This window comes from Passer domesticus, chromosome Z (genome assembly GCF_036417665.1).
Source record: "Passer domesticus isolate bPasDom1 chromosome Z, bPasDom1.hap1, whole genome shotgun sequence".
NCBI lineage: Eukaryota > Metazoa > Chordata > Aves > Passeriformes > Passeridae > Passer > Passer domesticus.
In genome coordinates, this window is record NC_087512.1 from 34054994 (window position 1) to 34199172 (window position 144179).

Here is a 144179-nt window from a genome sequence, read left to right on the forward strand (position 1 = left end):
TAATGATGTTCAAACTGCTCCTAACTCAGCCAGCTGTTTTAATTTGAAATCTGAACACAGGACACCGCTGCAGAATTTGTAAATATACAGGGAACAGAAATAAAGGAAAACTATTCTTCATATAATTGTTTAAAAAGGCAAATAGAAATGTTTTCTTTCTCTATTTCCATCTGAAAAGCAAAGATGCTTATCAACTAATGATAGTTCATAGTGGATTCAAAGTTGGCAAAGGATTTTTCTTTTGTGCTCAGTTTTCTCTCTGGAAATTTCATGCAGATTATGATCACTGCACTAATCAAAGAGGAGACTACTTTGGGAACCATCTTATAATTCTGTCTTTCCTTTGGAAATTACTCATTCTTACAGAGATAATATTCTATTTCTTATATTTAAGCAAACATTTTGCAGTATTCAAAATCTCTCACTAATCTTACTCTCATCCAAAATAAGGCAATATATGCATTTCTATTTGAAGCCTCTTCATACACTGACTTTTATATTTAGAATTTAAAAAATAGGTTGTTATCCATATCTGATAGAAGCACATACATTAAAATTTTACTCACAGGATGAGTGAGACCAGACATTACAGTAATCCACTTCTTTTAGATGATAATGTGATAATTAATGCCACTCCTTTATCTCTCCAGGAACCATAAACACAGGCCGTTATTTTTCAGACATTTGTTTGATGACTTGGACATGAATTATTCTAGTTTCCTCTCTACCTACCATCAGAAGGAAAAGTATCATCCCAGGTGCATGTAACTTCTTGCTGCATCCTCATGACTGAAGGGAAAGAAACAGAAAGATCAAATATGGCATACAGATGAAGTAAAATCTAACATATAAATTGGAGAGCAAAACAGCTGGCAAGAAGAATCAAGACAAAAGTGTAACAGTGCACCAAATAGATAGAATATGCAGGGAAAGAATGATTATGAAAGAACAAAGAAAAAAAAGACAGTAAGAAAATAGTTTCGTGAATGAGGGTCAGGAGGAAATACAAAAGGGAAAACAGATGTCATGGTTGTGAATTTGTCAATGAGTACTTTGAAAATGTATGTGAAAGACTGTTACTTGAATGATTAATACAAGTTGGATGATGCACATTTTTATCCTCTTTCTACAGTGGCATAACTGAAACAATCTAAACATGTGATAAAAATAATGTTAAAATAATGTAGTGATTGATCACATAGAATAGGAATTGGAAAGATTTGGATTTGAGTCTTTTTTTAAGTACTCCATGGAATAACAATTGTGCTTTTTCTTTTCCCATAGCCTATGAATAATTTCTGAAAGCACGATGTTGAGATTTTGGAAGTGATCTAAAAGAAGGGTTTGTTAATAGCTGTAAGAACAAAGCTGAAAAATTTTTAGTCTAATATTCTTGGAGCACAGAATCACAATATACAGTTTCAGTACTTAATTGCTCTGTGGCAGTTATTCTATAATGTTTTTTGCTTTCTAAACATGTCTACTAATTGTGATGAAAAGAGAGTTTAATGCACTGATGTTTTTTTACTCTTAATGCTAATCCATTGACCTTAAGCAGCTTGAACTGAAGATATTTATAGTTTGGCACTGTCTGGAGTCTTGGATGTTGAAGGGGAAAGCTTCCTTCAATTGTTTGTTTCTGACTATCAGCTCAGACTCTTGGCATTCCATCAACATCTAGGAGCAGGTGGCCTGTTTTGTCTTGTATTCACTAATGTTGCTGAAGTATTTAAAATTACATTAGTGAGAATGGTGTAATGACAGCACTGTGCTACATGACCTGTGATCCAGGGTCAGTTTCCAATTTTCAAGCACTATGACAGAGGCAAGTGCAGAGCAGTTCCACTTTGAGCAGTTCTGAAGACCCTAGGGGGCCTTGAAGAACAAACAGATGCAAAGGAGCATTTAAGCATTTCTCTTCATAGCAGGCCTAAGGCAAGTCTTCTTATTCTTTTTCATTCTTCTTCTTCAAAAGAAAATAAAGAATTAATTATTAATACTTGGATTACTTGGATGAATTTATTACAGAATCTGCTTTTTTTTTTTTTTTTTGGTTTGTTGGTTGGTTTTGTTTCTTGGGTTTTTACATTTAATTTCATGAAACCAAATGAAATTTTGGGAGATAAAAGTGATTCTAGACACTTTCTATCTCCTCTGCAACAGGTCTGACTTTCTCACTAGTCTTAAACTTCACCTTGCAAATGAAACTTTGCACAAAAATAGAGATTATTAAAATACATCTTACTTTTAACATGGATGTTTAATTTAAGAAGTATAGACCCAGAACTAGTAGGAGAATTCGGGGCAGAATGTCAGTAATACATTATAGTTAATGTGCTGAGCAAGGACTGCACCCCTGAAAGTTTAAAATCATCTTTTAGAAGGTCCTTCAAGTCTGCAGGGAAAGATATTCCCTTATATTGGATCTCCAGACTGGCATACTTCAAAAAAGAAGTCTTCTGCAAAAAGTTATAGACAGTTAAAATGTACCAAGAATCTGCCTGATTTTACCAAAGTTATTCTTTGTTCTAACAACTACCTAAAAAACATTTTCTATGTGCATTTCAACAATATGCTATAGGTACTTAATTAAATACAGTTTTCTTTTTCTGTTTATGTACACGTCTTATGGAAGTTTCATTGGGACTTCAGCAAAGCATGCCTCTTCGTTTAACTGGGAGAGGAGATACCTCCCATGTTGACCAGATCTCTTCTTCATTCTGTTAGTTTACCTTCCTCACTCCCACATATATTTCCTTTAGAAAATATTTTCAAAACAGTTTCCACCAAAAATATTTTTATAAAAATGTCAAATGTTTATACCAGCATATTTTTATTGATTCTGGGATATTGTTTTGGCAGTTTAGCAAAGCCTCAGTGTAAATTGCTGCTACATTTAAAAGACAAATTGACTGATTGCAGTGAATGTGGCATTACTAGCAAAGAGGTTATGTTGCAAACATAACAAACCCACAAATGATCTTTCTTTCAAACCATGAGGAAAAGATATGATTAGAAAGAGATTCTTGCTTCAAAAAGTGTCACAAATTTTTAAATTATTTCAAGATTTTTTCTTCTAGAAGGCAGCCTTCAAGACTTACCCTTCTAAACTTACTATTCAACAACAAATAAAGGTCACTTATAAGTTAAAAAACATCAAACAAGTGATTTTTTTCAACAGTCAGCTGCAGTTTTCTAATGGGAAGTTATGAACCATATCTGAAATAGATGCAAACTAAAAAAAAAAAAAAAAAAAAAGTATTAATGGAAAAGGGGGAGGACATTCCAGACTAGAAGGATTCCTCAAATATTATAAAATACTTAATCTGAGGCAACTAAAATTAAAATGCTTCTGCCTCTATTTCTACAATTAGCTCTTCAGTCTCATTTTCCCCCCCTCCATCATTATGAGGTTTTCAGGTTGTTTTTGTAATGAATGAAATAATGTCTTTACAGAAGTTTTCAGTCTCTCTAGGAAACAATAGCATTGGGAAAATCCTGTGGATTTAACAGGTAAGCAGAGAATTCTGTGTCTTGAACACCTAACATTATCTGCTATGTGAATGTCAATGACTGGTTTAGTTCTACTACCTTCAGTTAGCGAGAAGTGTAAATATCTGTCTGTATCTATCCCATTGCAACACTGTCTTCTGCATATCTTTTGTATTTTTAATAAACAAATTTACTTTCCTCCCTCTACACATGAGTCTTCTCTTATACTCTGCCCCCAACAATATTAGAATTAGCAAAATGCCTAATTTTAAGCATTTAATCACTAAAGAGTCCCCATGTAAGGTGACAATCTACTTACCTTTTAGAGACTATTGACAGAATGGAAGGCAGTTCTGTCATCTGAAAACAGACAGATGAGTCAGCTAACTTCTGATCTAGATGTAGATTTATCTCTTCATTAATTAAATAGAGAGATACAGAGATAGCTTAGATGCATCCTCAGTGAGTTTGTAGATGACACCAAGCTGAATGGTGTAGTTGATACTTTAGAGGGAAGAGATGCCATCTAGGTGCACAGTGACAGGCTTGAGAGGTGAGTCCATGTGAACCTCATGAAGTTCAACAAGGACAAGTGTAAGAAACTGCACCTGTTTTGGGGCAAACCCAAACACAAATTAAGACTGGGAAATAAGTGGATTGAGAGAAGCCTTGCAGAGGACTTGGGGTTCTGATGGACACAAAACTGAGTGTGACCAGTAAGTGAGCACTCACAGCCCAGAAAAACAGTTGTGTCTTGGGCTGTATCCACAGCAGCATGGGCAGCAGGTCCAGGGAGGGGACTCTGCCCCCCTGCTCGGGGGAGACCCCACCTGGAGCAGTCTCTTCATTCAGCTCTGGTGCCTCTGTCATGAAAAGGACATCTGTTGGAGTGAGTACAGAGGAGAGCCACCAAGCTGACCAGAAGACTGGAATGCCTGTCCTGTGAGAAAAGGCTGACAGAGGTGGGGTTGTTCAGCCCAGAGAACAGAAGGCTGCACTTACAGACAGCCTTATAGCAGCTATCCCATTCCTGAAGGAACTGAAAGCTGCTGTAAGGGGGCTTACAAGAGAGCTGGGGGGACTTCTGACCAGGGCATGTAGTGGTAGGACAAGTGGGAGTGGTTGGTGTAGATTAGATGTTAGGAAGAAATTCTTTGCTGTGAGGGTGTGGAGGCACTGGAACAGGTTGCCCAGAGAAGCTGTGGATGCCCATCCCTGGCAGTGTTCAAGGCCAGGCTGGATGGGGATGAACTTGATTTAGGGAAAGGGATTCCTGTCCATGGCAGGGGCTTTGGAAAAAAAATATCTTTAAGGGTCTTTTCAACCCATTCTATGATTCTATATCTCTCCTGTATATATCTAAAGCTGGGTGAGAGGATTATTATTCCTCAATATTTACAATTTATTTTTTTCTTGTTTTCAATGCAATTTGCTTAGGAATCAAGAAAATTCATTTTGTTTCACCTTATGGATTTCCATAGCCTCATATGCTGCAGCAGTTTCTTGTAAATCAGAGTTGTACTAAAAATATAATGTGGATTTATACACGTTTGTGTATAAATTTGTGACATCACACTTGAACACAAAGTAGAGGAAGGCTACTTTTATTGAAAAAACCTGGGAAAATGCTAATGAATTTGCTAAATACTGTCTCTTTGGACTGTACAATGCACCAATGACTACTTCTAAAAGACACCTTTTCCCTAATTTTCTTTTTTTTTTGTGCAAGGCTTGGTGGTTCAAATATTATACACAAGACTACAAAGAAGCAGAGAAATGTGATAACGGTGTGTGGACAAAAATGCATAGTTCTCAAATAACAGGTGGAAATGGTTGTGAATCCCTGCAACAGTTGGATATTAAACCTCCAGTAGAAGCATATCCATGAGAACTAGCTAATTTCTGAATTTTCTCAAAAATAGCACTATCACTCTCTGGGATAAAGGTTGTGGGTCTATATGCTGGAGATAAAACGGGAAACAAAAACCGGAACCTTTTGGCTAGAATCTAGACAGGGAGGAATGAAAAGAGCTAGCCAGTACTTCAAAGAAACCATTGCAGAATCCCAGAGATGATGTAATATTATAAAATATTGTGTAGGCAACACTGATGATCCCTTTAGGCTACTCAGAAAGAGATGGGTTGAGGAGTTTGGAGAGGGCTCAAGATTTATTCTTCTCTCATTGATATTCTGCTCCCACTTCTTGTGGGGCATTTACATTGATTGCATTTTAAATGCTAAAAGGCTGAACACTGGAGCCTTTCTGAAAAGATATTGTGCTGCCTGTTTTTATGATGCTCTGTCTTGCCTACAAGGCAGTGCAAGCTTAGAAGAAACACCAGGAACTTTGCTGGTTTCACCTTGTCTTGGCTTCTGAGGCATTGCCTTCTGCATTGAGTTCCTCATGCAGGTATAGAAAAGGTTATGAGAAAATACAGCTTGATAATCCCACAATATTTTTGTGAGTTACTTTGTCAGGTTTTTGGGAAAAATGCCTGGGAGGCCCTGCAGCAAAGAAGCACAAGCTACAGAGAAGAGACAAGTAATCTTCATTTCTGCAGGGTAAGACTGGTTTTTGGGTTTTTTATAGTCAGTGGAGCAGAGGGACTTGTTTGTTATCTATTTTGTGTTTGTAGGAGCAGAAAAATTAATATCTTTTTCTTCTCTCTCATTTAAGCCTTGAGGTTAGTCTAAACAGTGGTTCCTAATCAATTAAAATAAGGCAATTTCATTAATTGTATGACTTCACTCTAGCCACTGGAGAGGCTTTTGCAGTCAATTCGTCACTTTCTGTACAGCTGTACAAACTCTGCTACAACTCAAGCCCAGTCATACAAATGATGGGCAAGAAAACCTACATGGGAATACTGAAAGCCTCTCTTTTGTAGGGAAGAAGGAATATGAATCATCTTGATAGCTGAGAGAAGTGTACCAGTTACTTAATTAACAGAAAGGAATCTATGAAGTGAAAGCTGTGTGGGTGATGCCAAGCTGTGGCTTGGATGCTCTCCCTGTTTCAGCTTCTCTTACTCAGTGAGGGGATGGAAACACAAGGCTGGGAACCTGGGATATTCTATGCTCATATTAACACTGGTGCTTGTACAGTAGCAAGCCTAGAGCGTGTAGAACAGTCTACTCAGTGAAGGCATGATGGATGCTGAATAATGAAGAATCCTTTCTTTTCAGCTTGAACATCAAGGCTAGAGAACTCAAGGCACATGTGTTTTGAATTGAGGTCCTTGGCTCAGAGCTTACCTGGGATCAGCTACATGGTGCAGTACATAGCATTATTAGACGATAATTATTGCAATATTTTTAGTGAAGGTCTTAATCTTTACATAACTGGCAGAAAGAAAAAAACAAACAACATGAGCTTAGAATGGAGGGAGAGGGATCTGGATGCAACATCCAAAGCAACAGGTCAAAATCAAGATGTTCAAGGATCACCTTATTTCAGCTGAAACATTTGAGTGCACCAATCACTCTTGCATTGTTTCTTTTGTCCATTGTCTGGTCTTTTTGATCCATTCGAAAGTCTCAGAAATTATCTTTCTGCAATTAGGTCAAACCCATGTTAATTTCAAGCTTGTGGAGCCATAGATGCTTTAGTGTTTTAGCATTGTTCTTTCAGTAAGGACCACTGGGAATAAGTTGCAACATCTGTGAACTTTGTTGCTACTCTCTGTCAAGGGTGGCAGAAAATTCTTCTCAGTACACCAAATATACACAGATGGGGTAGCCTCCAAACCCGCGGACAGCAAGATGAATAACTGGACACAAGACTGACAGTTATTGGATATTCAAAAGTACAGAAAGTCCAGTTGGTGCCCAAACCTCACACAGATTTGTGGTAATTGAAACACAAATATCTGGGCAAGAAATTGTTATGACAGAGGTTAATGGTATATCAATGAACCAGAATTCATTGCTTCAGTGACTGCTGCAAATCTGAAAGATCTGTTTGTTATTTAAAGCTCATATTCCAATACAATTAATTGTAAAATTTTGGCTGTTTCATACTGACTGCACTGGTTATTTGAATCTCTGAATATTATTTTCACTGTAATGAAGTCCCTAAAAAAGGGTACATTGGAAGGTTCTGCAGTTTCATCTAGTATTTCTGTAATTCCTTCCCAGCACATCTCCCAACATGACTTGTCTGTAATGTTTTGTCCTTACTAAACAACCTGTGTTTCCATAAAAGAAAATAAATTTGAAAAGTGAGCAGAACCATAAAATTGTTTGGGTTGGAAAGGATCTTAAAGATCTTCTAGCTCCAAATCCCCTGCCATGGACAGGGAAACCTTTTGCTAGACCAAGTTGCTCAGAGCCCAGTCCAACCTGGCCTTGGACACCTGCAATAATGTGGCATCCAAAACTTCTCTGGGAAAGCTGTGCCGGTGTCTCACCACCCTCACAGCAAAGCTTTTCTTTTTAATATCTAATCTAAATCTACTCTCAGTTAGAGGCCATTTCCCTTAGTCCTCTCACTACATGCTCTTGTAAAAAATCTCCATGTTCCTTGTAGGCTCCCTTCATGCACTTGGAAGGCTGCAATTAGGTCATCCCAAATCCTTCTCTTCCCCTGGCTGAACAATGCCAGTTCTCTCAGTCTTCCCTAATACAAGAGATGCTCCATCCCCCTGATCAATTTGGTGGCCCTTTCTGGACTCTCTCCAACAGCTCCATGTCCTTCTTGTGCTGACACCCCAGAGCTGATGCAGCCCTGCAGGTGGGCTCTCAACAGAGCAGAGCAGAGGGGCAGAATCCCCTCCCTGGCCCTGCTGCCCACGCTGCTTTGGATGCAGCCCAGGACACGTGTGGCTGTCTGGACTGGATCATGTCCAGCCTCTCATCCCTCAGCACCCCCAAGCCCTTCTGGGCAGGGCTGCTCTGATCTGTTCATCCCCAGCCTGAATTGACACTGGGGGTTGCCCTGACTGAGGTGCAGCACCTTGCACTTGGTCTTGTTAAATCTCATTAGATTACCTTGGCTCCACTTCTCAAGGTTGTCCAGGTCCCTCTGGATCACATTTCTAGTGCCCTAAGATGTTTTTTTCAGCAAGTCAAAAAGAAGTGGCTCGTCTCTGATTCTCAGGCCTAATAGTCTTAAGAGCCAAAATTTTCTTTAGAAGGTATGCACTGGCTTGTGGTAGCTGATTGTGCATCATAATGAGACAAAGACAGTCGGCTAAAAGTATCTAAAGGTTGAAATACTTAGAAACATCTCCACTGGGATTAAAAATAAAAGTAAATAAAAAAGTAATTTCAATACAACTGAAATTACAGCACAGAATTGAAAAACTGAGTTAGAAGTTTTCAGCATGAATATAATTGTGATAAGTTCTCATTCTGTATGATTTCTATCTGAACATATTGTTATTGTACATCTATATATTCATCTGTAATGAAGCTGTAATTAAGTAAACAAATGAAATATATCACTTTATCCACATTAGATTAAGTCATCTGAAATTTGTCTACCCTTTGTGCAGTGCTTTGTTTATGACAATCTTGCTGATATGGTATTGCAGGGAACTGCTTACCAACACAGAGATCAGAAGGAGCACTCATTAATTTAATGAAGCACAAATGACACTTACCTTTTCATGTGCTCAGTTTCCCTGGAGTTGGGGATGGGGCTGTGCTGGCATCTGTGCAGTTTAGTAGCTCATCATCTGTTGCAAGGAGACAAGGGACAGAACATGAGCAATTTAGCCTAACTGTCCTGCTGATTAAAATTTTTTATTCAGAAATTAAGTTAGCTGATCACCTAAGGCATGCTTCTTGCTCTTCTGTATGCACACAGACACAGGCATGTGTATGCATGCATCTTGTCTACATTAGAAACAACCCGAAGATATCCAAATCTACTTTGAGGACTTCTAGCCTACTAAGACACCAATGCCTAGACAATGCATAATCTATTGCGCAAGGTGCTCCAGCGTCTCTGAAATTGATCCAGGTTATTCTGTGCTGCTAGGTGCCCTAGCTGTAAAGTGGAGCTAAATTTATTGGCCAAAGACTGTGTCTTGTCTACAGGTATTTTTCTGATATTTCTTGGTTGCTATGCTGAAGTGGCTGCTCCTACAAAACATAGCTAAAAAATTCCTATTTAAAGAAATGAAGGTGGCTGAAAATTAATTTTAGATGTGATTCTTAAAGATCTATTTATTATCTAGAATAGGCAGTATTCAGTAAATGAGGTATCTAACTACTTATTTAACTTCTTGCAAAATTGAAATTAAAGGAAATTTGAAGCTTGAAAAGAACCAGTCCATGCTCTCTTCATACCTAATGGAACAATTTACAAAAACGTACTAGCTTACTGCTGGTGGTTAACCACAAAGACAAGATTAATTATTGCATTGCCCTGCATTTTTCAAGTATGTAATTATAATGGACAAGGCATGACATTCAAGCAGGATAGCAGGATTAATAGCACACCTCATATGACATGGACTAGAAGTAAATACGTATCTTTGGGAACAGACAGGACAGAGCTCAGCAATAATCTTATCAAAGGTATCCTGTCAAGAAAAGGCTCTCATCAGTTAAGACAAACAAAAAAGTGCTTGTTACTAAGGTACGATGGAAAACAACACAGACCTTGTTTTCTTTTGATCATAGGGGCAAAAAACCTGTTGAGCTTTAATGAACAGTGTTTGAGGAAGAATATTGTGGGAGTAATGGTATTGTGTCCAGTCAAGCTTTTTGTTCTTTTATAAAGAAGAACTCTTGGACATTGTAGGAAATCTCATCTGTTGATCATCTATTAAGAAAGAAAACAGACATTGTAAATTCATGAGATAGATGACTGGGAAGGATAGATAATCTATGTCATGCTTGAAACACAAAAATTTAGCTATTCAATCTATCTCTATTGTGGTTGGAAGAGTAATAATACTTAACTGACAAGAACAATGCTTCTCTAATTAACCCTTCTTAATTTTATTAGTTTATCTGAAATGAAATTAAAGGGTTCTTCTAATTCAAACAAAAGGATTTGGGTTATTGACATTTTTCTGCCTTGATTCTTTCCTTTTTATGTGTTTCCATCTTCCCTTGCTTGTTACTTATTGCCTATGAATTGTGCACATTTTTATCTTCATAAGCTGACAAAATCCTTCCTAATCAGTGAAGGAATAAATTTTTAAAGAGATAATACAAAAACATATTATTTTGTTTGCTTCTTTTATATCTCACTCTTACATGGCCATCTCACCCTTTTAAAAAGTAAGCATTATTTTAATGTTCATGCAATTATTCATTGCCTGCTCTTTTACACAGCTTGGATTTAGATGTCTTTGCCAGCTGACCTGTAGCAGTGTAGCCCAGATAAGATTTCAAATGAGGGCTCTGATTTTTAATTTCTGGCTTAATTTCTGACTGAGATACACAGTTCCTGATCAGTTGTGGGTGATTGACCAAACCTTCTGTGGAGTCTTTCCTATTCATGAGGATGATTATGTTTTTCTGTCTTACTCAAGTATAGTGAAAATATCAACAAATATTTAATGTACACTTATTGACATAGCACCATACGGAACTTAAAACATACCCAAATTCTTCTCCAGTAAAATATGAATGAATATTTAAATATCTAAGAATATTTAGGGGGCTTTTTTGGTGTAATTATCTGGAAAAAATTGTATACATAATGCTGTCTAGTTTCCTTTTTTTGGTTTTATTATATTTACCTTTGGTTTTCAATGTGATTTTATTATCCAAGTGCTGAACAGAGTGATTTGCTTCCACTGCAGTTTTTGCAAGGACTTAGCATCCATGCCATTTTTTTCTGGAATTAGTTTTTTGGTTTTGCAAACAATTTTTGCTAATGTTTTATTGTACTTTTAGCATTTTATTTTATTTCAGTAGGTAACTTATCAAATGGATTTTATTATCCTTTACATGACTTTGTGCACTTGAAGTATGAATCAAATTCTTGAAGCCCTATTGAAGTCAATATTTCTATTTTTCATTTAGTTAATTATTTCACTAAATGACTGTCACAATGAGAATGCAGTTCTAAATTTGCAGATTCAGCTGTGTGTTATGTAAGAACTATAGTGATTTACAACCTAATGTCATAAGAGTCTGTGAAACTAAAGGACTAGGTTTGCTCCTACAAAAATCTTTGTCTTTCCTACACTTGAATATTTCTTGCAGCTGCAACAGTGGTGATATTCCTAAGTTATTGTTAGAATTTTTCTTTCCATATGAAATAAAAAGAAGTGCTTTGTATATCATACTTATTCATTTTAAAATGGGATTTGGACTTACAGGTATAGATCTCATAATTACATAAAAATATTTTGGAATCAGATGTGATACATTGTAGGGAAACATTTATTGTTTGCTATAGTTTATTAAAACCAGAAGTTGTCTCAGTAAAGCTGATTTCAAAGTATTATTTAGATTCCTCCAGGAGAAGAAATCACAAATGACATGATATACTGAAGACCAGTCACTAAATTAATTTCTCTTTGTCCAAGAAGTGTCACTATTTAATTTACCTAAAGGGGTTTTAAGTCCATTGACACTGATACACATGAACTGTGCTTTAACAAAGATTAATAAAAATATCCACTCCCAGGAATATAGATATTCTAGAAAAGAAAGAAAAAGAAAAGGCAAGAAATGTAGGCAAGAGGAGAAGTAAAAGTGTGAGATTAAGCTGTAAGAATGCACAGACAATAATATAGGTGAGTCAGGGCATTCAACTACCATTTGGGCAATGATTTATAGCCAGGTATCATTTCAATCAACAGGCAGTGGGAGCAGCAGGGTCTCTAATACCCTTGAAAATGAGGGATACCTTGTATCTCCAGCTCATCACCCTGATTTTGGTGGACATTTATATGTCTATTTATGTATTATTAATTTATAAAATTTTCACATAAAATTTGTAGTGGACAGGAATGTACTCTTCTGAAATATCCAACAAAAGTTAGATCCTGAAATGTTACCACTGAAAGCCAGTTATTTAGTAACATACAAATATATTCTTAATTTTGCAAAAATAATTCAAAATTAATACATTTATCATAGGTTTACTTTTTAGTTCTCACTGTGTTTCCAGACTGAAATGCCTTTTCCCAAGCACTAGGTACAATGGGAGTTTTCTATTTAAAGCACAATGGCTGGCACAAGAGACTCCCACTCTCTGCCTAGTATCTCCATATGGTCTTATTTTTCATCCTTTAAAACAGTATTACTACTAGAATGGATGGAAGTGTTTGGACCTGGGTCTAGGTCAGAAAGCAGTGCCTCCTAATTATGCTCAGGACAAGGCTGTTACCATCTCCCACTCTCCAGTAAGAAGAGAGGTATTCTTATTTTGCTATTCTTGACGATGAACAACTTTGACAATGCTTCCAAAGGCGCTCACGGGACTTCCATTTCAGATCCTTTTCTTCACTGCAAGTAACTTCCAAGAACTGCACTGTATCAGTGATCTGGAGGCCTGGCTCTGATTCTGGCTGCCCAGACGTGTGGGGTTGTACCTCGCCCCAGATCTGGTAAGGCTGAGATGGCACGTGTGCCTGAAGACTGCAGCAGTGCAGCTTGCTTAGGTGCAACAAGCCTCAGTGGAGCACCATGGCAAGCCCTCACAGAGTTTATAAACAGCTTTAAGTGCTTCTGAAAATGCTAACTAGCTCGAGTGATGAGTGTTTGTTGTGATGGAATTAAACGCCAATGTAGCATGGCTGCCTTCACACAGCTGAGGAGCTGTGAGTGTGCATCTCCGTTGTGCCAATTTGCAGCACACATATGCAGTGACTGGTTCAGCCTGCAGAGAAGGATCATTGTGTTTAGATCACATTGCTCATGTTGTTTAGTCTTTTGCTGGCAGAGCCTAATAATTGCTAATTACTGTTCTGCTAGTATTTGTAACACTGAACTGCTAAAGTACATGACATTTATCTGGGTTCTAGCTTTTACTCTCCAGCCAACAGCCACACCAGAAGGCTGGAACAGGCAAAATTTAGAAGTGCTTTTCTATGCATCACTGATAATCTGACTGAAGAAGAAAATAGCACTTGTTGAGAGAATCCCAATTAGCTGGGGTTTGACTACCAACTGTGCTTCAGCGAAGCACGATCAGGCCCAAATAAGCTGGCGTGGCCAGAAACGTTTTTCTCAGAAAACTGGCCAACATTGACATTCCCTCTGCTACTGCTTTCCTCTCGTGCCCCCATTACTGCTCCGCCAATTTCTTTTCGGATTCATTTCCGCGGATGATGTCCCGCGGGGACGAGTATCCCGATCCCTGCCGGGAAGGCTGCTGAGGCGAGACCGAGGTCCGCGCAGCGCGGGGAGGACGGAGATCCACGCCCGCCACCGGGACCGACGCGGCGGGGGCCGGGTGCCCACGCCGGGGTTGTCCGCGCCGGACGAGCGCTCGGTCCGCGCGTGTGCGAGCGCTGCCCGCCACCGGCGGGGGCGGCGGGGCTGCGGCGGCCCGGGAGCCCCGCGGCGGCCGCTGCCGGCGCACCTGCGGGCGGGGGCGGGCGGGGGCGGCGCGTCCCGCCCTGACGTCACGGCGCTCCCGCACCGCCGCCGCCGTCTGACAGCCTCGGCCGGCGCGGGTGCGTGCGGGCAGGCAGGCAGAGCGCGCCGGCTCGGCTCGGCTCGGCTCGGCTCGGCTCGGCTCGGCTCGGCTCGGCTCGGCTCGGCTCGGCTCGGCTCGGCTCGGCTCGGCTCCGCTCCGTTCCGCTCCGCTCCGTTCCGCTCCGCACGGCTGCTGCGCGCTGCCCTCGCCATGTCGGTGGCCGGGCTGAAGAAGCAGTTCCACAAAGCCACGCAGGTACCGAGCGCTCTCCCCGCGCGTGGAGCGCGCTCGGCTGCGGCCGGCGTGTGCGCGGGCATGCCGGGGTGTGCGCGGGTCTCCGTTCGAGTGGGTTTGCGCGGATGCTCTGCCCGGTCGTGCGTGATGAGTGAGCGTGGCAGGGGCCGCGTGTGTGGCCGGGTGTATGGATGTGCGCGAATGTGCGCGGAGGGTGGTGGGTCTACAGGGTGTCCATCTGCGGAGGGCCGCGGCTTGCCGGGCCGCCGCTCCTCCCCGCGCTCGGCTCCGGCCGCGATGCGGCAGCGGGCAGCGGCTCCCGGGCTGCGGGAGTAGCTCCTGGGCTGCCCTGACCTCCGCGCTGGGACCCGCGGGGCTGCTGCTGCAGCAAATACCCGCCGTGGGCTCGGAGCTTCCCTGCCGAAGTCTGTGCGCCGTGTTTCCATAGGCGTTGTTTGTTTTAGCCTGACTTTGGGAAAACAGCAGTAAACATGACCTTTTTGTTTCGTGGGTCTAGACCGCAGCTGAAATCCGAGTAATGATGTTTGGTTCTGTTGCTTTAGGCATGGTGTGATACTGCAGGAAGGTCAGGGTGAGTGTTTCACCAGTAGTTGAGTTGTTTCATAATACAAAATCTGTGTGTTACAGTCTGCAAGGCTACAGTTTCTGACTTAGTCTGCTTCAGGGCTAAATCTAAAATGGTTTCATAGAAGTCAGAGGAATTGATTTAGATCTAGAGAGCTGACACCAAGACCTGTGCAGTGCAGGTGGTTTTTTTGGTGGTTTTTTTTTTTTTTTAATTTTTTTTTTTGTATTTTTAGTATTTTTTTTTTTTTGTTATTGTCTGTTTTTGTGGTGTTTGTGTTGTTTGTTGGTTTTAAATTTTGTTTTAAATACAAAATCTCCAGTTATTTCCTATTGCTTGCCATTGCAGGCATCTTCAGCTAGGCGTCTTGGTCACTGCAAGCAATCTGTAGATCCAGTCACGCAAGATACATTCAGCTGTTTATATTTTCAACACTCATGTATTTCCCCCTTCTCATGCATCTCATCTCTTGAGCACTATGGGGAAATATTCCCTTTAAAAATGATCCTTAATCCAAATATTTGTCCAAATTCTGATTTTCCATACCTTGTAGTTACACTAGTACACATTATAACTCTGAATGCAATGGTTTTACACCAAGTCCTGCATGGGTGTGCAAAAGCATTGAATAACACTGTGTCTCACCTTTCATGCCACATTGTGCTGCATCATTGGTAAAATAAGCTTTGCAAGAAAGTGGCTGCACTCAAAACAGATGGCATAAGGAGCAGGTAAGGCTGCCTGAGCCTATCCAGCAGTGCCCATCTGCTGCTGCTTACTTTGTTGTTTCTTCCCCTGCTGCCTATGGTGCTATGAGCAGCCTAGGAATCATCATTACAGCAAGGAGTTCTGGTACTGAAAATGAAAATTTCAGTGTCAGTCCATGCTTTAAGAAGCAGGCAAAATGAAGTTCACTTTTTAGGACTAGAAATCTCAGTTCTCCATTTTTGTGAGCTAATGAGAATGCATCTGCAACAGCAGAGGTAAACATCTTCTTTTGAGGGAGCATGGTGCGAAAGGTCTGTGCATGCTGTTTTGCCCTTCAGATGACACTCTCACACTAATTGTCAGCAGTACTGTCATTTAGAAGGAAGGAAGAGTTTTAGCTGTCTGGAACAAAAATATTTAAAGTCTCTGATGCCAGATTTAGCAGCCTGACATCTGATGACCCAGGGATTTTTGGCCCCAGCCTTGACTTTCACAGTTTGTTTTCACGCAGGCTATGAAGACACATTCATGTATGAGAATGACTCACAAGTATGTTGAAGAGTGATCTGCTTATTGGCTTGTGTGCATTATGAGTGAGAAATCCGCGACATAGTTGTGCTGACCTTGCTCCAGGAATAATCATTTTGACTAGCGGTTAAACACCAGGTGAAATACAGGTTGACATTGCTGGCATGAATGGAGCTTTCCAGATAGACCAGACAAATAGGAATCTTTTAAAAATTATAAATTATTGATTTGGTTCTTATCCATGTTTATTTGTATGGTGCTGTTTTAATAGAGTCCTAAGTAATATCAAGAGCACATCTGGATTGTTTTATACAATGTAAACATTTTATTTAATTTCGTTTATTGTTTTCTGACTTGTGAAATGTCAAGCTAACCTGCATGAAGTACTGCCAGTTTAGCAGCTGTGCTGAAGAACTTAATGCCTGTCAACTTTCGTGGACTAACTGCAACAGCAGTGAGAGATTGAAGAGCAGGAGGATACTTTGCACCTTCTGGAATGAGTCGAGTGCTTACCCTTTTGCCTTTCAGAAAAACTAATGGGTTTACCTCTGTGCAGCAGATAAATAAAGTATAGAGAAATCTTCCTGAGTTTGTAAAAGCAGGATGAGTCTGGAAGTCCTACGTTAATACAGAATTGCATTGATACAGATGTTCGACTGACCAGTGTGGAGCAGGTTAGGTTGTTCATTTACTTCTAATATCCACAGAGTACCTAAGAAGGAGAAGTAACCCCATTTGAATGTTAACATGCTGCTGCAGATCTGCCATACATCCTGAAGCTAGGAGGATCTAAAGTGTGTTTTTCCAGAAATGGGCAGCAAAGTGCTGTGCCACCAAATGTTCCCTTTTTCTTTAGGCATGCGGACTTCTTTGCCAGTAGTGTTATGCCAGTGTGACCAGCAGAATATTGCTTCCTCCAGGTTCATGTACAGTAATAAAACTACCACAATCACTTTGGGTGATACAGATTGGACAGTCTGGGCCATTTAAACAGAGTTGCTTTAAAATAGCATGAGCTTTGTTTCCACATGACTGCATTCATTGCATAATATGGCTCTTGTGAGGCACAGTCAAAAGTAAGCTTTCAGAAAGTAATAATTTTAAAGGGAAAGAGATTAACAAAATTTCTGGGACAGGCCACATCTGATGTTCCATTTGAAACAACTGAATAAATGTGACTGACATTTAAATAGCAGTATGAATGTGGTGATTTGAACCAAAAGCTTGTAGTATGCTTTATTTTCTACCACTGTATTCTGCTTTCATGATTAAGCTTGTCTCAACACCAAGACCAAATTAACCAGTTTATACAGTCCTACAGAGAGAAAAATGTTTGAAAGAAACATCTGAAGAACATCTGAAGAAATTACTTCCACTCCACTCATCATTGTCAGTGGCTTGTAAGATGCCATTACTACATTTTAGGTGGAAAGTACTATGCTACGATCTTTGACAAGGTAACTTGTGAATGGCACAGTAAGAGAATGACTCTGCTGGTTTATAAGAAGCAAATGAGGCTCCTGCCTAGTGGTGCTGTTGTCCAAAAAATTCTGTGGTCTTCCTAGGGATTCTGTGCTAATTCAGAGCATGTCTACACAGATTCTCTTGTGAAAAAGAGAATATTGGGGTTCATAATGCTTTTTTAATTCCTTGGCCAGAAGTATGTAAAATGTTTTTCTCTATAATGTATGACACAGTCCACTTACTAAACAAACTGCAACTAACCAATTTTTACTGTTCTCTGTTGATAACTATATTTTTCTTAATCTCTAGCACACTCTGTATTCATAATATATTCCTGATTGTCTGCAGTGTTGTGTGGGAGCTGTGTTTGCTTTTCCAGTGATAGGACATCACCTGTCTTTTCCAGCAGACTGGTTGAAGCTGGACTCACACTGGGTCTGCTTTTCTCCTTTCATGTTTCTCACATGTAAAGGTACTTGAGGGAGTTGGTCTGGAAATCTGGGCAGTGTTCTATTTTTCTTAATGCAAATGCTTGTGTGTTGCTTTTGTGGAACTTAATGATCTCCCTTCTCATGTGGTGGGGAAACTTGCGAGCAGTCTGAGGAAGGCGGAAGGAGAGTTGTTTGCTGCGTGGTGTAGCTCTGAGGATAGAGCCCAAACAGGCTGCTAGAAACCTCTGTCTGAGAGGCATGCACCACTGGCAGTCTGTTGGTTTCTCTCAGTGTGGAGCACTACCTTTTGAGAGCAAGGAAAGAGAGCACTACTTTTTGATCAGGAAATAAAGACTGTTTTTAGAAAACAATACTTAGCTGCAGAGGGGATTATTTCCACAGCAGGTAGGGAAATTCCTTCTGTTTGTGCACTCTAGCTGATTGCCAGATACATTATTCAGATTTGGCATCGTTCCCATGCGTCCTTTTATTGATATTACATAATTGAAAGGGTGAAAAATTGACTTTAATCTAAATTGCTCTTTAGTTGGATACTGTGTAACCCTTTTGAGTTGTTGATGGCTTAAACAGTCTGTGCCAGTTTTAAACCGTGTTTCTAAATCTGATTGGAGGAATTGCTGCTTTTTGTACTAAAAAGATCATGGCTTTTTTTTTTTTTTCAGGATTTCTCAAACATCTATTACTGTAGTAACTTTCCAGCTGACAGACACACTTTCCATTTTAATATATGTATATAAAAGTTGGCGCACTAAATGACACCCATCTCTGTGTTTCTCCCAGTTATGTCTGGAGGCAAAGAATACCTATGAATGCTGTGTTCAAAACACAGCATGCATCAGATTTTTGTTTCATATCTTGACTTCCATTGTAACTGGAATTATTACGTAGCAAGGAAGAACTGGACACTCTTGGTCACTCATGCAAAACTGTCTTTGAGTTTTAAATGTGTCCTCATGACTAACATGCTGCATAAAAGGGCTGGAGCAGCATAATCAATTTTAATTGAAGAAGATTTTGCAGAGGTTAGTGAGCAGAAAATTCTGTACTTTTACGTAGCTCCTAATTATAAGTGGAAGGGAGGTACTGGGTTGGTCTGACGTACTTCTTGAAGGAATGGAGGCTTGAGGAGCTTGAACATTGCCTCTCATGACCTAGCAGTATACCACTGAAGTCTTTGGCTTTTAAAAGCTCAGCAAGAGGGATGGAGTTGAAAATCTGCTTTGTGGGCCCCACGGAGCTGCTACCACTCTGTGAGGACATGTGAAGAGAAACTGTATGGACAGCATTCAGTGGGAAGTGCCCTGATGAAGCAGACTCGTGGCCCTCTTACCAGTGAAAGTCTGTGGTATGTTCAGGGACAGCCAAAACATCCTCCAAACCTCTTTTCTTAGAACTAAAATGTCTTCCTTCTGCTGCTTTCCAGAAACTTCTGTGACTCTGATTCTCTTCTCAGGCAGTAGCCCCTGATGGACAATGGTGGTGCTTATCCTTTCTTAAGGATATGTAGATAATCAGATGAAAGAAAACTGAGCTACAGCGTGGTGTTATTGCAATGATGTTTGCCAAAGCACAATTACCTTGCCTTCAGTGCTTATTTAATCCTGCACTTAATCTTGGAGACAAAATAGTAGCGTTTTTATAATCTGAGGTTATCAGGAATCCATCCAATCTGTCATAGAAGTGCTAGGAGTTAAAATTTATTGGCTTTTTCCTCCAAAAGTGGTCAAAAAAGAGAGAAATTGCTATTTACTGTGCTTACATTTTTCATAAGATTTCCCCTTTATGGAAGCTCTACAGACCTGCATGGTAGAAAATTTAAAATTAGAAGTGGTTGTTTGAAGTTCAGCATATTTTCAGTTTGTCTATAGATGGAAAGCACTGTGATGGACATGTACAGAATGATTTTTTGGGTATGTAATTGCACTTGATATAATAGTGATTATGTTCTTGTGCCTGTGATGGAGGACATATCTTTATAAATAAACATATTTCAATTTTTTTTTTTTATTCTGTAGACTGAAATGGTACTGATGTAGTTGTTACAGCATCATATGATTCACACTGAGTGCAGGAGTTTATGCTCACCTTCCTTGCCCGTCATCATTTCCCCACAGAATGGGAGTGTTATTTGATCCCAGCAAAGGTGCTGCTGAGGCAGCAGCAGTATAACCTTGTGGTTTGGTGTGATGCCAGAGGACCTTTGAAAGAACAAGAAGTTCAACCACTCATTTAGCTATTGCACCTCTTACTGGAGGAGGGCTGGAGAATTGAATGCATATCTGTTTCAGAGTAGATAGGTGCCACTAGCTGGGATCCTTGTCAGCATTTATGTGATTTTCATCAGGCTGTGTTTTGGTCTTGTGTTCCTTGGATTTGTTACCACTGTCAAAAGGGGTGGCTATGCTGAATCCTTTGTAAGCAGAAATTCTAAAATATAGAAAAAATACTGGCTTTCCCTGCTTTTTCCTTCAAAATTCTATGGCAGCAGAACACTTTGCACTGTGCAAAATATTTGTGTTGCCCTCTGCCTCCATCATATTTTTTCTGGATTTCAGTTTGATGTTTTTAATAACTTGTATTATTTATACATCGATTATTACTCTTTTTTCATTGCCTAATTTCCAGTTTCTATTGGCTGCAAAAGGTCTTTACATGTGAAAAGAGTTTATCTAAACGTTTTGATACAGAGCTTGTTTTTCATCTTTGGGTTATGAAATTCAGTGACTGTTGTACAGAAACACTAGAGATACTGTTTGTCTTTCAATTTAAAGTGCCATTAAGCACTAGACATCACTTTTGTTCTTTGTCTTTGGGAAAGAGTGCAACTACAGTGAAACAGGGTGGAAGAAGAACAAGTTTCATTAGAGATAAAAACTGGGGGTATTTTTCCTCTAAAAAGAAATTTTTCCTGCAAATGTTCACTTAATCTTTTATGACTTTCAGTAGACTAACAGGATTTGCTCTTTTAAGCAACACTTAGATAGATATTATTGCTGAGTTCCTTTCCAATCTGTACACTTTTCAGCTTTAAGGTCTGTGCCAGAAATTCCTTTTCATGCAAAATCAATCTCGATGCAGAAAACCAATTAATAATTCATAAGGTATAAATGTCAAAAATAAATGGTGTTTGCCTTTCTAGATGAGTCACTTAGAGCTTGTCTGCCTTGGAAAGTTATGGTGTCGTAATCTAAGGGCTGAATTGGAAATGCTGCTATTTTACAAGTATAACTCTGCAATGGATGGGTTTCTTTTTGCATGTAGAAGAACAGCTTTAGAACAGCTTTTCAGCTTAACTGTTTGTTTTTTGGTTTTTTTTTTTTTTTTTTTTTTTTTTTTTTTTTTTTTTTTTGTGAGGGGAGTTGAGGGCATCAAACTAAGACCTATCCTTCCACTGCAGTGAAGGTGTTTGCATAGAACTGGCTAAGGCATTAGAGGTGACAGGCTAGTGTATTTTTCTCTATTAATTCACCATATTATTTTTTTCCCTCTGGGAACATTATCTTTGTCATCCAAACACAGTTAGCTAAAATTGCTGGTTGCTTCATTCCATTTCTTGCACTGGTCAGGAATGGATGGAATTTGGTTTTATTTTCTACTGTTATGAAAGGAATTAAGAACTTTTAAAACAGAGCTGAGGCATGAAGAATGTTCCAACCAAATGCAAATCAGAATGTTTGAATTTTTAGTAACCAAATGTTTGAATGTGAAAATGTGCCTTGATGTGCAGAATAACCACAAGTCCATATTTACTGGGTAGGCTCCATCATCCAAGGAGCCTTTCACTAGTATTAAAAAATGGAAGTTCGTCTTTCAGGAAGAGTGGTTAGATCTTGTGTTATTATTTGCAGTCTAGATTTGGGTTTTAAATATGCACATAGTATTCTAGCAGGGAATCTTCCTTTCTCACAAAATTGCTGAAAAACATATTGCCAAATATGAGGCAAATTCACCACTGTCAGAAGTGGATATGACTGTTGCAAGTAGTAAACATAACATACCTTTCTTCTAGACAGCCACAACTATAAATAGGTAAAATATGAATTTTTGAAGCATGGGAAGGTGTAATTGCCTTAGGTAAATGGTAAAAGCTTAGGTAAATAATATAAATCTTTAGCTTTTCAATGCAGAAAAGTATTTTTTTCCTCTATTAGAATCTTCCTGTATTGTTTCACCTATGTAAGCCATATAGGAATGAAAATTAAGCTTTGCATGGTAGGAGTGGGATTTTCTTGCTAGAGAGAATAAGAGCCAAAAATATATAAAACATCAAAACACATAAAATATCAAAAGATAAATAAATTTTTATTTTATAATATTTTGTTTTATAATATTGTCATTCAAAATATGTAAGTCAGGGTGAATTTGGACCTGTGAATTTTAAAAGGCCTGAACTGGCATGTTTTTGGAAGGCTGCACTTTTATGGCCAAAAAACTGTAACACTTGAAATAGAGTAACAAAAGCTTCTGGAAAGTATCCTGTTTTTTTTTATTTAACAGTAGACTTGGGCAGGAGTAAAATACTAGAAAGGAAGATGAGTGAGGATGAAAGACTGGAGAGGTCCACACCAGGCATCCTTGAAAACTGAGCAGAGGTAAACTGTCTGCTCTGGTATGTATGGGTGGGTGACTGACTAGAGGGAGAAGGAATGGCAGACGTTCATGAAGGAAGCTAGCACTTGCTGTTTCCTGCTTCGTTAGCCTGCTAGTTCCAGGATTCCAGATCTGGACACAGTGATAATGTGTATTGTTCCAGCCCAGGAGCAAAGACAACTGTTCCCAAAACACATACAGTTTAAGTATCACCAACAGGTTGATGAGGTCAGCATGAATTTAATGGCGTCCGTCAGTATAGGTGGAATCAAATGTGACTAACAAGGGAAAAAGCCAACATTGTTTCTAAGATGACAACCCCAGGTGTTGCAGATTTCCTGTCTCACAGGGAGAAAGAATAAGGAAAAGGCAATAGTACTCCTCTGCTGCTCTGATTTCAGGATAGTCTTCTAACAAGACCTGCCGGACAGCCACTGAAAAAGAAGGTTTCCATGACTTAGTGCTTTTTTCTTTCCCTAGGGAGAGTTTGCTGTTCTGAGTAGACTGACAGATCCTTTATATTTTGTGCGTGGAAAGTTTCCCCAGTGCTGACTGCCAAAGGTTCTGCTAGGTTTTGATCAGCCAAGTCCCTGCATCAAATCGGTGACTCATTCAGGCAGTCCGGTGAAGCTCAAAACGCTCCCAGGCAGAAGCTGAGCTCTGGGCTAGCGTGTTCCTGGTGCTCCCTGCAGTGCCGTGCCGTGCTGGGCTGGGGCCCGAGGTGCTCTCAGCGACTCAAAGTACCCAGCCGGGCTGCAAAGGCAGAATGCAGTAACATGTACTGGCTATGCAGATGTGTAGCTTTTTGGGATGAAAGGCAAGATTGTCCCAGTGTGTCTTCCTTCTCCATAACCATAAGGAGGGGGAAGACCCTTGTACTTTAACATGAGAAAGCACTGCTGCAGACTCTTGAGATGAGTTTCAGTATGTCTGCAGAAAAGGAGCTATCCTGCTCTGTGCTGTTCAGTGCATGTCTTAAGTGACTAAACCAAATATGATCTCGTTTGTCAGAAGAACATAAGTCTCTGGACATGTGGGCAGTTTGTGGCTCCTGAGGTCTCGAGAGTCTCAAGGGCAGGAGGTGGGGCTTGGCTGTCTTGTTTCTTGATGCACAGCCTGAATGTATGAGCCAAGAAAGGAGATGAGCATGCTTGGGTTAAGCTTCTGACTGGGTTTGCTGGTTCCACTGCAGAATCTATTCTAGTAATAAAAATAAGTTCTTGAGATAAAAACAAGTTGAAGTGTGGATGGACTTTTATTTGAAAATATCTGCCAGACTGTAGGAGAAAATTTACATGACACCCCAGGGCTGACCTACCACTTATTTCTTTTGAGCTGGTAGGATAATTGATTTACCCCCATCTTAAGAACAAGACCACTTCCCAAATTATGTATTGAAAACAGCTATATGAGATTTCTAGCAACTTTTTTAAAATGCAGGCAGTCTTCCTGAGCAGATTTGAAAACTCCTCTAGAGACATACAGACATGGTGCTATTGTATAGTGCTCCTTGTAAAAGACTCTTTCTCTCTTTTCTTCCACAGCGCATTGGAGCAAGAGAGATTTGAAAATTTAATGAAGCTGCAATAAAGCAGCCTATTCTAGTTCCATATTTTTCTCATTTCTGTTTGCAGATTAACTGCATGTGTGCTCAGGGGAACTTCTTGATCTACAAACAGATTGACTGCTGTAGACTTTTTTTTCCCTGATTTCCTCCTGATATTTCTTTAAAACCTTTGGAAAGTATTGTTACAGTAAATTGCATTTCCTTTAAATGCTATATTAATTTTCTTGCAGTAAAATTAAAGTTGAGAAGGTAAATTAAGTAGCTGAGGGAGAAGCCGTGGGTGTCAAATGAGCTGTTTGTTAAAGAATAAAGACCAGATCAGGAGTATAAGTGACAGCCTTGTGGATGGCTGAGCCAGAAGGCTCAGGATTAGAAATTTAGGGCTCTTGGAAGTCCTTTGAAGCATGTGATGGAGCAGGTAGCAGAGAGCTAAAGTAAGTGGGGAGAGTGGGATGAGGTGTTGTCTTTGTATGCTGTGTTTTAGTAATTTTATTAACACTATGCTGAGGACTTAACGGAAGAGAATGTGAATTTTTTCCCCCTAGTCTCTATTGCAATGCCATGAGTGTAGTCATGATGCCACAGCACACCATGGCAGTATCACTATCAGAAGTTATCAGATGCCTGGTATGTCCCTTGAAAGGGACTGGGTTTGTGGTTATAGGTTTAACATGTGAAATATTGAGGGTTTAGAATCATTAATAAGCATGGACAAGATAATGCCGACTTGCTCCTTAGTATTCCCAGGTGAGAGATGAGAGTGCTTTAAAATGCTGTTACCCTGTTTTTGCTTTTGGTCTTGCCTTTGAAGTTACTTCCTATACATTGAAGAAGAAAGTACTAGTAATTTCTGGTCCTGTGCTAAGCTACAGGGAAGACTTGAGAGAAAGGTATAGGAATTCTGTCCTATCATATCACAGAGGAACCTAAGTCTGACAGAAAATCCCAGGGAAGAGTGGAAGTGGCAGGGGGAAAAGACAAATTAAAGTATGTTTACAGCTATTTGGTTTTCTGCCACAACCCGCCTGAGCCAACAAGAAAAGCTCTGCAGTGCCCTCTTCTGCAACCATCCCTTTTCTCACATCTCTGCTGCAAAGTGACCAGGAGGGCATAAAAAGTGACTTTTTTGCTCTTTTTCTGTGCAATCCTTTGATATCTGAGGAATTTCTGATAGGTTTTGTGGGCCTCATTTCCTCTGCAGCAGGTCAGGGTGATCACAGAGCTGAAACTTAAGCAATTAATTTATTGTTTCTATTATTGTGAGTCCTTGGCTCTACTGAAATAATGTATTTGGTTAGCAGGCTGGTTGGGTTTGTTTTGATACCTTATTTGTTTTTAAATAGCAAGAGTCCTGGCATTAACTATTGCTCTTAAATTATAAAACAATGTAGTGTAGATCTTAATTCTTTAATGTAATATTTTAAAGTATGTATAAATTGGTTAAGGAAAGTAGAAAGCATTTATGTATTATCACAAGTTTTGCAAGCAAGCAGTGCATTATCAAGATTTACAAGAATTCCCAGTATTTTGTTTCCAAAGGAGACTTTATACAAATGTACAAAGGAGGTGACCTTATTCTTAGTATGAGACATTCACTAATGCATGTGGTATATGCCTTTACTCAGCAGCAGAAAACATTCTGCAGACTAAATTCTGCTGATCTGGGTGTTTTTGCTCATTTATCTTAAGCATTCAGAAATAATTTTTAACCAAGATTTTTAAAATTATTATTATTAATAATAACAGTGGTTTAGCAGAATATAATCCCAAACATTAAGGAGATGTTACAGAATCCTGGTGTTTTAAAATTAGTAATGCAAGAGCAAAACTTAGGGTTTTGTTGTAACTACATGGTTATAAGACTTCAGCGGTTTGAGGGAGAAACAACACATTACAGCAGACGAATGACAGGCACTGCAAGAACCATCAGTAATTCCTCTGAGTCATTTTGTCTCTTAAAGTTTACCTCCTTTGAGAGCTGTTCCAGTTTAAAATATGTTCCAGATCTTTGACAGTGTGTGATTGTGCCTCTCTGTCTTGCTGTCTTTCAGGCAGAGTGATGTAGCAGCTGACCTGAACTTCTGAGGCAGTATCTATATTGGAAAGTCACACAGTGCAAATGGCTTGTGAAAATTGCAGAAAACATTCCAGTTCCAGACGCGTTTTTCTATGTCATGTGAATATTTAGTTGTTTTTTTCAGACAGCTTTGAAGAGCTCTCTGTTCAGCTGATGGGTTGACTTGAGTTTTAAATTTATTAAATTGATTGTCTACTACTAACTTCCTTTGCAAGCAAGGGGGTGGGTAGATGCAAGAAGAAAAGAAACTTCATCCACACAGAAAAGAAATCATGTGAATTTATGGACCAAGAGGGTTGTAATAATTAAAAGATGTGGCAGGGCAGGTTTCTTTATCTTCATCTCATTTTAAAGAACTAGATTGTATTTTCTGAGGCACAGAAAACACGGGACTTTAAAGAGACCAGGAAGGAACTCCTGAAAAACTCCCTGTGATCTCTGGTGGTCTTGGTAGCACTGCTGATTTGCCATCTAGGAGTGTCATCTTCAGGAAATCTGAGGTGCTGGGTACCCTGCTGCAGCACTGATTGTTCACATCTGCAAGGTTTGAAAAATGCAAACCTGGTGAGGAACAGCTTCTGTGCTCCATCATGAGTTTGATGTCTGCTGTAGTTGGCCTTCACTAAGAAGTGAAGGGTCCTTCCACCACTTTCTTTCTGCACCCAGACATAAGCTAGGCAGTATATAGTTGTAGTAACCGAGGATCTGCAATGGCAGTGCAAGCTTTGCAACATTTTTGTATCGCCAGTGTGCAAAAGTTGTGACAGTGGAAAAGTAGCTGTAAACTCATGAGGAAACTGTGAATTCATGATCTCTGGGTATGCCAGAGAGGGCGGCTATTGTAAATGTGGCCCTGAAGGCAAATGTCTATTTATTCTGCTTTTTTTTGCTTTGTATTTCTTTGTATTTTCTGATCTGAGCCATTGATCTCATGCAGCCAGAACCCAATGACTAGAGTGGTGTATGATGTTGACTGATGCTGGTCTTGCTGAAGATACATGCTGTGTACTTCTGACTTGCTAATTTACCCCAGTATGCAGTGCTAGTGATTGATGGTACTGCCATACCTGTTTGTTGTCAGTGGTTTGAAATACATTGTTTTAAAACCTCACTTTGCAGAGAAAGATAGCCCTGTGATTTCTCCTTGACATGAAAACTTTGGTTTTCCTGTTGATCAGGTAATCAGTGGGACTGGGAGATGTGATCAATTTAATCTACACTCAATAGGTGAAGCTCATTGTAGAAACTGAAATATTTCAGGTGAGTGTGGGAAGACCCTGCATTCTGCATCCCTCTGAAGAGTAAAGAATATGGTAAGCCTCCTGGCTTCTGGAGGCTTTCCAAATACTTCCAGTAAAGCAATGTACTTCATCAGAACCATGTGCCATGAATTTTGATCACCTTCAAATTCTTTATTGGCACCTCAACTTTTTTTTTGGTATGTGGTCGGAGAAAGATGTATATTTATGTTACTTTTAAGGTCTTTTATTTAATTTCTTTGAAGAGTTGAAGATTTAAATGAAGAGAGTGTATTCAGAAAAGTAAATTTTCAGCACAGATAATGAATTGATCATAATTTATCATCTTTTTAAATTTGGGCTGTTCAGCTACACTTCCCGAAGTTCACACAAAAGCTTGATAAATTGTAATAAATACAGTTTCTCATTATGGTATATATTTGCTAATATATGTGGGTAAGAGCCATTCTATATTTAAACTGGTTAGTGTACCCCCTATTTAATCATAGCTTTCCTCATGTTGTTATGTGTCTGTCAGGTTCTGTAGAGTCATTGTGATCTCTGCACTCTCGCTTGGTAGGGGCATGTGCATGGCAAAACTTCCAAGGCTGCATGGACTTTTGAAGTTTTCAGAAAGCCCTCTTTGTTACAGAGAGCAGTCATGTACAGTGAATATCTGTCTTTTTTCCCTTTAAATCTTCCTAAGGCAAATGTCACCATTGGTGTACTTTACTGTCATGCTGCGCAAAGAATGCTTATCTGTACTTATGCAAACAGCCTTTGTGAGAGCTCTGTTCCTTCTGTTTACTTGTGTTTCTAGGGCTGTTACAACTTTACTTCCCATAAGACCTAATGACATCACTGAGCAGTGTTACAAGTGATCTTCGTCTTTTAACGTGAACTAATCAGTAACACAGAATTGTCCAGGGAGTAAACCATAACCTGAATAATCTCTATGGTATTTTTTTGGTGGATTGTTCAACAGAGCTGCGAGCAGCAAGGTCCAAGATCGTCTGTCTAAATAACAACACAGAGATGGCTTTGCCCTCAGACTGCTATAGCTGATGCTGCGAGTAACTGTAAAGATTGGTGTATCCCATTGGAATCCTGCATATACACCCTGCCCTCTACCTGTGTCCTTGCTGCTGTGAGGACAAAACTAGATGGTGACAGACATTTCCTTTATACACTTCCTTCAGACTGAACATACACACACACACACACACACACACACACACACACACACACACATATATATATATGTATGCACACACTAACATGGTATGCACAGTTTTATATTTTGATTTCTTGCCTGACATCATGAAAAGTAGCTGTCCCCCTGAGACTAACCCAGCTCTGTGTGTGTTCAGGTGTCTTAGAATTTGTCTGCTTTTGGGGTGATGTGTATGTGGCAATTGCTCTTCCTCTCTTCTGGTCCTTACCCTCTCTCAGGCACTCTGAAGATCTTAGGAGCCATATAAATACATTACTTTTTCTTGCTTTTTTTACACTACAAATGTATTTGGGTTTATAGCATTTCTTCTGCCCACATAACCTGAATTTTTCCTGCTAATTTAATGTATTCATTCTCTCTGGAAAGACCTGTGAGTCAGTCTTTGCTTTTCTGCATTTGGAGATGAATTTGAAATTCTTGAATCCAGTTAGAGTCTCCCTGTAGACATGCAAGCATTTTTCATTTCATGTTCTTCTGCTTTACTTGTCCTTGTGGAACTAGCAGTGAAATTATTATGAAGCATCCCTATTCACATATCTGTATATGATTATCTATCAAGCAGTCCCAGCCATTGGGGATGTGAATGTAATATTCAGACAAAGGTGATAGGTAATTTTCATATTATTTATTATCAGCAGAGGAGATATTTAGCAATGGACACCCTACCCCTAGTAATCTGAAGCTCCTCTTTAGGCGATGAAGTGGTATGTCAGAGAAAATGAGTAGCTATTGTTACCATCTGACCCGAGAAGAATATATGAAAATGGTGCATCCGTTGTATATATGTGTGCTGCAAACATAAACAAAAGGGTGTGGATACTAGTAGAAAAGGGATCATCAAGCTTTTTGTAGCAATCTTGAGCTTAAGCATTCAAATCAAGGGATGAACGTGCCTTCTGAAGTGATAATTAATATTTTATGATTTATATCCAAGTAGAAAATCATAGTAGTTTAATGAGACAAGCAGTACTATTTTTACATATGTGGTGTAATCAGCTGTGAACATTTAAAAATCTTGATGTAGGCCATTATGATACTGAGATGCTGAATTAAAAGCATGATTTAAAAAGTACACCAGCCTGAGTTTGCATTGTTCTTGATTTGAAACTTTGTGTGTTCATGATTCCAAACTTTTCAAGAAGTGTGGGGGCTAAATGTTTAGTTTAGAACTCCAAGATGTAGATATTTTCAGGTAAACTGTTTGCCTCCAAGTTCTGAAGCTTTTATGAAAATAGTAAATAAAATTGCAGGATTTCAAAGTTTAAAAATCACAGACATTTCGCAATCAAAGTGAATTCCTCCATAGACTAAATGTAATATGTGGCCTTTTCTTCCCAGTGTTGGCATTGGGATAATGACCTTCCCATTAAGTGACATCAGCTGCTCTTTGTAAGTCTTTCTCTGAAGATCTTTCACCCCCTTGGTCACCTTCCTTTGGACACACTCTTTGAACTGAGCTCCCAGAACTGCACACAGAACTTGAGGTGAGGCTACACCAGCACAAAGAGGGACAATCATTTCTCTTGCCCAGCTGGCAATACTGTGCCTGAGGGACCCCAGAACACCCCAGTTGCCTTCCTGGCTGGCAGAGCACTGCTGGCTCATATTCAATTTGCCATCAATCCAAACTCCCTCTTGTTTTTCCATGAGGCTGCTTTCCAGGCTCTTGTCACCCTGTTTTACATGTAAACTGGATTATTCCATCGCAGGAAGGAAATCCACCACTTGCTCTTGTTCAATTTCATGTAGCTGATGAGTGCCCAACTCTCTAGTTTTATCCATATCTCTCTGTAAGGCCTCTCCGCTCTGAGGAAGTTCACAGCTTTTCTTCTTTTGGTAACATCAGCAAAGTACTTAACATACTTTCAGTTTCTGTGTCCAGATAATTTAAAACAAAAACATCAAAGAGCACTGGCCCTAGAAGTGAGCCCCATGAAGCCTGCTGGTGACTGTCTGCCAGCCTGATGTGACATGATTTACTACCCATCAGTCAATTTCTCACCCAACGTGTTATAGACTTTCCTAGCTGTGTGCTGGACATTTTGTCCAGCAGGCTACTGTGAGAGACAGTATATTAATCATGTATAATTAATGCTTTCATTAAGTGCTGTACACCACATCCTCTCCATTATATAACATGTTTTAACTATTTATATTCACAACAGAGTGTGAAACTTCTTTTGCCAGTTCTTAACACTGTTGAATAAAGTTTTCTTGAGTCCTTTATAAAGTTTGCATTAAATCTCACCTCTTCTAGTTCTACGCTGTGAATTGTTTTCCTATGTCTAACACTTCAGAGATGACTCACCTGTCCTGGGTGGTATCTTGACCCCAATGAAGTAGTTTTATAAAAACAAAAGTATTCCATTATATTTTTTTCTGCACTGTTGCAGATGCTCTGCCTGTAGGGTGTTGTTCAGTTACAGAGGGAAAGAGAGGCTCTAGCAAACAAAGGGTCAGTGTACCAGTATGGAAATATTAGTATGTGGCACTGATAAATAACTGTGATTGCTGTATTTAAAACATGCTGGAATTAAATCCATTATGAAGCTCTTACAAGTAAAATGAATTGTAGAAGAAGAAATTGCTTTGCTGCTTCTATGTGAATGGCTTCTTTGGGCAGAGGTCTGGAGATCAAGAGTCAAGTCAGTTCCCAGCCAACACTTATCTGTGTTAGGGCGAGTATGCAGTGTAGATCTGCCTGAATGGTGGGTGTGAAAAAGGAAGGATAAGTGTGGTCACATAGTTTTACACATGCTGGCCAAAGAGCCTGGAGCAATAATGAGTTATGAGACCAGGCTGCAGGAGGCTGCTGAGAGCTGTAGTGTCAGCCTGTGTCATGGGGATCAACACACATCTTCAGGTTCTTGGAAGATGCAGGGCCAGGCACTGTGCAGTTAACAAAATTAATGTCTTTCTGAAACATTCTGTTATGCTTTCAGATTTTTCATTTAGGTTTAAGGTTTTGATTTAAGGACACAGATGCAAGAATGAAGTAAGTAGAAGCTTGTGGCATATTAAAGATTTATGTATCGGCACTTTCTGTAGCTTAATTAATTCCAAATACAGAAGGCATACGGATGTTTTAAGTTCTTAGTATCCTAATTTTTATTATTTATTTATTATAATGTATAATAGGACTTTGGTTTTATGTAATTGGGGAAAGAAAATAAAATTATTTTTCTAACTCAGGTTCTGCACATTGATTTTCTTTGAACTTGAATTCTCCAGTAAGTGGTTCTTAAGCTACTTCAGACATGTTAAAGAATATTCAAAATCCAACTTTCAAAATTTGGTGAGGACATGAAATAATGTATCCAGTAATGATGCTGGCTATTATGATTGTAATAGGAAGAACTGTCTGTGGTTCTGATGGAAAAGATAAGTTAAATTGAAAGGTTTATGACATCTTTCACTACTAAGTGATAATTGAACAGTAGTTAAAGCCTTGTTTATCTTGAGATATATTTGAAGCACAGATATGTACAAGAGATTAAGTATGTTTTTTTATGTCTGTGTGAAATACAAGTTGACTGTTAAGTTCCTTATTCCTGTTTCTTTTTCTGGTGGAGCCATTGGCTAATATGCCTTGTAGAGATGGTTCTTGCTAGTAACTAATTACTTGATACAGGATTAATGCTTTAACACCATCTGTGGAATGGAGTAGTTTTGCTAAGAAATACAAATTATCAAAAAATTTTCGACAATTATTGATAAACTGCAACATTTATCAGTGAGATGTACAGGATGTAGAATAAAGTCTGTACAAGAATTTCATTTGGGAGAAGGCGTTTCTGTTTGTGTTTGAAGCAGTTTGTAAGCCAGTGTTTCACCAATTTTCTGCTCTTCTTTCTTAAGCAACTTCAGTTTCTTAGAGTAGAAGACGTAATTGATAAGTGAAAGGCTCTGAAAGCAAGAATGACCTCCAGTGATACAGCCTACTTGTGAGCTAGTAGTGGTGTAGTATTGTAAGAGAAAAGAAGCTTACCTGCTGAAAAATTCTGTCTGTCTTTCCACATTGACAGAGAGGACCGTATCATCTGGAGCTTTGCCTTAATTTTCATGCTGCTGCCATCAGTTTTGCATCAGATGTCCAAGTGAGAGACCCCCTCACCCTTAGGGATGCCAGTAGCAGCAGAATCACTGTTGGGAGAAAAGAAGGAGAAGGCTGCATGGAGTATCACTCTGGAAAACACTTGTCAGGAGACAAACCAGGTTAATGATGAGCACAACAGTGATGATTAGTGGACAAGGCTGGTAAATGAACCCTTGTTGACATTTTAAACCAAATAACAATATTTATTATCCTTCTTCTCAGCACCTCATGGGGAAGCTCTCTAGTTGTACAAATATGAGAACTGGGGATTTAATTGTACTAAAAAAGAGTAAACCCTTTCGTGTAAATAATGGCTTTTTCATAGGAACAAAAAAAAACCTCTTTAAGATTTGTGTTTCCGTTCTAAGCTGACTAAAAGGGCAACACAAACATTCTAAAGACAAATGCTGGGATTAAAAAATGCTTTTTTTTAGGAGTTGTTTTGAGGGAGGAAAAATGCTGATGCATTTCAAAACAGAGATGCAGTTTTTATAGGAACTTCTGACACACCACAATAATCCCCTTAATCTTACATTCACACAAGTTACTTTAGGAAATGGTACTAAACAATTAATTAAGAAATGAGTAATGTGTGGTAATAGACAAATAATTTTAACTGTACAGTCCAAATTATACTGATAACAATTAGTCTTTCAGTAACAGTCTTGTTTTGTGTGATAAGAGTGCCTTTGTGACGTGATGGTGGCTCAAGTTCTGACACATACCAGCCTTTGAGACAGTCAGTGATGCTCATTATCAAAATGCCACAGCACAGCTAAGACATGGTGACTGTTGTACTGCATGTTTTACTTTGCAACAGGCCCAATCCAACTTAATTTGGTAAATTACTGTAAACTTCCTTTGAGTACTCTGCAGAATCAAGCAATGTCAAAGGAATTGTTCAAGGCTCCACTATGCAGAGGAAAAATCTTCAGAGGAAATCTGAGGAAAGTAGATCTGGATAAGAGATTCAGGATTACTACGTTTTGTAGGAATGGCATATCTAATTAAGACATAAATGGAAATACTTTGCAGGGTATTTTGAATGTTCAACAGCATAAAAAAATAATGATTTTGTAATTGAACTATTTATAGAAAATGCAATTTGACATTTCAGTCATATTCAAAATACCTAATTCTCAGTGTGCATACTTGAGATTTAGGTAGTTGCTATACCAAGCAGAGGAATTATCAGTGAAGTAAAATTTAAATGAGCTCTGATTTATTGCAGTCCAAAGGTAGAGGAACACTAAAAAAGGTTACCACATTTGTTACAGGAGTTTTCAGAGAGACAGTAAAATAAAGTACATTGGTTTGTTGGTTTTATGGACAAGACTGTAAACATATGAGCTTTTTATTTTGAGTTTTGGCAATTGAGCAATCACCACAAAAGATATTCAGCAGAAAAGCCAATACTGACCTGAAACTTTCATCATTATGTCTGTGGAACATTTCAAGATCACATTTCTTCTAGGCTTCCCCAGAACATTGCTGATTTGAAAATTGAGTCTTCCACTGTTTTTTTCCTTTCTTCTTGGTTGTGCAGACATCAGTGACATTGGAACAGTGATGCCTGTTCTGGCACTCCAATCAAATCTGTGGTTTCCAGAATAGAATGTGCTGTGTGTCCACTAAAAGAAGGACACTCAAGGAACTGCTGTCTTGTATTTCTCTGTTCCACCTTTCCTTTAAACTCACCTGACACTAGTAATGAGAAGGCAGTGAAAAAGTACTGATTAGCAGGAAACATCATATGCTAAGAGAAGAAAAGTCAGACTTTTTGAGAAGTCTATGTAGACATAATAATGTTGCAACAGACTGGAGCTGACTACAGGAGTGTGTGGTGCATTGAACAGCTGTGTGAATTGGGGCTCCCTGAGGGAAGCAGTGATATGGTCAGTGTAAGTGAGTTGTTCAATATTATTTTCCATTCAAACCTCACACTCTTGCAAAGGCAGAGAAAGTTAATAACACTTTGACGTTCAGACATGGAATTTTCAGGATACAAGAGAGAACATCTACAGGTCCTTATCCTTGCTATCCCTTGACTTGCTTGGAAGCAGAAGCATTTGGGAATTTGCAGATAAACTGGTTCCAGCAAGGTGTCACTAAAGTAGAAGGAGTTCTCTGCAATACTTTGCCTCTCTTTGCATTCCTGGCTATAAATGGATGAACACCACATTCAAGATTATATTTTGAAGTGAAAACATCACTTTTTCAGTATTAAGTGGTTAATTAATTTTATCTGCCTCCAAACAGACTTATTACAGTCTCAGCCAGAAACCTTGGCTCTGACTCCTGCTTAAATGGTGATTACTGTTGTGGCTGACTGTTGGGTGACTAAATGAGGAACATCCGTCACTAAAGGTGGAAGATGGTTTAGGTTAATCTTGGATCTGTAGGCTCCCTGTCCGAGTTTACTGACGGTTTACATGATGCAGAGATAGAAGATAGGAAGGAGCCATTGTTATTGGATCAGAGCTGATTCATTCTGTTCATCCCTTCAAAAAAAGATTGTACTCTTTGTGGCTGTCTCATGCCAGGATGCTGACAACAGAAAAAAAATTGCCATTATTTTCCTAAGAGGCACAAGTCATTCAATTCCTGATGAGCTGTTCTTAAACCATATTTCTGCTGTAGAGTTTGTCATCATCCTCATCTCCAGACAGTCAGATATGCTGTTGAGGCTGTGTCAATAGCCTAATTAACATGTTCTGTCCTGCTAGGAGTTACAGCAACTATACTGAAATCTTTTAAACTCTTTTCTTGAGGACCAACATTGGTCTATTTTTATAGTGTTGAGCAGCACATCAACGTTGTTAGGAAAGTTTTAAAGATGGCACCTTTGGTGCCTGCAATGTCTGTGGCTGTATGAGATTTATGTCCTGTGTCCTGTGCTGCAAGCACTGTTTTGGCTGTGTTTGTGTGAGGTGAGGCGGCAGGAGCAGGGCTGATGGCTGGGGAGTGGCGCTGCATTGCCCAGCGGTGGGGGGCTGCTGAGTGACTTCAGCACAGCACCAGTTCAGGCCCCCACTTCACAAATTTCAGTTGCTATCAGTTACAAGCACTGAGGGAGAAGGGGGGCACAGGAGACACACTTCACCCCTGCCTGGCCTTTTCCAGTTGATTTAAGAGTATTACAGTGGTTATATAATGCAGTGTCCCGGGAGGCATGGACAGCAGATTGCGTGCAGGAAGTTTCCTGATCAGAGAAATTCTGGCTTATGAGCCATTGTTGGGCAGCCTTGTCCCCTACCCTCCTGAACTGATATATTGTCAGCTCACAAAGCAGTACAAGCTACTTTTATTGTCTTGATTTCTCTGATAGGATGTTAAGATTGTATTTAGTCACAGGGTATGATAAGCTGTATATGGCTTATCTGTAGGTTATGTAATGTTCCACAATCACAGGCTGGGGTCTCAGTTGGTCCTGGGCTGGCTGTGCAGGGCTTATGCTGTAGCAGTATTGTCATGGCCTGTATTTATCCATTTGTTTAGAAACAGTTCATCCATTTCATACAGTCTTTGTAAAATGCTAAGGACAACTCTTAAGAAGCCAGGGCATCTGGAATAAATCCTTTTGTCCATTTTTTTTAAGCTATAATGCTACATAGGTAGAAAGTGAAAACAATGAAATAGTTGTTGTCAGTGTTTTGCCCTTCCTAAACTTTCATATACCTTGGTGAGACCCGTTTTTAAATATTTAGGAGCATCTTTGTTACCAAAAGCTGATACAGTATTCAGTAACAAAAACCTGAATTCTTGATCAACTAAACTTAAAGATCATTATTGAAATTTAACTCTAGCAGGATTTTTAAGCCATTTTCTTTGTGCTTTATGAGCACTGCCCTTTGACAGTTAAAAAATCTGTTTAATAAATGTGAACTCAAACCAGATATTGTTGTAAGTATTTATGAACTTTGTATCCCTTCTGCAGTTCATTTATCTTACTTTCTTTGTAAAACAGTTTTTTAAGGCATCTTCAGTATTTCCTTAAAGTATTCAAAGGCTGCTTAGAAGATTTTGGCTCTTAATTAAAAGAAAGCACATAATAGGTGTGGAAAGAGAACAACAGGTATGGAATGATATTATACTGTTTGGATAGTGTTTAAATATTTATTGTTTAAATCTTGTTTCCTGCAAGAAGCTTGTATATGGAAATTTTTTGCAATATGTGTTTTTCTCCAGCTTGGTACAGACTGCATTATGATTGCATACCTTTTGAAATAACACTTGTTTCTTGCAAACACAGCATCTTGTGACATAGCAGTACTGTAATGATGATGAGGAAGAGGCTGTGGACATTGTCTGCCTGGACTTCAGCAATGTCTTTGACACCATCTCCTATAGCACTATCCTGGAAAAGGACAGGTGCAGCCTTCATTTAGTTAAGATGGCCAGGCTGGATGGCCAGGCCTAGAGAGTGTGGTGAATTCAGTTTGTATTCAGTTGGCATCCAGGCACTGGTGGCATTTCCTTGGGATCAGTGTTGGGCCCAGTCCTGATTAATATCTCCACTGGTGAGCTGGGTGAGGGGAGCAAGAGTGCCCTCAATACATTCATGTATCGCACCAAGCTGGGCAGAATTGTTGATTTACTGGAGGGCTGGAAGGCTCTGCAAGGGCATTTGTTTAGGCTGGAGACCAGCACCGTGACGTTCAGCAAGGCCAAGTGCTGAGTTCAGGTCTTTGGCTACAACAACCCCAGGCTGGGGGCAGAGTGACTGGAAAGTGGCCCAGCAGAAAAGGACCAGAGGGTGCTGGTGGCAGTGGCTGAACATGAGCCAGCAGTGCCCAGGTGGCCAAGAAGGCCAATGACATCCTGGCCTGCATCAGCCATTGTGTGGCAGCAGGAGCAGGGCAGTGTTTGTCCCTCTGTGCTTGGCACTGGTGAGGCCACATTTCGAATCCTTTGTTCAGTTTTGGGTTCCTCAATTCAGGATGGGCACTGAGATACAGGAGTGTATCCAGAGAAGAGAAATGGAGCTGGTTTGGAGCACAGGTCCTGTGAGGAGTGGGTGAGGGAGCTGGAGTTGTTCAGCCTGGAGAAAAGGAGACTCAGCAGTGATCTTATCTCTCTAACTACCTCCTGAGTGGGGGTCAGCCTGTTTTTCCAGGCAATTAGTGACAAGATGAAAGAATGTAGTTCTAAGGTCCACCAGGGGAAGTTTAGGTAGGGCATCAGGAAAAAATTCTTCACAGAAAGAGTGATCAGACATTGGAATGGGCTGCTCAGGGAGGTGGTGGAGTCACTATCCCTGGGGGTGTTTAAGGAAAGACTGAATGTGACATTCAGTGTCATGATCAAGTTGACATAGTGGTGTTCAATTAGAGGTTGGACAATGATCTCAGAGGTTTTTTCCAGCCTCATTGTTTCAGTGACAACCTTAACAATGTCCTTTTAAATCTGGTGGCTCTTGCCATTCACTTGAGTCATTTCTCCTGTTCCTAATCTACTAGAAAATGATGCTTCAGCCACAGATCACAATTCCAATATGACTACTGTGAAAGATCAAAAAATTTGAGAATCTGCTACTGTAATACAACTAATTAACCAATAGTCAGCGAGTTACCTGTGTGCAGAAAACATTTATTTCTCCCAGGATTATTTCCATTGCAGCCATGAGCAATGATAGAGCAGTGGCCCTTCTTGCAGCTACTTATAGGTGGTGAATAATGTTTCAAAAGCTTTCAGATCTTGTAGAAGTTCTTTTCATCAAGTTTTAACAGATGAACTTTTGATAGCTGTAATGCTAGTATGCATTGGGAAAGTACAATATTTAAATAGAAGTGAATTGCTTGCCTTTGAAGGCTTACCTGTTAGCTTTCTGTGATGTGATTTAAGTGGTTATTTATGTTATGAATATACTACTTTCTGTCTGAAAGAGCATGTTCCTGTGTTGAAAAGCTTCTGTTATGCAGATGCTGTTAAAATCAGTTTCCAGGGAAGTGCTACTAGAATTTAAACATGAAAAGTAAGAATTTGTGATAAAAATTATTATTGTCCTGTAATTTAAATGATTCTCAGATTCAGACCCAGAAACCAATTAATACAAAAAAGACTATTTGTTTCTATTTCTGAATTTATGGAAACTTTGCAAACTGCAGCTGCCCTAAAGTGACATTCTAACTTGTCATGGACTCTGTACTGTGATTCTTAGGGTACTGGCTTATTAATTGATGCATTGAATATAACTTACCAGTGTGCAAGCATGGAGATAGATTTATAAATGAGATATTCCAAAAGTTGCTATCATGATTGCATGAAAAGGTAAAGGATGAGTAAGCAGTGAAGATATAAAAAGTTAAAGAAGAAGCTCAAGATGTCACAAAAATGTTCTGTCCATATAAGAAAAGGTGCAATCATATAGGCTTTGATCAAGTTACGGGAGCCACATTTTTGTGCAGAACTGTTGCTTTAGCAAGGCAATAGTTTTATTCAGTCACTCCAGCATTTGTAAATATCTTCTGGTAATAAACTCAACTGCAGTAAAGCAGTTGGATAGTCTTGCAACAGTATCGGTACTTTTCCCATTTCACCCATGTCAAAATATTCTGAGGAGTTACCTGTGACAGGATGAGGAATACACACTAAAGTGGACCCTCAATAAATTATAATGTCTAGTGAAGACAGACATGTGGAAAATATTTGGAGTCAAATACGAGTAATCAATGAACATATTTTACCATACGCTGTTTCAGCCAAATCTTGTATCTTGCTTACTGTATTCAGATGGTGAAAGAAAAGTCTCATAAAGTTCAGAAATCAGGAGATTGTCGTAAAAAGTTGATGGACTCATAGCAAACTCGAGGACTTGTACTTTGAATAAAGATTTTTTTCAAATATCCCACTGAAAATACGGCAGTGAATTTTCTGCTGCTTTTGTGCAAGCCAATGTGTAACCACTTGAGATTTCTCATAGGAAAGGGCAAAATAGGCATTGCAATTGGGAGACCCAGAAAATGGAAGTACATAGATTTGGAGGCATCTATTTTACTTGATAGAATACATGACGATTATAGAGCTTGGGATGTGTCTTGAGTAAACCCATTTCCTACCAGAATGCATTTTTGAGCTAAATAAGAAAAAAAATATACCATTGTCTATAACAATTGTTCCTTCACAAAGTCTATTCCCCATGTGCAAAGATTTTAGATGGGAGATAACAATCAGTTACAGAGTAAAATATAGACAAGGCGTACTCTACAAAAGTTGAGAATGTCAAATTTCTATGCTTTTAATCTCCTTAAGAGAGATTAAAATGGGTGTTAAGAATACTAATTATTTTTCATAAAGAATTGTTTAGGAAATAATGGTTTTTTCTCCACTGGAAAATAGTAGTCTTTCAGAACTATTTCCTTAATGTTCTAAACAGAAAAAAAGCTGGATATAGCAATGGGGTTCAGTAATGGCAGCAGTTGTGGCTTTCACCAGCCTTACAGTGGTTATCTTTTTGCGTGTATGGGTAATCCGCAACCTAAATTGAACCCAGCTGTCTTAGCTTGTTATTTAACTGCTGCAGCTTCTGGAATAAGCATGTGTTCGGCAGAAGCTTCCTGGGGATTATCCGTGCCTGTAAAAAGGAAATTGCAAAACTCTGAAATGTGCCTCACAGTACTGGAAAAATTAATTTTTGATTAATGATCTGGGCCAAATAGGTAAAATTGATTCAATTGCCTTCTAATTTTGATGTGTTATGATTTTGCCACTCATCTTGAGAGATTTTCCTTACTTGTTGTCTTCATAGGTTCCTTTTTTTTAGGAAATAAACTTTTAAAAATCATGCTTATTTTAAAGAAAGGAATAAAAAAAAAAAAAAGAAGATGAAAAAAGAAAGGATAAACTTTGAAATCTCTGCAGCTATCTAAAAGCAAAATTCCTGGAAAACTGATGTCTTAAAGATACCATTCCATTCCCTCTGTGGTTCTCTGTGTCAACTGGGATCAAAATGGAATATTGGGCACCACCAATTGTCTCCAAATAATTTATATTATTTGTTTTTAAATTAAAGCGTAGATTTTGAGGAATTCCAGAAAGTCCATCTTCTAGAATAATTTTGCATGCTTTCTAGACTTAAAAATGTGTAAACTACTTTTGTTTTTATTTTGAATTCTGTGAAACCTACCTGTCATGGTTTGACTCTGGCACAGTGCCAGTGCCTGCATGAAAATACACTTTCTCTAGTGGCTTCTGTGAGATGTGATCAGGAACAGAGCAAAGCAGGCTCCAATTTAGGAATAAAGGAAACAAACTTTATTAACTACAACCTCTAAAAAAAGAAAGAGACAGAATGAAGAATGAAAACCCTCCAAACACATTCCTCCTCCTCCCCTCCATTTTCTCTACAGAATGAAATAACACCATAGATTTCCACTCCGTCACCATCTCTCACATAATCAACTTTCAGTCCATCTTCACCCCTCAAATAATCAACCCTCAAATCCTTCAGGGAGAGAGGAGTCCCCCCTTGCACCATAGGCCTCCCCTGGAAACACAATTGAAACCTCTTGTGTTTCTGTGTCACTCATGGCACCGCCCAGAGAACATCGGCCCTCGTGACTTCTTCCCCGCCATGTCCAGTGCTCTCACCACTGCACATGGGCCAGGACTGCTTTTAGGGCTCCCCGTTTAAGGATGCTCCACCCAGTTCCAAAAGCAGCAGTCTCTCAGCTTCGGGACACCAGTCCCCCCCAGATTTCACCCCCTGGGGCTGAGGGGCCTCGTGAACAGAGATCTTCCTCTTCACTAAAGACAGAGGGCATCCCACACCCTCCTCAGCCGTCTCTGTTCAAGCCACTGCTTCACTCCAAGGCATTGCCTCCCCCTAAACACAGTCTCCGGGTCACAGGAAAAACACGGGTCTGTCCATGGCCATACAAGAAAGAGTCCAGCTCAAGGCCACTCCATCATCTCTTCACACCTAGGACTCTTCTCACCTCTTCTGACATCTCTCACATGCACCAACTTTCCTCACACTTGCCCATTTCATCATGCTTCATCTCTCTCTCCTCATTCTGATTCAGGAGGATCAGTATTTGTAAGGTTTTCATTATTCTACAAAGGGGTTAAAACCTTCACCTCTGTCTGCCCAGAACTCCCACAGCTCCGGGCACCTTTCCCTCCACTTCTGGCCGGCCTGCTGTCAGCGGGGTAGTGGCGGGGGTCCGATGCTTCTCAGGGCTCCTTCACCCCCCTCCTCTGCCCGAGGCTCCAGCCTACCTCACCCGGCCTCATGGCTTCCCTCCCCCAGCCAGCCCTGGCTGGGCAGGGGAGCTCTGAGCTCCTTCACTGACCGGGACCAAGAGAGAGAGTTCCTGGGAGTTCTCTGATTTTAACCCCCTGTGTTCTCAGAGGTGGTCCATACCTTCAGTGGCCAAACCAGGTGCCAATATTCAAATCCAAGCATTGATTGGTTTGACCACAACCTCCCAAAAAACTCACTTCCTTCTTAACCTACGACACTACCATATGTAAAAATAAATGTTTCTCCAACCATCTCATATCTCACCACCAGTATATGCAGTTTAAAACAGCATTCCTTTAGAATGGCTTTTGTAGTCTTCCTAAGCTCCTGTCTGTTAATTTCTTGAAAGGATTTTTCCCATGGTTGGTCTTAATTTTAGATTTCTCAGAGGAGCTTCATTTTGAAATTCTGTTTTATAGGAGGAACTGTGTGAATTGCATGTCAGTCCCTTATCAGTTAGTGATGACTTCTCGTTATTGGCAAAGTCTGACTGTTTCGCTCTGTTAAGTTTTTAACCTGCATATAAATTGGGGCCACAAGAGGATGTTTTCCCTTCTTATTTTCTAGCATTCTGATTTGTATTTCGTCTTAATTAAAACCATGCCAGAGGAGAAGTTAGAAGATGATGACCCATACAGATTTTCTACTTTATGGTAGTACAGTTTGTGTTCTCTACTTGATAGAATACATGATGATTATAGAACTGGGGAGGTATCTCTTTTACACTCACAAACAACTCTCTTCAAGAAATATTGTTTGTTTGTTTTTCCACCCTCAGCATTTGAATAGAGGTTGTATTTTGGACTTTTGGGCTGGTGGGAGAGCAGGATTCTGGTTTTTTTCACTTAGTGCGGGGTCAGTGATCTTCTCTGGAAATTAATTCACAGACGATCTTCAGTCAAGCTGGTACATGGGATTAAACAAGCAGAGTTTACATGAGTGTGATAAAACTCCGCTTCTGCTTAAGTTTTTTATTTTTCCTAAAAATAAAACTATTTGGTAAACTTCGCTTTGACAAGAACTGTCAGCTTCTTAAGTAAAATTTTAAATTCTTGTGTTAAATATAAAAAAAATTACGATCAGAAAATTCCAGGGAATTTAACTCTAGGAGATATATTTCAGATGTGTTTTTTCCTCTATGGGCTAAGTTCTCATGGGGGACTAAGTTGTGTGAAAATGGGTATGGTCTGGTATGCTGTGAGTTACTTTGCTTAAAGGGCCTTCTAGAGAAGGTAGGGCTGTATGAGGCTCTTAGATTTTATTTCTTAAGGACACCATAATATCTTTTTTGAGTTTTCTACCTAGAAAAGTGTAAAGATATGACTATATTTGATTTTATGCTAATAAGAAAATTTTAAGGTCATTATCAGACAGTAAAACTAGCTTCTAGTTCTATTAAATTCAAGACAAGGAAAGGTGAAGATGATAGTTTGAAAATTATGTAAATGTTACTTCTTAAGGAAGTCCTTTGAATTAAAGTACTAGTAAATTTTTTTTTTCTTTTTTGCAGAGTAATGCTTTTTATCAATCTTTATGCAGAAAACAGGTCAGTTTGCTTCAATAAAACCTTGCCAGTTAGTAACTGAGAAAAACTGTGGACAATTTATTCAGCAGAGAGCATGCAGCTCTGAGTTTAAATCACCTGGTAATGTGGTGGAAGCACCACTTTTGTGACACAGTATTTTACTGTATTTTCTTTTCCTTGCTGCTGATTTGTTTCTCAATATATGCAGACAAGTAATGACTGTGTCATCTCTGCTTTCCTAAAACATAATAGCTGCTAAAATAGTGTGTCATGTAGATGTCTTTCAATATCTGCCATCCTGTAATTTTTGCATTTATCTTCTGCACAGTAACAGAAACAGAGACATAAAAAGAGACTAGCCTATTTTTTTCGTCTACATGGTGGCTTTGGATTTACCCTCAAAAGTCACAAAGTCAATGTGTGTATCTGTCACATTTGCATTCCCATACTCAGGTCAAGTGTATTCCAGTACTTGGAAACATCTTTGATTGTTGGAGCCTGGGTATTTTGAGGGGATGTAGTGTTATTTTGAGTACAGAATTATTTAAATTGCCCAGGTGAAGTGATTTGAAATCTACCACAAGCTGCATCTATCTGTTGCTTTATTCAGACACAGGTAACAAAGAACCCCAGCTAATGGGAAAAACTTATTTTCAGCACGTAATATCGAAATCTATTAATAGCATGCTCCTGACTTTTATATCCAAGAGCAATCCAAATCATCCATCTTTTCCTCCACTTCCCCACTATTTGTAAAAATAGTGGGATGCAATCATTCATCTTGAAATCCTGTTTGCACTGATACTTGGATGTCATCCACTGTACCTCTAAAATGAGTCTTTTACCACTTTCTGCAAAGAAAAACATAGACAGAAGTAATACTAATGAAATTCCTCATTACATAACATAATGTGATGATTCTGTGAAAACTTCAGTGAATACAGCAAGGTGTATCTGCTAGATAAGTAATTTTAACTGCTTATACATCTATGTGTGAGCCTCTTTGTAGTTCCTGAGACCTACAGAAAAACCTTTTGGGATTTTTATCATTAATTTTTAAAATTTGTAGTTTATTTTTGTTGTTTTTTTGTTGTTCATTTTGGGTTTTGTTTGCTTCTTTGTTTTTTAAAGAGGCATTGGAGAAGTTGTTATTTCATTGGGCTTCTTGTTCAGACACAAATCATAATTGAAAAGCAAGGAAGAAATAGACAGTTTTACACAACATTTCAGTGTTGTGAAGTTTGCAGATGCGTAACATCCTAGTATCATCTGCTACACTCTTTTCCAGGCTCTTTTGAGATCCACACTTTCTGCTATTTGGAGACTTTGGTAAATGTTTATTTTGAATTAACAAAAAGGAGGAAAAAGTCTGAAACATTAAGGATACTCCAGAATATATCTCTGCACTCTACAATAAGAAATTTTTTGCCATAGCTACTCTGTTAGGAGGGAAAATGACTTACCATACTTGAAAGTTATATCAGAGGATCCATCACTTGTTATGAATTAATTTTTTTGACTAAAATAAAGTGTGGTTTTGGCATATTTAGAGTTTCATCCAGCAAAATAAAAATGTGCCGTGGAGAAAGTGATACGGAGTTTATTGCTTGGTTGATGGCAGTATTTAAACAAATCAAAAATAAATTGAATTAAAATGTTGTAACCCACGCTAAATCATTGTCTCACTACATTTCTCACTAAAAGCTTTCAAGTTTTTTTGTTAGCTGCTATATTAAGCATACAACAGCTGCTAGCTGGGATGCATATAGGTCTGTACTTACGCTCGTAATGAGTCATTCTGATTATGCTTACCTTTGGGTTACTTAAAATAAATTATCTCACCTATTCATTCCTGTATCTGACACCCATCTGCTTATTATACCATTTCTTCAACCTGAATTTCTTACTAGAAGATAATGGTTTCATAGCAATGAAGCTTCTTAAATTTTTCATTTTTATTTTTCAGTTTTAATTTTCATTTCAAAGGTTAAATGCTTATAATTCTTTCTCCATCTAAATTCTTTTACCATCTAAGATGGTAAGAATTCTGATTTCAAACTGCTAATACAGCAAACTGTCCACTTAAGCATAAGGTTTGACTAAAAATTAAGGGTTTCATAGGAATTTGATAATACACAATGGTTTATAACACAAATCCAATGGGACCTAAACTAATAGATACTCTGGATTTTTGGTATTGAGGAATAAGAATAGAAAAAAACCCAGAAAAAATCTCAATCACTAGGCTGATTCCCCTTTGATTTTTCCTTGTCTGTTTGGATGCAGCTTCCCCTGGTCTTGGACAATAGGTCATCATTTATTTTGGGTGAAATCATGTCACTTTTGCTTCCTCCAGTCAGAAGATGAGTCAGCCACAGTTGCCTCACAGCTGATGTTTGGGTACTTCTTAGAGTCAGGTCAGTCTTATTTTCTTTGACTGAAGAGCTTGTGCTCAGGCATTGATGAGCACAAAGATCATTAATGAAAAGAGCCATCTGTTATTTTTCATTTGGGGCACATCAGGGACAACAGATCATTAACTTATAAGCCAGTTTTATTCCTGCACAAGTTTACCCTTCTCTGAGTGTATGGAAGGATCTTGAAAGTCTCTGTATAATATGACTTCTTGGCTAGGTTTTGTGAAGGTGCTGTGTGTCAGTATTAGGAGATGCTTACAGTGCAGTTGTTGTTTGACTTTGTAAGGTGGCTAAAATTGTCTTTTATAGTTTGGATTTTTTGACATCCTAAATGCAGTGATTTTTCTCACTTAAAAATGTCAGGCTTATTTTGATAAATTCAGAGTGATTCTCTTCTGCAGTACATACGGACATACGGTAATGTTACATGTTTTGAAGGCAATTTGCCTTTGCTGCTGTATCTGAAAGAACATGTAGCTGAAAGCTGTCTCTAAAATTTCAAAGTTTAAATCCTGAAAAATTCTTCTGGCCAACTCCTGGGCCAGAATGCCTGCAATTCTACTGGCTTTTAAAACCTTGTCTCACCTAGTCTTCAGTTTATTGACTACAGTCTGTCAGTGACTTTGGTTCTGTTTCTGCAACCAGCCAGCTGAATTCTAAGATTTAGGCAATTTAGTAGCTGAGCACTTTGCTTATAATTCAGAAGAATGGGTTAAAAAACTTGACTCTTATCTGTCTGAATTAGTCAATGCTTCATGGGTCTCATACTCACCTTCAGAATGTCATCTCTTTTTGTAGTGGATTTCTTGTACCCCTTCTTTTACCGGGACCTAAAACACTCATTCAGAAAATGGGAGAATTCTTCTGAAGACTAGTAATGTTCATTGTCTGTGCCTCCTGGTTTTGTTAGCAGTCTTTCAGTCACTGGAGTGGGAATATTATACCTTATTTCTGAATCAGATCTTACAAACAAACAAGTGATCTTTTGAGTGCCTGGAAACATGGCTGTGAGATGTGATCTTCTTCTGCTTGGTTTCTCCATATTGGATTTGGAAGATTTGTCTAGGGACTGAGAGTAGGGCAGTAAGTCAACATTTGTAAGATCTCTGTCTTAAGTTATTTTACTGCCATATGAGTTTTGTTATACGAAATTTTAATGTAATGCTAACCAAGACTCTGCAAAGGGTCTTAAGGGTTAGTGTTATAATTAAAAACCTAACATAAACCATAGAAGTGCAGTTACTGATTTTTTTTTCCCTGCACTCCCTTCCCTTAAACATTCTCTGAGGGTTTGGAAAGCTGCAAATGAAACAGAATCCTGGCTGTAGGTGGAAGGTGGCATGCAGGAAGAACAAACAAAAAATTGTAGTTTGAAAATTGAGCTCACTCTGCTGCACGTGGGTGTTAGTGGAGCTTCAAGTGGTCTCAGATGAGTGAATCAGTACATTTTTCTCTTCAGCAAAACATTATAAACAATTCACTTCACAGGACACTAGGGCCTGTTGGCGTCTGTAGGGGTAAAGCAAGAAGGTTTTAGTAGTAAGTGCTGTAAGAAAAGGAGGATTGGGGTGAGGGGAAAGAAGTGTAATATTTTGGCTTCCTCACAACAATATTTAAATGTTGACTATGTCCTAGGCCAGCTGGCTACAGTTAAGCCTGTGTATTTAGAGCAGTCAGGTCAAACATGTTCTGGAGACATCTGCTGCAGTATATGAGCAGGACAGTGGGACAAGGAGGGAAGTCAGTTTACAGGATATGCATCAGTTTGTCCAGATCCTGTGGCCCAAAAGGTACCCTATCTGTCAAACAGCCAAGCAAGGAATATATGTCTTTCCCATGGTCTTTTATAATCTGGTGTATGCAAGGCCTCAGAAGTATAACTCAACCATTTTTCCTCTTTTTCTGAGAAGAAAGTGTGTAACATAGGATCTGCTGAGTCTTAACTTCACTCATATTTTGCTTTACATGAAGGTATTCCTTGTATTTTCCACTGCTTCTGTGAATATTTGTGGATGTAAAGTTCTAGAAATCATATGCAATCATTTTTGTAAAGGCTGTTGTTAAAAAATGAGGAGGAATGTGGAGAAAATGGCATCAAAGGAGAGTGGGAGATTTAATTGAGCCAGTACTCTTTCATAGAGCAATAGCACTTTTCTCTTATAGTGCCTCCTGTGACAGTCTAAAAGATTTTTATCTTTTCAAAGATGAGGAAATTGAGACAATGGTATAGGCTATTTATATGGCTCTCCTGTGCAAGTATCATTTGTATGGGATGTGCATTTTAAATGAGTAAAATCAAAAGCTATTTTTTTAATGCTTGTAGTGGGAAAATGGGTCATGAAGAGCTCGCTCAGGATTTTGGACACAGCCTTACTGAGATTAATTTATGTGTATGTAGAAAATCCTAATAAACATGGTTTGCTTAGCAAAGGTATATCATTGCTATTGATGTGCAGGCAGAGAAAATGCTTCTTGTGCAATTATTGCTTTTACAGCTTCATCTGTAGAGTTAAAAAGCAGAATAGGTTAATGACATAAAGATTGGTAGCATTCTAGTTTTACCCTCCTGGACTTGTGAAGACTTAACAGGGAAATTGATGTTGCTAATAATGTTTCAACCTTCAGTTTAAAGAGATTGTGTATGGAGAAAGAAAGAGAAGGGAAGTGCTCTTACTAATTCCTGGGGTTTTTTTAAAAATTGAGCTTTTCTATTCTGATACTGATGTCTTGACCACATAGACAACCTGCACATTTATCACTGTTTCAGTTAAGCTGCATGAACTTAGCACCAGATAGAATCACCCTAACAGAAGTTTTATTTTAAAGAGTACTGTGGGCCTGATAAAATCTGTTTTCAGAGGAATGGGACAGACATAAGAATACAAGTGGAGGTGTGATTATCTCACAGCTACTTACATCTGTATTAGTGAAAATCGTGGTAAAATGTCCAAATGTCCCTGTTCCTTTCTGAATAAACAGACGTTGCATGTAAGTGAACAGCTTGTGTTAAGAACGTCAAGCTGCTAATTAAATTCTGCAATAGTTTTCACATTTATTTCATTTAATCACCCAGTGAATATAATCCTAAGTATCTTCCAAGAAGGAAACTGTACTTTGTGAAACTTCTTATCTCTGACAGAACCAGAGCAATGAATGTTTCTTGAGATCTAGTTATCTCCCCACTTGCTTTAAAAAAATAGAATTTGCAAGTACCTGACCTTACATTTGATTATTCATGTATCATCCATAACAAACAGAAGCAATAAAATATGTCCAACTTGGATGATTCTTTGTAATATTTACAGCTTCTGAACCTGTTTCCTACCTTAAAACTTTGTAAAAATAACCATTCAACAAGTGAAAGAAGTACCACTCTCTTTTCTCTGGTTTTTCTTTATGATCATGAACTGGATCAATGAGTTTGAAATTAACTAATAGGTGGCACTGAGAACTCATTAAGAAATCAGTCTCTTTGAAATTGAACATGAGTCATGTCCTCCCCCCTTACAGATTGTGCCACTTGAGGATGGCAATGACAGACTATGATCACAGGAATTGCCTTATGATTAAGACAGAAGTGTAATTTAAGACTGTGTCTCTGTTTCTTCAGATCACTGGAGAGTATCAGCACCTGTTACCAGAAACTAAATTTTTACTTGTTTTTTAAAGAAACCAAATATTCCAAAACAAGTCAGTTGAGTAATTTTATCGCATGGAATATCATGGTATGCATAATGTTATGCAGACAGGGAGTCTTGATAAGTACTCAGTTTCTTTTGGATCTGTCTTAGCAGAAAGATTTCATCTGTTTCTTTTCAAGGAAAAGTTAAAATACCTATCTTCTGAAAAACATTGAGGACTAGTAAGTGGTGCTTTTTCACATCTTGCTGTTGTACATTGTGTCCTTAGAGTGTTTGTTTTTCCCCTATTGCAGTGTATTTAGAGTGTTACCCCAGAATAAAAGGAATTTATGGTAAATTTGAAAAGCATCTTCTGTCTCATCTTTTTAATGTAAGTGAGTAGATATGGAAAGAATATCTGCCTTTGTGGTGATGCATTATGTATTGTAAATGAATTACATTTGTACTTCAAGCACTGGCTTCCATTTTGGCTAGCTGCTATGATGAGTGGCATATTTCCATATAGATCAATTAAGAAATAGTAACTGTGAAATAGGTATTTTGTCATTCATCCTTCAGAGAGGACGTGATGACATCAGATCTCCATTGAGCAAGACATCCTTAGGAGCTGTATCACACCAGTGTAAGTACAAGATCTTTCTACAGCTGAAAAGCACAGTGCCCTACACCTGCAGAGTGCAGGCTAACCTAGATGGCCAGGACACATTTTAATATGTATTTCAAATGGCTGGCTGGCTGAAAACTCAGCTGAACAGCAGTCAGCATCCTTGAAGCTGACTCTGGATTTAGGTGAGGAGGACAGCAGTTTGCCTAGGCTGCATGTCACTAGATTCTGCTCCTGGCCGTGAGTTCCAGCTGCTGCACCACTTTGCTTTGTGGTGGAATTTTTCCTTTAATGAGGAAGGGGATGGCCAAAATTATCTCCTTCTGAGACAGTTTGCCTCAGTTGAATTCCTGACATTTTTAATAGATGATAATGTAGTTGTGTATAATAGCAAGAAAATGCACATTTTGTGCAGTAGGTGCAGACCTACCCACAGCTTTACCACCAATGATAGCCAGTGTGAACTGGCACATTTTTGTCCAGATTAGTTACATCTGGAAAGAAAAGCTATTTTGTTGATGACGCTTCCTTGTCAGGACATTAACAGCTAATTAGGATGCAAAGGCCTCTTATCTGTTACATAGTGACTGTCTGGGCTAGTTTGTGTCCCAGAGATGTGGGTTTGGTTTCGGGTGCCTTGTTCATATTGGTTCTGGTGGTATCCTGAGAATGACAGTATCTCTATGTTGATATGGTCTTAGCAGACAGATTTAAAAAGCAGCTAAGATTTTACTGCTGGAGTAGGACATTTGGGACCCAGAAACTTGTATTGCACTTTGCAGTAGCACCTGAGCCAGGCAGTCTAATGGGAGATTGCAGTGCAATTACTCTCACTAGGACCAGATGGAGCTGCACAGTCACACTGCAGTTGCCAAGGGTAACTGCAGTAAAGGCAAATTCAGTCTTTGGAGGCTGGAGTTCCGTATCTCAGTATTCCCATGGGGTGTCTGGACCCAGTTTCTCTGCTGTGCTCTTTCTCCCCTAATCTATCCCTCACTTCCTGTGCTCTCTATTCTTACAAAGTAATGCTTTAACTCACTGTTGCAGTCTTTTAGTAGTGTCCAAAGATGCTTTGCACTGATGTGAGGAACAAATACCAAATGATCATTTAAGATAATGAATGAACATGGCACAGTGCTGTTGAAGTTGTGAAGAACATTAGAAGTCAAAATCAACTTTGCTTTGTACCCTTTGCCTTCATCCAAAGTCAGGAGTGGCAGGTGAAGTTATCTCTTAGGATTCTCTTTGGCTGTTTGTATCCAGAGCATTTACAAGGCTAGCTTTTATTAAAGCTGATCAATCTGAAGCTAGATGTATGCTGAACACACTGCTCTCCTGATACAGTTGGTAACTGTGACATCCTGATCAGAAATTAAAACATGCAAGTATTAAAATTTATTGAGATATAAGATGCTAAGAGTCTTAAACCAATGAAGAAATAAACATTGCTGCACTTTTATTTAGCATGTCTCTTTTTCTGTGCTTTGATGCATTTTCTCCTAAACCAGAAGAAAACAGAACAAAAAAAGGAAACTTAGCTTCTGCACTGAATAGTTTCAAGCCTCCACAGCTTAAAAAAGCAAATAGTACAAACATTTTTTAAAAAGCATACTGCATTATCAGGTTAATAATTCCATTAATCATATTCAGAAGTGCAGCTTGCTTTTCAGCCCCTTAATGCTGAAGTTAGATGGTTTTGGTAGACCTTCCTGTAAAGTCCAACAGGCATCTACCAAATTTAACAAAACCTTGTCCCCAGGTGATTTGTTCTCACCTCAAAATAGCCATCTTCTTTTTTGAGTAGTATCTCTCTGGCTTTTTTGCGTGTTGGTATTCAATAACTCTCTAACAAAGATAATGGTTACTGCAATGTCTAGCAGCCATAATATCCTAATACTTTTCAAAGACTGGTAGTTTTGTGCTGTACATCCATTGTGTAATAATTGTTTATATAAACTTGCTGCAAATTATATATATGTATAGTTATAGATACACAATATTTCTGGACCATATTGTTTTTTTAAGAAAGGCTTGTTTTGGTTTGGTTTAAATAATTGTAATTCAATTAGTTTAAAATCCCCTTAAATGCTATAAATACTGCAGCCACATATGGTAGACAGACTCTTCTAAGAGCTAGATAATCCTTTTGATTTTGGTTTGGAAACCACTGCAGACCAGGAAGCAGAGAAAAAGTGTCTTGACCTTTCCTTTAATACCAAAGATAGCCCCCCAAAACACACAGAAATACCTCTGCACAGCTCTTATTAATTGTTCTGCAGAACCTACCTTCAGCAGGTAAGGCAAAGAAAAATTTCAGCAAGGAACAAGAATAAAATAGCATAAATAGTAACCAGCCTAACCAAAAAGGTGGATTTAGGTTCTCTCCAGCTGAGACTTTGTTAGAGTTCAACTGATGCAGAAATAGTACAACTGAAATTGTTATCACAGGAGATGGAGTCTCACAGAACTTCAGCTGGGAATTGAACTCTCCGATTCTAAACCCTCATTTTCTGACTGCGAATGCGCTAATAATATCTTTAAGAGGAAGAAGTGTGCATTGAAAAGAGTAGAAGGTAAATTAGGGTCAAGACCTAGGATAGAGTAATGTACCTCAATGTTGTAGTGAGTAGCAAGCTTTTACATATTCCATTAAAAGGTAATGAAGGCTCCAAAATTGGCAATTCCATAAGGGAGACATCCCTGTGACTCATCTTGCGTAAGCAGAGCTGAGTGCTTGTGCCAAAAATAGAATAAAGTACTCCCATTCTATGAAGTGAAAGCAGTGTAGTTAAGGAAACATAATTTTCCCCCCTTTTTTTCCCCCTTAGCTTTATTTTAGTTGTGATTTTGTTGCTCTCAATTAAGCAAGATTTTCACAAACTCATAAAGTCTCAGCATGGCATTAAAAAAAAAGATCAATCAGATGTTCTTGTATGTGTAAGAAATTGTTACCTCAACCAGATCATTCAGCACCCCCTATTTTAATTGTGATAATTTTCAATTTAGAGGGCATCTTATTAAAAATGGACATTAATTGCCTTGTGTTCCATCATGATTTTAGAAACTGTGTCTTTTTAAGGAGTGATTTTTTTTAGATTTATGGAAAAATAATCCAACTAAGTTTTTTATATTGTATGACTGTAAATGGTTAAGAATAATAATAAAAATAAAAAAAACCCCATGTTTTTACTGTATTTTCATAGCACCATGCCCAAAGATGTATTTTTTATCTCTTATATATTTTGTCATAATACTATTTTTAAACATACGATGTTAGTCATAAGAAGTCAAGACTTTTGAAGTAGCAGTAGCCATGACAACCTTCACTCTTGGGGGTGCAGTACAGGGTCTGTCGCTGTGTGGCTGGACGTACGCTGCATGTGACTGGATGAGATATTACTGTGTATGGTAAAATTACTTATGACTTCATTAAAGTCTACTTTTTCTAGGTCATGCAACAAATTAGCTACAAGCTGCAATTCAGGAAATTAGTTGTCACTGCTGTGCTTGTTTCATCAAACAGTCGATAAAGACACTGTTGTGCAAGCAAGGTCTATTAAACAGAGCATGTTTTGTGAATTATTCTTTTTATTTCTTTGTATTTCCAGTTTTCTTCTCACATTCTGCTTACTTTTCTTTATTTCCTCCCTTTTGCTTATTTCTCCATTTTTTCTTTCCGTTTCTCTGTTTTCTGCTCTTCATCATCCTTTGTACTTAGAACTGGTGAATTTGTAAAACAAGTAAATAGAACTTTTTTAACTTTCTTGGAAGATGCATGTGTTTTTAACCCCATCTGAGTTGTACTGATCTTTAACTGCATAATTCTCACTGCAGTCAATTGGAATAATTGAGATGTCTTGTGATACCTATCTTTAAGTATGTCAGAATTAAAATACGACACATTTTCTGAAGATGTGTTTTCCCTGAGGAGATGTGGGGCTCACCAAGGTAATATTTAGATGAGTGATGTTCTCTTGAGCACCATCAGTATTCAGCAATGCAGTTAGAAATGTCTGAATGAAACTCTGAAGCCCCTGTTGCTACTACTGTACTGCAAAAAACCCCATTCTGTGAGCAGGATTTAAGCTTTGTACGTAACAGCAAAGGTGTTTATGATCATGTATGCTTGTCAGTGTATAAATACCAGGCTAAAATAATATCAGAACTGTATTTAGCAAGCATTAAAAAAATAAGGGTTTTCTACAGAGTTTTTATCAACATAAATTAAAACTTTTTTTTAGCTCTCAGGTAGTAATTAATATGGTGGGAAATTATGTTATGAAGGATTTAATCTTTATGCAGGTTATGATTTTGTTGTAAGATGGTTCTGTACAGATTGCACAGTAGAGCTGAAAAAAAGTGAAATCCATGGGTTTTTTAAAGTAATGCTACCCATGCTATATAATGAATGACAAAATTGTAGTGAAATTGCAGCTAGTTCAAAAGTAGTGCAAGTTTATACACCTTAGTGATATATGCAGAGAGCATGTTAGGAGCTGAATTGAAGTTACTTTGTGCTGTTTCTTGTATTTTTGAATGCATCTATAAAACCTTCCTTATCTTCAAAACAATTTTATGCACGTGGTTTAGTTTATGTTTTTTCTGTCTCTAAAATACAGTTACATAGATAGTATTTTAATGATAAATATAGCAACAGTATTTCAGAAACAATTTTAGATTGCAAATAACTTATTGGAAATACAATGTATTATTGAGGATACATTCATTATGGTTAAATACTATTACAAACTTATATACTATTATAAATTTAAAGTATTTATTTAATTTAAATTTTTATAGATATATATTCAATCAAAGAATACATATCTTCAAGTTAAAACAACAGCTGCTTTATTTCTCCAAATGTTAAGGAATTTTTACTTTTCAGTTGGACAACTAGAACAAAGCTAACCTAGATTTTTTACAAAGTTGCTTGGGAATGAAATCCAGGCCACATCACCTTAGTAATTTTACAGCATCTTAGATCCACTTACTCAATATTGAAACCAATTTCTGATCAAAAAAAGAGCAACTTACATAAACTACTTGTTTTGTATGTGGTTCATGTGTCTGGATTTCTGGTAAGTGTGGGAGTTCCTCCGCATTAATACAGAGCTAGAAAGAAGTTAAGAGTTAGTTCACTTGTGCCTGTATTTTCACAGGCATACACATACACAGGCATCCCTGTCTGCTTAGAGGGAGGGTGGTGGGGCATTTGCTCTAGTCCCCAGGAACAGTCTTGGAGGGCAGGGGGCAGGGTGGTAATGCACTTTGGGCCATGACATTTAATAAAGTTATGTGTGCTAAACAAAACACCTGAGAAATGCCAGACAGGAAGGGAGGAAGAATTTGGGGGAGAGTTAGTTTCACATTATGTAGTGTGGGGACAGATTGGGCATGGCAGCTTTTTCCCAAGGGAAGCAAAGGAGAGCCTGGCAGTTTAGGGTACTACTGTCCAAGAGCTGTCAGCACCAGCTTCTCCTTTGACCTGGTCAATTTGGTCTCTAATGCATAGAATCACAGAGGTGACAATCTTGCTTGTGATCCAGCCTCTTCCACTAGTTTGCTTTTCAGTTTTGCTTGTTTGTTCAAATTAAGAGATAAATCTGGTCCCAGGAGAGCTTTCTCTGAACAGCACAGAATATTCCCATACAGTGCATAGGCCAGTTACATGCTGCATATTTGTATCTCACATGGACATAAGTCATGTCAGTTGTTCTGGTGTGTTTGACTTCTTACTTTCAAGATAGATCAGTAATTTCTGTATTTGAAGAAAATCTTCTCTAAGGTGTGCAGTACTTGAGCATGTGGAACATGGGCATGGACTACATTATGTTTACTCTAAATAGCTGGGTTTTTCTTTTGACTTCTGACAGATGTGTCGGTTCTGTTCCTTTCTCTTTGGCATTTGTACATATCAGAAAGTCAGTGATAGCCCATGTGTGAATGTCTCTGTGATAGAAGGATTACAATTTCAATATTCCAGTATTGATTGCAATATTACATTTTGTTAGGACTATCCACTTTTGGTGTGTTTCTTCTGAAACACTTAGATAATGTTCTGTATTCAGTTTTTTTTTCATTTACAAGACAGTCCCTTGGATTTGGAGGTGGTAATTTTTAATTTTTTTTCCTAAACTATAAATCCAGCTGAACCAGCATAAAAGAAACCTGTCTCACAAGCCAAAAAGAACATTTATCTGGAATGCAAAATGTGGAAAAGGATAAGTATAGGAATATATTGAGATGCTATGCTTTGTGGTGGTAAAAAGTTCATTATTTCATGGGGTTTTTTGGTTGGTTGGGTTTTAGTGTTTATTTTTTGTTGTTGTTTTTTCAGTTAATTTATTGAGATAAAATGTTCTGAAATTTTTCTGAGTATTTCTGAATAGCTCAAGAAGCTTATTAAACAGCCTAGAACAATGCTGGGGTACAACAGTGGAAAAAAACCTGCTCATAAATAAATTATATTTACTGACAGGAAGTCAGTGTACTTCTCTGGTAATGATTCTAGCATGATAATGCAAAGTATCCTGTAGTTCTTAAAGGATTCAGGAATTTTCTTTTTTTTTTTTAATTTTTATTTTTATTTTATAGCTGCTTGAGAATACCTCATTTTGTAAAAATTCCTTATTTTGAAATAATTTATCTGTATCTTAACTCTTGTGTGAAATATTTCTTTCAAATTCCACCTCTTTAAATGCTTATAACAAAGCCACACAGTAAATTTAAAATGCAAATAATTTGTTAATGATCAGGTAATGACTTCTATTTAAAAGCTGGTAAACCTTTTTCATGGCACAACTGGTAATGTTGAAGTTGCATGTCTATATAGACACAGCACACAGCAATCCCATGTTATTTATTTTGAGTTATTCAGAGAAAATAAGGGCAATGAAGCTGGTGGAGGTTCTGGAGCACAAGTCCTGTGAGGAGTGGCTGAAAGAGCTGGGGGTGTTTAGTCTGGAGAGGAGGGCTCAGGGAAAGCCTTGTTGCTCTCTACAGCTGCCTGAAAGGAGGATGTGCTGAGGTGAGGGTCAAACTCTTCTGCCAGGCAGCCAGAAGCAGGGCAAGAGGAAACAGCCCCAAGTTGCACCAGAAGAGGTTTGGATTGGATATTAGGAAAACCTGTTTGCAGAAAGGATGATCAGACATTGAAAAAGTCTGCCTGGGTTGAATCACCATCCCCAGAAGCGTTCAAAAATGATGTGGATGCAGTGCTTAGGGGCATGGTTTAGTGGTGGACTTGGCATGGCCAGGTTAACTGGTTTGGACTTGATGGTGGTATTTTTTCCAACCTAATCAAATCTGTGATTTTAGAATAATAGACTATCTGTGAAAAAGATGTATTTTTAGTAGTAATTTACCTAAAAGTGTGGAAAATTCTTGATAAAAGAAGGCTATCCAAAATTCAAAATTGACTTCTGGTTATCTGTGCCTGCTTTCTCACTGTTTTGAAGGTATGAAGCATCTGTCCTGGAACAATATTTGCTTCAGAGACTCCCAATGCCCACCTACCCTCTTTGCTTCCTATCTGCACAAGCAGCATTGTACTGCGCTGTGTAGGAGACACATCACATGAGATTCAGGCTTGGTAGATTAATTCTCAAACTCAATGGCCCCCATTCTTGTTTTGCAATGTGTAGGGCTCTGGAGCAATAGCTTACTGGTTTCTATATGTTTTTTTCAGATAACCTACTTCCTTGTGACTTGTATGACTCCTATGAAACCATGCAAAGTTATGAGGGAGATATCCATCGCTGATAATATCACAAAATTTAATTATCGCTGATGATATCACAAGACAATGATTTCATCTTAAAGATGGTTCAAAGCTTCAGCAAAGAGAGAGAATAGACCTGACTTGCTGTTCCCGGTGAGGAGCTGATGAGCTGTATTATGTATAACTGGGGCTTTTGGAAGTCTCTCTGAGCCTTACAAGTAGTGAATTACGTAGCAAAGCTGAGAAATAGCAGGCTGTCAAATCACTGTCTCAGGACAGTGCCAAATGGGCACAACAGCTTGACAGTATTCTGCAATTGATTAAAGTGCTCTGCTCAGTGCTATGTTAGAGAGCTATGAGAAAGCAGCTACTTTCTGCAGAAAACAAAGCACAATTTAAAACCTCTTTAGGGCTCAGAATTCAGCATCCCTGTTATCTAAGTTGGAAAATTTTTATAAGGTGAAAACAAGGACTGAAAGTTTATTGAAGCAATAATCTGTTTGATATAAAGCAAAGATGATTTAAGACTACAAGTCTATACTATAAAGAAACAAAAAAATGCTTGTGTGTTTATGTCATCAGCAGTCACAGCGGGTCTCTATAAGAAAAGTGCATTCTGTTTTTAATGTGATCATAGTTATTTCTCTTTTTTTGAGATAGTGGTAGGAAAAAAATTGAGTTATGTTTCTGATTTTGTAGTGCAGGAAAACACAAAGGTTTTCGTTCTTACCCTGCTACAGAAGAAATATTAATTTATAGTATGTACAGGAAGAAAATACGGAAAATTGTTCCTATAAGTTGAATTGAAGCTCCCATGTTTCAAGAAATTACTTTAGGAAGGCTATGTTAGGGGATGATTTTGTGTTCTCTAAAGTGGACATAAACTAATTAATGTAACCTAGGATGACATATGATCTGTGAGTATTTTGTTATATGAGTTATTAAGGTAATTTAGTGACCTGTCTCAAGGTGCTTAAATAACTCAGTACTGGGTAATGAGGTTAACAGAGTTTGATCTGTAAGTCACCAGCTTGTATCATTACTTTCAGCTTGTGGAGCTGAAAGTAATGGTGCTCCTGGCCTGCTGCAGAGCAGGCTACTACGCTGCTTTAAAACAAAACTGACCATGTTCAGGGAATTAGTGTTCTAATTCCCAGGGATGTTGGTGTGAACACCGAGTGACGTAGCATCTTATAAACAAACTTCAGCTGTTATCAGTCAAGGCATTTATGGCCCTAGAAAAAAAGTTTCTCTGACAATTTTGATATAAATTTTCGATTAAATAATAACAAAGTGGTTTTTTCTAATGGGTTTTGTTTAATATTTTTATCTATTTAATAATAGAAGTGTGTGTTCTATTGTGTCAAAAATATTCAGTGCAGGGTTTTGCCTGGGCTTTGTTAGAAATAGAATGAGGTAGTGTAGTATAATTTCATGGCTATTTGTGACATGAATTGTTTTTGCATGGTGTATTAATGTACAGTTATATCAATAACCTGATTCAAAATTTACAGAACAAGCGCACTGCTTTTAAAGTTATGTTCCCTCTGGGCCAGTTTCATGAATTGAAATCTGTTATAATGGCTCAACTTTTTGTGGTTTTTTTCTTCAGCAATATTGTATATAGATCCAAGGTTTCTCTGATATGCAGATTGGTATTAGCTGGAAGCATATTCTAATCCTTTGTTTACACTGCAGAATTAAAAATATATTGTTTACTTTTGCATTTTTTCACATAGCCTTCCATACATTTTTACGTGTGGATAGAACTGACCTTTGCTGAGTTAATTGGTAAGAGAGACATGCTAGACATACTCCAACAAGTGAACAATTAATTATCATTAAAGCTAATATGATTTAAGAAAATTAATCCAACTGTATATTTAGTTGCTGAAGTACATAAACAAGTTTTAACCTTAATATTTATAAATGAAACTGAAGCTATTCAGCTTTGAGTAATAAAATGCCATTAGATGCTTGAGAATTGAAAAAGAATGCTAGTACAAGCAAACTGTGGTGTTGGTAGATGTGATGTGTGGAGGCACTGCTTCATTTTGTTGAAAAGGTATCTTTTTACTTGTCAGTACATGGAGGGAGTGTTTATTGTGGCCTTCACTTTCCTCTCTATTTTTTGTATCAGTTGTAGCAGTGTGGAACCACCACTGTTTATTTTCCGAACTGAAAGCCTATGGGCTTGCACACTGATACAGAGTTTGCAGGTGCTCTCTGCAGGAGAAGCGGTGATAAGGCCAGTTATATAGGAGATCTTTGAAGTTATTTAATGGGTTAGCAGTCAGTTGTTTTGGGATATTGGTATGATCTAAAGTTTCTTGCTAGCATATTCTAGGATTGAAAGTACTCCAAAAATTATAGGAAAGTTGCGAGGTGTCAAGTATGTAATGGAGAAAAATTTGAGGAAGGTTTTATGGTGTAATAACTTTGGGTAGCATTTTTTCAGTTCTACTTGTGAGCAGCATGCTGTGCTTTATTTGTGAAGAAACATGTATACTCTAGTGAGCAGCTGTTGAGCTGGTATATGTTAGTCTGCTAGTTAACTGCTCATCACAATAAATGCAAAAAACCACCAAGGATAAGAAAAAAGATTAGAGGAGTAATGACAGGCTCAGGAACCCTTCTAACCTACTGCAAAGTACCCTGAATCAGGGACTTGTCATCAAAAAATACCAAATGAATACCATCAGAGAGGAAATGTTGGATCATTACACTTAGTGCAAAATCTAAGATGATTTAAAGAAAAAAGTCATTTCACTAACTAATTGGGGGACATTCTCCTTGTGGTTTGAACTGACAGCGGAGAAATACTTTGTTTGGACAGCTCTTGCACAATTTAGTTTGCTCCAGTCTATGTCCCTTCAAAAGATAACACTTTTTTCTTTGACCTGGAGGCTTTCCATCCACTTCATGCATAATTACTCCTCTTGCGGTAAGTCTCTGAAATCAGTTAAAATGCATTGCTAAAACCATTGCCAAGTGCTTAGATGAAGGTAAGACTACAGATGTTGAAATACTTTTCCAGTTCATGGTCTTGAAAAATTGTTTTTATTGCCAGAAAGATGTCTTCCACCATAAGAAGAAAAACAACAAAATATTTATATAGTGGAAAAGAGCTAGATAAATTTTGTTTCGTACTCAATAGGAAAAATATTGTATGTAGTGGTTTATTTGATTATACATCCGGTGGAGCTACAGGAATTACTTTGGTAACTTCTCTATCAAAACTCCTAACATTAGTACTGCAGAAAGACACTGCAGCAACAATTAAATGACAAACAACGTTTCTTGCTGTTACTCTGCCAGCCAGTGCACATGGACATAAATCTGAAGCAGAAACAAAGTTGAATCCATTCAGGATGTTGAATATTTGCTTGGGATATAATCCTTGCCCAGTAGCATTAGATGCTGCTCAGAAAAAAAAATGGTGTGAGTTAGTGTGAGACTGAGGAAAAATAGTAATTTGAAATTTGGTTTAAGTGGTTACTAAGAGAGGGTGAGAGAGTTCGATTAAGAGCATTATAAAACATTTTAACACAGTATTTATTCCTTTTAGATCCAAGTCAAAAGACTTAAATAATTGCCATTTCTCCAACATGTACTCTGTTGTATGTGGCTACAGTAAGAGCACAAAAATATCCTGATCTCTGTGGTTGGTAGATTCTGATCCTAGAGACCTAGGGATTTTTAAAATAATAAAACCCCTTATTCCTGACTCTGTCAACACATACCTTTCCCTTTTATTTTCTACCTAATAGAATTATTTTAATTCCACTGGTGCCTCTCTGGAAACCTTAACTCAGTCACAACTGAAAACTGGAGTGGCTCTCCCATACTTTTGAAAGAGTTGTGTTAAGTCCTGAAAGTCTGGGCACCGCATCTTTCTGTAGGCAGGTGTGACTGGATCATGTCCGTGGTGCTGCAGGTCTCAGGTCAGGCTGCTTGGAGCTATTGCTGTCTTTCTCTAGCTGAATTCCATCCAATCCATCCTCACTACCTGGCATTTTAATGCCAGCTACAAAGGTAGCTTCTTACTGAACTGTAAGTTGGAGTATAGACCTTCAATTTATAAAGAGAGGTACAATTCACCCCAAAAAATTTTTCTTTGAAATGGAAGTACTTAGCATTCTTTCACTTTCATTCATTTCATTTCAGTTCAGCTGAAATGTAAATCACAGAGTCTAGATAATTGCACATAATCTCTTAATCTAGCAGAGATCTTGCTTGTATTGCCTCCATATCTAAAAAACACCAGCTGTCATTTTCTATACTCTCTAGGACCTTTTTAACTGGTGTTCAAATCACCTGGACTGGTACTTTTTATGCTGGTGAACAGGAGCAGCACAGCTCCATGCTTACATTGCAGTTTCAGCGATTCTCTTCCATTTTACATTTGTATAACTGAAAAATCTCTGCATGCACTGTCATTGTTTTGTTTCATGTCAATTGCTTTATCCTTACATCCAGAAATTTGTCTTAGTTTTCTGTTTCTACAGTAGTTTAATTTTTTTGTTTTGATTTTTCCAATTTTCATCACTCATTTTATACTAGATGCTTTTCTTTCTTATGTGTATTTTTGGATGTTGTTTTTATTGCCTTTAGAGTTCTGTTCAGTGTTTTTTGCTTGTACTTCCCAGTAAATGTCTCTTTCATTTCATACATAAGAAAAGGTAAAATTTTAGCTTGTGTTTCTTAGAAACAATGTTATTGATGACTTTACTTCTAGTTCAAGATTTGTATAATGACTTTATAAGTTTTGAAAAGCATTATAGAACCATCCTTGAACCTAGTTCAAGACACTGCATATATCTTTAAGTGTTTGTTACAGAATGACATTTAAGCATCTACTCCTGTTTTTAGTTTTATATTGTAACTATTCTCTGAAAAGTATTTACATGGGGCTTACAAAGTTCTAAAAAACCTGCAAGTGTAGTAGTGTTAGATGATAGCAGTGTGATGAACTTCAGATGAATCAGTGGCAAATCCAAGAGTTAGAATACCCACCACCATCTGTGACGAGGAAGGAGCTGTGACCTGTTTATGAAAAAAGGCTCAAAGCTAATATTCTCTGAGTCATAGCTCCACCAAAGTTTGTATAGCTGGTGTAGTTGAAGCTAAACTCTGTACAGGGATATATCTACAATTTTTTAAGTGAAGGATTAGTTTTGCCAAGGTACAAACACAGCATCTTGAAAAATAAAGCTGGAGCATAGTTATTCCTGAACTGGAGCGTAGTTCTTCAGACAACATAAGGACTTTTAACATGTCTCTAATATCTACATCACACAATAGCAAAGTATGATCTGTGTCTTTAAAATAATGAATTTAGAGCTTCACATAATGGTGGTATTGCCCAAGAAAATAAGATCTTCTCTATCATCTTGAATATCAAAGAAATCTTAGAAGGTCTCCCTGTATGTAATAGTAACTGGCAAAATTGACAACAGACATTAAAGACTGTACATCCTTATTATGCAATTTAAAGTTTAATGAACACTGAGTTATTTTGAGTAACTGACTGTAACAGAGATGCCTGATAATGGTGCCCCTATAAAGAGGGATAAGTCAGATACTATGGTCCTGAAGAATGTGAATCAGCTAAGAAATAAAGATTGGCCCCTGAACTTAAGAAAAGTAGAATTTAGCTCTTCAAGGAGATAGTTAATAGGATCCCCTGGAAAACTGCCCTTAGGGAGAAGGGAGCAGAATAGGGCTTGCAGATCTTTAAGGAAGTCTCCCATAGAACACAAGAGCTGACAATCCCCAGGAGTAAGAATTCAGGCAAAGAAGGCAAGAGACTGGTATGGCTGAGTAGGGAACTTCTGGTCAGACTAAAGGAAAATAAGCAAATGCAGACAGTGAAAATAAGGACCTGGGAAGGGTGTAGAGATCCCTAGGTTCAGTTGTGTAGGGATGGGGTGAGGAAGGCCAAGGCAATGCAAACCTGAAATTGGTAAAGGACATAAAGAATAAGAAGGTCCCCTTTGGGTATGATAACTTGAAGGTGACCCCGCCCCCCCACCAAACAGTGCTGGAAAACTGGTAACTATGGATAAGGAGAAGGAATTTTGAGATTCTCAAATTTTTGTTTTGCCTCAGTCTTCAATGGTAACCTATCTTCCCACAACTCTCAAGGGGATGGACAGCAGGATGGGGCTGGCTGGGGGGGTGGTTTCTAAATACTCCCAACTGTAAGTAAATATCAGGTTCATGATCACCTGAGGAAATTGAGTCTACCTAAGTCTGTGGGACTTGATGAGCTGCATCCCAGAGTCCTGAGGAAGTTTACTGATGTAGTTGCCAAGCTGCTCTCCCTGATACTTGAAAAGTTGTGACAGTCAGGCAAAATCTCAGGGGATTGGAAAGAGTGAAAGATTTTACCCATCTTCAAAAAGGATAGAAATGAGAGCCTGACAACTTCGCCTCAGTGCCTGTGAAGATCATGGAACAAATCCTTCTAAAAGCTGTGCTTTTAGGGAGGTTCAGGAGGTGATTTGAGACATCGAGCATGGCTTCACCAAGGGCAAGACCCCACCTGGATTGCTGTGTCCAGCTCTGGGGTCCCCAGCACAAGAAGGATATTGAAGGAATGCTACAAAGATGATCAGAGGGATGGAGCACCTCTCCTGTGAGGAAAGGCTGAGAGAAATGGATTGAACAGCCTGGAGAAGAGAAGGCTTTATGGTGACCTAATCACAGCCTTCCAGTACCTGAAGGGAGCTGCAAGAAATATGGAGAAACTCTCTTTACAAGAGCATGTAGTGACAGCACAAGAGGAGATGGCTTCAAACTGAAAGAGAGTAGGTTTAGATTAGATATTAGGAAGGGATCTTTTACTGTGAGGGTGTTGAGACACTGGCACAGGTTTCCCAGGGAAGTTGTGCTTGCCCCATCCCTAGAAGCATTCAGGGCCAGATTGGATGGGGTTTTGAGAAGCCTGGTCTAGTGGAACTTGATTGGAACTGAGAAACTAATATCCAGAGGTGAAATAATGTGTCAAAGCAATGAATGCAGCACTGCTGATTGGCTGAGACTTGACACAGACAAATATTTCACTGTCATCTTGCAGTAGGTTTCTTGAATTTCCTCTATGCACATGTTTCATGTGTAAAGCAAACCACTAGAGTGATGTAGTATTGACAACAGTATTGATAACTAAGGTTGCTGTTTACAGCATGTTTGATACCTACTGTACGTGTAAATGTTTCAGGATATACAATTATTATGTATGCTTTTATGTTAATTTATTATTCTTTCTCTATGAAACTGCTTTGTATTAAGCTCTGATTTGATAAAAATCATTCCGTCATGTCTTTGCAACTCTCTATTTGGTGTAAATCATGTATAAGTATGAGCAAACTGCACAGCCAATCTGAGGACTTCAGTGCATTTCCTTCTGTGTCATAAGAGCAGCAAACTGAATATTTGGAGTTTCAGTGTTTGTGGTTTCTCTTTCTGTAGTGTCATTTCTGTTGTACATAGATTGTTCACCAGAAGTCTAGTTAGTAAAATATTTCAGTAGGTGGGATCAGTGGTAGATAATAATTTTTGCATTTTTTTCACCCATTTGTTTTAGGGAGAAAGACCTCTGAAAGGGTGGGAGAGAAATGTCTGCAGTACAGGGCAGCTGGGATTCCAAGAAAGAAAAACTAAGCAGGTAGAGTGGTTGAAAATAGAATGGTTATGTGTGGACAGTAAAAAAAACTACTCAAGGGGAAGACTAGAGTTCCACAAACACTGGACATTGGACTATTATTTTACCATAGGCTAGTGGTACAGTATGGACAGCTAAGAGAGCTACCTATAGCTGAAACTTTATGGAGCTGAATGTCAAGTATTCTCATAGTACCTGCTATCTTGCATCTTCTACAAAGATACCTTTTAAAAACACCCCGTGCCTTCTGCTTGGAGTAAGAAAAGGTCAGAAAACAATTACTTCAGCAGTAAGTTTGTGCACAAAAACTATTACAGGATCCATTTTGTATCAGGACTGGGACTGTTCCAAGGTGCTTCAAAAATTATCCACAGAGGTTGAGCATTTTTGTTCTTTTTTTCTCCTTCATCCTGTTTTGTTGGTTTTTTTTTTTTTTTTCACAGCATTGTATAATATCTGTCTTATGACTCATGGCTTATTTGACATCTTCCCAAACAAAACTACAGCAGCTGAAGCTGACCTGATAATAAATTGGACTAGCTAGTAAGAAATGCTACTTGTGTGGGAAGTGAGAGTGTTTGTATAAGCCTGGATTGTGATGTCTCAGAGAACATCCCTCAAATCCAAACACTGGTGGGAAAGCTATGTCGGAATGGATGCATACCTGGGACTTTGCTGCTCTTTAGCTGCCATTGAGAGTGCTTGCAGAAAAACAAAACCCAGTTGTGGTGTGGATAGTGGATCTAAGCCTTTATACTTTTATATCAGTAGTATATTTCTTTGAGAGAGTAATATTTATAAAGCATGAAAGTGTACAGGTGTAATAAAAAGTGAAATAAATTTTGAGTGATGACACATTTTGCTTCTGAGTTGTTGCAGTAAATTTCTCCTATGTACTAGTTGATCTTAACAGTTTCTTTTGGCCCATCTCCACTTTGAGTTCCTTCTTTCTCTTCATTTGCTTCACAATTTTAATTCAAAATGTTTGAGAAATTTTTAAACATACCTAAAGCTATTCTATAGTGTACTGGCAGTTACTATTTATAGGTATTGTTCAGATGCCCTGAACTACACAAATCTTTCTGCAGTTATTAATGGTGCTGATCTTGTGGGTTCCTAACTGTCTTTACAAAGGGCATCTGAATCAGAAGTTATTACATAGAACAGATGCAGGTAAGAGCAAAAATATTATCATGCTGTATCATTTGACCTGTTTGAACAGTGCTCAAATCAATCTCCTTGATTGTATCACATGAGATGGCCAGTGTCTTAAAAGCTTCAGTTTTATTGCTTTTGTCTGCAGCTTGCACAAGGCTTTATAGCTTCATGAGGAACATGAGAGGTTTTTAGACATATCCTTTTGCTGCATTTTGTATGTCAAAATTGAGGTGTACCTCTCCTCAGCACTAGTGCATCAGCAGTGGCAAGCATACAGTCCTGACAGATTGAACTAGCATGATGATGTGTATACTGTGTATAAAAATAGTCCCAGTGTTTCCCAGCCAGTCTTACAGCTCCAGTATGCAAAAGAGAGAAAAATTGAGGAAGTAGGTACTACTCTTCACAGAAAGGATAGTGACATTGAAACATTAGGAGCCTCATTTCAAGAAATGGCTAGCTCTGTCAGTTTGTAGGTTAATACATCTGGTCCAAGTCCTGCAAGATTTAGAGATAAAATTTCTCAGAATTTTAACTAGCATTTTTTTCCTGTGTCAGGATAACAAAATTGTAACTTGATATTGTTTTGTGTTGATTTATTTTTTCAGTTTCAAATTTTAGGATGATTGTTAAATTTTTTATTGATAAAGCTATTTCAGGGCATAATGTCCTTATTTTAGGGTGTTTTTTCATACTTAAAAGTTAGGGAATTTTTGCCTTTTTTTTTTCCTTGACGCTCCCACAGTTTAAGAGAAGGGTGTACTAATTTGGAATTGTAACTGTTCATTTTGCTCTGCTTGACAGAAGCAATGTTGTGTGTCAAGAAAAAGTGTATTGGAAAAAGCCCAACTTCACAAAAGAACTTTATACAACAAATAAGAATTAGAAACTTATCAGTTACTGCTAAAGATAAGTAAAATGTTTGTTGTAAGAGCAAATTACATGTTCTTTTCCGTTAAGCACAGTAATTCTTTCTTCAATTTCCTCAGTAATTTAAAGTAGCATTATCCCTCAGAATGGCTGTGCTGTGGTAAGATAAGCTTGAGAATGAAATATAAACTGTGGAGCAGAAAAGGCTTTTCATCCCCCCACTTACCACTAAATAAAATGGGTCATCAGTCATGAGAGTGGAGTGCACTACCAGGTTATCTCAGCAAAGGTGGTACTGCTGCTGAAGCTGTGCAAAAACAAAGTCAGGGTAGCTTGTGACAGAAGTAGTGCATGAACAAATTCTACTGTGGTGTATCGTGATCAGAAATAAAAACAAATGATTGAGTGACCACCAGGACAAGAACTTGTAATGATTTTTTTGACATCTTCATAAATAGATACTGCCTCATGTTTGTGAAGCACAGGAGATAGTGTATAGCTAGGGGTAGCTTTTCTTCCCTTAGAAAACAGACTTTGGGCTGTGCTTCTTTTGACATCTTTAAGAGCAGATCCAGTTGGCTTTGCTTTTCCTAATTCCACCCCAGCCCCCGCACACACACATACCACTGTCCCCGTTCACAAGCATAGTGGCAGAACCAGTTGTACATTTCTGTCATGCTGGAAGGAGGTCTTCTCCAAGCTCCTGTTTTCCCACCACTGCAACAGCTACAGCCTGCTTTCCCATATGTCTCTTTTGAAACTTCTAATACAAATAGGATTCAGTGGATCATGGCCTACCTTGTCATGGTCCACATTATCATAGTGGAGAACCTAAGGGTTGAAGAGTAAGAAGTGAAAAGTAAGTCTTGAGAGTGCCAGTAGTACATGTATCCATAGAGTTTTTTGCCCTAATTTGTCAGATTGTGTCTATCAAGCTAATTTTCACAGTGTCATTATATGTGATGTTCTTTTAGCTTTTGAAAAGTGCTGCTAAACTTGTGTGACAAGAATCTCTTTTTTTGTACCTCTTGTTTAGTATTTGTCCATGTTTATATTGCCATAGAGTGTCTGGATATGGGATTCTTGGATCATAATCAGGAGGCACAACATGACAGATTTGTAAATCCATACAACTCCTGCGTATTTTAAGAAGATATAAAAATGGTTCATTTTTCTGTATCTTACCAGTCACAGAGTAGCTAAAGAATTGGGTCACAGGGAAAATATATATTTTATATATATTCACAACATAGTTTATTTATTGTCCACCAGTCTACACAATGTCAAAGTAAGTGACATATTCAGCATAAATGGTGTATGAAAAATGAGATATTGCAAAATCCTGTATGATTTATCTGTCTCTGCACTTCCTAGTTTCCTTTTTAGATAGTTTTCAACCACTAAAATCCTTAATTTTGAATTGCCATTAGCTGATGGTAAATGACAGAATACTAATATGTCTAAATTTTCATATATATTATAAATTCTATGTATTTTTCTTTATTTAGAAAAATCCCATTCATCTGTATTGATATGTATTGTAATGCCTGTATTACTCTGCCCCCAGCCTGTGGAACTGCCTGGGATTGTCATAACCAGAGGGTGGGACCCACCACTTGGCCTTGTTGAACTACTTCCACTCAGCATTGGCCCATCAGTCCAGTTGTTCCCAATCCCTCTGCAGAGCCTCCCTGCCCTCCAGCAGATCAACACTTCTTCTCCACTTGGTATCATCAGCAAGCTCACCAAGAGTGAACTCAATCCCCCGTGATTAAGAATTAATGGCCCCAGTTCTGAGCCCTGAGAAATACCCACTGGTGACCAGCCATCACCTGGATTTAACTCCCTTCACCACCATTGTCTGGGCCCAGCCATCCAGTCAGTTTTTCACACAGTGAAAAATGCACCCAACTATTTTCTCCCAGAGAATGTTGTTTGAAATGGTTTCAGTGGCTTTACTGAAGTCCAGGTAGGCAACATCCACAGCCCTTCTTCCCCCTTCCACTAAGCAGGCCAGAGGTTTAACACTGCATCACTTCTGCAGCTTTCCTTTTGTAAAGTCAGTGAGAATTTTTATTCTGATCTCCGTGGTAAAAGCTTAGTTCTGACAACTACAGCATGTTTCCTAAGAAGCAAATTTTGCTAACTTTCTGCTGAGTAAATTTGTACTTCACAAAACATTCTAACTCCAAGATGCAGTGGTGACTGGGATCCTCATTAATCCATCCTTCTGCTGATGTGGTGTAGGGAAGAATGTGTATGTGCTGAAATCTGGTTGCAGTTGATTGCAGAACTTGGCTAAAATTACGCTCATTCGGTGAGTACCTCACTGTAAAAACGTTCCAAACACAGCGACACCCACCTACATAGAGAAGAAGTGGTGACTTAAGATATCTGTAGGGGTACAGTTTCAGCTGTAATACAGGATTTCCTTTTTTACTGGTTTTCTGAAGACTGTGAGGATAAATGAGTTTAAAATATTTTAAAATATGTGTATATGAGACACCATGACACGCTAATTACAGTGCTCCTCATAGACTCAACAGCCATGAGGTGGTACTGTAGAAGATGCAAGGGGCTTTGCCTGTCACTGAATGGTTTGTGCAGGCTGGTCTGGGATTTTCTCTAGATGGAAGGTGCATTAAGGCAGTTCAAGACCAACAAAGCATATTAATACGTTCAAAGCTGACCATCTCTGCATATAATTTTTGCTTGCATGTTTCTTTCAGAAACTAATTTGAATGTAGTATTTTAAAACAAGAAACAGCAGTGTAAAACATTTAGGACTTCTCAGGAATCACTTTTTGCTTCAGATTGTGTATACTGCTAAGCAACTTCCAAGGCAGAGTAAACCAATGAAGTATTTAGTGGCTTTTCTATCTCTGTGTTTCTTTTATGGCCAGCTGCATGTCTCAAGGCTGTGTAAGAATACAGTCCAACTTATTCTTCCCCTCACCTCCACAACATAAAACTTTGGGTGAAATGAACATGTTAATTGTCTGCAAAATGGACAGTAGCTCTGAACACCTCATCTGGTTTGCATTTTTGTTATTTTTTGCTTTTACATCACCTCAGAATAACGTGTGGTAAATTTCATATGGAACATAAATGTTCTCTGTTTAATTAATTAATTAAAAACAGATTAGCACAAAGGATCATACGTGCTTTGATATCCCATGCAGACTGTAATGTGTTTTTTCCTAAAATTCATGACATGTTTTAATACTTGCAACTATGGAAAATGCGGGGAAGAAAGAGGGAAAGTTCTGCTTTCCTAGTGTAAGGTGATCGCGCCAGTGGAAGGTGATTGTCTTCTAAAACATTTTCCGTTGGTTTATTTCAAATGGAAGGGGAATCCTATGCATTTCAGAGCTTTATTTTGCATGTCCCTTTCATCTTATGCTGTAAAGTACAAATATTCTTTTTGCTGAAATGTAATACCTCTGAGATAGAACCTGGAATAAAGGAATTCAGTGCCTGGCAACACAATGTACATGTTTTTAAGAAAACAGATGAAGGAAGAAAAATGTCTGGAAATGGAAAACTGTCATAAAATGGAAGCTGATTCATGTGTGTTACACCTACTGAAGGACCCGTCTCCATTATGCTCTGGTTTACTTGCTTTTTCCACATGCCCTCTCTTCTCCTGAGGTAGTACTCTTTTGCAGGTAGCAGATAGTAGCCTCCACGTGTTTTACAGAAGCTGTAGTCTCTGTGCATGTGGCAAGGACTGTATGACATGTCTACAAAATGGAGAAAATAGATGTCAGTGAGGTGCCTGTAGATGTGGAGACAGGCAGAGTCCATGGGCATGGGCCTTTCCGAGTCTCTCAAAGACAGATGTGGTCTTCTAAATTGGATGCAATAAACTAAGTAAAATAATCAAAATAAACTGTTGCTGTGTAACTGAACTTGACATGAATATGCAGCTGTCTTTCTAAAAAGGACAGCTTTCTAAAAGGATAGCTGTTCATCTGCATTAAATGCTGAAAGAACCAGGTGGGGCTTTAGCACCAAACAGTATATTACCATGTCTACATTTCTGCGCTCCTACTTGAGAATATTGTTCCCTTTATGTAGGTTTTATTATTTATGGTTTTATTCTGTGTGCGCTGTCTAAAAGGTGGTCGCTCATTTTTCAGAGGAACATGCCTCTGGTGTGGTTTAGGAGGATGAAATGGCAGCATTTATAAACTCTTACCTTTATTTTTGTGAAGACCTCAGTGTTTTCCAGACTTATTTTATCTCATCTCTGAAAGTAACCTATTTATTTGTGCATGTGCACATTAGAATCTATTTCTCTTGTTTTGTTTTCTGCATGTGCTAATGGAGCTTAAGAACGTTTTCTTTATGGAGTTTAAAAACACTTTCATTGTTGGTGATGGACTTCCAGACACTGAGGGTAGGGAGTGCATGAAAATGGATTAACTGTTAAAGACAATTTTGAAAAGAATCTGTTGTCACTTTTCATATTTTTGTAAAAATTAAGAAATTTAACCAGTTCCACATTTGCATCTTCCAAATCAGTTTTTAAAATTCAAAGTCTTCATTTTTTAGTGAGCTTGCACAGCCAGGTCTTGAAGACTTCATAAACTGCCGTAGTTTATTCTCATAAACTCTTAAAAGTACAGGGGAAAGGCAAAAGGCAGCAACTGAATTTGTACATGAAGAGAAACATTCCTCTTCTCTGTGAAACTTGAAAGGTATGTAAATAATTAGGTGTGCAATGGCTCAGAGGTTTGACTGATATGTAAGCCTGAAAGACTGATTGTAGAGGACTTCAAATATATTGAGTTACTCAGTGGTGTAAATTTTTACAAGTTTTGAGCTGGCCACAGATCCTTTGAGCAAGGACTTGTGTCGTCTCTTCTTTTTTTTTTTTAAATTCTGTTATTTTTTTTTAAGTCGCATTTTCAGCAAGATTCCATTAAACAAATTGTGGACTAACATTAGCAAAAATGACCTTTTAATTTTATCTCTCAAAAATCTGTATATTCCTTCTAGTAGTGAGACTCTGCTTTGTAAATTAGTTAAAAACTTACCAAAAGATAAGTTAATAATTTAATTATTTTCCTTTGTCACAGAGGCCTTCTTAGACCATCGATATCTTGAATACAAGCTAGAACCATAGACTCATTGGTGCAGTTAAGGCAGAGTTTGTTTGCTGCATTGTGATCAGATGTGACAGTAGTCATGAACCAGTCAATGAGATCAATGCTACTGTATAATTTATTTTCAGGGGGATATTATGGTCCTCCTTCTCATTTCTTTGGTGCCTCTTGGAAGGCAGTACCCATCAGAGAGCAGCAGACTCAGCTCTGCTTTTGCTTAAAGCAGATAGGTTTGTGTAGCTGCATGGATGTCAGAGGTGCTTCTGGTGGGTCTCTTGTTTATTTGTAAAAGTTTAGTTTCCTTACATTTTAAAATTACCTTTATCATTGGTAGCTGATACACACAGTGTTGAAAGGAGGAAAATTATCATCATCAAATTTAGATATTAACTCCTAAGGCTGTGGTTATGCCTTCATTTTGGTAGGAAGGGTATGCTCTTCCTCTGTGTCAGGGATACTGACAGGATCCCTCTGCTGACATTGCTGCTGTTGCAGAAGAAAAGCTGCCTCTGCTCTGTGTAGCATGCTCATAACACAATACAGTGTTGGGCTAAGTGATGCCTCCAGTAATTTTCTTCTTTTATCTGGATGTGTTTCATCCAGGCCTAACTCAGTCAGTTCCCCTTCTCTTCTTTTTCTTTTGCCTACATCTCAGAAGCACAAAAAGGCACACCACCATTTCAGTCCATCAGGGGGTCACCCCAAAAATGCCCAGGGCTCATAGAACTTCACTGTCACATTGTGGTGCCCTCCCTCCAGCCCCAAGAACAGGCCAGCGCTTTGGGATAAATTGCTCTTATATGCTGAGTTGAGACAGAGGACATCAGTTTGATGGGAACTGATTAAATCCAGTTTAATTTAAATAATGCTAATGTTAAAAAAAAAAAAAAAGGAACCTTAAAGCAGATCTCAGCCATTTCTAAATGTGCTGCTATCAAACTGAAAGTGTTGGGTGGGTTTGGCTTGTTAAGTATGTAGTTAATAAGCTATCAACACTGCCTGCCAATGACATAAGAAATAATTTGGACTGGCACTTAGCTGTGCTGTGTTGACTGCCTTTTAGATGTAGTGGCAATAGGAAAACCAGAAAGAAAATGTATGTCAGTAATAGCAACAGCTTAGGCATGTTTTTTCTCACAAAGTTCTTTTAATGTCTCTTAGACAACAATTAATTCAGTGAGAGTTTCCAACAAACTCTTCCAAATGTAGCAGGAGCAACTTCACAATGGCAGAGTTTGTATGGCTCCTAAATTGATGAATCATATTTAAGCCATGTTCACTTATCCTTTTGCAGCTTCTGAATATTCTCTGCATTCTGACATTTCCAGATGTTAAAGACTAGGCTAACTTTCACCCAGCAGAAGGCATGTATACTAATATACATTATGTAGAGATGTAAAATACATCCTAAATTTGGTTGCTGTGAACTTCTCATGCTGTTATTTTGCCTGCTCTTTTCCTTTTCCTTTTCCTTTTCCTTTTCCTTTTCCTTTTCCTTTTCCTTTTCCTTTTCCTTTTCCTTTTCCTTTTCCTTTTCCTTTTCCTTTTCCTTTTCCTTTTCCTTTTCGCCAGGTTATGCCCTATTTATTTCTGCTAGACTTTAATTCATTCCTGTATTGAGAGAAAAATTACAAAGCTTCAGTGCTCTAGAAAAATGGGCTGTTAATTTGCCTAACAAAGTCACGTCTGCTTTACCAGTCAATGTTGTTGCATCACTACTTGCATAATGCTGATCAAATATTTGGACTCTCTATTGTGGAGATCTTAGCAAGCTGTAGACTGTGCCCTAGCACTCTTTACCTTCTATGACTGTTTTTCACTGCCTGTGAAATACTCCAATGTTTTTCAAAGTCTAGCACATGTAAGTCTGCTGAATCAGTGGCCAAGACTAAACATTCTTCATGAAGAGTGAGCATGAGCTCAGCCTCCCAGCTGGCAGCTTAAACCACTGCTGCAGAAAACATAGTTTTGTGCTGAAATGGAGTAGGTGAGGACAAGCAGTCTGGTGACATAGTTTAAGAAACCATGGGATTATTTAAATTTCCTGTCACCTGTGCCCAAATTGTGTCTACTTTGTGGTAAGGCGTGTGCCAAGTGAAGCAGTGGGATGTTCTTGCTGAATTTAGAAGCTACATGGATGAAGCACATGTTAATGTGTGTAGTTTAGCTAAAATGGATCATGATCCATAATCATGCTCTAGATTAGGATGCTAACTGAATGGATATCTGGTCTGTGTTCTTTTCCTCTCTTTTCCCACTCCATATATTTTCATACTGTACATGTGCCACTCATCTGCCCTAAAGTACAGCAGCAAAATTTAAAGCTGCAACTCAGTCTACCTAGAGGAAGCAGTTTTGTTTGAAAGCCTCTTCAAAATTGTTTTGGAGACATGAGAGAGGTATGGAAGTTTGAGTGAATATGTCATTTTAAGGTGTACACTCTCTCAAATACAAACCCTATTTACACTTGATAATAGAGCACGATAGGTCAGGAGCTGGCAACTGGTAGCATAGCAGATGAGAAAGCCAGTGCTGTGTACCTTTCTAAGAAAGAAACATGAGAACTCCAGAATTTTTAGTGAATTTGGACTGGTTTTGCCGCTTTCTTAGAATTTCCTTATCGCCACCCAGCGGAATGAGCTGCTTACATCAAAGAAACAGGCAGCTACCAAATTTTTTTGGCACTGAGAAATACGGCACAGATGTCTTCTTTCTTTGTGGCAGTGCAGTGTAGGGCAGGGCTCCCTGTAAGAAATGTGTGTCTGAATCCAGATCCCTTTGCACAAAAGTAAAAACTTGTGGGCATTTTATTGCCCACAGGTTCACTAGAGAGACTGGCAGAGTCATGGTGCTGTTGTCATTGGAAGTAGGGATGTCATATAGGAATAGATCCTCTGCTCCTTTCCTGTACTGCACAAAAGCAGAGATTGGCATGTTTTCCAGCTAACACAGCCACCTTTTTAATACCAATTTCTTCCTTTTCCCCTACTGGTGTCCTTCTGGGGACAGAGAGTGTTGAAAAAAGCACACAGTGTTCTGACTGTCTTCAGCTCTCTGTCAGCTTTTGAGCTTCTGCCAGCTTCTCTTTGTCAGCTCCCAAGGCCACTCTAAACTTCAGAGGTGCTGGGGTTGTGACCAGCTTGCTGGCTGAACTTAAACTTCTCAGAGAGCCAGCCTCCTGAGGTGTGTGTTTGGTAAACAGGCAAGACTTCAGTAATAAGTTTAAATATGTGAAATTAATTCTGTTTTCATGGATGTATTGCAGTGTCTCTGCTATCAGCCCACTTCTCTCACTGAAATGCATAACACTGATTTCAATTTTTGTCAGCCGTAGGGTAGTACCTTCCTCATCTGTCCCTGCCTCTAGACAGGGACTTCCCTTACAGAGATACAGTGTGGAGCAGTACTGCACCAGTGCTTCCTCAGCAGGCCCTTCCCTGCCTGTTTTATTTCACTTACCAGAGGACAGCCTCCAGTGTGATGCAGCAGCAGCAGCATTGCAGCAGAGTCTCCGCAGTAACTCCTGTCAGTGCGGAAGCTTGCGGCATACTTTCATATTGTGAGCTAGTGCTGAATGTGAATGACTTCCCCTGCATTGCTGGAGTTGCAGAAATTCTGCAGTATCGTCCTTGGTAGTAGTTAGAAAGCAGAAGTCTGGATCAGATTGAAGAAAGGATTGTTCCAGCTACCCTTGTCCCTCCCCTTGGAATACTCTGACTTGAAGATGAAAAATCAAAAAAGAGAATCTAAATGAAAAGAGTAAGAACATGAGACAGGTTTACAATGCGTATTTCATACCATGTAACAATGCTGGAGGTTGGGATCCTTACCTTTGTGTATCCTTCTTGAGGAGCAATAGGTTGGCTGAGATATTTTGCTTTTGCTCCACACTGACATTACTGGGCAGCCTATCCCACAAAGAGTTTCATTTATGGTTTGACAGGCTTTAGCAACGGCCTGTCTTTCACACTGACAGTTCTTGTGTCTTACGTATGTCACATCTACAGCCAATTTCCCTGGCTTTCTGACCTGCCCTCAGACTGTTAGTGGAACTTATAAACAGGGCCCTACTACTAGCAGCTGTGAGGACTAGCAGGGCCAAGCTATTGTGTATAGATATAAAGGGTATTTAGACGAAGCTTTGTGAGAGAAGAAGGCAAGCCTTTTAGAATCCAGTCATAGCCTTCCCTGTTTGAGTTTCCAAAATGCAGTTTACTTCCTGGTCTTTGAATAGCACACTTTATTGTTCACACTCTGAATCCAGCAGCAGAGTCAAGGGAATGTTTAAGGGTGAATAAAGCTAGCCAGCCTGTGGTTAGTTTGGTGTTGTGATAGAACAGGCCAGCAAACAAAAATTTCTAGCAGGAAGAAAGTGATTTCAGTGCCATCAGGGGACAGAGTATATTATTCCCTGATTAAATATATCTGCTGAGTGACAGAAGGAAAAAAAGAAAAGATAATCTCAGGCTTGTCTGGCAGATGCTTACCTAAAATACATGACGAACATTTCTGTTAGATATGCTGCTGATGGCAAGCGGTAGCGGGTGTAAATTAATGCTAACTATTTTCCCATGTGCTTTGCAAGTGCATTTCTTCATTTTGCTATGGAGAAAGCAAAGCCTCAATGGCATGATCAGAGTCTCAGTGAAAACAGGACATAAAAATTAAGTTCACTGGACATTCTTAGTTCTCTAAGTTTCTTTACTTTTGCCTTTCACACTGTCTTCATGACCTGTTACAAGCTTCTGTGATAGCAGTGGAGTCACTATGCTGCTCAGTTCTGTATGGGAAGGATCTTCTGGTGCTGAGCTGGCATGTGGCCTTCCATTGTGGCTCTACAGCTGAAGAAGAGAAATTTACTAATGAAATGTAAATGGGCATTACTGTGACTTAAATATATGTAAAATTTGGATCCTCTTTTCATTTTACTACTAAGGTGGCTTTTTTGTATTCTCAAGTTGTGTTCTACTAACAGTCTATTTTGCACAAGCAGTTTACATATTTAAAAGAAAAATAGAATAATATTCATATAATATTAAATGTAGCGTTGAGTGTTACAAGCTTTCCTTGTGAATCTGTTGTATTTAATGGAAGTGTGGGGTTTGCTCAATTTCACTGACAAATAGCTACAGCAGGAATGTAAGCTGCAGTATGAATGCAAGGCTTATCAAGCACTTCTGTCTTCTTGTGAGATTTATCACATTTGTTGAGTTTCCTGAAGCTTTCCAAAACTAATGATACTGGGTCCTTTGGCTTGTAAATGAGGACTACCCTTATCTAGATGTTTATTCTGGAAAAATTGATTGAGATTGCTCTACATCAGCTGAAATTATTTTCAGTATATGATAAGGTGCTGTTGAATCAGTACTGATGTTTTCTACCGCCTCTTAATGTTTCTGAGATAAGGTATCTCCATATTAATCTGGAAAAGTCCTTTTTATATATATATATATTGATGCCAATTGAAAAAAAAAGGTCTAAAATGCAGCTAATTTACATATGCTTTTGTGGTGGGTTTTTCTTACAGTTCCTATTCTTTTAAATGAATAAGCAGAAGAGCTCCTCTCTTGCTTACTGTTATTGCTGAGAATGTGATTTGCCATGAGGTGTTTCATAATCTACAGAGAAGCAAGGTCATGATCATAAATCTAAATTGCAGATGTCACATATTTTCTGTGGTAGCAAAATCTGATACCATAAATGCCAAACAGTGCAGGATCAGCCAGACACAAAAGTTAGTCTGCAAGCTTTTTTCTTACTCTAGTGTGTGGAGTGACAGAATAAAAAACAAGTTCTTTGTTAGAGGTTGTGGGTTTTTTAAAAATAAATATGTTCCTTTTCGAATATTTGCTCCTGAAAAGCCTGCAGTGTTGGAAAACCTTCACCATATATACACAGATTTCTTCCCATTGAAATGTGTACTTCTTCCTTGTGTTTGAAAAGCTCACAAAGCATCAAACATTTTAGAGCCTATTTGAAAACTTTTAACAAATCTGGAGATAATTCTTTTACTGTGCTTCCTTATTGTGACAGAAAAAACTCAAATGGCAAAAACAGCATGGAAGAACTGTAGAAACCTGTAGAAGAAATACTGAGCAATCAGGAATGAGAAATCAATAGGGTGACTTGAATTTAATGAGCACGAAATATAGAGAGCGTTTTCATTTTCCATTGTGAATTTGTAAGTTTCATTCATTAATCTTTCCCATAGCTGTCACATTAATAAAAATTTTCTTTATACCAACCTGTCCACTGTGTAACAATTAGATAGGACTGTGCTGTCAACAGCCTTCCTCCGAGAAGTTTAATGCAGGTCTTACTGCATTTTCGAATTTGGTTAACATCATATCATACTCTTCAGGATTTTCTGGTAGCAGGTCTTTGGCCTGTGAATTGTTCAGAACTCTGGTACAATGCAGTGTCCTGGAATAGCTGTCTAATGCATGTTTGATTTATATTTTGTGAATAGTGAGAGATGACAGCATCAGATTTGCATCTTTAGAGGACTGCTGTATGAGCTATTAAGTGATCATCACTGTATTCTATGAAAGGTTACTAGAATTTTCAAGATATTCATAGTGACTGCACAAGCATTCTTTGGCATGCTGCATCATAACACAGCAACACACCAAAAAGAAAAAAAGGCTTATTTGCACAAATACCTGAGCAAATGGCTTAATAACTATAACTTAACAAGTTTTGTTGTTTCATATGAAGTTAATCTACCAAACCTCATGCTTCTGTCAACATTTACCAAAATCTGTGTATTTAATATTAATTGCCAGGAGAAGAGGAAAAAAAAAAGCAACAAAAAACCAAGTATGTGTAAGAGTTGTGCCAGTTTTTTTGTTCCTACTGAAACCGTTCTGACCATCAGATGTCAAAATCATATTCTGGGTGGAAATAGGATCATTATAAAATTGGAATTTACTCCAAGGTACTATATTTAGCACTGGTTTTCAGTCAAATGAATTATGAAGATACCAACAGTAAAACATGACATTATTAGGGGTAGAAGAAGTCTGTATATTCTTGATTCACAAAAATGTTTTCAGGATATCCCCTCATTCCTTTAGAAAGCCCAATTTTAGGTCTGTTGTAAAGCAAGAACCAAAATGTTTATGCCTTAAAATTACGTGGCCAGGGAGACTTTCAATTTCTGGGTAGCTGTAGCTGTTAGCTGACAACGTTCCTGAGAGCTTCTTAAATATTTAGCACGAGAGCAGATCCTGAGCTGCTGGAAGCTGGCATGGCTTCATGACCTATGATAATCAGATCGGACAATCTTAGATGCTGATGGAGTGGTAGCCTGAGTGAAATGCATTAACAGTAGATTTGGAGAATGAGTATAAACAGGCTGAAAAATATCTCTAAATATAGTCAATACTACTTACTACTACAAGGGCATTGATGTGGGCCCTATTGCAAATGCCTTTCTCAGGCTCAAAGGTCCCACCTGACTTGATTTTGGCCTTGAAAAGGGGTGTGGTGCCCTCTTTTGAGCAATTATCCCTTTCTGACCCAAGGGACAAGAACTGTTGAAGGTTTAATTTTATTTTATCCTTAAATCTGAATTCTTAATTTGAGTTCTCATCTCTGGCTGCTTGAGTGACAGTGGTTTTCAAGGAAAAAAAAAATCAAAACCAAACAGTACTTAAATTTTTAAATGGGATTTTGTTTCAGCTGGTTTTTTTCCTGTGGTCTGTCTGTGCTTCTCCAAACCAGAGGTTTGTCTGGATAATGGAGTTGAGCACAGTTCTTGGAGGGCATGTGATGTAACTATCCTGAGAGAAGAGACTCCCAGCCCCAGAAGGGCTGAAGACTTAACAGCTCATCTCTCTCTCTCCTTTGACTTACCGGTTTGTAACAGTACTTGTCACAGAGCTTTACAAATTATTTTCTGCTTAGCACATAGTATTTTTAGCCACCTTAAATGAGTGACTCTGGATGGTAACTGTGAGCCTAATGTTGACAAGGTAAGCAAAAACTGAAAGCAAGTTTAGAAGAGGGGGTGAGCTGCCTTTTTGACTATGCAGTGACCACTCCAGAAGACTGCTGGGCTGTGCTTTTAAGAGTGTCATACACTCCTCAGCTAAGTAGTGATGAATGTGAAAGAAAGGAGCAATTGCTATGGTTTATAGATGTGAATTAGGACATTTAGGGCATCTGTGGGGGTGAAAAGACATGTCTTTGCAAATCCTCATCAACCATGAAAATATTTCAAAATGATGAAATGTAGAGCTACAGCCAAAAAGGACTGGGATATTAATTCATTTTGAGTACTTTGTAACCTTGGAGTTGAACTACAGATATTTAAAAATCTATTTTAAATATTTAAGTGCTAGCATATTAGCATACTGTTATTTTCAGGGATGTGAAATCTTTATGGTAGGAAGCTTCTGTGCAGATTTAGCCATATTATCTGTAGTAGGATATCCATTTGCAGAAGATTCATTCATGAAATTAATTAATAAAAACTTTTAAAACGCTGAAACTATTGCTTGTCCACTACTAACTCTACTGTTTTGATTCTTTTGTGGCACTTCACTTATCTCTGTGGAGCAAAAGTTTAGTAATACAGACCACACAAATTCATTCATATTCAGATTATTGATAAGAGCCTGTCTGCTTGGTTTTGCAAATCTCTTTTGTACAGGAAATACTGGGAAGTACAGTTCTTTGTTTTTGTCACAGTAGTGTTGTTTCATTAATGCACCATTTTGACTACTAATTTGTGAGATGCTGACAGAAAACAAACAGAGCCAATAGCTATTTCCTAGTGCACAGATAATTACAGCCTGCATTAGTAAGTACTTGGCCATCATGCACTTGCAGCTTTGTTGTACTGAACTGAAGTGAATTTAAAATCATACAGATGTCTGGATTTTACTAATTGCATGTGAGTGACTGTGGGTATTCCTCCTCTTTATACTAAACAAATAGTATAGAGGACTTTCCACAGTAGTTAAAACCAAGAGGGGAAAAGTGAATTTTTTGTTTTCTTTCTTCTTGTTTATTACTGGAATCACTTCACTGAAATCAGTAATTAATAACTTATATGGTGATTAATTGATTAATTAATATGACAAACACCGTCCCAGTGAAAGATTAATACATTCACTGGATCATATGCACCTGATTTAGTTGAGGGATTATAGCAGTAGAAGACTTTGTGATTGACAATGCAATTGTTAAAATCAATTTTCAATGGTGCTGTATTAGCAATTACTGTTCAAGTCTGCTATCATCAATATTAGTGTAAATGGGAACATAGTTTAATGTATTACATTGTATCAGGGAGGTTAAACAGTAGCATAATTAAATTTTCCAATTAGTTTTCAAACTGAATATTTTATAAAAAACCCAGGGTATTTGCTAAAGTCATACTAACAGAGTTCCATTTATTTCTTTCAATCTAGATAAGTGAATTGGGTATCTTATGTATAACTTACATAATACTCAAGCTCTTTCATGGTGTGAATATAGGGGTTTTTTTAAATCAATCTCTCTGTCTCTGTGACTATCAAGTTTATATATAAATTTTTGACTTTTACTGACGATCTACTTGGGGTTGAGTCAATATCTGAAAGTTCTCAGGCATGGGTGCCTCTTGCCTTCTGGATGGCTAGAGCCATGCCTTGTGAGCTTATTGCTTTGTGCTTAAGTGTGACTTCTATCCTTGGTCAAAGACTGGGTCTCTGAGGCTTAAGCAGTAATATGTTATTTCTGAATGTTAAACTTCAGAGTGTGTTTGAAATCAGTTTTTCAGAAGGAGTAATAAATTTTACTGTTGTGCTGACTCCACAGAAAAAACCCTAGCATTCCTAAAAAGAAATGTTGTAGATAGATTTTTTTTCAGTTGTTGCTGACTCTGTTGTTCTTTTTTTAATTGCAGAAAGTGAGTGAAAAAGTAGGAGGTGCAGAAGGAACAAAACTAGATGATGATTTCAAAGAAATGGAAAGGGTAAGTCTAAATACAGCATATATTCATTATTACCATGCATTTTTTCTTTGTAGGACAGGAATTTCAAAGGTTTTCGTCCAAGAATCACTCAGAGAATTTTGAACACTTAGCTTTTATTCAGCAGGACTGTGTTTTCAGTTTTCTATTTATTTTTGTTTTCTAACCAAGGGATATGTAATGTATGGCACTCTATAATGCAAATGCTTCATTCATATATTGGGGCTGAAGTCATCTACAAATTAGCTGCATTTAAACCATTGTGGTAGATCTCTGAAAACTGGGTCAGTCTACAAGACAGCCATTTCAGTGGGGAAGGGGGCTGGTGGTTCTCGGTTCCTTGAGTATCAAAGCTCTAGGCATGACAATGGCACTGTATTCATTCACAGCTTCAGAGGTCCTATTAGGCAGCCTCCACTGGTACTGTGCTTCAGGTAGATGGGGCTAACCCTCCAAAAGGCTGTTTGGTAAGGCTGGCAGTGATAGCACTGACTGTCTCAGTGGAGAGGAAAAAAAATAAAAGCCACAGCTCTCTGTGGCAGTAATAGTGTTTCACCTGAAAGGATCAGTAGGGGCAGCGTTTTTTCAGGCTTCAGGTTTCAAAGGTACAAATCTTGTAACAAAAGCTTGTGATGGGAGATTTGTAAGGTATGTATCTGATCTATAACTCTGATTAAGCAAAACATAAGCTATTTATCTGTACGTCTGTATAATGAGGTGGGGGAAAAAACTTGGATGAAAAATTAAGTGTATGTGCTTCTTAAAAAGAAGAGCTGGTTTCTCCCTCTCAGTTTCTCTTTAAGTGGGTAACCAGTATGGGCAGTCCTACTGGAAAATTTTAACAGGGTTTCAGAAAACTGGGATAAATTTTAGAGTGAAAAACAGGAGATTGCAACAGCCTGCTGTGGGTCCCACATCATACTTGTGGGCGGGATGGGTTGGCAGCCCAGGAGACAGGAGCACTGAATGTTGCGGACAGAATGGAGTAAATCCATCAGTTGCCTCCACACTCCCCACCTGGCCCTGTGTCCACTGCCAGCTTTTCTGCAGGTAGTGGACATGAGCCTTCTGCACATCCCTGGCCTTCTGTTCCCTCGTCCCCACTATCCTCTGCAGCCTCCTAGCCATTTCTGTGTTCCCTGCCAGGCAGTTCAGCTGCTTACTCACCCAAGTCTGGCAGACCTCTCCTGCTTCTCTGTGTAAAGGATAGAGCAAGACCTGACAGATGGTAATGGCAACAGGAAACAGGAAGGACATGATGACAGCACAATGCAAACAACCTATCTCAGGTGTTCTTTTTTAAAATAGGAATTTGCCATTATAATAAAGAAGTTCACTCTGTGGGACACAAGCTACCCTGCAGAGAAATGCAATGCGTCCTCATAAATACAGAGTACAGGACATGATGGGATCCCCCAGTCTGCCAAAGCAGATTTTTTTCTCTGAGACCTGATTCTGAGAGTAAGAGTAGTTGCATACTTTGCTACATTTGGTCTAGGATGTGGACAGGGACTGCTTCCTAGAAAGAAATATTTCTTACAACAAAAGAAAGTAGAGGAAAGTAATGCTATTCAGTTCCAAGTTTTTTTAAAATTCTAAATATGGGAATCAGCCAGGGATAAATGAATGGTCAGTGCATTCATGCTGATCGGTTCCTTGAAACTGGGAACTGAGTGATATCTAGTCTTCCTTACCCCAGTTTTATCTTCTGGAAGAGGTAAACAGCACGTTTTATTGTTAGTGGTTGGTTTTGAGTGACTTCTGCTTTCCTCTCATTTTGCCAGTTATTAGGGGATCAAAGATAGACAGTTCTCCAAAAAGCTGTCTGTGACTGTTCTATCAAAAATGCTTCCCTATTGTGGATGATTCCCATGGTGATATAAAGAATTATCCCTGTACAATAATCAAATGCATCAAATTTATCAATAACACTGTACAATGTGTCTAATTCCTAACCCATTCTGAGGTAATCTGTACTAGTGGTCTTACTTGAGAATAGACCTGCTCTAAACTGAAATGGTGGACTCATACTTTAGTACTTTTCCAGATATTGTCACCATTTGGTACCAGGGGTGTTCAGAAGCACATAAAAATAAAATTATAAGAAGAGTTAAAAAAAATTATAAGAAAAAAATGAGAGAAAAACTTCTTCCTTTTGGCTAACTTCCATTTCTCTTTTTGTTTAACCCTCTCTCCTCTAGAAAGTGGATGTTACCAGCAGGGCAGTTGTGGAAATAATGGCAAAGACAATAGAGTATCTTCAGCCAAATCCAGGTAACCTAATTTCACAATTACAGTTTTGCAGTACTTCTTGGAAACACTTTTTTCTAAAGTCTGTCAGATCTCATCCTCACTGGTGCAATTATGGTTGACACAAAATTGGCAAAGTCATGACAAAATAAACAACAGAGATGAGTACAGTCCTCTGTGTTAGGCTGTCATGGTGAATGGAGACTGGCTTTGGAAGGCTTTGTTTCCTTTCTGAGTCTTCTTTCGTTAGGTGAGCGGGCAGCACATGCCCACGAACGGGGGGGGGGGGGTCATGTGCTGATGGTGATGAGGCCCCACCATCAGCCCACACCTGGGGGTCAGGGGAGGTGTGGTGGGTGTGTCTGCATGGGGCAGCTCTTTCCTTTGCCTTCCCAGTCATTTGCCATGTGAAGGAAAAGGACCAGGCAGTCCTTGCAGACCATGGAAAATCAAAGTTCCAAAGCAACTTCCTTCATGGCACTAGAAAAAATACCACTTTTCATCTGGTCCTCTGGCAATTTCCCATCCTTGTTACAGAAAAGAGATGGTGTGAAAGAGCTGGTGATGTCGTACTAGAGAAAAGGACAGAAAATCAAGTGTTATCAGACATAAATTGAACCCTCAAAATAGAAACCAATGAGTCTTTTCCATTGGGAGATGAAAGAACAGGTTTGATAGGGCTGATGGAGAACTACCTATTCCTCTTTTGCCAAAGGTTTCTCTCAGCACAGGGCAATCTGGACCTGCAATAAACAGTGAACCAATGTAATATTCAATTACATTGAATATTACAGAGATTTCTGTAGTGATCTAGGAACATAATGTTTTGATGTTAGTGTAAGTCAATGCCAGCATCACTGTTAAGGTCAATGGAGTTAGCTTGTGATAAATCACAGAATCACAGAATATGCAGAGTTGGAAGGCACCCTCAAGGATTATTGAGTCCTGGCCCTGAACAGCACCATCCCCAAGAATCATACCGTATGCCTGGAAGTGTTGCACAAAAAACTTTTCAAACTCTCTCAGGCTGGTTCTGGGACCACTTCCCTGAAGGTAAAGTTAAGCCTTCTGTCTACCATAAGTATCTTAGAATTTCATGGAACTACAGACCAAATTCACACATTTACCCTGAGAAATTTTATTCCTAGTAGCTGGAAATAAATATGAACTGCTGTGAAATGTTTTAACTCCAATGTGGTATGCTGAAGGGCCGCTGCTGCTACAGACTAATTGCTTATTTTTTGATGGGAGACGACAGAAGAGAAGATAATATTTTGATAATGCTGACAGTGGAGTGGGAAAAAAAAAAGGAGGAACAGTATTTAAAAGTTCAAGAACTACTCGATAGAAAATAATGATGACCCAAACAGTTTCTGTGTCAGCAGATGAAATTCTGTTTATGACTTGAGTACAAAGCTTCATTGCTCATTGTAATGTACTCTGCAGGAAAAGCAGCAGGATTGGCAAACATAGGAATAGTGATAAAATTGTTAACTGCTGTCAAACTGCTGTTAAGCAACACGGTGTAGACTGAATAATAAGCTTTGGCTGTTTTAGTGCTTCTCTGACTGCCTTCTTGACACATCTGAGAGGCTATGGTTGCTGTGAATCGTGAAACGGGTGCACAGTAAAAGCAGACAGCAAAATTTCTGCAGGTAGCTACAGGTCTGATTTCAGGCACTTCTGGCAGTTTTAAATTTGCAGTGCTGCATGAATGAACAGTTTCCATAGTCTAGCTACGTATCCTTTCGTCTGCTTGTAGCACATGCAAGTAGAATCAAAAAATTAACATCGTAATAGGTGGGGGAAGATTCACTTTTGCCCATTATAATGAGATCATGTTCATTCCACAGGTAGGAGAATAGGAGGACTAAACTTTTTCAGCACTCATCTGATCTTAGATTGTGTTATGTCAGGTGAAAAAGGGCTCCCTATAATGAGAAGAATTGTAATTTATTTTTTCAATAAAATAAAATTTTTTCTCTTTTAAAGTTCTCTCTCCAGCTGTATTACCTTTTACATGGGTCACCAAAAAATGCCATTTTCTAGTATTTCCCATTTGCTTTCCCATTTTCATAAAAAATAGAAATATTGCATTGAGAAAAGAGAGAGAATTTAATTTAAAAAAATAAAAAACCCCAAAAACAACAAAACAAGCCACATACAGGAAACAAACCTTTTAACAGCAGTATTTTAAAGAAAATTAAAAGTTTAACTGGGTTTGGTAGGAAGAAGAGGACTTTAGATGTAGCACACATTCCTTGATAAATAACACGTGCCTGGAGAACACTTGGATGACATAGTACTGTGATACTACAGTTCACCTGAGTCCATGGTGTTTTGAAGCATCAATTAAAGAAGTATGCATCATTGTCTAACTTTTGCTTTCTACTCTTACCTTGCTGCCCAAAATATAGCCACTTCATTTTTTCATATTCCCTCTTATATTTCTTTCTTTAATTTCTGAAAATGCTCCATTTGCTCCTGATTTAATTCAGCTTGCTGCCTCCACTTCCCTGACTAATTTTGTTTGTGCCTTGTTTTCTTTTGTGCTTCTGTATTTTTTTATCGCCACCATCATTTCAATGACATTTAACTTCATTAAAATGCAGTTTCTTGTATTGAACAGTCAGCAAGTCTGCTGACTGTAGTTTTGTAGGGGGTAGAAGCAGAAGGCATGAAGAAATTCAGTTATTGAAACATATAATCTGATGGCACTCCAGGATAGTGGGAAAACTAAAAAAAACATAATTACTAAATGCTAAAAATACGTTACCCTTTCACAGCTGGTTTTCAGGCAAAATAAGTACTGTGAGACTTGTCTGATTTTCCTGTGTGTGTTTCCATTACTGTATTTGTGTGAACAGATACAAAGGCTGAAAAGTAAAACATACTCCACAAGAAGATCTCTCTGTTGACATGTACTTTTAACAATAAATATATGAAAAACATTTGTTGACTCCAGTCTGCTAATATTTCATTTTGCTGAAGTAACTTGTGTGAGGCTGAGTTTTGACCAATGAAATCAGCACACAACAGTGTGAACTACTAATGTTTTGTTGACAGGAAAACTAATTTTAAGAGCACCTTACAAAATCAAGCTTTTGCAAGGGGAAAAGTAGAATTCATAGCTGCCCTCCAGTAGCACACACAGTAATGTAGATGAGAAACATGCTCTGAGTCTGCATTGCTGGCAGTAGGATTTAGCTGGAAAAATTTGAAGTCAAGTGGCATTAACCAATTCACTCTCTACAGGCCATCCACATGCTGTAGTTGCAAAAATTCACTAAGGCACAGCAGCAAACAAATTAGTTCTTTTATATTTGCTGTCTTTGTTTCCATCGATTGCAATATTTGTGTTGTGTATTTTCATATTTGTTCTTCATGTGTGTGTCTGAAACAAAATGCAAGCTGAAGTACAGTTGAAAACCTTATTGAAGTAGGAGTTTCCCTAAATCCTCATAAAAAACAAAAAGTGTTGCAAAAGCTGTTGCACGTCATGTTTAGGGACATAGGCTTTCCTTAATGTTCTACAACTGAAAAACTTTCAAACATTTAAAAAATGGAGCGTACCACAGTTTAATCTTCAGTATACCTAGTCTGGACTTTTCCTTGAGGGTAAGGCTGGTTCAGTCTGGTATCCATCTGGTATCTAGGCATTTTAAGATTAAGATGAATTTGGAGATATCTTAAAGATTTTCTTCTCTGTCACATGTCAAACATGCTGTCTTGGGTATGTTCCTGGGCTTACTTCTGTCCAAGTCATTTCAAGGGAAGCTTTGTCTTAGAAGTTGAGGACAGAGACTCCTCTCTCATCTGCCAGCAAAATAAAAACAGTATTGACCAACAATATTTCATTCCTTTGCTCCAAAAAGAATTTATGAAAAACAGGGCTTAGTCCTAAACTTACATACTGTCTTTAAAATATGTTTTAAGTTGCTCAGATAAATTTAAACTCAAGAATGAATTTATGCCTGTGTAAGCAAATTATTGCGTGCTTGTAACCTTTGTCACTTGCCTTCTTCAGCTTCCAGAGCTAAACTCAGCATGATCAACACTATGTCAAAAATACGAGGCCAGGAGAAGGGACCAGGCTATCCTCAGGCAGAAGCCTTGCTGGCAGATGCAATGCTGAAATTTGGGCGAGAGCTTGGTGAAGATTGCAACTTTGGTAACTTGTTTAATTCCCTTTCCATTATAATGCAATAAAAACAGCAGGAAAAATTCATAGGGCTTTCATTATTAAAGGGCTGCACTCTTATGGAGGAAAAACATCTGCAAGAAGCATTAGAGTTCTGTTTCTCACAAGAAGCTTTGGAATTCTGCTTCATCCAACTTTTCATTTACGGTTGGTCTAGGCCTGTTTAGAGTATCTTTTGAAGATTTTGACTAGAGAAACTTCTCATATAAATGGAAGTCAAATTGTTTCTATTTTGACCCATAGGCGTTAGCTCTGTCAGAAATTGTGATACTTACTGTGGCTGTGTTGGATTGAAATATGTACATGTAGAGAAATTGTATTATTGTGTATGCATATATAGAACAAAGCGCTTTTGTCCTCAGAATCCGTAAACCATCTGTTACTGTCGTCATTGCAGGCAAGGAATAAAAACTTACAGATTTTTAACAGGCTTTGGCCTTTTTTTCTGACCAAATTCCACATTTTAAGACACTAATGAACACTCCTGTCTTATCTTTTAACTCCAAATGAGTTTACAGCTATCTGAGTTACAGATGTTAAATTGACTCTTAAAACTATGTTCAGCAGTAGAGTTCTGATTATAAAAAGATGACCTTCACAGCAGCATGCTTTGTCTTTCTGTCTTGTTTGTGTGGACTTCTTTGTGGCCATTTTTACATGGAAACACAGAGGAGCCTCAAATGGGACTGTGGAAATCCTGTTCTCTATTTGAACCATCATAAAATTGTTTTTCTGACATAAAGACATATGGAGTGGGAAAAGTACTTTCTTGTTTTATGTAATTCAGTAGTAAATTTGACAGATGTGGTTTGATTTGTGCTAAATACTATTGATTTTTTTTTTAATTGCTTGCCTCTCATTTATTAAATTTCAAAGAAATTTTTAAAAGGAAAATGAAGAACTAATATAATCTAGTTTCTGCAACTTGCTTTATATTCTGTGATAACTTCACTACAATGCAGCAGAATAGATACAACAATTATTTTCACATTCTTAACTAATAGCAGCTATTATGGCTATTTGTCATTCTTTGTCCAAATCTGGAAGTCTCATTTTGCAGTGCATTGCTGGCATCTGCTGCTTGGGAGACAAAGCTTCTGATTTCTCACACATTTTGGTTTTCAGACCCTTTGTATTTTTAAAAGTGGTTTTGCTTTCTTTATCCCTAGCCTATACCTCAAACCAGGAGGTATGTTTGAGCTTCTTGCTTTTCTTTTTATGGAGCAGAAGTAAAACATTTTTGTGGTAATTTTTGTGGTAATTTTTGTGGCCCTTAAGTTAATCTTGGAGGAAATTTCAAAAGGCGGTTGGGGTTATTGAAGTTCATGAGCTTCATAAAGCTACACTTGAGTAGTCTGTGTAGTAGACCTCTTAAGTGTAGTAGTACTATGAAGTCTCACTAAAAACACCTTTCATTTAAAAAAAATCTCTGAAATTGTTAAGAATTTTTACATTTGGTACTGTCACCAGTCTTACTGGTAGAAATGGGGAGACCTAGACTTGAATTGAACTATTTTTTAATGCAATATGGTGATGATACCCCCAAGTAAATTCTGTTCTAGCATATTTATTTCAACAGAGTGAGGAATGAACGGACAACAAGGGGTATGGAGGAGCCTGTCTTGACACATCATAGAACCACAAATTCAGTTGTATTACAAGGCATGAACTCTGCTGAATGCAGGACTGTAAAATCTATGTTGCTCTTTCACATAGTGCATTATCCTCTGTTTCTTTCCTAAATTTGTTACCTAAAATGAAATACTAATGCCATGATGTTTCCATGACTCAGTTTCATTCTATGGTGATTCAAAATGAACTTATTTTAACTGAATCTTTTCTTTCAGGACCAGCACTTGTTGATGTGGGAGAAGCTATGAAGGAGCTTTCTGAAGTCAAGGACTCTTTAGACATGGAGGTGAAGCAAAACTTCATTGACCCACTTCAGAATCTCCATGACAAAGACCTGAGAGAAATACAGGTATTGCCCTCAATGCAGCATTTTAATAATGCCAAATATGTGGACTGTCTATATGTTTAGAATTTTTATTAGATGTGTAATGAAATGGGGCATTCAGGTTTGAAAATGGCCTGATTTTTGTCTCTTTTGGCTTGAATTTTGCTTTCAATTCTGTATCTCTTGATGAGGAAAGATAAAAATTTGAACATTTTTTGATGGCAAAATTTTCAGTCTTGTGTAGGCAGGAGCACAGTACTCTAATCTTGCCATTTGAAAGCTCATTTCACAAAATAGATGTACTGATGTTTACGTTCCATTTCCTAGTGCATGGCAAATGCTTATCTGCATAAGTAGCTGCTCTTCTCAGCTCAGCAAGATTTTCATACTGTTAAATGTATGTGGATAAAAGATATCTTGGACTGTTTGATATAATTTAGAAAATGTGTAGTTATAAATATTGTATTGCATGATAAATTGATTCTTCTGAGAGAAAGTAAACACCTCAAGTAATCATGTTCGTGCTGGTAGCATTAACTTCTGGCCAGCTGAACATGGCAGCTGCTAAACAGATGAACATGAATGTTATCTCACGTAACAGTCTAGGAAATCTTCAGTATAAGATAGCATTAAGATAATTTAGTGGTCTGGTAGAAATGATAAAAATAAGTCCTGTGTTGCTTTGTTTATGAATGCTGTTACACAGACAATAATGAAATAAGTTGTGCTTTGAAAGTATTTTCTCCTGAACATCTAGGGAAAAAATATAGTTCAGGTAATTCTCATCAGAGTTAAAAACCAAGAAACCTCTGTATCTTTTATAGAGATGGCAATTGAAGTTGTCCATTCTGCATGGCCTTTTATTAGTCTTGGTCTGTCATTTAGATCATTGCTTCTTAAATGATACGTAAACTCAAGTATTTCAGTGTTTCATATTTCTCTCCTCTGGGAAAGGGCTAGTAGGCAACAAACAGCATATGTTTCCAAGTGTGCATGGACTACCTGCCTGCTTACAATGCAATATCAGGAAAGTTGGGGAAGTTCCTTTATTGTCTGCTTGCATTTGTGTTTTTTGGTTTTTTAGCATCACCTGAAGAAAATGGAGGGTCGACGCCTGGATTTTGATTACAAGAAAAAAAGACAGGGCAAGCTCCCTGATGAAGAACTTCGTCAAGCTCTGGAGAAATTTGATGAGTCAAAAGAAATTGCTGAGTCAAGCATGTTTAACCTTCTGGAGATGGATGTGAGATAACCCTTGTTAATCTTTGACCAGAGTCTTAGAAAGATAGTGGAGGCACTTTCCTCCTTGTTGGACACAGTGAAAGGCTCAGAACTTATAGTAATGTACAACATATTCTTGTAGGAACCATTTTTTAGGTATTTTATAGGTAAGTGAGCTAGAGAATGTGAGTCCTCTGTAGCATCGTGTGCTTCCTAAATGCAAAGCATTACTTACAAAACTGAACTATCTTTCTTCTTAGAATTATATAACTATTTATGTTTACAAAAGCCTTGGCCCAAACCCTATAACCACAAGTAGTTATAGGGTTTGGGCCAAGGCTTTTGCTCAAGTGTGTGGGCTGCTGAGAGGACTGTAAAGATCAAAAATTATAAACTCCTAACCTTATGGTCCCTGTTGTAACTAGATGTAATAGTGAACAGAAAACCCAAAGTTACTGTGACTTCATACCTGATTCTGCAGAATATGTTTTACTTATATATTGGTTCAGATTCAGCATTTTCTAGGTTTATCTAATGTTCTATTTATAATTAATGTTGAAATTGTTAAATTAAGTAAGAAAAACGTCTCTATAAGACATCAGCTGTCTTATAGAATATGTTATCAAAGCAAATTAATTTTAAGTATTTCTGTTGATGTGAATTATTTTATTTATTTTAAGCACGCACTTATTCTAATTCCTCATTTTGTTACCAGATTGCTGTAGATGAGCTATAACAAACCTGAAAATATTTCCATATAGAACTTAGTATTTGCATAGGAATTAAATATAGCTGCACTGAAATGAAGGAAATATAACAAGTTTGTAGTTTTAATCTTTGTAGTAACATCCATACCCATGTGTGCAAATAGTGCTGACAAACATTACACCATTGTGGTGTTGTGCACTATGAAAGCCACTTGCAATTGCACTGCCCACCAAGTGGGGATCTGGGTGTTTTTTCCGTTATGAAGTGGAATGCTCTCTCCCCTCAGCACAATTATTCTGCATCCCAAAGTCTGTAGTAACTTTCTGTTTGGTCTGCTTCACAGGTCAGAATACAGTAGAAGCATGACCATGGTCATGTAGTTATGTGCCCTTCAAAGGCAGGGAGGGAGAAGGTGTATTATACTCTCATTACAGTCTCATTTGTACTTTCACAGTGTTTGCTGAATGTGGTAGGTCTATAGGCTGCTGTTCATGCGAATCAGCCATGGAGAGATGATCAGCAGAGAAGAGTTGCAGTTACCATTCCAGATCAGCTTATAATCAGATGTGGAAATGCGTAAAGACTAATATGCAAATTTTAATGCTAACTGCAAAGATAAATCAAGGTTTTAGAGAGATAAGTTAAATTACCTCTGTGATGGATAGTGTTCTTCATTCTCTGTTGCCTGAGCTTTTAGTATTCACCTAAGATCTGATGTTTTAATGTCAATCCTCAGATTGAGCAAGTGAGCCAGCTTTCTGCTCTTGTGCAAGCCCAGCTGGAGTACCACAAGCAGGCCACACAGATCCTACAGCGAGTTACTTCTAAACTGGAAGACAGGTAATGTACCTTTTGCAAGTTTCTTGAATAGTTTGTTAGTTTTACAGAGGTGGAAAACCTATGAGTAGAATGCAATGCTGTTATCTTTCTCGACTTGGTACCTGTACTTTTATGAAATCAAGGACCATTTCATTAGATGATTGCAAGCTGAGATTTAAATGTTTTGGAGATGCATCTACTTCTAAGTATGGGTTCAGGAAAGCAGCTCAGCTCAGTAAAGCTATCAAATGTGAGTTAACTGAAAGTGTTTATAAATATTGAACTCAGTGACACTCACAACTTTGAATACCTTACTGTTTGCGCGTGTGTTCACAAAGCGTGCTCATTCTGAAGGAAGATGTTAAAAATTGATTTTGCAAAAGAGTATCTTGTTGCATTCTTACCTACCTGAAGATCTTCCTTAGCCAGTAGTGAGACCTTCATTATTAACAACTGCATTAAATATTCCTCCTATTATCAGATAAAACTTGATACACTACTTGAGCTATCTCTTCCATCCCCTTTTGTACAACTGCATATGCTATCAGAATTCCTACAACATCTTTTTTTAAAAGAGTTTCATAGTTTTTACTTTAGAATTTTTGTTTCCATCTAAACAAATTGATCAGCTTCTCACACACGTCCTTCTTCAAAGAAATTTAACATTCAGGGAAGGTTTCTCTACTAATATGGTTCTGGCAGACTCTTAGAAAAAGCTGGATATAATTCCCAAGAGGAGATAATGTTCACATACTGTGCAAAGGCAGCTGTTTTGTGATATCATTAGTGTAGATCAAGTTGCTAATACTGCCAGATTTGTCAGTGTTAATTTTCTCAGAGCATGCATCCTGAAAACCTCCTTCACTTTTGAGTCTTAAAAGTGTTTGTGACTAGCAGCAGGACTTGTTATGGTGGGTAGGCTGTTGTGCTGACCCTTCCTTGATACAGTTTGCAGTACTGTCTGAACAGCTAACAGAACAATTTTTAGCACTTGCAAAAGAGTACTGCAATTCACTTTCTTTACAGAAGCATTCCTCAGGAACAGGTGTTTTATCTTGTAGTCCATAAATTATGCCATTAAGTGCACATACATCTCTACAATAGATTTCTCTTCCTGTATCAGTTCAGATGATCCTTTGCCATTTTTAAATTTCTGCTAATGGTCAGTATTTTTACTTCAAGTTTCAGCTATGAATGATTTTAGCTTTGCAAGGGACTTGCATCAGAATTCTATGATAATTCAGTTGAACTAAATCTTTTGCATCCCTAATTGAGGCTGCTGGCTAAATCATACTTCATCCACACCGTTGGACACAGATGTGTTCATGCCAGAGATGAGTCAGGGATATAGAGTAGTTACTATCCAAACTACTAGTCTTTCCCTGCTGTTGATAGGCAGGTAGCAAGTAATGCATAACCCCTGGGGTTTGGTTTGGTTTTTTTTTGACCATATAGACCAGAAAATAAATCAGGATTTACTTTTAAGCTGAGCAAATTTGTTACTGTTCACTGTCGGTGATGTCTACAGCACATACTGCCCATTTTCTAGGTACTCTTTAAAAGAGTGAATGGAACCTGTTTCTGCTGGCTTCTGGCATGGACAATGTCCAATAACTACCAAGACTGTCCTGTGTAAAATATTCACAAAAGAATCTTCAAAAAGTATGAGATAGACTGCAAAAACAAATAAAAATTTAAAAGTGCACTTGTCCTCTATTTTTTCTTGTCTGTTTAGATTAGACTTCAAGATTTTCTTCAGGAAGTTCAAGTGAAAGAATTTCTTTTTTTTTTTTTTTTTGTACACATTAGTGGAAGGCATAAATGTCCTTAAAATGCCATGGTTTCAGGAACTAGGAAATGTTAGGAGTTTGGCTAACATTGGGAAATTTTCGGTAAAATTAATAAAAACTGGAAGGTCAGCAAAGACTATTTTGAACTCCCCTTTTCACCAAGTGAAATGAGGATGCAGTTTTCCTAACACAGTATCATGACAAAGTAGCTGGGAAACAGGAGTGGTCTCCTTGGAGGTATTTATTTTCTTAAGAATCATGGCTCATGCTGAGCTTTTGGGTAATTTTTAACAAGTCAGTAGAACTATCACCTTATAGTTTATAATCTGAAAAAAATGGTGTTTTATGAAAGCATTAAGTATTACAGAACTAGTTTTTCTTAAAAAATTTACTGTCTTGAATTTTGCTAATGAGTGAAACAAAACAAAGGCTTTTTATTTATTTTGACCACTTCAATTATTTAAATGGTTTGGTTTTTTGGGGTTGTTGTTGTTGTTTTCTGATGGGTTTGGTATTTTAATGTGAAAGAAAAGCACTCTCTAGTAACTGACTCATATTGGTATTTTAGATGGTGAGGAAAACCTTGTTATAAGGATCAAAAGTCAGTGTAAGTTAGATGTAGATCTTTACAATAGATAAAACAAAATGTGCTACCAGCAGCAAGTCTAGGGCAGATATAGAAAAGGTTAGAAAAATCAACTTGTCTTGTAAGTACATATGAAGTGTTCTTTCATATGTGGAATTAGAAATACAAGTGGTAGTTCTGCATAAGTTGCTCTGATTCTGTTTATCCCTTATTTGGATTTTACCCTGGAATTTGTAAATAGAGCCTTCTCTAGAAACTCTAGATTTCTCAATTAGAAGAAATAGTTGAAATTAATGATAAATAAATGGTTATTTTGAGAGTAGGGAAGAATGGACTTTTGTCCTTCTCTAGAAACTCTAGATTTCTCAATTAGAAGAAATAATTGAAATTAATGATAAATAAATGGTTATTTTGAGAGTAGGGAAGAATGGACTTTTGTCCCTTTGTGAAACAAGTATTCCAGATTGCAAATTAACCAAGTCTGCAGCTGAAGTCAGTACATTCCCACAGAGTCTTCTTACAAAATTACAAGAGTTGGCATCAATTAACTGAATAAATAATGCTTGCAAGGATTTAGGAGCAAAAAGTCATACTAAAAATGGGGACAGGAGCAAAAAGTCATACTAAAAATGGGGACAGGGATGTTTCTCTAGCCCTTCTCTAAGCACTGATAGTCATATAAAAAGTTTTTTTTATTATGAGCTCTTTGTTTTTGTTAGACGAGAGGAAGATCTACAAATTGCTAGGTTTTCTAAAAGGAATGAAGAATTAACCACTTACAGCACAGTCACATCAGCTGGTTTTGATAATTTAAACTACCGTTGTAAACAAAAAAAACTACTCCAAATTACTCAACTTGTTTACTACGAATTATTAGTGGATGAGAATTTCAGCCTTGGAAATAAATGTATTTGGTGCTTCTTGTCTGCAAACAAGATATTGACTCTGCCGTGATGTTTTGGCAGAATAAAAGAGGCATCATCTCAGCCCAGGCGAGAGTACCAGCCCAAACCCCGTATGAGCCTGGATTTTTCAACTGGTGACAATACACAGCACAATGGAGGAATATCCCATGCCACCACACCCAAACCATCAGGTAATGTCAGAGTTTTGTGTCCATGCAGAAGCTGCATGCTGTCTTCTGGAAATTAGTCTTTCCATGAGGGAAAAAGAGAATAGGGATGGTATATAAAAGAGAGATGTTTGAACTGTTGTTCCTTTGGAAAGTGTTTACATCCTCAGGCAGGAGAACAGAGATGGATTATCTACTGCTTTAAATGTGTCTTTTGGTCAAAAATTTATTTTGTCTTAGAAGACTACCCTGAAATACAGATCTTTACAAAATAGTCATTTAGAAAACCAAAATAACAATTGAAAGTTTTCCACAAAAATCCAGAAACCTAAGGCCAGCAAGACCTCCATAACCATATCCTGCTTTTTAAAATAAGGTATTACAACACAATGAACCTGAAAGTAAAAATAACTGAAAAGAAAAACTAAGCTATATAAACTGATTTCTTTGTTTAAGTAGGAGCAGCACAAGCAAGATTAACCATTAGTACAAGTGTACATAATTACTATCTCAAAGAATGGTTTATTTAATATCAGCATATACCATGGAGGCCTTACTATTTGTTTCTTACACAATAATGACCTGTTATCCCATGGTACAGTGAGGGCTGGCCTCTGTCCAGACCCTGATTTTAGTTATTCCAGTTTACCTCCGTGACAATTGCTATCATGTTCCACCTTGCAAGAGTAGGTTTTTTTCACTAGATCTTTAGTCAGGATTTCCTTTCTTTCCATCACATCCTGATGTGAATGTTTGATTTTTCTCCCACATATAGATAGGAAGAGTATCTCCATTTGGCTCTGAAAACTTGAAATTATCTTACAGAACCTAGCAAACTCCTAACAATCTCCTGGCTATGCTAATAAGGAGAAGGATATAATGGAGATTCCCTGTGCATGAGTGTGGCTTGAGTCTTGCATGCTAGAGCTCTCTTCATTCCACCAGTAATTTTCTTCTTTACTCCTTTTTCCTAGTGTCATGAACAGTTGTCTGTGCTAAGCCAGAGCAGACTGACGTTTATGTATCTCTCCAGCATTTATATTTCCCTCTTCAGAGAGCTGTATTTAACATTTTTTTCAGTAGGGCTTTTATTTTGAAGTGTATATTGGTTTCAGAGGTACGCCTTCTTTGAAAATCCTTGAATATATGTTTGGAGCGATTAATTCAAAGAGTTTATTTGCTAATTCTTCTAAATTTCAGCTGGTAGCAATGAGGATACCAAACATGTTGTAAGGCTTGTTGATGTCGGCACAGTAGTCTTCGTGACAAAGAAACCAAAATAGACTCTGAGCATTATGTAAAGAAAAGAAAATAAGGTTTCACTGTAATATTTTAAAAATTAATCTGGTATTTGAAAAACTTGCTCTATTGAGATCTATAGAAATGGAAAAATTTTCTTCTAAAATAACTCAAGCATGGGCCTTCTAACCAGCGTGAGTGTTCAAAACGAAGATGCAGAATGTTTGAATCTGAAACTTACTCATCTCAAAGCCAGTATTCATGAAAAAGTAAAATATATATTTTTAGAACTATCATTATGGTGAAGTGGCATGTGTTAGTTCATTCAGACCACTGAAAGTGTGTGAACTTTTACTATGGAAATTCAGGGAGGGATATGATTTCTTACAATTTAGTGCTGCTCAATCCTAAATATTTTGACCAGTAACAATTTTGGTTTTGGTAGGCTTGAAGCTATAGAGACTTCAGGGGGAGGGAAGAGGGAGTATATTTGTTGATTTCATATAACATATGAAAATCCAGTCAAACTAATTACTTAAATAATAACCATTAGCTATCTTAAAGAGTTTATGGTCAGATGTTCCTCACCTAGCATATTGGAAAGCTCTCAATTTTAGACTTTCTGTGGATCTATCCTGATGGTCCTGCAATAAAGTGTTTTGTGGGAATGGGGAATAAAAGTCTTTGGAAGTGTGATACTAAAATTAAGAGGATTAGGAGCATATACAGTGGTATAGCTGTAGCAGTGAAATTTCCAAATAAAGGGCAAACACGCAGTTATATCTGCACTGTTGTTTTAAGCTACCACTTACACTGCTTACCTGAGGTAAACAGACAAAACATCTCTTCGCCAGTAAAGCTGGAAATATGTTAGGGGTTTTGCTTAATTTTTTTTTTTTTTTTTTGTGTTTTATTAACAAATAAAAATTAGAGTCCAAATTTTATCATTGTTGTGGTTTCAGGTCTGGGCTTGACTATAGCTTGGTTCTTTTGGGATTCTCAGACTTCTACCAGCAGGCACTCAGAGTAACTGAAGACTGTCAGAAGCTAATAGTTGTCTTCTAACAAACTTTGGCAGTCTAAATATAGGTATTATCAAAGAACTGTCATCACAATATTAGTGAGAACAGAAACAGCAAAATCTGCCATAGGTACAGTAGTAAAATGGGTACTCTTAAGTGTTGAGATTTTTAAGCATGTTGTTTCTGTGTTTCTTCTCCTTAGGTGTTCACATGGATCAGCCATGCTGCCGAGCTCTGTATGACTTTGAACCAGAGAATGAAGGGGAGCTGGGATTTAAAGAGGGTGATATTATTACCCTCACTAACCAGATTGATGAAAACTGGTATGAGGGGATGCTTCATGGCCAGTCAGGTTTCTTCCCCATCAATTATGTCGATATTCTAGTTCCATTACCCAATTAGGAATGCTGATGCACCACCTCTGACACAGATAGCTGTGTCAGTACCACTGCTTTCAAAATGCTGCTTCTTACACCTTACAAGTGCAAACTGCAGTGGTTAGAGTTACCGATTCCTAATGAGCATCTTTGGTTTACGTGTTGTCATACTATGTGGTGGTGATGCGTTGTATCTTCTGAGCCAGCATAGCGTGGATTAGTTTATTGACTGTGCTGGCCTGGTAGTAACCAGAGCCATTAGTGAGGTGAAACAGGGAAGATGATGGCAAGCAAAGCAGGTAATTCATAGTGAAGTAGCAGAAAGTGAAGGTGGTGTTGGGAAGATAATGTCTATCACCACCGTATTACTTTTTCAGTCTTAGTTCTCTATAAAAAGAGGGAAAAGTTCTTGCCATTCCATCTTTCCCTTCCTAATGATACAGTTCATACAGGTCTAACATTGACTAACCAGAATTGTATCTTCCAACCAAACTGACTGGCTGGTCTCACAGAGAGAGCATAAGTGTAGATCCTCTGGTTTCTCAGAAAGTGAACCACTGTACCGTGTGTCCTGCTGCTCTCTGCTAAGTTTTATATTCTTAATTATTGTTAAAAGGCCTATTTCCCTCCAGAGGTAAACTGTAAGCTATCAAATGGGGATTCCTGTAGTAGAAATGTTGGACCACAAACCACCTGAATTTGCCCTTCAGGAACTTTTAGCATGCTCACCAAAATGCCAGTAAATGGGCAAGATGGGGAATAAAACTGGCATTTATTAATGTTTCTTGTCAAGTCTTGGCACAAAACCTTGCTGCTTAAGCACCAGATATCCTTTGTAAACTCATTCACCGAGGAATACAGTAACCAGCCAAACACAACCCTCATTTCATTTGTTTCTGTCTGCCATGTGTTCTTTGAACATCATTTGTGCATACTCTCTCCTCAATGAGGACAAAATAAAACATTTTATTTTTCTGTTGAGCAACTGAAGACATGGGCTGTATATATAAAAACATTTCCCATCTGTTTAGTTGGTTCTTCTGTATTCCTCCTTCCTGCACTTGGTGTGTACAGTGCTGTGCCTAGCTTCTTGGCATTCTTTTGGTAACAGTTGCAGAAGTTCTGTTAGTTTAGTTATCCAGAGTTCTATTTATCTAAATTGTACAGACTCTATCAGAGGTTTAATGTGCTGCTTCGAATGTGCCACTTCAGTACTGGATGATGTGAAATGAAGACAATTCCCTACTGCTTAATGTTTAAACTATATAATGGAAAGTATTGTTATTTCAAATAAATGCTGAGAGAATAACTAGAATGATGTTGTGGATTATTGCTTTGTTGATTTAAAATCTGCTTTGATAACTTCAGTTAACAAGAATTTTATTTTAGAAAGCATATATCTCATTTCCTGCAAATGTGAAAAATCTTTCCCTTTTTTGGCATTATCATTTTACTTCAGTCAAATAAATCTCGTACATGTAATGGCCTTTATAAGCAGGATGAATTTAACAATGACCACATTAAATTAGTCTCTCAATGAGTAGCATGCTGTCTTGCAGATACAAGTTACTGCTTATCAAAGAGCCCTGGCATCCACAATGCTAATGAAGCTTAAAGACTTGGCAACTTATAATTTATTTATGGTTTAAGTAAAAACAGAGATATTGTTACAAGCAAAACAGACTTGACTTGGAGAAAACTTATTTAAACAAATTCAAGTATTTTTGTGCAGTGAGAACAAAAAGACTCACTTTTCCTGTCCCAGTTCCCAAGCTCAAATTCACTCCTGACTCTCCCCACCAGCTGCTCACTGGCATGGGTACTTGTAGGTGTACAGTGTGTCCATAAAGGTACCTCTCTGCTGCTTCTCCCTCCTATTTTTTTCTCCCTTTTCAGTAGTGAGTCGAGCACAGGTCTCATTGTGACTATCTGCTGTTGTTTCATGGACTGTCTCCACCTCATTGTTCTTCAGCCTTGGTGCTCCCTCTGCTAAGAGTGTTTCTCACTCTTATTTTCCCCCTCTTCTGCTCTCTGCTGTACGTTCATATCCCAGTGCACGTTGACAGAGACTGACAGGGTAGAAGAGTCTGTCAGAGATGGCACCTCATTCAAGGCTCAGTTCAAGGTCAGGCTGGACAAGGGTCTGAGCGAATGCATGTAATTAAAGATGCTCATTGCAGGGGTCTTGGGCTAGGTGACATTTTACAGTCCCTTTCAACCCAAACTATTAAAAAATATACATACAGAAACAATTCCTGTAACTTTTTATTACAGTTCAGTCCTAAATCCTATGGCTGGCCTCTAAGGAAGTTTCTGCCAGTGATTGGAAGAAATCTGTTTCAAACTCAATGGATGTGAAACCATTTTGCAGATGCATTAATGGTGCCATGCAGTTACTGTTAGTTCGTATTACTATAAACAGTTACATAACTAAAAACTATGTTAGTTATCAAGGCCTAGCAGTCACAGGTACTGCACTGACATACCCCTGTTTTGTCAGATTATAATTCTGTAGCATTTCTGGAGAGCATGCAACCACAGGGCAACAACAGAGATAAATTTACATGATGTAGACCAAAAGAGTGGTTGGTGTGCAGTGCTGCCCCACCTTGCTGAGGGGCCCTGTTTTTTAAGATGTAGGGAATGGTAGTGTCTTTTAACAAATGAGACCAGAAGGATTGTACAAAATAGTCATCATGATGACATGGGCCTAGTCTTGACATGTTGCAGAATTCTTGGCACTTCCTTATTACTCTGTTCTGTGTCTCCTGCAGGTAATAACTAAAGAATGCTTTATTCCTGAGGTAGTGGGATCAGAATCTGACTTGGCTAAGAGAGGAATTACCAGGGCTGACAAAAGTTTGTATCTAAACATTCGGTATTAGGATAAAGACAGTGATCCAGAAAAAAGCAGGAGGATGTTTGCTTTTGCGCATCAGGTAGTTCAAAGCTTTGCCTATGGAGCTCCATGACTTTCATTCTAGAATCACAGAGGATATGCTGTTGATGGATGAAATATTTTTTCTCTGGGAGACTTAAACCTTCTGTCATCCTCCTTCCTAAGGTGTATATTTGCAGAAATATTGTAAAAATATGACATGGGTTCCTAGTTACCAAACTTGGCTGCAGAACTGCTTGTCACAGAAGAAATTGGGAAGCCTGCCAGCACTGAGATATCAGCTGCCAGATATAGCTAAATGGTTTGATGTTGGTTTCTTTTTTTTTCTTTTTTTTTCTGTTGAACTGTAAGGTTCTTAGCCTGTACTATTTATTGCAGAGTGAATCTTTGTGAAAAAACATAGCAAAATACCCCAGCAGTTCCCTGAACAGTTCTTCATCTAAATAATGAAGTGATTGAAATTGTGAGGTTTTTCTTCTTTTAGAATAGCCTCTTCCCTCCAGAAAGAAAGATGGGAGTCACATCCGGAATTTTGTATTTGAATCTGGCTTACAGGCAGTTCTCCCCTTGAAGATAGTCATACTGCTTCCTCCACATGAGCTACTCTGACAAAACTTGAAAACTGCTATGAGGACTTCTTTTCTGGTTTCACACTTGTAGGTCTTGCAAATCTTTATGGCCACTTCTACACTGAGTAATAGTTCTGTTCCAGAATGCATCCTAAGCTTCTCATCTCTCAAGGATTCAGGTGCATGTAGGTCAGTGGAAATGGTTGTTGTCCCAGCACAGGAATAGGCTGACTTTGTGATAGGCAAATGGCACAATGAATTTGGGTGTATACTCGGTTAACACTGTTTAAAAGCAAGTACATTTTATAGATGTGTTTAATTTTCTGTAAAGCAAATTAGGTAGGTTGTCATAGCTTAAGCTCAGAATGTCTAGAATGTTCTGTAATTATTATTTTTAAACTTTTAGCACTCTGATAGTTCAAGCACAGACTTGCTGAAATTTCCAGAAGGCTTTTCGGTCTTTCCTTGCCATTTGATCTAACATGTTGCAGAAGATGGGAACAGATTTGTCATACCTATTCTTGCTGTGCACTGTAAGGTAGAGAAAATTTCTAAGTTGTTTATCTTTGTTAGTATTTTCTTGGAAATGCAGCACAGTGGACCAGTCAAAGAAACAGCAACTTCTGCTATGCTCTTGAATGCTCTAGTAGTTCCGGGACACACACGGGAAGCATCTCCCTTTCAGGTGCCTCTAGGACAAACAGTGGACAAGCTGAAGTCCTTGTAGTGAAAGCCATCTTCTGGCCCACAGCGCATTTGGTGGAGTAATGGCAGCCAGCTTCATGCTTCTTGTTCTCCCTTGCACTCTGCTTAGGGCTTGTGTCTTTCACTTTCTCTCCACCTTTGGTTAAACATTGAATTGAAGCACTAATAATGCAGGGAAAGATAAAGGGGCTCAAGCTCCTCTGTCTCACCTCATCTGTTAATGGAAAGGCTCCAGGAGAGGCTGGGACAAGATCTGCTTTAGCAGTGCCTGCAGATACCCCTGTTACTTCTTCAGGTCACTGTCTGAAACTGGAGGATTCAGCAATTTATCCAACCACCATCAACAATGCTTATCTAGGGGCTTTCCTATCCCTCAGCAGTCACTGATGAGGGACACATCCTGTGTTCAGAGCCTTCACATGGGCAGCAAGATCCTTCAGCAGGCATTGGCTGTAATGCACATCACCAAGACAGCTGCTTTAGTAGAATTTCTAATAAATATATATAAGCTGGAGGTGCAGATTTCCCAATTTTTAGGGTTTTTTTCTTTAAGAGAGGTAGAATTTACTTTGTTTCTGTTGGAAATGTAAAACCATAGCATTGTAAAAGCGGGTATATGCTGTGCATTATGACTCTGTGTGACTGTTACAGCTATAATGGCTGACTGAAGTATTTGAGGGGTACTGAGGCATCTAATGGTGGATGTGCAAGTAGAACTCAATCCAGTATGCAGTTAAATTTTCTTGACTTATGTTGAGATCTGTTAGGTGACTTGATTTTCAATACATCTAAAATGCTGAGCAAGAATTGGAGCACTTACTCTAACTGGGCAGTCCCATTCAAACATTTCATACATGCGCCTGTCTGGATCTCCCACAGATCACAGTAGGAAGAACCCAGAAGATCCTGGGTAGGAATGTAAGAGGTATCATATGCCTGAAGCTTCAGCTCATGTATGGGGTTGCATGATGAACAAGGCCTTCTTAGCTTTAGAAGAGGGAGAAAGGATGTTTAAGCTGCTAGTAAGAAGTTTTACCAGAACCATCCTCTCTTATTGCTGGATTTTCAGGTAATAGTAGAAACGAATACTTCCTAAATCATAAGGGAACAGCAGAGTAAGAAAAAGAGGGAGGGATTTTATTTCTTTTCTGTTCTTCTAGATTAAGGATGTGTATTCCTGGAATTTCTCTATTTTAGCCTGGAAGTGAAACATGATCAGAGATGATCCTAGGACAAATATCACACAAATAGAAAAATAGTCATAAATGGAAAACCTTGATAGCATAATTTAATTCTTAACCTTGAGAGAAAAGGTGGTCTCTTGCAGTCCTTTTACATTAGGCGGCAATGGCTTGTAGGCAGCTGCAGTTGCTATAATGCAAACTTGGACCATGAGGAAAAGAGACAGTATGATGATAGCATCAGTGATGATGTCTAGAGGAAGCTGAAGATTCATCAGCTTCATCAATCCTACAGAGATCTTCTGATCAAATGTTGTACCCAGTTCCTCTGTGGGTATGGGAAAGAGTGGTGCTAAGGCAGCAGATCAGTTTCTGCAACCTCTATAATCAGGTGCTTTAAAGTGTCATCTTCCAGAAGCAGAACAAACTACAGATATAAAGTAAGTAGAAGGCAGCAATGTATATGCCATCATTTTAACACTTCTGATCAAGAGGATAAAAGGCCTTGTGCACCACAATGTTGAATATGACAGAGCAGAACTGGTATCTTGGCTATGTGTAAATCTGAGATAGCTGTTAAAAATGAGTAAGCTTCCAGAGGTTGAACATTATAGATCATTTCACCACATCCTCAGCATTCCTTCTCCCAGAAACTGCTCCTTGCTTTAACTTTGGAGCATCACGAAGTTATTCTTTGCTTTGGGCTGAAGTCCAGCAGCATCTCATGGGGTTCCCAAAATGAGAAGGTCACATGCTACCTGATCAATTTTAGGTTCTAGGATGGAACTCAGCATAGATTTGATTTCTCATGCTGATGGAGAATTGTTGCCTGGGTAGTGCATTTAGATTTAATTCTCCAGCTGTGCAATAGGGATGATAATAATTCCATATTTCACAGAGTGGTTGAGGGTGCATATAAATATGCATAAAGCTCTCAGAGTTTTCACTGTGGACCTGTGGGAAAAAAAAAAAAAAAAAATTGTTGTTTTCCTTGTGTCATGGTTTGGCCCAGAAATGTGTTTCTGGAAAGGTTTAGGTCAAGCCAATTGGTAACTAGATCTGAAGATAGCAGCTGTGCTGGCCACTGAGATTTAGATACGCCTCTGAGAACACACAGGGGTTAAAAGCAGAGCATTCCCAGAGGAACTTCCTCTGGGAGCAGGTGAGCTGGTCTGACCTCCTCCCCCTGCCCAGCTGCGTCTTGGTGGGGAGGGGAGGCCATGCGGCCTGAGAGGAGAAGGCCAGAGGCTCCTGCAGGAGGAGGGGTGGAGGAGAACATGGGACGGTTTGGGCAGCCCCCCTGGGAGAGAATGGCAGAGACTGTGCTGGCTTGGAATGTGATATCTCGTGCAGCACCCGCCAGGAGAAGGGCAGGGGGGCAAGGTGCCCAGCCACTGGGAGACCAGGCTGAGCTTTTAACCCTTTTAGTGTTGAAACAATGGAAGCTGTAAAACACTGATCTTCCCCAGCTGATAGTTAGGAGGGGACGGAGGATGGGAAAGAAGAAAAGGTTCAAGTAGGTGAAGAAAATACCAGCAGATGAGAATGCCCCAGATAAAAGAAATTATTGGAGTGGCTTTGGCTGAACTTTTCTCTTACATAGCCACGGGCGAGACCAATTTTCTCCTGATAATACAGAGACTACAGCCCTGGGGGAGGTGGTTGGCCGTAGGCCAGGAATGATAAGGCCATGAGGAGAAGCAGAGAGAACAGAGACTGAAGGGGAGGGTGTGGTAGAGCCCTCTGCCTTCAGCAGAGAAGGATCTCTGTTCTCGAGACCCAGGCCCCAGGGGAGTAAAAATATGACGGGGACAGACATCCTAAATGGTAAGAAGTGGCCATTTCTTGAAACTGCATTCTTAAAAGGACCCAAAGAGCAGTCTAGATCCGTAGACTCTGGTGAGAGCGCAGAACATGGAAAGAAGATGGTCACCACGGCAGATTTTTCTTTGGGCAGCTGCCGCATGTGACACAGAAGCACAGGAGGTTCCACTGTGTTTCCAGGGGAAGCCCATGGTGTAAGAAGAAGACTTCTCTCTCTTGATGAACTAAGGAGAAGCTTGTGTGAAAGAGGGTATTAGACTGAGAATGGATGTGTTAGAGGAGATTTGAATGTTAGAGAACTGGGGGGAGGAAGAGTGTTTTGAAAGTTCCATTGTAAATTGTTGTGTGTGGTTTTTTTTCTTTTTCCCATGTTTCTGTGTTGTAGATTATTAAAGTGTTGTGTTTTCTCTCCATCCCCAATTGGGAGCCTGCTTTGTTCTGTTTCTGAGTCACGTCTCACAGCAACCATTTTAGAAATACACCTTTCATGGGGGCCCTGGCATTGTGCCAAAGTCAAACCATGACATTTTGTTGGTTTTTTGTTTTTTTTTTTTTTTGTTTTTTTTTTTACTATTAGTTAGTTTTAGCTAACTAAAACAAAAAAATTCGCTAGACTGTAATTTTTTCCTTTTTACTTAAACCTATTCAAACCTACTCTAAACTAAACACTCAAAAAAAACACCAACAACTCCACCTATAACCCCCCTAGCCAAATCTGAACCACAACGTTTCCAACACCAAAAAAACTAATCAAAAACTAAATAAACCAAGCTACAACCCAAAAAAAGACTGTTCTGAATTTACCTTTTTTTAAAGCAATAAAAAGTTTTATTGTTTAATATTGTTTAGTTTCTTTTAGTTTATTTAATAAACAAATTCCTTTCCACTTTTTCTCCAAAAAAATATTTTCTCCCAAACCAATTAAAAAAAAAGAAACAATTAAATCTGCTTTTATAAAAAAGCCCCTTTAAAAATTATCTCCCAAACTTACCCTAAACCAAAACAAATACACCTTTTAAAACTGTGGTATTAATCCAGCCAAAACAAAATTTCTGCTGTTATTTAGGCCAGACATTTTTCTTTTGACAGTTTAAGAATATTTACAAAGCAGTAATACTCTAAACTTCAGTTGAGAGTATGAAAACAGAATTAAGCTGAATATGTCTTCCATTGAATTCTGGGATTGTGTTTGGCAAAAAAGAAGTGTTAATGCACTGCAATTTCATAGCTATCTGGAGGTCAAAACATTACCACTTCACTAGACTGTGCAGCTAAGTGGTGAGGTGCTTGCCACACCTTCATGTCTGAGTAATACTGCAACAAGCATTGGTGCTTCTATTTCTATCCTGATTCTCAGCTTGAAAAAGTAATAAATAATGCTGAGCTTGCACATTTTTCATTTCTTTATGTCTAAAGGAACTTCCTGCAATTCCAAAATTCCCTGTAACCCAAGAAAATCTCTCATTTCCTGCTTCTCTGCAATATTGAAGTATGAAGAGTGGTATCAAGAAGCAAGTCTGCTTATCTGGCTTTTATGCGCACTTTGAGAGATACTAATACTAATGCTAATATTGATACTAAAACCCTGGTAGAAACTGGAATCACCGACATGTGTTAAAATCTTCCTCCCCACGTCAGACACTGGATGCTGATGGTCAGCAATCAGCTGCTGGCACACTGAAGCAAATGTTTCCATTTTGCACAACAAGGTTTTAAATTGATATCTGAGGCATCTGTTTACTTGATGTTTGTCTCCCTTTTGATAGTGTGCTACTGACAATCTTTTTCTAAGCTTAACACAGGTCAGTAGCCCATTTTTTGTCACAGCTCCTGTGGGGAGCTAGAGCAGGAAAGGATCGTGCAGAAGAAGGACTTTCACAATCCTTGCTGAACTTGTAGGCTCTCATGAGATGTAGACAAATTAACGGAATATTCTTCGTTTCCATTCTCATAAAATGCTGGAAAGCATTTTGCTAGTTGATGATGCACAACCTTGCAGCATTGTTGATGCATTGTGATCGTGGTTTGCTCTGACGCACTCAGCAGCCACTGGAGAGACCAGTCTCTTCAAGCTGCATACAGCCTATGGTACCACCACCTTTTCAAGACGTGGGATGGATATAAATCTGTTTTTAACGAGTGCAATACGTTTGAATTTAAATGCAGCAGTCGATCTCTTGTATTTTGGACGACAGTGCGTTACAAACGCCTGATTTTTGTTACTGTTAGTGCTACCACTGTGAGCCAGTAGAGGGCACCCCGATATTTCATTTTAGTGTTACTTATAAATAGATACGCTGTCTTTCTGAAATTTAAAGTTTTAAGGGGTACTGTTAACAGACGTAGTGACTTCTATAGATAATAGCTATTGTACAACGACAGTTTTGAAAGTCTGCTTTTTCAATATCATAAAACCCGAATATTAGAGTTTTAATTCCCCAAACAATACAGAAGCCCAAGCTGTGGAAATTGCTAAAGTTCACACTATTTGCTTTCATCTGTCACATTTTCATAATGTAGGTAATTTTTTTTTTCCATATGGACCCTCAGAATTAGTTAATATAATACACCTAAAGATTGAAAAGTCCTATAAAACAATTGAATAGCATCCACATCACTAATCTGTTCTGTATAAAGTTATTTTTAACTGTCAGCTTGCTACAGATCACTCCAGCACAATTTTTTATTACTTCAGTCAGGCACATACACACTTAGACTAAGATTTTTTATCCCCTCTATCCCATATAATAACAGAATTGCAGATACTCACATTCAGAAAACATAAAATTAAAAAGAAAAATCTGAATAGGCTTTGAAATTGTTCATTCAAGCATAAACTATTTGTCAAAAAGTCCATCTGTCAGCCTTTAGCTAGAAGGAGAGTTGCTTACTTTGGGCCAAACTGTCTCAAGGAATATATTAGAGTGTGAATATTTTGACAGGTCATAGCATCTTTCATCTCAAGTTCCCTAAATATTTCACATATATTAATGGAGGTTCCTTCTAGTAGCAGAATTTTTTTATAACTAGTTTATATTTGAGCCCTTGAGGAATAAGTGATTAAAACCTCTTTTTGCAAAGTGTGTTTTGAAATTGCTGTTTCAATGCTCACTGTGAGCATAGGGTAATTTCAAATGTGTTTTGTTTTGTTTCTCTAAAAATGCTTTAAGAATAAGAGGAGGTGTGGGAGCTAATACTGTCTAAGAATTTAATTAATTTGGAACTTGACTGCCAGATATACGTGCGAGAATAAGGAATAATAAGAGTTTTTAGGAGTAAAGTTAAATTCTCTAGGGACATTCCAAAAGTTATTCCTATTGGTAAACAGCAAAGCTGAAAATACCTCTTAGAAATGCTGAAATAGGTACTCTTCATAGGAAATCTTGAAGCCATCCACATAACTAGATTGTAATCATATCAACCTTGTGCTGATGTACAGAAGGAGAGAGAGCACAGAGCAAGAAAATAATAAACGCAGGCACTGGAAACTGGTATAGATGAGGCAGAGAAGATTCAGGATTTCAAAGGTACAGGAGCAATGATGGCAAATCATTGCCATGTGTCCCTGCATGACTCCACCCGAGATGTCATCATCAGTGCCAAATGTCATCATCAATGCCAATGCTTTGAAAATGTGTCTTTGTCCAGCATCACACAGAGACACATTTTCTTTAGACTTTCACTACTCATAGCTATCATTTTGACCATTCAGAATTAATTAAAAAGAAAAGAAAACAGTCTGACAAAAAGAAACTAGGTCTTTTTGTGTCCTTATTGGAACAGAAAAATAAGTGAAGAACACAAGAGTGGGGATAGAACTCCATGGATACAGGCTTCTGTTTCCATCAGCACACCACTGTAGGAGGGAAGGCTTACAAGGGCTGCTCCCGGCATGACAGTGTCAGCACATTCCTTGCAAGTAACATGAATGTGCAAAGTGGAAATGTTTTGTTGATGTGCTCTGGAAAATCCCTTCTAGCAACCAATCTTTCTGTCTTTATCCCTTGCTCCTTTCAAAGCATCATTAGTGACAGCAATTGTATCAGCTAGTTCTTTGTTCCTGAAGACCTAAGGGAATTCCCTACAGTTAAATCTATCTGGATAACAAAACACAAGGTTTCCAAGGAATATGCAGTCTCAATGCCAAATTATTTGGATATTCTGTGCTGTGATAGATTCTCAAAACTTCTAGACAGTACAGATAGCAAAATATCTTGTGATGGCTGAAAGCAAATCCTTTTCATAGGGTGTTTAAATTTTCATTCTTTTCCAAATATTTGATATTTTTGTCTAAAAGTATTTTTTAATTGCTGCAGGGCTATTGCAACCATTTCCCTAAGGTACTTGAGCATAATAAGCCACAGTGACAGGCAAGCAAGCAAGAAAGAACTGAGTGGAATGAGCCATAGTATAGCTCATGGATAAAAACAAGAGAACAACCCCTGAAACAGCTGGAAAGGCCCATTGTGTATCTGTTTGAGACAGCACGGGGCTATAAACATCCACAGCATTAAGAACTTGGGGAAGCTGGTATGTGGACATCTGGCACCATGAAGAAACAGAACATCCAGAATTCAACTGCAAAAGCATTGTCTGTCAAGTCCTGAGGCAGAGCCCATCACAGAGCCATTAGACAGTGTCACTTTTTCTGAATCCTCAGCATTCTAGCATGAAACTCCGTGCATGTGTACATGTGTGCAAAATCCTTTACCTAATGTTATAAGTAAAAATAAAAATTGACCCAATCGTAATACAAATAAAACAAAAAAATTTATTTGCGACCGTATTACAGTCCCGACAGCCACCAATAAAAAAAATGGACAGCACAGACCCTGGGGATACAGGCTGGGTGGACGCAGATCTGGCCTCTCATACCGAACCTCCCTTCGTCCACACTTGCTGCAGGGACAGTCCTTATACTCTTTTACTTGCCCGTGGCATAGTCCTTTTGTCTCCTTTCAAAGTCCATCATATTCATGTTGGTTTCTTTCTTCACTCAACGCCGCACAAAACCTCGTCCAGGAAGAGGGAAATGTTCCTCCTCCGATTCCTGGAATCCTGTATTCAGGTGCAAGGTGTTGATGGCCCTGGTTATTTCAGATGTGTATCTTCATGGGCCATCATCACTGAGCGTCCTTGGGTACATGCCACCGTGAACGACCAGGATTAAACCCTGGCCCCCCCTTTAATAGCATGTTTGATACATATACCTATAATCCATTGGCACGAATTTCTATCATATCCCTAACACCTAACATAGTCCATCCTGCTGGTTTGGTCCATTTAATAAAGTAGTCAACTCATCTACATCATGGTATCTGGTGTTCTTGTTCCCCCATGAGATTATGTTATTATCAAAGAATAGAAGTTACCTTCAAAATATTTTCTCCCTTTTTATGAGAGATAACTTTTTCTTACATTTAAATGTAAACTTTAATTTCTTACATGTAAAAGTCTCAGCTCTGGAGAGTTTTTCTTTTCTTTGTTAAAGTCATGCTTTTGACCCAAAATGGAGAGTGAAAAGACTTATTGTTCTGCTATCTTATTTTTAAGTGTTCCACTGAAGCAAAATGACTACTTTCTTTTCTTGCTTATGCATTCTATATGCCATATTTTTCCTGTGTTTAGTAGAAAGAACAAACAAATAAACAAAACCCTTAAAAAACTAGAATTTCTAGCTTTAGAAAAAGTACTTAAAACTTTTATTCTCTTCAGGTGTTTTACTCTGAGTCAGTATTCTAAGATAAAGGCCATTGGAGACAGTTTGTAATTAAATAAGTCATAACTTTTTCTGAGAAAAATAAGCTTTAGTAAACAATTTCAGTAGGCGCTTGAGTATATCTGTAATTAAATATGTGAGCTACAGCAAGACTTCCTGGACCAAGGTTAAAATATACAGGGTCTTATAGAACTGTGGAGTCATAAAATGTCTTGGGAAGGGACCTTAAATACTATCTGATTACAGCTCTCCTGCCAAAGGCAGGGACACCTTTTACTAGATCAGGTTGCTCAGAGCCCCATCTAAGTGAGCCTTGAACACTTCAAGGAATGAGGTACCCAATACTTCTCTGGGCAACCTGTCCCAATGCTGTATCTCCCCCAGAATAAGGAATTTCTTCCTGATATTCAGTCTAAACCTGCCCTCTCTCAGTTTAAAGGCACTTTAAGGTACTGAAAGACCACAATGAGGTCTGCCTGGAGCCTTTTTTCTCCATTCTAGCCCCAGCTCTCTCAGCTTGTCATTGTAGGAGAATTGCTCCAGCCTGCTGATCATCTGGACATGCTCAAACAGATCCAGGTATTTCTTGTACTAAGGACCCCAGAGCTGGACATAGTACTCCAGGTGGGGAATCACAAGGCAGAGTAGAGGTGAAAATCCTCCCCATTCACCTGAAGGTCACCCCTGTTTGGATGCAGGCCAAAGACTGGCCTTCTGGGCTGAAGGTGCACACTGTTAGCTCATGTCCAGATTTTCATTCACAAGAAATCTCAGTCCTTCTTGGCAAGGTTGGTCTCAATGACTTCTTCTCCCACTCCTTATTTATATCTGGGATTGTCCCAAGCCAGATGCAGGGCCTCACACTTGGACTTGTTGAACTTCTTGTGGTCCTTGTGGGCCTACTTTTGAAGCTTGTCTAGGTCCCTGTGGATATCATCCCATCTTTCTGTGGTGTAAACAGTTAACTTCAGGTCATCTATAAATCTGCTGAAGGTGTACTGAATCCCACCATTAATGTCATTGATGAAGATATTGAAGAGCAGTTGTCCCAAGACAGAGATCCAAGGGACATCACTTGTCACTATCTTCCACCTAGATACAGAGCCATTGACCCCAGCTCACTTGCTGTGTCCATCCATCCATCCATCCATCCATCCATCCATCCATCCATCCATCCATCCATTTCCTTGTCCACTGAATCATCCATCAATCAGCTCTGTATTTGGAGATGAGGATATCGTGTGGGACCATATTGAACGCCTTAAAAAAGTTCAGACTGATAACATCTATCAGTCATCCCTTGTTGACTGTTGCCATCATTCCATAATAGAAGGCCACTAAATTGGTCAGTCAGGATGCGCCCTTAGTAAAGGGTTGTGCTGGCTGCCTCACATCACCTCCTTATCTTTCAAGTGCCTTAGCCCATCTTTTGGTAGGATCTGCTACATGATCTTGTCAGGCTGGTGAGGCTTACCAGTCTGTCGATCACTGTGTCCTCCTTTCTCCACTTTTTAAACAGGGGAACAATGTTTCTCTTTTTCTAGTCACTGGGAACTTCACTTGACTACCATGGCTTTTCAGTTGTGATAGAAAATGTCTTGGTTACAACATCAGCTAGCTCCCTCAGGACCCTGTTACATAAAATGGTGTCTATAGAGGCTTTGATATGGAAAATTACTGTACAACTTGCACTGTTATAGAGGATGCTCACCTACTTGTTAAGAAGCTTGCTCTGAAGGAGAAAATGTTGATAAAATGATACCAATTTATGAATCTCTTTTATCAACATTATTCTTTTTACTTTCATTTCTTCTTGTTGTCACATCTCTCCTGTGTATTCACTGTAAAACTTGAGAACTCATGTTCCAGAGGTTGCCGAAAATAGTTACTACATTTCATCTCTTCTGGCTGTATATTAGAATAGCATCAGCAATCCTTTTCTGTTTGGCCTTTGTCCTTTTCTGCTTAACATTCTGTAAAACTTTATGTAGCTTTTCTATTTTTGTTGTGGATACTCAGACAGCAGGGATCTAGTTGAAAAGCACTTTTTAAAAATTCCCTAAATCTGTCTGCATTTAGTGGTGCACTGCCTCAGGCTGTGTGCATCTTCTCTCTTTCAACTATTTTGATTCTATGACTGGATAACTGGTCACTTATTTCTACAGGATTCAGTAGAGAAAGAGGAAAAAAAATTCTCCATAATTTTTAAAGAAAATAAACATGTTGTAGTTCTACAGTAATTTTGCATATCGGTACTTAGCAGCTGTAGACATAATCCTACATAGTACACATTACAGCTTAAAATTGTCCAGAATAGTTTTTCCATTTATTTTCTATAATATTATACTATTCAGATCTGCTTTAAAAGGTCTCCCATACTAAGGCCTGTAATGACAATCTAGAGTGAAGGAACTTTAGATGCTGCTGCTCAAAAGCACAGAGAAAACAAGAGACAGTAAAAGTGTCTTGCATTAGCCATGTTCCCAAACAGCTGATCCTGTGTTGGTATCCTTGGGATCAACATTTCTGCAAATTGGAACCCACTAGTGGGGGTATCCACACACACACACAGGGAGAGTGAAGGAATGTTGAAGCCCAGGAATCTGGTGAGGAAAGGGTAGTTAGAGATTCTTCTCTGGTTGTTATCAAAAAGAATGTCATGTAATTCCTGTTCAGTTTGACGTAAAGGAAATATAAGACTCAAGAAGCTTCTTACTTAATACTCTTCTCTCAAAGTAATAAGAGGGAAATTTTAATGATGTGTTCCTCTGTTTCAATTAGGTCTGAAAACATTTTCTCATGTGAACATTTCACCCAAGTTCCTGCTTTTATTATTTCCAGTTACAATCAAAAAGGCTAAGCCTTTTGTCTTGGTTTGAAAGACAGGTGTCTGCCAAGGAAGGCAGGAACCTATGTTGGAATGGAGAATACAACCCCCCTCCCTCTGAATTATTTGAAATTATTTGAAATTAAGAGGCTTTCAGCAAAGATATGGGAAAAGGTATAACAGTTCTTTACTAGAACAAACAAACAACTAGGCAAACAACAACTAGGCAAACAACAACTAGGCAGACAAACAACAACAATGGCAGCAACACAAACCAAGAGGAAAAACCCAACGAACAGTCTCTTCCCACTCTGTAAGCAGTTCCAGTCGCGGCCAGTAGGGGTGCTGCTGGCTCCCCCGCGGCTGCAGGGGGCGCTGTGGCGAGAGCTCAGGGAGCGCGCGGTTATGGTGGCTTGGCCGAGATGCGAAGGGATAGAAGGGATAAAGAAAAAGTTCTTTGCAACCCCCAGGCACAGCCGATCCCGGTGCCCCAGCAGGTCCCTTGGAAGCAGCAAGGGTAGAAGAAAGGCAGCAGGAGACAGAGCCTGGCAGTGGTGACGAATTGTCCTCATAGCAACCGTGGCCTCTCTCCCCATGAAGGCGGAGAACGCAAGAGAGATAGGAGCTGCACTCAACCCCTTTTCCCCAGCCCAGTTCTCTCGGTATCTCTGCCCTTTTCAGAGAAACACCCAGGTAAAAAGGAAGAGTAGCCAGCTGGAGCCCTCCCCTGAGCTGTGGCCACTTCTCTTGTCCCTCTTAAATACCTGGTCATTATTGTGTCCTAGCAAGACATATGGGAGAAAATTCCCTGAGAGAAAGAAACAAAATGAAGAATCCTAAACCCTAACACCTTCATACAAAATATATTTCCAAAGTGTTGATTTACCAGCCAAAATATTTTGTATAAGCTTCTGTGTGGATATGTTTAATATATTTCTGACATATTTAAAAAAAAAAACAAAAACAAAAACAAAAACAAAAACAAAAACAAAAACAAAAACAAAAACAAAAACCACCACCTGTTAGATTTTCTGACCAGCTTCTCCTATGTTACAGCTTCAAAAATCCAGAAATCTTTCCTAGTAATTCTGTGCAGGGGATCTTACATTTAGAGAAATTTATGTGAGAAATATGTGGTTGATTTTAAAAAGGGATCAAAACTCAGTTCCTGCTATGTTCTTAGGCTATCAGAGCAGTCTGAAGATTTGTGAAGTTTTTCATCCCCTATCTTTTACTCTCTATGCTATTTTTCACCTCTACAATCTGTTGGTTCATGGACAGAGTTGAGGAGTTTGCTCCACTCAGAATTGGTTTTCATTCTGGGCTGCTGTTAAAGGATAATAAACAGATCATAAAAACTGTGTTATGTGCATGAGTTTTATATTGTTGAGCTGCTTCCAGCCATTCAAAATAAATCTGCACTTCCATACTAACAACGATGCATCTAACTTTCTGAAGTATGTAAATAGAGTAGTAAACAGTAGATGCAAAGTTGCAGAGATTTTGTGAAACTGATGCCAGTACACTACATATACCTCTAACATCAACACTTACAAAAAAATGAAAAATGTAAATGTGGGAATATACTTGTAAATTGTTTGAAGGTGAGGGAAACACCCTGGTAAAACTCAAACCTTGTTTAGCTTACTAAGAAATAGAAATAAATTATTTTTTATATAAAAATATATTTTTATATAAATAGAATAAAACAGAGAATGCATTTGGTCTACTAAAGCTCATAAATACAATAAGGAAAGGCCGTTGGCCAAAATATAAAGGGAAAAAATTCATTCCTGATCTCTAGGTAATTGGGTCCCTTCCAAACTTCAGAGCATATAACAAGGCAAAGTGCATACATGTAGTTACAGAGTGACAAATGAATTCAAGTCCTGAGGCTTGAATAAATGTGTCTATATGTTTGTTATAGGTAAAAATTGATCCAGCCAAATTGATAAAAAATAAAAATTAACAATCAAAAAATAGCGCCAACCCCGGGATCGGAGAGGGTGAACGATGATCTGGCCTCTATCGCACCAAATCCCCCTGTTCACCATCGAGACCCGGCAGAGTTCGATGTTTATACTCTTTTTCTTGCCCACGGCAGAGTCTCTTTGTCCCCTCCTGGAGTTCTTCATATTCATGTAGTGTCTATTCACTGTCCTGCCCTGGACAAAGCTACGTCTGGGAATTGATGTGTTTCTGTCTCCAGTTCCCGGAATCCTTAATTCAGATCTATGTCCTTGATGGTACTGTCTATCTGGGGTGGACATCTTCATGGGCCATCATCACTGGGCGTTTTCTTGTTTATGCCATTGGAGAGTGCCCATCTCCTGTGCAGGCTAGGTTTTCTTTGTATGTTAATGATGCACCTCCTCCTCGGCTGTGAGTTGTCCTGTGTGGCAATCTCCCTCTCCCCTTTGCTGGTGTGATCTTAAGGCTTCATTTTATATTACATTAATAATCTTATATTTCCAGCATGGATTACCCCCTTATTCATAACATGTTTAATAGCCCTTACCAAAGAAGTTGATTGGGAAGAAACCAGTGAGATTGGACAGTAGAGAAAGAAGTGAACACACTATCAAAAAGGATGTAGATAACAGGAAAATAGAGCAACATGAGAGTAATGACTTCCCCTTGATGAAATTAATTAGCACTGTTGGTTTGCTAGTAAGAACTTGTGTTTGAAATGCATGAAGACTGTTGTAAGTGATACATTATGCCAGGTTTTCTCTCTAAAGTCTTCTCTCCTTTCTTGAAAGGATGCTGGATGGGTCACTAACCCTTACTAAAAAAAGTCAGAGAGACCAACAGCGTAGCCTCAGTTGGAGGTGTTAATAGAATCTGAAAACCTAACATCTCTCTTGTAAACTGTCAAAATCAGCTAAATATTATAATCTTCCATTATGGTAGCTAGTTGGTAAGGTGATGAAATCCAGAAAAAGTGTGTGGTATCTTGACTCTGGTTGGATGCCAGGCACCCACCAAAGCCACTCCTCTCCACAGCTGGACAGAGGAGAGAAAATATAACAAAGGTTCCTGGGTTGAGATAAGGACAGAGAAAGATCATTAATCAGAGACTGTCACAGGCAAAACAGGCTTGAATGAGAGATATTAATTGAATTTGTTGCTATTAAAATCAGAGCAGAATTCAAAGAAATAACAGAAGACCTTAAGAAGCATCTTCTCCTCACTCCAGCCTCCTTCCCAGCTCTATCTCATTTCCCTCAGAAGCGCATGGAGACAGGGAATGGGGGTTCTGTCCATCACATGTTGTTTCTCCCGCTGCTCAGGAAGGGGACTGCTTCCCTTGCTCCAGTGTGGAAATTTATAAGTAGTTCCTCCTCACTTACACTTGGTCTTCTCTAGTGTTCTTCAAAGTGGAAGATTCACACTTGTGTAGTTCAAAAAGAGAGAATATAGCATAAAGAACTTTCTGGCATATTCAGTCATGTAAAGAATTTTATTTGGTATTATAGAGACAACGAGCATTTCACCTCCACAATCCCTGTATTGAAAATTTACCTTACTTCATCCATTTTCTTTGATGGCATATATATGTTTCTATAGTACATGAAGAACAAGGCAGTTCATATTAATGATTCAAAAGATTTTAGTGGATGCTTTAGCCCTATCTAGTCTTGAAGAATGTTCTTCAACTGTGTTTGGGTACTTGTAACTGCGTGCTGAAACAGCACAGTGCAAAAGAAGCATTATCACATTGAAAATCTCTGCCTAGCTGGCACACAAGCACTTTTCCTTTCTATTTTCTGTTATAGAAAACATTCCTAATGTCAAGCATTACTAGCACACCTCTGGATTCCCTGCATATTTTCATTTTATAAGAGAAGCTGCATTGTTCTCTCTTTTTTTTATATAACTACAGAAAGAGATCAAATCCTTGTGCAGTAAGTACCATAAAATAGTTGACTAACCTTTGAAATACATCAAACAGCTCCTTCAGATAGTGTGAGTGAAGTATATAATGTAAGTCTCATAGAGGCATTTAGCTAGAGATACAGAAGACAAGCTGATAGATGACAATGACAAGTCATTTAAGAAATTATCTTCGGTTTCTTTTTCATGCACAATTAGGAAGGCTTTGTCCTACTTTCAGCTCTTCAACAACTTTGAGCAATTTGCCCCAGGCCGAGATAGATACCTGCAAGTGCATTTAATCCACTGAGAAAGGGTTGCACAGCATTCAGGGAAACTGAGAACAATCTTGGTGATGAAGAGGGAAATGCTGTTTGCATTTGGAGTGTTCAATATATTGCTTCTTTTTTTTCACTTGTTCTTAGAAAGCGCCTTTTAATGGATTTCTGTTTACCTCATCATTAATACCTTCAATACAATGTGTCCAAAAGAGGTTTGTGAAAAGGTAAATTTGAGTGATAAAGTTTGGAGATAGAGAGATATCAACAGGGAGAAGGAGGCAAATAATGCCCGGAATTTTTTTCTGTTTTAATGGCTGCACCAAATTTGCTGCTACAGCTTATATCACAGTATCTGTTGTCAAATAATTCAAGCTTTATTGTCTATCTCTTTGAAAGATTTTTACATTTTCCCGTGCATCTTAAAATCAGAATTCATATTTAACTGCATGGATAGTAAAAAGTAAAAATCCACATTTTGGCACATTGCTACATGATGTCCAAATTTTCATCTACCAACGCTCACAAGTCCTTTTTGGCAGGGCTGTTCTTTATCTGTTTACTTCCCAGTTCCAGCAGTATTGACACTGGGGATTGCTGTGACCCAGGCACAGAACCTTGCTCTTGGCCTTGTTATACCCCATGGAATTCCCACTCCTTAACCTTTTCCAGCTCCCTCTCGATGGCATTCTCTCCCTTGGGCATGTCAGCTGTGCCACTGAGCTTGGTGTTGTCTGCCAACTTTCTGACAGCTCATTCAATCCTACTACTGTTTATGCCATTGACGAAAATATTAAACAGTACTGGACCCAATACGAATGTCTGAGGGACAACACTGATCTCCATTTGGATGTTGAGCTCTTGACCACTGCTCTCTGGATACAACCATCCAGAAAATTCCTTACACACATAGTAGTCCACCTATCAAAATCTTCTCCATTTAGAGAGAATGTTGTGAGAGACTGTGTCAGAGGTGTACTTACAGAAGTCCAGATAGGTGATATTTGCAGCCCTTCCCTTGTTCATGGATGAAGTTTCTCCACCATAGAAGGCAAGATCTCTCCACCACCATGTTGGTCAGGCAGGATGTGTCCTAGGTGAAATGGTGCTGGTTGTCTTGAAATACTTTACTCCATGTATAAATTGTATTTGGTGGACAGTGGCTGGCACAGTACCTGAGGGGCCAATACTTGGTCCAGTCCTGTTTAACACCTGCATAAATAAGCTGGATTATGGAGCAGAGTTTGCCCTCTGCAAAGTTACACAAAGCTGAGAAGAGTAGCAGATACACCAGAGGGTCATGTTGTCATCTCACATGGATTTTGTCTGACTGGAGAAATGGGCTGACAGGAACTTAATAAATTTCAACAATGAGAAGTACACAGTCCTATACCTAGGTAGGAGCAGTCCAGCAGTGTGTCATTGCAGTAAAGAAAATAAATGAGATCCTGGGCTGCATTAAGCAAGGGATTGACAACAGGTAGAAGGCAATCCTTCTCTACTCAGCACTAGTGAGGCCACATCTGAAGTTCTGTGTCCAGTTCTGGGTTCCTCAGTATAAGAGAGACATGGATATACTGGTCGCAGTCCAGTAATGAGCAGTAGCAATGGAACTCTTGGGCAGCACCTCACCAACCCCTCTCACACCCTATCCTGTGAATTAGTTGGACAACAACCTAACTGGCCACCTGAATGTGCCCGTTCCTCCATTAAATTCAAGGGCAAATGAGGAAAGAAACAGGGATGATGAGTGAAATAGCCCAAATTTTACCTCCAAGTTGCACCCACTGGACTGAGAAATTACATTGGTTTTCAGGCCTCCTGCACTCAAGAGACTATAGTGCTCCCCATGGAACTTCTGGCTTTAGGCTATGGAGTTTACATCAGTTACAGATAAATGTCTGTATGTCCATTGCCTTGAGAATTTGCTGCTGGAGGTACAGAGCAGAAGTAAATCTCCCTGTCACAAAGACAGGTTTCTGTGTTTACAGTATTCAGCTGGAAGCTGACTGTGTTTTGGATTTCAGGGTGGAGGAATGGTGGCTCCCTTAAGGACAAGCAGAAGGCAGAAGAGGAGAGTTGTGCCTGTGTCCAGACTTAAGGTGCCATCTGAATAGAATGGGCCAGTGCTTTGGGGATTATGACGGTCAAATACTGCCAGGCTCCGATGACTCTTTCCTGGGGTTAGATGGAGGGAGTACCTCCCATGCAAAAGGATTTTGCAAGGAACTTAGGCAGGGAAAGTGAGTGAAAATAACATGGTCTTGTGTCCTGCTACCCTACTATGTGTGCTGAAAGTCTGGAGGGAGGAGAAAAGCACTTAGCATGGAGAGTTCAAGTCAACTGTGGGGTGCTCCAGCAGCATCTAGAAAGGAAAGAGTCTTTACTTGAGTCCCAGAGCGCTGGGTTTTGCAGAGCTGGTGACTCTAGGAAGGCAAGACAGCTGCTGTTGCTGGTTCTTTTGCTCACTGCCCAGGACTGGAAGCAATTTACCCACCCATCTCCGGCAGTGATTCTTTGCAGGATCACCCAAAATAATAGTCACTGACCTTTGGGATACATCCTTTATCTGCCACATCCATACCTGCATTGAGGTGCTGTAGCAGGTACCAGCTGTAATTCACATCACTGCCAGAATTAAAAACTGAAATAAAATTAGACTTTCTAATGATCCCTCCACAGTCTCCTCCCACATCAAGATGGCAAGATGTTGACTGCGGATATAGGGAGGTTGCACATAGGGAGGAGGGAGGAGGCATGCTTGAGATCCCACCTCCCTGCTGCAGTAAGCAGCCTCAGCTGACATAGAGGGGCAGCAGCTGGGAGTGGGAGGAAGAGGGCCAGGCAGATCCTGTCACAGGCAGAGCACTGACAGATATGGTGGTGTCCTGCAGAGACATGGACAAGGCAGCGAGCTCCCTTGCAGCAGGATGGTGCTGGCTCTTCAGGGCTGTCAGGCCCAGCCAGGCAGGCAGGCTTGGTGCAAACAAGGCAGCTGAGGAGCAGCCTGCCTTTACTCCTTTCCTGCAGCACTGCAGCATGCACACCCTTGCTGGCTGGTGTCCTGGGACTCCTGAGACCCTGCCAGGCTGCTGTTGGCTCCTCTCCCTGCCCAGGCAGTTCCTTGTGATCTTGGAGAAGCCTTTCTCATACTCCTGATTGTGGGAGATGAAGCTCTTCTACAAGCTTACATGCTCTCCCTTAGCCACAGAAGTATTGTCTGTCTGGCCTGCTGTCCTCCGGGAGGTATCCAAGAGAACAGTGTCTGACAGGGCTTCCTGTCTTCCTCTCAAATTTGATTTGATTTGCCCTGTGCACCTGTGCAAGATGTGTACTTCCTGCAATCCCCAATAGCTAATAAAATGTAATTAGTATTACCAACCTGATAAAAACCTGCAATTTATAGGTTAGTTACCACAGCATTTATTCATCTTGCTCTGAGTACCAGCCTGATATATAAAATTATTTTGGTGGCTGTAAAAACACAGAAATTGTTAAAGTGCACCAATTTATTAATTGTAATAAACAATTTAATAATGCACAATTATTAAATTATTATTTAAGAATTAATAATACGCAATTTGTTTGTACTATTTAAGGCAAATATGTGTATATTTATAATGGTTAAAACCTAAACTGAATCCTAATGTAGTGTTGCAGTTGGTTTGGTAGGTGTTGTATCAGAACTGAAATCCTGTAGTGAACAAATTGATGACCTCTTCTATCTCCAGCAGCTTTAAAAGGAAGAATTAAGCACTGTCAGTGAAGTACTTGAAACACACTTAAAAACACCAGTAAAGTAATCTCCCATAATCTTCCAATCAAAATACTTTTTAATCTGCTTATTATATTTCATCCTCTGGTTAGGCGCAAGAACAAATAAGTGAAGAAAAATGTTACATGCTTCAGCCAACGTAAATGAGGAAAATACTTCCTGTGTTTCTGTTCTGACCTGACAGAGTCTGAAAAGAGCCTGGATTAACTGGTTGTTTGTAGTCTGGATTTGCTCTATTAATATGTGCTTTGAGTTTTCTGCTAGTTGCTGTGGAGGGTATTTTCTTTGCCAAGGAAAGAAGACTCTTCTCCTCCCTCTTTCACTTCCTTCCTCCCTTGCCCCACTCAGTGAACACTTAAAAGATCAACTGTTGGGCACTGTCAGACTTCTCTGAAACACTGCACTGAAAATCAAGTAAATGTAGACCAAATGTAGACCAAAATACCAACAATAAGTTTTATCTGGTGTCTGACTGATGAGAAAACTAATATCCTCGTGATTTAACCAACTATGGGGTTTGGAGTAAAGAAATATTTTTTCTTTAGATCAAATAGGAACAGAATTATAATTTTTTCTTTCTCCTCAGTAGTGTCAAACATGGCTTTCTGCTGAGGATCATCTGTGAGCTTTGCCAAAGTAGGGGTCCATGTACGAAGCTGTGTGAGATTTGGGAGACCTTCTGTCCTCTCTGCTTATTTCCTATGTTTCTTTATACTTGTGGATTTTCTTCATTTGGCTTTGACTTTTCTGTAGGTTATTGAGAACTATTTTGGGTTCAGTGGTGACACACAGAATAGAAATCCTATAGCTGAGCCTTTTTGACAGTGTTTTTTTTTTTCTTTTCAACAGCTAGACTAAAACAGACTTATTATTGTCTTACTGACTTGCTGCAACCATGGACTCTAGGACTATATCTGAGAGTGTAATTGAATCTTCAGTTACTAATCTTAAATTTCCACTAAGACTGTTGATTAATTTTGATTGTTATAATTGCTTTGAAACAGCCCTTTTATTTAGCTGTACATAGCAATGTATCTTATTACAGGGAGATTTGAGCTTTTTATTTGACATGAACTGAAGAATTTATTCCTTCTGCTTGCTTAAAGGTTTCCTTTAAGAATTTATTCCTTTTCAAAATTAAGTAGCTGCAGAAATGAGAGACACTCATTCCCTGACCATCCTTCTCCTTTCTGTGTCTATCCCGAAGCAAGCTAGGTAGAAAAATGTAATGGCTGGTTACTAGAGAATTATCTGTTTTACCAACACCTTCAGTGGGCTAATATGAGGAGAGCCTGGCCAGTGCAGACATCTGTTCTCTTACCTTCATTATAATTAATGATGATCTGGATTCCACTTATCTAAATAAAGCTTCAGTGCAATAAGTGTAAGTGATATCCCATTTCCACTTCAGTGTGGCTATCATCCAGTCTCTTGAGCTGACTGACTGAAAATCTTTGGAAGCTAAGTAGCTGGTTCATTGCTCTTTTTTAAGCCTCAGGAATGTGACTGCATTTACTCACCTTGGCTCACACCAAAATTTCAGTCTATATAATAAGTCTATGTTCATATAGGGCTCCATAACACTGGTTTTAAATATAATTCTCAAATGTGTGATGAAGGATGTGTAAAGATGAAGAAGGCAGTAGTGTGTTTAGGATCCAATTTTTGATTGCTGATGAAGACTTCATCTTTCAATAATTACTGATAGTAGACACAGAGGAGTGAAACCAGAATTAAATTATGTTCGTGGCTTTTTACATGGCCTTGTTTCAGGCTCTTGACCAGTGCAGTCAAAAGGTAAAGTTCATTGTAAGAATTTCTTGCAATATCTCCAGTTTCATTTAAAAAGCTCTAATATTTGCACATGACTGGGTATATGAGAAATCTTTTAAGTATGTTTCTTGCCCTCTAGAAGCTTAAAACACTTAGAAGATTTTCAAATGCTTTTTAGAGTATTAAAAAAGAGGGGGGGGCAGCTGAAAAGGAGTATTTACGACAATAACTTGAATATAATTATTTTTAAGAATATTTTCTTTTTCGATGGCAGTTATTCCTAATCTTCATGGAGTGCAGTCTGGTACATGTCTTTGAAAAATCACAAAAGACAAGAAAATACCCTTTATGAAAAGGAAATTCTACATCCCCAAATTCTGCACTGAGAGAAAAAAAATTGTATTTCAAAGATGCTTTTGTTATCATACTGCCCTTTTAACCTTTTGACTGAAGCTCTCTAAATAAACACAGATGGTCTGGGTTTTTAACTGCAGCTGACTAGTTTTGACAGTGCATCTCTTCAGTGAAGGTGTCATTCAGCCCCCTGTAGAACAGTGGTAAAGGGCAGTTTCATTTCTATTTCTGCTACTGCTGAAGCATGCTGCTTCTGAAACATAGGTTCTGGATGAGGTGAGGCACATGTACAGTGTGTGTGGTACCTAAGGAAAGAGAGCAAGGGCCCATGCAGCCTTGGGGAATACCAGATTTTGACAGATCTCTGGATTTTGATGGATGACTTTATTTACTGAGAGAGAGAAACAGGGAGTGGTCAAGTTGACCAGGTTATTTTTGGGCAGGCAAAAAAAAAGAGGGAGAGAAACAGCAAATAGTAGTATAAGCAGATGCTGAGGCTCTGTTTTGTGGCAAAAACTTAACCTTTTCTATTGGTCCTTTTTTTGGCCAGTTATTTAAGTCTCTGTTGTGTGCAGAGGTAATCTACAGGTACAACATTTATTACAGTGGGGCTCAGACTTTCTTTTGCAATAATTATTCTCTAAAAAACTGTTGTCAGGTTCTTTTTGTCTCAGTGTTTTCATCTCACATTATATATATGGAATACTTAAAATACCATTAAAAGCAGTGGCATTTGAAGGCCACAGTTTATCTTTCTGTGGTACAAAATGAATTGATATGTGTGTGACAGACAAGGAAACAAGGAAGTGTTGCTTACTCTGATTTTTATTAAAAAACAAATAAACAAAAAACCCTCATCTTTCAAGAGAAAATATTCTGATGAATACCAGAGATCTTCAAGATTTCCAAATGACTCAAAAAATGTTAAGAATTCTGAGTGATATGTAAGAAACCATGCTATGCTATGAAGAAGTGAGCAGCTCAATAGATGGTACTTAGTGGTTACTAAGCAATGCAATTCTATATGCAAATAAAACTGATAAAAAGCATTTTGTTGCCTCTTAAGTGTCCAGTGCTTCTTTGTCATATAAAAGGTGGAATTTACAGACACATAATGCATGTATATTTTGTGTGACTGTTAGAGAGTGCACAGTTAAAATTTTACCTAAGTGAATATACAAATAAGTTCTAATTGAGAAGATTTAAAATTAGTTGATCCAGTTCCCTAATATGGTGAAGCACCTCTTAACATATATTTCAAAATGTGTTGTTTTTTATAGGGCTCAATCATTTTACTTGCTCAGAAACATGCATGTGTTGTAACTCAGCCAGAGTTCCAAACTAAGGCCCAAATCCAAACATCTTTAAAACTCGGATATGATCAGATCCAAAGTATTGGTTCAGCTCATTATAAGACAGCTGCAAAATCTGGATTCTGATGCAGTAACTTCCTCAGAATTTGTAGTGTCCAGATGTTTGGTGGGGAGCATTGCTTGTTCAGGTCATTCCAGCATTTGTTCTTTGTCTTTATTTTTTAATATATTCTTACATGTTTATATTCATCTTTTTTCTGACATATCTGTTGAGACAGTAAGCTTTATATGGAGTTTGAAAGACTGAAATGTCTTTAATCCTGGTTTGCTTTTTTTCCTATGTAATACAAACAGTGGATAAGCATGATACTGTAGAGAGACTGTCTTGCACAAATTTGTTGTGAGATTTGGCTGCTGGACTCTGTCTTGGATTCAGCCTTGAAGTGAACCAATGCATCATTTCAGGGGCTGGAAATTCTCAAGACCTTGCTACTTGTAAGACCAACTAAGTTAATCACTGGAAATTTAAATCCATAGAGTAAAAGTATTTTAGAAGTTTTATCTGACTAACACAATGGTGTCATGTTCATACTGAGTTAATAATGTCATTTAGATTATAATATCCAAGACAAGTTGTTTTCAAATCCAGGACTGTATAGCTGGTGAAAACCACACTGTTTGTAATACACTGCTAGATCAAACATTTACATTTATTATTATGAAGTTTTTGTTCCTCCTTTTGGAATTGCTTTACTCCAACATGTCAACTCAACTCCCCCATTGTTAGTGATTTTTTTTGCTTTCTTTACATATGATAATCATTCCAGTGAGTTGAAAAGTGACATTATTCTTGAATTATTGTACCTTCTCTGAACTGTTCATGGAAATGAACCTGGAGGGATAATACTTTATGATTTAAAGTAATGATATCACTGAAGTAACTACCTTAATCACATCAGAATACACTTCAAGAGGATTTGTTTTCTTTCTGATGAAATTAAGCCCAGAGGCCAAAAGCAAGGATGGACTTCTAGGTCAATTTATCTAATTTAGAAAACAGGTATCCTGTGACAGTGAGTAACTGGCACTAAAAATAGTGCCTGTTCTCCTGACTCTATGTTGTAGGCTGTGCAATGTGCAAACGAAACTTTTCTAGGGTGGGCTGCAGGCAAAAATAATTTGCTCTGTGATAATTTTATCTAGACATAAAGAGAAAATGAGTTGTGTGCCCCACAAAGATCCTTCCATTCTACAACAGTGTGCTGCAGGTGGTGACCAACTGGTGGCAAGGCTGGGAGTACCTCTCAGCAGAGAGCTGGAAAGTGTGACACTTGTGCATGTTCTCCCTGCTAACAAGCCCTGGGCTGTAAAATGGTGTGTGTTGGGGTGGGGAGGGCAGGGCCATTCTTTGCGTGTCTCCCGTGCCCTACGATCAGCATTCACTTGAGTGTGCTGTGTTCAGTCAGTATGACTTCATTAACAGGGGACAGTTTCAGCATGTGAAGGAAGAAGGAGCAGTGCCTTCTAAGTCACAGGGATGTTGTCAAAGCTGCACTGCACAGGAACAGCGTGCAGACAAATGTTTGGCACCAGAATTACACTTGGGCTCCAGCAGTTTAGCTTCTCAAGTCCGGTTACACTCTGCAGCCAAAATCACAATGCTCTGATTTCCCAATTTATAGAAACCTTTGTGCTTTATATTAGGCTTCAATCTCTGCTCAATTTAACCTACTTCATGGTATATTAGGAGGAATTACCTGCAGTACCCTGAAAAGGTGTAGATATTTACTTACAAGGAGAGCATAAGATGTGTATTTTTCATAGAAAAATTGACAAAATTATTATTTGGGAGCTGAGCAGGACTTCCAACTTCTGCGGCTTGGGATGGTCTGAAAGTATGTACACTGGCTAAACTCCTACTGAGTGGTCTAATAGCAAGAATTTTAAAGGGAAGGGTCAGGGGCTTTTTTGTGTGCCATCTTTACTGGTAATACTGTTTTATTTCATAAGTAGTCTTATTGATCTCTGAGGTAATTCTTGGACTGGATGGTAAATTACTGTTTAAAACATGTAAGAAAAGCAAAATTAAATCATAAAACAAAGTTACCTTTACAATCATGGGGAATCGAAATAAGTGGTTTTATAGCAGGCCAAGGAATTGCTGACCTTTTTTTTTAGATCTCTGCTCATCTAATCCATCTCAACAAGCAGGGCTCACTCTCTGGCATTTAGCAACAGTGTAAGGGAGTGTACAGAGTGTACTTCCAGCACCAGAGAAGAAGTTGGAGTCTCCTCATTTGCTTTCTTTATGGTTCCTCCTTAAAGAGTGCTTCTAGTGTATCTGGCAATCTCCATTCACCTACATGTAGAGACAGAGGCATGTTGTACTTCTTCATGTACATTTTCCTGGCAATCTGCACAGTAAGAATTTTTGTATTCTTTCTAGCACACAAACAAGATCAAAGGTGACATTTTCCTTATTTCTTAAATTAACTTTTAACTCTTGTAATAGTAGATGTTAAACATTTTGCAGAACAATCATATATGCATGTTAGTGCTGTGAAAAAAGGATTCTTCCTTTTCCTGACATATGTTAATTACACAAAAGAAAGAATGTAGAATTACTTTGTGTGGTACCATAGAGCAGAGCTGCAAGTATTGGAGTCAAATGATAATAAAGAGAAATTAACATAGGCTGAGCAACCAGAAAAAGTTCTTAATGAGTTCACATCCCAAGAGGCTTAGTGAAAACTCTGTCATATGTAATGCTTAACATTTCATTTTTAACATTAGACTGCAAAATGCATTGAATGAAGGACTAATCCTGCTCTGGCAGAGGAAGGTACTTATAATGCAACTTATAATTTCAGGGCCAAATTCTCTGCTTGCATAAATAAGCCAAACTCTGCTGAAGTCAAAAGAGACCCACCCTTTCATGCCAACAAAGGATATAGTCTTCGCTGCTACTCTGAATGTAGCACAGTTTTGAATGGGGATTAATCCCCATGAAACAAGAGACCTTGTAGAGTACTTAGCTTTCCAGGAGAGTTTTGGGGTTTTGGTTTAGTTTTGTTTGGGGTTCTTCCCCACCCCCCCACCGCCCCCCCCCCCCCCCCCCCCCCCGCCACTATGATGAAGGCCTGAATAAGAAAAAGCAATCTGTGGCATGCTTTCTTTAACCCCCAGCATGTAGTGTTTGTTGACTTTCATAGAAGTGTTTGTCAAAGTTATGTCTCATGAAGCTGTGTGACTTTTTCAAATCTGGTACTGCAAAAAGAATTGCATTGAACTAAATCTTTAATTTTTTCAACAAATATGTTTGATGCAGATAAGGGCATCAGCCCAAAGAACCGGCATTCTAACTGCAGGCACATTACTAAACAACCTTAGTTGTTTTGTTTTGTGGTTTTTGGGGGCTTTTGGATTATTTCAGGTTTTGGTTTTTGTGGAGGTTTTGTTGTTGTTTTTTACTTTTGTGATCCTGATCTGTCAGTGCTTATACTTAGTTTAAACAGCTAAATTTCTCTCCCTTCTTTCTTCCCTCTGCTTGCACCAGCTTCATTCCAACAAGTAATAGCTCAAATGTGGTATTAAGGTGTACCCTAGGAGATCATCTAACCTCTCACTTTCAGACGTCCAAGTTTCAAATGCCTAGCAGCAATTCACAATTTATTTTCCCTGCTAACTGCTTTTCAAAGCCTGAGAGAATTATTGAGACTCACTAGCAATTCCAGTGGAGAACTTTTAGGCCCAGAATCAAAGTTGCTGTTATCAGATTAAAAAAAATCTGGTCAGATTTATTCAGAAATAAGGATGGCACGAACCTGCTGGACTGTGAGCCTCATTTATTCATAAGAGCCATAAGCATTTAGAGTATCAGAACACTGCTTGGGACCCCAGAGTGAAAGAGTGTCATTCTGTGCATGATGTGGGCAGAGGAAGCACAAAATTTTTGCAAGCAAGTTAGTATGTTTTTACCTCAAGGTCTGGGATCAGGATGGGCTTGACCCTTCATTCCCCTTCAGTCTGGGCAGGGCCACTGCATTTAAGAAATTAAGAGAAATCTTGCCACCAACACCAGCAGTGATATGCAGAACTGCCCTGCAGACAGACTTGATGGCAACTGCCAGTAGTAGCCTTCAACTACTGTGTTGAAGGGCACAGTTTTGCTGCTCAGGATTTTGGCATACCTGCAAACCTTTTTCAGTGTGTGCATCTCTTGGGATGTTAATGCAATACTCATCTTCAAACATACTGAAATGGCCTCTATCAGTTCAGCAGAGGTAGAGTAGAATATTGCTTTCCACTTCCAGAAGGACTGATTAACACGTCAAGAAGGGACAGACCTTGTGACACCTATTTCCAAGTGTGCACTGATAGCAACACAAGATGTCAGTCCAGGTTTTCTCTATTTACAGTTGAACACCAGCCTTTTTTATTATTATTATTATTTTCACTGTGTAAGGAGCACTGTTTTCCAGCCACGCTGGCTGGAAAACGCCATTTCTTAGTCTGAAAGCTTCTGGGCTAGAAACGGTTTAACTATCAACCAGATACTTATGTGATAACTATGTAACTTCTTCAAACACTTCTTAAAAGAACAGGGCTTTGCAGGATAAATCTGTCTGGGGGTGACGCCTGAAGGTAGTCTCTGGGATGCTGAAATAACACCATGTATTTTGTTCAGACTTTTACCCTGGCAAAAAACCCCTTCTGGACACTGGGATTCCTGTGATTTGCATACTTAGTAAAAGCTTCCTCAGTGTCTGCTCTCACAAGCAGAGTTCATCATTGAACACAACCTTATTGTTTTATGAGAGGAAAATATATGGTTGTCCGTGAGACTTTCACATGAGACCCAGACAAATTTGATAAAAGAATATTTAGAGAGTAGTTCCAGCCTGTTGTTCCAACAACAGTTGGACTACATGTTATTCTCAGGCATTATAGAGAGGCAGTGATTTGTGTTTTCCAAAAAACATTTTACAAAATAGATTTTCACAGGGATGTTAGGCCATGCCAGAAAAACAGAAAAGGGGTTCTTCCAGTGCATGTCTAGGTCAAAAACTGAAGGCTTTTAAAATATTGTTAAGCACTCTTTGTCATAGACTGCCTTCTGCATGTTCTGAAGGGTTCTGGTTTCTATTGCTCACATCTCCTCATTTCTGATGATAGAGCACTGCACTACCACACGCTTCTTAAGGTCATCACTGGCTGGATTTATCATAAGTCCATCACGAGACACCTCAGTGCCCCAAATTTATATTTTCGCTGCTTGTTGTAGTTAGAGTGATATCATTAACCTTTAAAGACTTGTCTCCAGACTACAAGTAGCCATTGAATTTGGAGTCTCATGACACATTTCATATTCAAATTTCAAATTTCATAATGTCCTCATCTGGAGACACATAAATATGCCCTGAGCAATTGCATCCAGTGCCCCAGGTGACTACTCTCAAATGTCACAGAATCTGTGCCACGATAAAGGCAGCAGTATTGCAGGGCGTGTAAGACATTGTAAAGTTGAAGGCCTGATGCCATGATGAAGTACACTGTGAAAATGTTGGTGCTGCATTTCAGAATCACACATCCTTTGGCAGAGTCCACATCCTCATTGGTAAAATTCACATGGGGACTCATGGCAAGCCAGAGAGGAGATAACCTTACAAGTCATCTGATTTTCTTACAACTATAGTGATGGTGTGGTTGGATGTCTGTCTCAATCTTTTCTGTGGAAAATTTAAAAAATTGTTTTAAAATTTGGCATTTGGTAGAATTTTTCTTAATATGCTCAGGACACATCTTTCTGCCTTTAATCTGCAACATATTCGGCTTTTTGTCATCATCTGTTTATCAGGCTGCGTAGCCTGATGCTTCCTACTTCTGTTGGAAGTATAGTTTTAAATAATCTCTGGAAAGACTTCTACTCACTGATGAAAATGTCAAACCCCTTAAATTTTATAGCCTTTCTTCAGACACTTCACCAATTCCAAAGAATACCACGTACCCATAAAGGCTCCTTCTTCATTGCTGTGGATGCAGAGGGCATGGCAGCTTTCTGCTCGAGCATGGCATAAGGGAAACAGTTGCTTGCCTTTTATTGTAATGGGAAGCACAGGGAGAAAGAGTCCCTGAGGTGGGTAGACTTTTACCTTGAACATCCAACAGCAGGCTGTCAGGGTGTCAAAAAATAACTCCAGGGTGTTCTGGAGGATAATGCTTTGTTTGCTGGTGAAGAAGTAGAGGCTACCAAAGTCTTATTAATATATTTTTCTGTCAGTGTCTGGTTTGCAATAAAACCAGAATTTTTTTTCTGCCACCAAAAGTCAGTTTTCTGGGGCTCGGCAGTGTGAACGCTTTGTCTGAAAGTTTTCTACATCTGAGTTTTTCAGTGCACCTCTCAAGAGCAGTTTGGATCTGATGTTAAAACCTACCATTTTCATGTAGTTCATCTTTCATTATGTGTAATGCACATATCCAAAGCCAGGCAGAGAATTCCAGTTATTTTCATGGTAACATTCAATGCAGACATGAATAGATATCCACTAAACTAAAAAGTAGTAGGCACTGTAGGACTAGATGAACATCTAAAAAAGTAGGATCCTGCTTTACATTCTTGCAATTATTGTGATTTAACATAACAGATTTAATTTTTTTTTTTTTCCACAGACATAAGTGGCCAATGAAAAGTGTTGAATACCTCTTTTTTTCCTTCTGTTTGTAGTCATCTGGAGGGAGAAGTGTAACTGTGTTGTCTTTAAGGAACATAAACTGGTACATAGACTTGCAAGTAGAGGTCAGTGTAATGTTGGGGTCCTGTACAGCAATAAACTTTCACCTTTTCACTGTCCTTTTTTTCAGAATCTGCAATGGGGCATCGCTGTATTCCTATTTTTGCATGATCTACAGGCATCTCCAAACATTTTTACATATTTTTTGCAATAATGACTGTTTATTTTGCAAGTCAAAATCCCTGTTCATTATAATATTGCTGTGCCTAGAACTGCTGAGATTTTTCTTTTCTTCAAGAATCATGCTGTTTCCTCCATAATAATCCAGTGGTGGAAGAGGGCCTTCATAAGTTCAATTTTCAGCAGCGTTGGGAAAAAATGGAGGAAATAATAGATTTCCTTCCTGGGGAAGGCTACTTAGCTTCACAGGTAAAGTTTACCACCTTGGGTGATTAATTGCATATGCAACAGCTGAATGAATTTGCTGCAATACTTGCAGCAAAGAAGATATTATTGTCACTGTTGGTTAGAGCAATTAAATATTCCAGGTTTTTAGTCCATAATTTTGCATTAGGGGGGATAGGTTGCAGGATCCTGAAAATGCTGCCACATATTTTTTCCACAACAATGAAGCCAGAAAGAAAGTTTGATCAAAGCCCTGATCACTTTGTAGGAGAGTACTCACCCAATCTAAAACATTCTGTTGCATTGTGTAAATAAGTAGTGGGAGAAAAAAAAAGTAACTCATGCTGACAGCTTCAAGATGGAGTTGAGCATAATTAGCAGGTTCAACAATGAACAAATGTTTCATAAGTTTCAAGTACAGATTTTGGACCTAAAGTAACAAATCCGCATTGTTCTACATTGTGTTCAGCTCTGAGGTTCTAAACTGTCCAGAGCCAAAGCCCAACATGCTTCCTTTTGTCACCATCTAACTTCTTGCTGCTGCTTTGTGCTTCAGAATAAATAATCATGGTTTGTGCATGCTAAATCCTTTGTTACTATCTATTTCTGCCACACCCACAAACTGGCTCAGCTACCCTTTTATCAGCAACATCCTGCTGATGTTTTCTAAGAGCATGGGGGTCTTCAGACAGTATGCTCAGCCCTCCATGTTACTTGCAACATCAAACTAAGGATATGAAGAAACATATCCTTAGATGAACATCCAACACAATTTTAGGGAAAGAGAGCTTTCCACCACTACCATCCTTTCTGTGTGACACTGCTCTTGAAATCCACTTTACAGTTCATGGGCCTATTGGTCCTTTTTTCTGGTCCACCTGGTCTTCTCTTGGATCACTTTATGTCTTTTCATTATTGCCTCCTCCTGTGTGCTCTTCTGAAGTTGGCATTTTGCTGTTTTTCCACTTCAAACAGCCTTGCCTGTGTCTTGTAGCACTGAGCAAATCCCCAAGTCTGTGCTGTCGCCCATTCTGCTGGACTGAATGAGGGTACAAAAGCCTCTTGGCTCATTAATACATGGGTATTTCTAGATGAGTATATGCTGGATATAAATGTATGTATTTTTTATCTGACTTCTTCATGGCCCAAAGGACAGAGGCAGGCAATCACCGAGTTGCCTGAAAACATGTGGGTATGATGGTGTCAAGAAATGGCCATCAGCCAATCATGGTGCAGTATGAGAGCATGTTAAACACACCATGTTTAACTACAGGTGCCATAAAACGTACGAAAACACATAATTTTCCTGTAACTGTTCTGGTACTGTCAGGTCCCTTTACACTATGTGGTGTTTGTATCCCAGCTCCTTGAATTAGGTGTTGACTTTGTGGAATGTGCCAGACACACATATATCTATATATACTCACCTTTTTTTTTCTCTTTTTTTTAAGTTGGAAACAAGCAGAAAAGAATGGAAGGGTTTGACACAAACATGCAAACAACATCTCTCTCAGCTGTTCTACAGCCTTAGAAAAAAATGGAGTGTAGAAGTTGAAACTGCCTCCAGGCAGCTTGAAGTTTGAGGGTTGGCACTTACATAACCGATCATACTAGGCTTTACTGAATTTGGCAGCCATGTAGGGGTTGTGTTTTTCACATGGATGAACTGTTCTTGAACAATTTCTCCAATGTATTGAGCACAAACAGGCCTTTCTTCAACATCGAGCATGCAGGTCTCTCTTTCTCACCTGTTCCTCCCCCCTCCCATCCTCCCACTAACAAACAAAGTTATTGTGACCACAGTGGTGGATTCTGTCTTAAAAAAAAAAAAAAATCTGATAGCATAGTGCTGTTAAGGATGAGGAAATGGAAAGAAGTAAATTCACTTTGGGCTAGGATGCAACCCATGCAATTGTGCCAGAGGGAACACACGTTATTGCCGCGCACTCACATACTTTGCAGATCAGCAGTAACCACAATCCCTGTGGATTTGCAATGCTCCAGAACCAACAGCTCAAATCTCTGACACACTGTGGGTTGTTCACCTGCTGTGCACTGCACCCTCTATCAGAAAACATAGATACTGGGAGTACAACTCCTCAGGATCGAGGGGATTGCAACTCTGCTCTCCCTGTGCAGCGTTAGGATTCAAGCCTTCAGAGGAGAATGGAAAATCTTTCTTTTCTTTACATCCCAGGATACAATAGGCACAGAAATGGAGGGGCAAAATATCTGTGATGTGTTGAGAGTGGCTCTGTATCCTTGATCCACCTTTTGTCTAATTTTTGGGTTATTTTAAAGTGGTTTTTGTACTTTTCACCATATGGGCAACATAGAAATAAGAAAGAGCTTTCTGAATTTTTTTTTAAAAGGGAAACCATAAATCCTGCTACAGTTTCAGAGTGAAATATTTTCTAAAAATATGCCAAGTAGCTATTTTAAGAGTAATAGGGAAACTGGTACATTCAACAATGGTATTTTTAAAAATCCTTTTTTTAAAATTTGAGGTCATATCAGGAACACAGATTGGCAGAACAATGATGTATAAGTTATTTGTTCTTGCTGAATTAGTCTGTGAGGAAATAAAACCTAACAACCCCCATATATTATATTAGAGTTAACACAAATGGTAAAAAGCCTTATAGCTCTATCTCTCAGAAGGTACTTTTAAATTTTTTATGCTATTTTTGACTACCCAGGCATATGTGAATAAAATTTTGGATCTATGAATGCTTCATTTTTGTTATAGTCAATCTGATTTTCTCATGTAATAATATATACCCTGCTATATTTCTTACGGCTACCTTTTTTAACCTCAAAGTTTAATACAAAATCTGTTTAAATGTGATGATTTTCCTTTCTGTGTTTGTGTTTTAGCACTTTCAGCAGTGTTTACTGCATATGTTGCTCATGTTTTCTGATTCTGAAACATTAAGGCACCAATCTACTTTTTAACATATGGAGAATCTGTATTACCAAATATTGCAACCATTTTACATGGCTATCTGGTTTCTCAACTTGTTGATTTTTTTTTTGTTTTTTTACAAGAAGCAGAAATGAAACAGTGATGAACTAATTATTTGATTATCAGAGAGGTTAGGCTAGCCAAGGCACTTAAAACAAGAGCAGAAGGTTTTTCTGTACTTTTGAAAACCAGATTGTAAATGGGTGAGAAACAAAGCACAGCGCTTTAAAAAACATCTGAATGCCAAATGAAAACAGGGAGACACTTCCACACTTCCTAAAAAGTTGTGCTTAAATAAAACTGTTCCTCATTGAATAGTTAATATTCCCCATAGGACATTCTAGTAAGATGATGTAAAGTAGTTCGGGTGTGGGAGGCCATACCATGAAGCACAGGAAATAGCTGAAATCTTTTGATATGTTTACAATACTAAGTAGATGGGAAATGGCTACAGCTGAGGTTGTCAACTACTTCACAGTCTGGCAGATAGTCACATTTCACTGTCAAAAATTCTCTGAAATTGCATACAGAAGCAAGGTGTGCAAGCAGTTCTGCAGCCAGTGCTCAGAATAGTCTCTTAAAGCAATTTGCTTTAATTTTAAAAGTTTTGCTTTGGTATTCCTTCTCTCCTCTGTGAGGCTCCTAAATAGTCCACACACACTTGTAATGTGTAAATGGGTTTTTCTTTTCGCTAATAGGGTATGGATGCTCTTTACTGTACTGAACATGCTTTTAAAGGAGTTTGCAGCACCAGCCATGACAATCTAGAAGACACTTCTGTTTTGCTGTTTGTAGAAGATTCCCTCCTCCCTTCTTTCTCTGCTCTTGCTTTTTTCTGTAAAAAGTCAGCATATCTCCTACACAATGCCTCAGAGAAGGCAGGCTTGTGCCTTTGGAGCCTCTGATACCGGGAGTTACTCAGAGTTGTTTAGAAAGTCTCTGGGTGAAGGGACAGTACAACAGAAAATGAGAAGCACTGAGACCCTGATTCAGGAGTGACTACTTTCAGTGCACTCTTACTACTCCTGAAACTAGTAGGTCTGAATCCAAAACTCAAAATAAGTTTAGAATTTACACTTCAAACTGAAGCAAGTTTGTTTGGTTTTTGTTCCTCAAACATTGCATAAAATCACTTCATTTTTGAGGGACTACAAAAAGAAGAAAAAAGAAGGCAAACCAAAAAAAAAGAAAAAAAAAAAAAAAAAAACAAAATCAAAATATGACTAAAAAGGAAAGGCTTTTTATCCTTTTATACATTTATGTTGTTTTGGTTTCACTGTTCGTGTCTTTCACTGTTCGTATTGTTTTAATACAGAGGAATGTAAGTTCCTATTCCTGTTCCTATTCCTATTCTATTCCTATTCCTTCATGGCTGATGTACTCCACAATTGTGCTCCCCTGAGTCTCTGGAGCCACAGAACAGCCTATCTTTGCCTGGTCATACAGGCTTCTTTGTAAGAGAAATGAGGGCAAGCAGGGGGCTGATACACAAGCTGCTCTTGGCAGCACTTGGAAAGAGACCACAGTATTTATGTGGATCTAGAAAACTTTTTCCATGGTTTAGATGCATTTACTGAGTGCTCTTCAGTCACCAGGCAGAAGCAAAACCAACATCTGTCCAAAGAGAATTAATACATAGTCAGCATTAAGGCAACTAAATATAAAATGGGCAAAATTTTGATTCAGATTAGTTTGATATATCTTATAGAACATGGAATTTAAGATTATGTTGAATACCTGGGAAGACTGCTTGCCCTGAATGACAGACAACTTTTATATTAAAGAAGTATTAGGATATATCAATATCTGTATAGGTCTCTGCTACTTATAGTTTATCAGCTTCCTCATCCCTTCCTAAATTTAACTTGCTGACAAGCCACTCATCATTGCATCCAATAACTATGATTATTGTGGTTGGTTGTAGCAGTATGGGGGTTTAAATGGTGGATGCTGCTTCCTATTTCCCAACAAGCATCTCCTGTAGAAAAGCCACTTGGGTAAACATTCAGGCGAGGCAGTCAAGTCCGCACACCACACTCACCACAGCTAGCTCAGTGAAGAGAGGCAGAATATCTTTTGTATGATAAATTCCAGTGAAGGCTTATTGCATCCACCACATCAAAGGGAAGCCAGGAACAAAAGCCAGAACATGTTCTCTGCACAAGGCTTAAGCAGGGGAAGATATGGGGGCAGTACAAAGGGAAGAAGGGCCAGCCACCAGGGGTACCACAACAATGAGGAAACAGGGAAAGGAGAAACCAGGGGACATTGGGACATACAGGGAAAGGAACTGGGATGGATCAATGTTGTGCAAGACTCCATGGGGAAGTTTTTCTGTCCGCCCAGGTGGGGAAACTCTATGGTAAGTCTTTCCAGGGAAGAGCTCTGAGGAATCCCCTGAGGAGAAAAAATCCTGAGGATTCCACAACTCCCCTGTTTTTTTTAGTAAGAAGGCTTCCCCATGGACTTCTCCTAGACACTCAACTAAGCAGGGAAACATAAGTAAAATGATAAAAACAATGATTAGAATTAAAAAAATTCCTTTAACAAAAGATGAAACCCATCCTGTCAACCCCCATTGTCCAAAAAGTTCATTGAAATTCAACAGAGTCTTATAATCTTTTGTAGCAGTGGAGAGTCATCTTCTTCTGTGATGAATATCTGTGTTTACAGTCTTTTTCAAAATATGATGTTTTGTGAACAAGAAAAAGTGGGAGTCTGTTTCATGAGTTGTTTTTTTTTTTTTTAACTTGAGGGACTTTAGACCTTGTTTTGTCTTACAACAGCTACAACACAAAAAGCAGTACTGCAGAGTTTACCAGAAGCACATCTGAGCCTTGAACAGATTGGATTATCATATATGTCCCTTTTGTTATCACTGTTATATACAAACTGTGGTTTTGTTCTGGCTGTAGTTTTCATCCCATCAAAATTGAAAACCCATTTAGCTTGGAAAAAATAGTTGGAATGAGTAATATTTTCAGTACACTCATAACCTTTGCACTACCCCAATGAATTTTTTGCCTATAATGTGGCACTTATAAAATAGACTTCAGGGAAAGGGTACTATTCAGAATCCTTTAAAATACAGTAAAAATAGATGGTTATTCAAAAATTCTTGTAGGAAACTTTATAATTATATATATATATATATAATTTTTTTTGTGGTGAGTATTTTTTTCCAGGCAATAAGGAAATGCCACTTATTGCCCCAAAAATAGTGCATCTCTGGCATCAAAGCTAGACATGAAAATGTTCACTGTTTATTAGAAAAACCAAACAACAAAATCTTTTCTTCATTTACACATTTTGGTTTGTGTGAATGCATAATCTCGGAGAATATGAGGCAAATTCCCTATATGTAACAAAAAATCCCATGCAGATTCTCTTGTAACAAGAACAGCTTTCTTGTTATTGAGCTCATAAAATGTCATCAAGCTTGCCTGTAACACACAGCAGACTTTAGTAGGAAACACCTATTTAGACAATGACATTAATTCTTCATTCTGACCTCTATGGACTGGTTGATACCAATGACATTATAATGGAGAAATATAATTAATATCTGGATGTTCAGTATATATTATGGGTCTTCATTTGGATTGGGTTTTTTGCTTTCTGTATCACTCAGATGTGCTGTGTTTTGTGGTTCCAGAGACTCAGGGGAACGCAGTTGTGAAGTACGTAGCCCATGAAGGAATCGGAATCAGAGTAGGAACACAAATAGGAACTGACATTCCTCTATATTAAAACTATACACATGAACAGTGAATCAGAAATCAAAAAAGTCTTAGGTATGCCTGAGATGAAGGTAGTTCCAGTCCCCCTTCACTACTCATTATAGTAAAATTACTGATGTAGGAAAACATATTTCTACTTTGGAAAGTTATAAATCCTGATTGAAATATATTTATGAAGTGTTTTAAAACTGATTTTTAAAAATTAATTAGAACTGACTTGCTTCGGCCTGCAGCTACACAGTTCTTCAACCAAACCCGACCAATATGCACCAGCATCCCCATAACAGCCCACTGCCACTGCTTAATCTCTTCTAAGACTAACAGATAAAAATGGTTCATATTCAACATTTTTTGTTATACTAGACACTATTCTTTTAAAAATATCCCCTGATGTCTTAAAAAAGACTTATTTTGAATTGTTAATGTATTCCATACTGGAAAGATTCAGACATGGCCTTCTGATGTTTCAGAGGTAGAGTCTGAAGTCAGAGTAATATGTTAGAACAGTATAGCTTCCTGGTATTAAGTAGTGAAGTATTCCTATATATTTGTTGAACAGTAAATGACTAAAAAACAAAAATTAGCTATTATTAGTCTATATATCTATACATCTCTCTTTAGATCTATATATGTGTTATATCTGGTCTTCCTTCTCCCCCAAGCTTAGCTCTGAATGAAAATAAACTAAAACTGACTATTGCTGTGGAATCTTGTGGGCTTTGTTTCAGTGGTATCTGGAAAACAGGTATAAACTGGACTGACTGCATTTTTTCCATTTCTTCCCATTTTTTCTGGAAAAATTTCTTTTTTTTTGTAAAAAACTCTGATTCCTAGGAATTCCAAGTGAATATGGGTGAATATATAATACCCAATACAGCTCAAACATGTAAAATGATATTTATTCCCACACATATGAAAAATGTAAAAACATTAATTCTGTCAATTAGTCATAATTTATAAAGCCACTCAAAAACCCAGCACACCTGAGGATTTCAAATTGTTTTTATTTAGACTGATAGGCTGTAGTCCTTTTATTTATTTTGAAGTTAATATTGCTTGGCAATATAATTGAACATGTCTTTCTTGATTCAATCAGTCTAAATACTAATTTTGATTTAGCCTGAAGGGATTAGTTCAGGAAGAAGTTTTGCTCCTTTTGCAATATTCGTAACTTATTTTAGGAAAATACAGAATGCTGCACAAACAAACAAGTGAGTCACAAAGACTCCTTATCCATTTATAGTAACCCTCCAAGCAGCCTATGCTCTCATCTCCCCACTTAAAGTTTGGGAATTCACTTAAAATCAGTGATATTTCCATTGCAGTGAAGTGTGAATCACTTGTTTTAAGCATGTGCTAACTTTTATGAATAAATGTAAATTCCCTGGGGTAAATTATCAATGAAATTGTTTTAATTTGCAAAGTTAGCAGATTTTGCAAATAAGCTTTGGTGTCCATACTTGTGAACAGAAAACAGCAAAGTACTAACCCAGTCCATCTTTAGAAATTCACTTTCCAAATTGAACTTTCATTGATTCTGTTCTTGTTAGGTAGCTGCAGTTAGATGTCAGTGTTGTAGGTTGGAAGTGACATCACTAAGAACAGAGGAAAGAAAAAGAGATCAAATCATTCATTGTCTTATCAGTTTACTGCCTTAAATGCCTTAAATTTAATATATAACATCTCCTGACATCCAAGAGTTTTAATTGGGGTGTGCGTAGGGGTCTCTGTGTGCAGACTTATGAAAGTGGGTTTTTATTTACTGCTTAAAAAGAGTTCTTATTTCCTATATATAAGCTTCATGTTTATTTACCCTTGCTTCACAAAGGAAGTCTGATGTGGGCATTCTGGAAGTCCATGGATTGTTTCTAAAGGCAAAAGAGGTAAATTATAAATGTGGTTATTTCTTATGTGAAGGTGTTTCTTATGTAAAACTGAATACTGGCAGTATCCATGCAGTTCAAATTAGAAAACAGATCACTGTTGTAATAATAAAACAACACAAAACCAACAAAAACCTCTTACACAGGAATTCACATTTTAGTATATAATAGCTTTCTGTTATTACCTGAAAAAATGAATGTCATGTAAAGTGCAAGGATGATGACTCTTCTCTAGTTTCTGGTACAGAACTAATTAAAATTTTCCTTGAACACACCAGTACCAGTCACACTGCTTGTGTTCTCCAGACAGACATGAAAAAGGAGAAGATAGCTATGCAGATACTTTCTCAAAGGAAGAAGACGTATTAAAATTATTATATTTCTAAGAAATATAATAATTTTCCTTTTTTACTACTTGAACTTTTCAACAGACTTTAAGATAGTTTTAATTCTTCTATAAAAGAGTAATCAAAATGTAAATAGCGATTGTGGAACAAAATTTTTGTACAACAGAATCAGGAATTTCCATGTTTAGAACTTGATTTTGGGCAGTGTCAGATTCTTAATCATTTACTTCAGCGAAAGTGATAACATATTTTATTTTGACTGTTATTTACAGAGTTGTTCCTCACAGAGGTTTTGGTTGTTTTTTTTTTTTCAGTAGGCAAAGTAGTTGCCACAAATTAGACCTATTTTCTTACAAATGGCTTTTTAGATGCTGTTCAGATGTTTATGGAATGCAGTATATCACAAGTGTCTAATCAAGAGTAGGTGGTCCCATTGTGTCCCAAAATGCATTTTCATCTTGGCCTGAAAGGGAGTGAGAGGGGAATACACTGCTGCTGCTTAGTGTAATTGTTTATTGGCATTTTTGCTGACACTCTTAAGCAGTTGTGGAGACAGGCTTTTTTAGTGTGAATCCTATTAGGCCCAAAATGACTCAAAACAGAGCTCTGAAAACTGGCAACAACCTTCATAGTCATGTGTGAAGGCTTCATAGGTAGCTATTCTTCCACTCTTATTAATTGAAAGTGGGAAAAATTGGAAGAATCTGTGAAATGCAGATTCAAAGCCACCTACTCCCCTAACTTTGTGATTTGGGTTTATATTTTGACAGAAAATAAAGCAGATTCTAGCACCTAAGTCCAGGTCCACTAAAATGGAATGTAAATCACTAAAATCTGGGAGTTATTGGAAACATGATTTTAGTCTGTACTCAGCTGTGATTTGTGTTAAGGTAGCCAGGATTTAACATAAACACTGGAAGCTTTTTTCTTTTCTTTTCTTTTCTTTTCTTTTCTTTTCTTTTCTTTTCTTTTCTTTTCTTTTCTTTTCTTTTCTTTTCTTTTCTTTTCTTTTCTTTTCTTTTCTTTTCTTT

The 144179-nt window shown here is 38.4% G+C and overlaps 2 protein-coding genes and 2 long non-coding RNA genes across 4 annotated transcripts; 1 reads left to right on the forward strand and 3 right to left on the reverse strand.

The window, feature by feature from the left end:
* Positions 1 to 3988: 3988 nt before the first annotated feature.
* On the reverse strand, positions 3989 to 7035 carry LOC135290957 (uncharacterized). Its single transcript, XR_010353788.1, has 3 exons — positions 6941 to 7035; positions 6749 to 6835; positions 3989 to 4100 (listed from the first exon to the last, which is right to left on the reverse strand). It is a non-coding gene; the product is annotated as an uncharacterized LOC135290957 (long non-coding RNA).
* A 2061-nt stretch (positions 7036 to 9096) lies between these two features.
* Positions 9097 to 14260, reverse strand: LOC135291212 (serine/threonine-protein kinase 35-like). Its single transcript, XM_064405241.1, has 3 exons — positions 12739 to 14260; positions 10103 to 10265; positions 9097 to 9171 (listed from the first exon to the last, which is right to left on the reverse strand). The coding sequence occupies exon 1, from the start codon at positions 14258 to 14260 to the stop codon at positions 13670 to 13672; it is 591 nt and encodes a 196-aa protein (XP_064261311.1). The 3' UTR covers positions 9097 to 9171; positions 10103 to 10265; positions 12739 to 13669.
* On the forward strand, positions 14136 to 101299 carry SH3GL2 (SH3 domain containing GRB2 like 2, endophilin A1). The gene is made up of 9 exons (XM_064402845.1): positions 14136 to 14303; positions 82677 to 82745; positions 84944 to 85016; positions 89020 to 89163; positions 91041 to 91174; positions 92235 to 92393; positions 93816 to 93919; positions 97240 to 97370; positions 99810 to 101299. Exons 1-9 carry the CDS (start codon positions 14259 to 14261, stop codon positions 100007 to 100009), a joined length of 1059 nt encoding a protein of 352 aa, XP_064258915.1. The 5' UTR covers positions 14136 to 14258; the 3' UTR covers positions 100010 to 101299.
* On the reverse strand, positions 23309 to 41046 carry LOC135291134 (uncharacterized). Its single transcript, XR_010354002.1, has 3 exons — positions 40948 to 41046; positions 32715 to 32869; positions 23309 to 26270 (listed from the first exon to the last, which is right to left on the reverse strand). It is a non-coding gene; the product is annotated as an uncharacterized LOC135291134 (long non-coding RNA).
* Positions 101300 to 144179: the final 42880 nt, after the last annotated feature.

Coding starts and splice junctions, on each gene's coding strand:
- SH3GL2 (XM_064402845.1), top strand. CDS start 14,259: ATGTCGGTGGCCGGGCTGAAGAAGCAGTTCCACAAAGCCACGCAG. Junction 91,175..92,234: donor AAGACCTGAGAGAAATACAG/GTATTGCCCTCA, acceptor TTGGTTTTTTAG/CATCACCTGAAGAAAATGGA. Junction 92,394..93,815: donor TTAACCTTCTGGAGATGGAT/GTGAGATAACCC, acceptor GTCAATCCTCAG/ATTGAGCAAGTGAGCCAGCT.
- LOC135291212 (XM_064405241.1), bottom strand. CDS start 14,260: ATGGCGAGGGCAGCGCGCAGCAGCCGTGCGGAGCGGAACGGAGCGGAG.